At 37.9% G+C, this 119108-nt stretch overlaps 4 protein-coding genes and 1 long non-coding RNA gene across 5 annotated transcripts; 1 reads left to right on the forward strand and 4 right to left on the reverse strand.

Annotated features, from left to right (window-relative positions):
- Window positions 1-40435: 40435 nt before the first annotated feature.
- LOC307165089 (melanoregulin) lies at window positions 40436-44702 on the reverse strand. The gene is made up of 5 exons (XM_079882389.1): window positions 44535-44702; window positions 43413-43578; window positions 41877-41967; window positions 40824-40987; window positions 40436-40638 (listed from the first exon to the last, which is right to left on the reverse strand). The coding sequence occupies exons 1-5, from the start codon at window positions 44600-44602 to the stop codon at window positions 40567-40569; spliced, it is 561 nt and encodes a 186-aa protein (XP_079738515.1). The 5' UTR covers window positions 44603-44702; the 3' UTR covers window positions 40436-40566.
- A 382-nt stretch (window positions 44703-45084) lies between these two features.
- Window positions 45085-89458, reverse strand: cfap65 (cilia and flagella associated protein 65). The gene is made up of 33 exons (XM_079880456.1): window positions 89338-89458; window positions 88644-88723; window positions 87994-88163; window positions 87191-87293; window positions 86782-86948; window positions 86432-86631; window positions 83660-83784; window positions 83344-83566; window positions 82988-83256; window positions 82586-82783; window positions 81946-82335; window positions 80920-81057; window positions 80076-80315; window positions 79552-79776; window positions 79325-79471; window positions 78671-78836; window positions 77891-78019; window positions 77448-77661; window positions 77223-77351; window positions 76961-77137; window positions 76806-76872; window positions 76613-76723; window positions 74173-74364; window positions 73161-73310; window positions 49628-49771; window positions 49365-49481; window positions 48581-48718; window positions 48440-48484; window positions 48099-48322; window positions 47864-47986; window positions 46530-46820; window positions 45495-45629; window positions 45085-45277 (listed from the first exon to the last, which is right to left on the reverse strand). Exons 2-33 carry the CDS (start codon window positions 88716-88718, stop codon window positions 45163-45165), a joined length of 5337 nt encoding a protein of 1778 aa, XP_079736582.1. The 5' UTR covers window positions 88719-88723; window positions 89338-89458; the 3' UTR covers window positions 45085-45162.
- A 40-nt stretch (window positions 89459-89498) lies between these two features.
- Window positions 89499-91176, forward strand: LOC307164904. Its single transcript, XR_013822356.1, has 3 exons — window positions 89499-89549; window positions 90952-91025; window positions 91099-91176. It is a non-coding gene; the product is annotated as an uncharacterized lncRNA (long non-coding RNA).
- Window positions 90192-93695, reverse strand: mnx2a (motor neuron and pancreas homeobox 2a). Its single transcript, XM_079882123.1, has 3 exons — window positions 93047-93695; window positions 92148-92308; window positions 90192-91257 (listed from the first exon to the last, which is right to left on the reverse strand). Exons 1-3 carry the CDS (start codon window positions 93468-93470, stop codon window positions 90907-90909), a joined length of 936 nt encoding a protein of 311 aa, XP_079738249.1. The 5' UTR covers window positions 93471-93695; the 3' UTR covers window positions 90192-90906.
- Window positions 93696-113462: 19767 nt separating this feature from the next.
- Window positions 113463-116431, reverse strand: LOC307164665 (serine/threonine-protein kinase pim-2-like; the record flags this gene model as incomplete). Its single annotated transcript, XM_079881699.1, has 10 exons — window positions 113463-113571; window positions 113699-113787; window positions 114031-114207; window positions 114383-114761; window positions 114852-114902; window positions 115053-115147; window positions 115223-115315; window positions 115717-115897; window positions 116057-116124; window positions 116251-116431. 10 exons carry the CDS (start codon window positions 116429-116431, stop codon window positions 113560-113562), a joined length of 1326 nt encoding a protein of 441 aa, XP_079737825.1. The 3' UTR covers window positions 113463-113559.
- Between the last annotated feature and the right edge of the window lie 2677 nt (window positions 116432-119108).

Here is a 119108-nt window from a genome sequence, read left to right on the forward strand (position 1 = left end):
TGACCTTGTTGTGATCTAATATATAGGCTATATACAGTTTTGCTAGAGTGAGGGTAAATACAGTAACAATGTTTTTCTTTTTAACTTTCCTGCTAATCACAGCTTAATGTATCTAGCTCTGTCTATATGTCTTATCTTTAAGGCATCTTGCAGGTCATTCATGGAAATGCAGGACTCATGTCAACACCCACTCATTTTAAAACTGTACCCCTCTCTCTCTCATGGAGATCACTATGCTGACAGAGCTCCCATTTAAACATCATTAGACTTTTATAAACTGCTTTCTGAGCTTTCTGTGTTTGCATTAATCATACCACCATGTAGTTCAATCCTCCATATGATGAGATGAGACAGATTGCAGTTTAACAGATGATTCAGTGATTTCCAGGCCAGATGGTTGGTTTGACTCATGCTTTATTCTACATGTCTGTCTCCCCGCTGATCCCTCAGTCTTTCTTTATCCTGCCCCAGGATAAGTGTAATCTATGCGTATGAGCTGATATGCATGATATCTTTCTCTCTCTCTCTCTTAATGGGCTTATAAAGACTTCTGTCCACAAAGTTTTAACGACATTTTGCTGCTCTTTAAACATCTCAGTTAATCCAGTTTTCTCCTTTGAATTTGGATGACTCTCTCTACATTCTCTTGTGGTTTCTCAATGCAGACCACCTTGTCATCGATGAGGCACATGGTTTGTATGAATCAGTTTTCATTTTCTCAAAATTTGTCTTTTTATGAGGACATGTTGAGGTTGGTCTTCCTGCACTTTGGTTTCTCTGTATCTGAAACTGGTGGTAGTGAGTGGCAAATATGTTCTTGTTTGGGGGATTTTTGTGGAAAAGGGAGAAGTTACAGAGATTGAACCTAAAGCTGCTGCGTCATGGAGGTCATCGCACAAAGAGTGAACCTATGAGATCTGACTCCTCTAAACTATATGTGAGCACATCTGGCTGCATTTGCTACAGTATGACTCACTGAATGACTCAAAGCCAGTGTTTTTGTGCATAGCTGCACAACAATATTCCAGAAACATCCATAGGTCATGAAAATGTTGGCAGTTGACAAATGTGTTCAGGAAAGACATTAAGTTCTCAAATAAAACAAGTTAGCATTTTAGCACTTACGGTTTTGTTGTCCTGAAGTCAATGAGTTTTTTTAATAGGTTTTTGGTTAAATGCTTGAAATAAGGTCTGTGGTTAACGCAAGCTCAATATATTTTCACGTTTTATTCTACGATATGAAATACATAACTGTCATCAGTAATACCCTCTTGTGATTTTTAAAAATCTTTTACTTTTCTTTAAATAAGCGGTAGCTAAGAAGTGGCTAAATGGGACTACAGAGGTTGTCGGGACATTAAACGTCATCAGACGAACAGGTAAAGTCATCTCCTGATGAGCCTTTGACAGCCTCGCTGTTTTTATAATCACGCTCTTGCAAACTATTATAACTCGAATTTTCAGGAAAAATGTTTTTAAACAAAGACTAAAAGAGTTTAGTTAGTTGGAAGCTTAGTGTTGGTGATGTTGAAGTTTGTTTGACTTCTGCCGATTGTATTTATGCTCCAAAATTCATAAAAGTTATGTTAATTTGCGATTAAGATTATCATGATGAACAAAACATGTGAGAATCATAAGCTTTTGCTAGTCACAGATCTTATTTTTTTACAATAATCCAAAAGCCAATGGAAAAATCCTATTGGGTTTTTGTCTAGAGGTTTTTAGTCATCAACTATATAATGTTGATTTGCTGCTCAAGAAACATTTCTTATCATTATCAATTTTAAAAACAGTTGTGCTGCTTAATATTTTTGTGGAAACAGTGATACTTTTTTCAGGATTCTTTCATGAATAGAAAGTTAGAAAAGAACAGCATTTATTTGAAATAAATACTTTGTAACAATATAAAATGTCTTCACTTTTTGATCAATTTAATGCATCCTTGCTGAATAAGCCTGTAAAAAAATGTTTTATGGCGCCACACTAATAAACAACGTTCCCAGAAGTCCCCATATAACGCACTACATTTGATTACATTAGGTATAAAAAATAAAATAAAAACTTTTATCTGTCATTATGTGGCCTTCTGTTTTGCCACGTTGACAAACAGTTGAAGAAATTTCAGTCTTTGCCCAATTATTCCTCATGTAAACAGAAACTGTACTTTCACGCGTACTGCTCACATAGAAACATCTGCCAGGGAATATTTCCAAGATGGCCACCCAGCGAACTGATGTGGCTTAAAGGGACAGGACTTTGGTAACGGCTAGTCTAAGCTCTTTGTAATCTCTACATCTCTGCTGCAGTGTATGACATAATTCTCCCAGAGGACAGAGGCGGGGTACAGCTGCAACCCCCATCAGTTTTACCCAGACATCACCAAACTCCTGCAACCCCCACAGAATCCACAAAATCACATCTAACTCCTGCTTTCTGCCTCCAAACTGAATTTATTTTGCCATATGATAGTTTTGGCTCTGTTGTGGACTTAAGAGGGATGCGTGTGTAGGAACTAATATAAAAAGTTTCTGTTTGATCCTGAAATTTGTGCAGTTTTCCTCTTAAATAAAAAAATACTAATCATAGCACAACACTTGTGTGGAATAGTTATTACACTGCTAAAACTTAAAAAAGTAAGTGTTTATGCCTTAAGTTTAAGTTTAGTCAACTCAAATATCCAGGTCACTTTGTACAATTTCACATTTCAAGTTGACTAAACTTAAAATTTTAAGGCAGCACAAATACTTTTATTTTTATTTTTTTACAGTGTATCGATGGATCTGCAAGAAGTGCTCTCAATGACAAGGGGCAGAGGAAGACACAAATTTATCAAATTACTTTCCAGAGGAAGTTACAAGTCGGTTAGAGGGGCGTTTGTTTATTTCAACAAAATGTTTCAATGAAATGTTTATTTCATCCCCATATACTGATTGGCTTCATCACTGTCTCCTCTCCACCAGTAAGCTGGTGTGTGGTGGGCGTTCTGGCGCAATATGGCTGCCGTCGCATCATCCAAGTGGATGCTGCACATTGGTGGTGGTTGAGGAGATTCCCCCATCTATGTAAAGCGCTTTGAGGTCTCAGAAAAAGCGCTATATAAATGTAACGAATTATTATTATTATTATTATTATTATTATTATCAACAAACTCTCCATCACGCCAAATCGGCTTCTGTTCTGATGTAATTATTGTCTGTATGTCTCTCTGCATGTTTGTGTTCATGTGTGTGCCTGGTTTTTGTGTTTTTTTTTTAATTATAGAGCTCCAGAGAGGTCAGAGGGTAAAGGGGAATTATGCTCATGAGAGATCTGGTCATGTCTCAGGGATCTAAAAGACACATATACCATCTTTACTTACTTTTCATCACCATGACAACCCACATGTGCATTTAGTCAGTGATGTCTCAGAATTTCCTTAAGTCTGCACAGAGGACGGGTAATCCCTAGTTACAGCAAAACACGCATAGAACTTCTGTGACAGGAATGCTTACTAAGTTGTTGAGTCATTGTTTTTTTTTTTTTTTTTTTTTTTTTTTGCAAAAGGAAAAAAATTTGTAAAACTCCTACAGAAAAGAAAGTGACCGATGTCTGTGAGCGGAAGTTCACACACAGTCCTACACCCCTGAGATTTGTGAGTCAGAACAGAATCTGCTTGTGGTTTGTGAATGGACTATGGTCTGCCCTTTCGTACATTAACCCTCATGTTCTGTTTGGACTACCTTAACTGTCTTATGTTTGTGTCCCAGAGACCCCAATAAATAATTTGCAAATATAACGTATAATGCATTTAACCAGACATTTTTAAGCTTAAAACCTCTGTTATATACCTAATGCAATTACCAATAATGTGTCTGTTATCCAATTCAGGGCCGTCAGTATGGTGGTGCAACTAGTGCGACTCCTGCTTCGCGAAAGGACAGAGGGGGAATTCCCCCCAGAGGGCGATCGCAAACGAGGGGGAACTCGCACTGCCCCATGCCTGAAAGGGTATGCTATGAATGTCTGTTTGGGTTCAATTTTACCACATTGTGGCAAAATACAATACAGTTGTAATCAAAATTATTCAACCCCCATTGCAAATCGGGTTTATTGGCAAAATTTACAGACTTTCAGCTGTTTGCAATGAACAAATCAAACAAAAGTAATTGAAATAGCTCAACACAACAGAAGTTTCAAGTGGTTTCCCAAAATTCAACTGAAAATGCAACTTTTAATGACTTCTGCAGTCTCAAAAATTATTCAAACCCCTGAACAGAATCCCTCACAACAGCACAAATCTGCAACAACAGGTGTTGTCTCAACCACACCTCATGCAACTAATCAAGGGCTTCATTAGTTGCACCAGGCCATGTGTGTTTGAGCTAGAACACTTGATATATCTGAACTGGCTAGGTTTGTTGAGTGTCACGTTTGACTGCATGTTAGAAATATGGCGAAGTCAAAAGAATGGTCCAAAAAGTTAAGAGAAGATATCATCACCCTTTACAAATAAGGAACAGGATACAAAAAGATAGCGAAGGAACTAAATGTTCTTAGAGACACAGTTGGAAGCATAGTTTGCAAGTTCAAAGTTAAAGGAACAGTGGTTACACTACCTGGACAGGGCAGAAAAAGGAAGCTATCAACGACAGCAACCAGATTTCTGAGAAGGCAGGTTCAGAAAAAAACCCTTGAGTGACTGCAAAAGACCTGCAACAAGACTTGGTGGCAACAGGCACTAAAGTCTTAGCTTGCACAGTAAGGTGCATACTAAACGCATGCCAGAACTCTAAGATGTAGCCTATACAACTACTGACCCAAAAGCACAAGAAAATTCGGCTCCAATTTGCTCTAAATCATATAAATAAGCCACAGAGGTTTTAGGATTCTGTTCTGTGGAAAGATGAAACAAAACTGGAACTCTTTCAGCAGTATGTCTGGAGGAAGAAGAATAAAGCATATGCTGAAAAGAACACTCTGTCTACAGTTCAGCATGATGATGGCTAGGTGATGCTCTGCGGCTGCTTTGCATCCTCTGGCACTGGAAACCTGCAGCATGTGGAAGGCAAGATGGATTAATTAAAGTATCAGGAAATCCTAGGTGAAAACGTCATGCCGTCAATGAGGAAATTGAAGCTTGGTGGTCATTGGACCTTACAACAGGACAATGAACCCAAGCATACCTCAAATTCCACCAAGGCTTGGTTGTAGAAGAAGTCCTGGAAGATTCTACAGTGGCCATCACAGTCACCTGACTTGAACCCCGTATAATCTCTGGTGGGCTTTGAAGCAGGCGGTTGCAGCTTGCAAACCCAAGAATATTACTGAACTGGAGGCCATTGCTCATGAGGAATGGGATAAGATTCCTCAGAATAAACGCTGCCAGAAGCTGGTGTCTGGTTATACATCTTGTTTGCAGTAGGTCATAACAGCAAAAGGGTGTTCTACTAAGTACCAAAGATGCTTGCCATGAAGGGGTTGAATAATTTATAGACTGCAGAAGTCATTAAAATTTGCATTTTCATTTGAATTTGGGGAAACCACTTGAAACATTTGTTGTGTTGAGCTATTTCAATTAGGCTACTTTTGTTTGATTTGTTCATTGCAAACAGCTGAAAGTCTGTAAATTTTGGCAATAAACCTGATTTGCAATGGGGATTGAATAATTTCGATTACAACTGTAGCACTTAAAGGGCACCTATTATGCAAAATTCACTTTTACATGGTGTTTGAACATAAATGTGTGTTGGCAGTGTGTGAGCAAAACCACCCTAGAATGATAAAAATCCACCCAGTAGTTTTTTTACTATCTCAATAAATCATAAGCACTGTCTCAGAACACCCTGTTCTAGATTTTCCTCACTGTGACGTAGAAATGAGCTAAGCCCCACCGACGTGATTTGATTGACATCTGGTTTTGGCATAGACCCCGCCCTCGGTGATCTGCATCCTCCATTGTTTCAACGACAGCCGGTAATGTCTCCTAAGAAGTGTGTTGTGGGATGTAAGAATGGACATACTAGTCTTCACTGACATCAGAGCCACTGAAAACGCAGCGGATGGATTTTATTTATGAAGAAAAGGCACCACTTAAACTTCCTAAATACGAGATTCATTTTCTGACTGACTGTTAACGAGGGTCAAAGTTAATCCTAGAGTGTGGATCGTTGCCTAATTCGCGATCCAACGTCACCTCCAGAAAAAGTAAGTGTATTTTATGATTTTTGAGCAAATAGTCAAAAGGGACGCGATTAAAACTTAGTAAGTACATAAATGTATCAAATAACCATTGCGAGACGTTTAGTCCATTCTCATTCGTGTTTATTCTGTGCCGGACTCTCTTCATCATCTAGGTCCAGCAGCAGGGCGGGGATATGCGGATATGCGCGGGGATAACTGTGGGGTATTTTGTGCTGAAACTTCACAAATGCATTCTGGGGACACCCAAGACCAATATTACATCTTCTAAAAAGGGGCATAATAGGTGCCCTTTAAGATAGTAATAAAATTCGAACTTAAAAAATAAATGAGGATTGCAATGCTGTACGCAGATTGATTAATACAAATGAATACAAATTAGTACAAAAATATGAATAATAATTACATATTATTAGTACTAAAATGATTTGTAATAGTATTTTTTTTTCCGGGAACATTAAGACCTAAACAGAAGTATATTAGAGCAGTAACAGCATGAAATGTTGTTGATAATTAGAGTTCGGAGGATTAGGAAAAGACCAAAAGCATCAGAAATGTTGACTTTGAACATGGGGATTAATAAAGAGAGGCTTCAAATATATTATTCATTTCTTACAAAAGAAAAGTTGCCCAACACATGGGGTGGAGTGAACAAACCACAAATTCAGTGTTTTGCAACAATGGAAATGTTTTGTGGAAAGAGGAATGGGCGGAGGGGAAAACTGCTCAAATGAGGCCAGGGTGAATCCAACAGAGCCCCTGCTGAGATGATAAGGTGACTCTTTATCCCCAATGAGAGGCGCCTTCACCACTGATCCCAATCTCATCCCAGACAGCCCTTTTCACAAAACAATGGCTGGTTATTTTTGTCCTGGCAGATGATCTGATATAGACAGGTCACTGTTAACCAGCACTACACCTACACCTGCTTTTAGCTACACTCAGTCCACCCTTCCACCAGAGCTGCAAGCACAGCAAAATGAAGTTTAAGAGGTAGGGGAACATTATTTGGCTGTGTTCTCTCTTATCCTGTTTAATGAGCCTACATCATCTGCAGATGAAAGCATGGGAGGCAGTTCTTAGTGTGCATTACTCTGGACCAAGAAAGTAATGTTTGTCTATCTAAGGCATAAATCACACAATAACACTGACTAAGACTTTTTTTCTTTTTTTTTATCCTGGATTAACTTTAATACCTATCACATATACAAGAACATCTTAGCCTTATATAGTAATGTGCTAAATCTAAACTGACAAAAACATTTTAGGAGAAGTATTTGAGTTAGGCACATTGAACATAGAAGTTGATATTACATTCAACAATACATAACGACTCTTTCAAACTGTTATATTTATAATTTAACTCATGCTGACAAAGACAGCTTGCGCTGTGCGTTTCGTGAGTCACTGGTGCAAACTGATCAATGGCAACTATATATTAAAGCTGTGTTTAAAGCCCTAATAGGTGCGTAAGTACTTGTTTGCTTGAGATTTATGAGTTTTTGGACCTTTAAGGAAAATCTAATCTTGTTAGTTCCTGGCAAGTGGTATGGAGAGTTCCTTAATATGTTTTTGTTTCTCAGACGTTTCCCAGAAGAGTACTGCTAGATATTCCTGGGGGTTGATTTTAAAGGACAGTGAGAAAGATGCATTTCAGGAAAACTGGCAAATATTGTAAAAGAAAAACAATGAGATTTTGAAACCGGTAACAATAATTCAGTACAGACTCAGGCACACTAAACCCCATAAACTACACAAACCATTGAAATGAAGGATGTGCATGAGTGGAACTATTACTCAGTGCCATAATTCAACCAATGTTATGTCATAGAACAGCGTCTGTGGGCAATTTGAGTGGAAATCCTGAGACATGGATAAACACCTGCACGTCATTCCAGATGGTGCTGCGGATCTGCAGCGCTAGTAATGAGAGAATTTCCTTGCACTGGGAAGCCAATAGTGTAGAGTGACAGGCATCAAGAGGAAAATTTGTGGAGTTCTTTATTGCTATAGCACTCTGAATCATTACATTTCCATCTTCAAAAGGATTCATACACCACCCACAAGGGTTGGAAAGTTGGATGAAGCTCCCAGAAGGAATTTAATTCAAAATGACAAAAACATGGTTTATCTTGTCAATGAATCTCTCTGTGTCATTGTACAATTAGGGAATGACATCATGTTGTCAACTGTTGTGGTGTGAGATAAATCATAAATCCCAGACTGGGATATAAGGACATCACATGATGCCAAAAAGACATTATTAAACAGTTGGTTCGAATAGCACCCCAAGAGTGTTCATGTTTATTATATCAGTATTGTTTTTTTTGTTTGTATCACTTCACTTGTCTAAGGGTGCATCTCAATCAGATCCCTATAGCTATATCATGTACATGAATCCAGGCACTGGTAAGGACCATTGGGTTTGGATTGGGAAAGTGATTACTCAATTTTCTGTGACTGGACTACGTAAATGTCAATGTACTGTACAACGTTTTTGAACGTCACCGCTGGTATTAATCAACAACAGGCAGAACCTAGGCCTATATCTTTTTTGATATTATTTGTTATGTTGTGTAAACATATTGTTCTGTTATATATCCTTACAAAATTTAAGCCAAATATTAATTATAAATGTTAACTAGATCTGTTCACTACCTGTCTCGCAATGTGTGTTAATGCTGACATAATAAAAAAAAACAGTTTGTCTTTTAAAATCTTCTATTGGATGTCATTATATTTATTGAGTTGACTTATACATTTTATGTTTCGCGCTTCAGAAATGGGACGCAATTTCCGGTAAGGAAGCATAGTGAGCGTCGATGCTCCCTGGTTTTTGCGGTGCATTGTGATCTTTTTCATGGAGCGAACGTTCCAGCTTTTGAAATTGATAGTTAAATTTAAATTTCTTGTTTGGAACATAAAAAAATTGCCTTCTTTTTTTATGGAATTGTTATATAAAACCAATATCAATCCTGCGTTTTTTCTTGGGGAAGAAATAAAAGAAAAAAGCTATGAATCAACATCAGCTGAAAATAATGCTATTGATGGAAAACTCTTCTCCTTCCCTGGGCAAATCCCAGAATATGTGTGATTATGTCTTTCAGAATTTAAATGGAACTTTTTACGTGTTTTGTTATGCTCAGACTGATTAATCATTGTCAAGTCACCCTAATATAAACATACTCTCAGTGGTTTCCCAGGATTGGTAACGTTGATTTCTAAAGTAGGCATGAAATGAAAATTCACCCTCTCTATTTTCTAAATGCATGTTATAGATCTTATTGTGAATGATTAATTTATGCATTAAGTAAATTACCTTGTATTTTTAATAAAAATGTGACAAACTTGATTGTCCGTTGAAACGAATGACATATGCTGCCGTTCTCCAATCATTTTGTCTGCTCAAACCCCGCCCTTTTCTTAAAATCATCAGCAAGTTTGCATTTGGATCTGCCTCCATCCAATCAACAACTGATGGATAGAACCAAACTAACTAAAACTATCCACATCCAACTGTGAGAGTATGAGAAAAGCAGCTAAATATATCGCTGAAAGATCTCCCTAAATATGTTTTAGAAGGTTCTAGGCCTTTTTGGGTCCTGTTACACTGGTGCCATGTAGTAGTGGGTATGCCATAAGGTCTTACAAATAGCATGCCAATAAATCACACAGAGACAATATTTTACATGTCAGACCTTATAATAAATGTGCACCACCCAGTTTTTCACAGGTCTATCAAATAAGTATTTAAATAATTATTTTATAGTATAAATTATCTGTTGCACCAAAGGACAGTTTTAGGGTTTCGCCTTGAAGACTGTTTCCCATTTGTTTGCACAAACTGAGGTCAAAATGACTGTTATTCGTATAAATTACATGTCATTGAATTCTGTGCATAGACACCCCTAAACACATTTGATTACAAATTCCATGGACCAGTTTTGTGTAAAATGCTGTTATATGTGATTAACTTATATAAATGATATAAAGTTTACTGTTTTTTTGTGTGTTTTAAACACCACATCAGATATCCAGTCATCATGGGTGTAAACGGCGATCTGTCTCACATGACATTCGGATCACCCAAGGCGGATGTTAGGTGTACACAGGGAAGGGCCTAAGGGTCCTGGGCTAACAGGCCCACCATGTCTACAAAGCAGCCTCACCCACCTGTCTGTAAGGCCTTACTTAAACCTTCTTCCTGTTTAATTTATTACATGTTTCATAAGATGCCTGCAGATGAAAGGCTCCGTTATGTTTTATCACCATCTGTTTGATGTGTGTGTGTAAGACTGAGAGATGTTGAAAACAGACAGTGCGCTGAGGTGTGGGAGCTTTCTGCAAAGCATTATTCAGTATTAAATTCAGGGGTGGTAATGTGGTAGTGTGGTGTAGTAGTGGTATAAGGTCTGTTTTTAGGCTGGAATCCTTCAATGGCAACCAGTAACAATCACCATCATAGTCTTAAAAGGGATAATTCACCCAAAAATGAAAACGTTGTTTACTCACACACTCATTCCACACTCTTGAAAAGAAAAGTTCTATAGAACCTTCAAGGGTTCTGGCAGGTGCTTCATTTATAGAAACTTTTAAGGCCAATTCATGCTTCACCGACAGACAAAGACCAACGCTGACAGTCACCAGAATACAAAATGTCACTTCTCAGACATTCTAATTCCGATTCATCATGTTCAATTGTTGAAAACAAGCTCTGGCAAATGCCAACAGAGTAACACACTGATCCGACAAAACCTGGCGAAGTGTCTGTTGCCGCCTGTCGGTGTGGTGTGAATTGGCCTTAAAGGGGTGGTTGAATATGATTTCACTTTTCTAACTTTAGTTAGTGTGTAATGTTGCTGATTGAGCATAAACAACATCTGCAAAGTTACAATGCTCAAAGTTCAAAGCAAAGGGAGATATTTGCTTTTAAAGAAATTACTTTTTATGGACTACAACAAACGGCTGGTAGGGACTACACGACATTCCTCCCGGGTTAGTGACATCACTAACCCTAAAATTGACATAAACCCCGCCCCCGGAACGCGATTTAAAGATTATCAAGACAGAATATGCTAATTAATGACTAGAAGATCACTACACATAAGCTACATAAATTCACCAACTAACCATTCAGAAATGTTGTCTACATGTTGTCACTTCTTCTTGAGTCTCTCCATCATTGTCTGACTCCGGTTTGAACATAAAAGGCTAAAGGTTTTTGAAATTTCCATTGCATGTCTGTGTGAGGTAAAAGGACACAAGCTGTTGTAGCTCCGCCCTCTGTGCGGGGAGCAGCAGCTCATTTGCCTTTAAAGGGACAGACACAGAAACGGTGCGTTTTTGCTCACCCTCAAAAAATGACAACTATAACATGCTATATAAAAATATCTGTTGGGTATTTTGAGCTAAAACTTCACATACACACTCTGGGGACATCAAAGACTTATTTTACATCTTGTGAAAAGGGCATTATACCACCGCTTTAAGGGGTTCCCATGGGATCGTTTTATGGATTTAGTTTTAATTAATTAATTTAGTTTTCATCAGATAGTTCTCCTTTTTGGCATAAATGGTTCTTTAAAATTGTGTCAAGAACAACAGGGTTCTACATAGAACCCCATTTAACCTTTTTTTTTTTTAAAAAAAGTGCAGTAACTTTCTTCTGCTGACAACAAAAGAACATATTACATTTTTAATACTTCCATTGTATGGGGATTATCAAATTATCCTCTATTATGTTGCACAGGAGAGTGTATGTCATACAGGTTTGGAACAACATGGCACAAAAATTTATATTTGGGTGAACACGTTACTTCCAAAGAATGTCACTTATGACAGTGAGAATCTGAAGTGTCGTCTAAATGACATAAAACCATTATAATTCTCCAAAATGATAAAGACTAGCCTGTCTATAGTGCCATTTTTATCCAACTGTAAAAAAAAAAAAAAGGAGAAGTGAAATTAACTTACACAATTGTAACATGTATCATTATTTATTGCTGTCATGGTTACAGTGAAATCAGTCATTATGTAAAATGAATTGAAACAACAGATGTTGTGGGTGTGTTTGCATTACATGATTTTTCTAATTCCTTTAAATCAGGCACTAAAAGAACACAGATGACCTATTAGCAGTGTCCCTTGTGCACACACTTGCTCCAGGGGTGCTGTTCTTGTGATAAGAGTTCATTAGCAGGCTTAGACTTACTTCGAGTGAATAAGACCAACTGTTCTGCATTTCTCAGTAAATGCGTTCAGCTTTTGTGGTGTCTCTTTTCAAAATCATGCAAGCAAATATGCAGTTTAGATAAGCAATTCTGCTCAGGAACTTCAACACTCCCTTGTGATGGTTTAAAACTGGACTAAATAACAATGCAAATAAAGAAGCTTAAATAGGAGGTTTAAAAACAAATCTGGGATTTGTAACTAGAAACCCCTGGTAAAAGCCAACATCTGAATGACCACAGAGCTATGACCGCAATACAACAGACCACACACTAATGCAGTTTACACAATGTGTGTACATGGATTAACAAGGGTTTTGACATTGCTCCAATGCTGTGCATTTGCTTTTGTTTGAGTGTATGGACTAATGAAGTGCTAGCTATGATGCTAACTATAAGCATTGCTTTTTAGAGATGTTTTTTATTATTATTTTATACTTTCAAATGATGTTTCAGGTATTGTCAGAGAATTAAACATTATTTTCATGAAACATTACCTGAAGGCTTCACCATCATTTAGTTGAGGTAGTGAACGCAGCTAGCAGAGAACATTCTCAGAACTGTGGCTAACATATACTGTTTTTCAGTAGTATGCTAAAATGCTAAAATGGAATGTTCCTTTAACATTCATAAAACCAAGAATTTTTTTTAAAACATTAAAAAATATATATGTTTTGAACATTCGGTGAACATTCTGAAATGATGTTTGCATAACTTAACGGTAACGTTAGTAAAACATTATTAGAACATGTTTTTACTAGCTGGGATAAAGTACAGAAATTGGTCAGAAATGCTCAGCATCGCGATATTCAGGGGTGAAGCTTAAATGGGCTATCAGGTCAAATAGGCTAAATAAGGTTGTAGCGTCAAATCTCTTTACATTTTTACAGCCAATCACAATAACTTCTTCTCCTTCTTCTTTTTGGGTTTTTAAGGCAGCTGGCATCCTTTGAGTTGCATTACTGCCACCTTTCGGTTTTATTTACCCTTAGTTCTCATTCATACTAAATCCTCCTATAATCCAGTCATCCTCAGAAAACCAAATATCACTTTCCTACCCTCCACACTCTCTCCATACTCCAATAAACTTTTTACTGTATTATCTACCCGTCTTATTTTTTTTTATTGTGTTACCATTTCTTGTCTTTCCTGAATAAATTTCCTGCATGTTATAAGAATATGTTCTACTGTTTCAGCCTCCTGACATTGTTCACACATTCCTGTAGGATGATTTCCTGTAATAAAAAGTGTGCCATTAAGATTACTATGTCCAATTCTCAGCCTGCTCATTATCACCTGCTCTTTCCTCTTTGTTCCCCTACTTCTTGATATACCTACTTTGCTTTGGATTTCGTGTAAATGTCTCCCTTTTGTTGCATTATCCCAGCTCTGTTGCCATTGTTGATTTATACTTCTCCACACTATGCCTTTCCCCTCTGATTTTGATAATTTAATGTTGACTTCAACATCTCCTTTTTTAACTGCTTCTTTTGCCACCTTATCTGCCTTCTCATTTCCCTGAATTCCCACATGTGCAGGTACCCACAGATATATTACATTTTCCCCCTGCCTAACTATTCTTGAGTTCGCAAATAACACTTCATACAGTAGATCTAGATGACTTCTAGTTATACCCGTCTTTATGCTTATAAGAGCTGCTACAGAGTCACTACATATTAAGATCTCCTTCTCACTAATATGTTCTGTCCATTCCAATCACAATAACTGACCTTGCATTGTTTCTTCAACACTTGTTGACATGTAACAATAGTTTTGATTGGTCTGAGTTTTTTAATGGGGGCAGGGCAGAGTGTTACATGAAGCTTTGAAAGGTAAGTGAGCCTGCAATTTCATTCATTACTTATAAGGGTACAATTATAAGTAAGCAACAAAGCAAAGGTTTATGAACAATGTTTTGTCATGCTCTTTCAAAAACTTAAAAAAGAAATTTCGATTTTCAGCTAAAATGGGCTGCATCCACACACACACTTACACAGAAGTTACACAGAAATTGAGTGTGAAAATAGGTTTATATGCCTAGATATCTTTAAAAAAAGAAGGACAATCAAAGAAAGGAAACAGAGACAAGAAGAGAAATGGAAAGAAGATGTCAGTACAACCAGTGGAGAAATGACAGAATGGGGGGTGCTACAGGAAATGTTAAAGTGTTTTTTTTTTTGTTTTTTGTTTTTTTTTTGTCAAAGATGTTCTAATCTTTGACAAAATGTTTGACAAATATTTGACAAGCATACACACATACATGCACACAAAAGACACTAATGCACAGAAACACACACCTATACAACATGACCAGGTCATTTTTAATTGCATTTTTTAATGAAATATTTGTTCAACTTTCTATTTAATTAAATACATTCATGGTGTTACTATGGCACACTAAAGACAATAGTGTTAATTTACTGTTAAAAATAAAATGATTTAAGCAGAAATGACCTGTGTTGTTCTCTTTTTATACCAGATTTTTATTTTTGTACCATTTTACCAGAATGTTGTGCCGTGGCTGATACTCTAACTCTCATAATTTTAAAACAATTATACTTTTTCACATTAAAAAAAAAAAAAAAATGTTTAACAGCCCCATGCTAATTTATAAAAATATCATTAGATATCATGCATAGCTTGACTTATTTGTTTATAACTTCTCCCTAAATAATGTGAAATGAGTGAGGACATACATGTTTTCTAAAATGACTTTTCTTTTGTTTTTGTCATCATGCTTAGATTTTCACCCATTTGCTGATTTTTCCTTTTTTTTCCCAGGAAACAAACCACTGAGTCTATTTACTCACAGACCAAGTGGATCCCAGCAGAGAGGAGAGCATCCGCTGTGAATATTTGTTCTTTTAGTTTGTTATAAACACCAAAGGAAGAAGGGGAGGGAGTATTTTGACACTGTCTGTCACGTTCTGACATGCAAATCTGATAGACCGCTGCAGATAAAGCCGGGGTGGGTTATATGAGTCCCGCTCGGCTCCCCTGAGGAATAAAAAACCTTTTCTGGCACATCAACATTACCGCAAACTTCAAGGGCCAGTTCGGGCGCATCTAGATAAGCGCTTTGCAATTGCTGCTCCTCAGGGGATGAAAATGCAAGGCAAGCTCAACAGGGACTCCACCTTATCAAGTTCCTGCTGCAGGGGCATTTCCGGTGAAACATAAACAAACTTAGTCATTTTTTAGTGCAAATTTGACTTTACATTTGTATAGAAAGCTAATCTTAAAGAGATAGTTCACCCAAAAATGAAAATTCTGTCATCATTTACTCACCCTCAAGTTGTTCCAAACCTGTATGAGTTTCTCTGTTCTGCTGAACACAAAAGAAGATATTTTGAAGAATGTTGGTATCAAAACAGTTGATGGGCCACTTAAACTTCCATGGTATTTTTTCCTCCATACTATGGAAGTAAATGGTTCTCCAAAATTGTTTAGTTATCAACATTCTTCGAAATATTTTTCTTTGTGTTCGGCAAAGAAACATTCTAAATCTGTATGCTTCTCTTTTATCTGTGGAACATAAAAGAAAACATTTTGAAGAACTGCTTTTGTCAATACAATGAAAGTCAATGAGCACCAGTGTTCTTTTGGACCCCATTGACTTTCATTGACATTTTCAAAATATCTTTTTTTTTTTGGGTGATCCACAGAAGCAAGAAAATCATTCAAGTTTGGAACTACATAAGAGAGAGTAAAGTCTTTTTTGTCGTGTAAAATCGTGAACTACCACAGTTTAGTGGCTTATACTCTTTAAAAGAAACCCATTCAGTGTTAATAACTTGCTTTAGTGAATGGGAAATTTCACTTAATTTGGATTGTATTTGTTTGCTTTGTGCATTTCCCATGCAGAGGAAAATGGGCCTCATTAATCTTATTAAAATAAAAAAGCACTTTCTCACATCAGTTCAATACAGGGCCGTAATACATAGTCCCCGGGACAAATTATGAGGGTGGGCACCTACCCCCCTTCCCCTCCCCCAATATACTAGGCAATGTAATGACGCATTTAGTGGGTTCACCCTAGTCGGAGGGCCCAGGACAACATTTCCTGCTCTCTGCCCTTCATGAAGAGGGTCAAATTGATTAATATTTTTTTTCTATTTTTAACCATACCTTTGCATTACTAAATGTTTGATCTCTGTGTGAAGGAACTCAATTGAGCATGCTCTCCTCAGGCTGTGGAGTTCCCCATGTCTGATTTAGGAGAATGCTGAAGCTCTTTTCGGGAACACTGAGATTAATCAAAAGGTCTTTACTGTAAACTGCTAAAATGAGCGACTGGATTACAAATATAGAAAGTAGTGCAAAGGGTGAAGAATTAAAAAAAACAAAAACAAGAAAGAACAGATCTACTGGGTGAAAGAGATATTTTATTGTGTAAGATGAGCTATGAGGTGGTTCTCAGGGGACATAGAGCGGAAACACACAACACTTTATATCCTTCCCGGAGAACGCTGTAATTACAGATGTTTAAAGTCCATTCAACAAGGGATGAGTCGCTACATGTTAAGACACAAAGTGACCTACTAAGAAGCAGGAATCTCTCTCTCTTTCTCTCAGGTTCTTTCTTTCGTCAGTATGTCCTCTGACCTTGACTTGCCTGACAAAGCCATGTTGTTTCCACCCCCAATGGGAAGCTGAGCAAAGAACAAAGGTCAACACACTTGTGTGATAAATTAGCATCTGGACACTCCTTTAAAGCCAACCTGTTAGCGCTTTAGCATTTAGAGTCCCACATGGAATCCATACCAGTCAATAGAGCCATTGTTAGAGCTTGTTATTGATGTGACATCCAATAGAACTTCATCATGTGACCCCAGGGAAACTTCTGGAGTAATGTATGAGATTTGTGTGCAATGGACTATGAGGGAGACTGTGATTTATACTGGATAGCATGGCTCTTCTCCTCTAAAAACAAATATGGAGAGTTTTCAATTTAGTGGTTTGTACTTGGGATTCAAAATGGATAATAAAAGCTATTCAGTATCATTGATTGAAGCATATGAATTGCTGATGAACAATATGTAATTTACTTTCTTTGTCCCGCTGAGAGACTGTTTGAGGGCCCTCCAATACTTTTTTGATATGGGCCGTGGTACTATATTTTGTATATTATTGGGGCAATAAGCAATGTCTGGGAGTTACATTACATCCAAAATAAGCACATAAATAAAGAAAAGTCATGTTTGACGTAGTGAACATTTGGTCTGAAACAACAAGATTTCCCATTGGAGATTAGGACAGGAAGTCCACCAGACATATGTGGTAACCTCTGTGGCTTTTCCACATTTGGCAAAACTTAAGCACTTGTGTGAGACTTGGTGACCAGCTAAAAAACAGATGAATCATATACAGTAGGAAGCCCACTTGAAAATTTACTGGCAATTTGCAAGACTGATATGGGTAACATATCTGATGCTAATGGGTATTTGTTTTCTTTCAGAGGTAGCAAGAGAATAAGCTGCAAAATGTGATAACAAGCTCTGCGTGACTCAGTCCATGGTGTCCATACAGGAAACTAACAGCCTGATGTCCATCTTCAACACCCCCTCAGTCTCCATGCACTTTTCCTTTGCTAAGGACCTACACCATGGAAAGCGCTGGCCTTTCAGCGAGCAGGTCATGGGTTTGTCCCTTTGGAGTTGGTGACCTTCAACTTCATCAAAATAGCATTTTTGGAAAGTACCTTTATTTATTGTAATTAGAATGGGAAGTGAAAAACTTTGTTTTTTTCAATTTCCATCATGCTGAACTATAACTTTGTGTCTCCTGGGTCAATGGCATCTTTGGTCTTGTCTATTAATTTAATCGAAATGTTTTAAATGTAATTCATACACAAAAGATAGAACATGTTTTTTTCTATCTTTATCACCTGAACTGATGAAGAAGAAAAAAAGTCCCATTTAAAGAATTAAATTCTCGAAAAAAAAAAAAAAATCCATTAAATGGTAGTCCACACAAAAATGAAAATTCTTTCATCAATTACTCACCCTCATGTTGTTCCAAACCCATAAGACTTTCGTTCATCTTCAGAACACAAATTAAGATATTTTTGATGAAATGTGTTCATCTGTGTTCTTCAAGCCATCTTGGGTTATTTAAGAATGATGTATATAATGCAATGCTTTTTTCTCCATTATGTCACTGATGGAGTTCAGGTTCTTGCCTCTGGCTTGCTTTGTTGGGGACACCTAATATTCAACAATATTATTGATCTGACTGTACTGACGTTGTTGAACTAAACTGAGCTATATGATGACATCACTGTTTTTCTGCAGAACTGCTTTTTAGATGAAATTAACTATAATTTAATAGTTGCTGATCTTTACAATGGAACTGAATCAACACTGAGCTGACTTCAGCTGAACAATGATTTTCTTTTTAGAGCTGCTGTACTGTCGAAATTAACTTGAAAATAAATAATTTTCCTGTTATCACTGTTAAGCTGCTTTGAAACAATCTGTATTGTATAAAGCGCTATATAAATATAGGTGACTTAACTTGACTTGACTTGTAACTCTTAACTTAACATGAGGTATTTCTCCGTAAAAGGTTTCCTTGTAGAACAACCTATTTTTACACCTTCCCATCATAGAGAACCATGTCTTCAATTTGTTGCACATCACATCTGTTGACAGCATTTACAGTAAACTTATCAGACCTAAGTGCTATATGGTCCACTGCTGAATTCTGGGGCAGACCAAAGAGCCATGGAGGGTCGTCAAACAGGCCGAAAATGGCAGTTATCAGCATGGTGAGGAGATCTGTACACTGGTGTGAAGTAAAATCATGCAGACCTCCTAGGTATACTAAACGACTTACACATGTATTCAGACACAGCTGTCACTGACTGCCGTTATTGTTTATGCAGTTTCTATAATTTCACACACCATAGCACAAGACACCCCTGCTATTCCTCTTATGAGGTTTGTGTGTCTATACACAGGACATTCTGTATTCTGCCTCACAGCGTCTCACAGAATGCGTGCTGGAGAGTGAAAAGACGAGGCTGATGTCATACACATAAATATTTTCGGAGAGCGTAATAGACACAGAAAGGGAAGCAGTGGGTTTGCTTAATAAATAATGAAATATAAAGCGTGAAGGCCTGATTGCTGGCACAGAGGAGGGCGACCTCGTCTCTTTAATCGATTACATACAGGCTGTGATGAATGAAATGCAAGTAGAGGCCCTGCCTGCATGTCTACAGAGGGGTAAGGGGGTGGGGTGAAGAAAAGAAAAACAGAGACATAAACTAAGATGAAGGGGGCAAATGAAAAGAGACGGGGAAACTAAAGAGAAAGTGAGAATTAGAGACGCAGCAAAAACAGAGGACGGGGTTCAACTTGAAGACAAAGTTAGGAGTTTGGACAGTGGGAGAGAAAGATACGGCAGAGACAGAATCAGAGATAAAGAGGCGTTCGCCCAGATCTGGCAGCTGTGTGTGTGTGTGTGAGGGAAAAACCCTCTATACAGGGATTACTGACTTTAGTCATGGACATTCTGCAGACTTTGGGAAATTCTTTGCAGAATGTACCAGAAAAAGTCAAAAGACAGACGCTTGGGCCTGGGTAATACTTCCTGTATGAGGAAAGTTTTGGCTCAACGCCTGTTGAGTCAGATGTAGAGTAAAAGAAGCCTATTCGTTTCTCTGGCTTCAAATTTTTAGCCTATTACTATTATTTATATGAGCTATTTTTTAATACTTCATGTATGTCCATAAGTCGCATGTCACGTGTGCAATGCGAGAAATTAAAGTGTTTAAACAATTAAAGGAATTGTTCACCACAAAATTCGATCATTTACTCACATTTACTTAGAAATTATTCATTGAAATCAAAGGAAAAATACTGAAGATTGTGATGGTCAGCTATTTCTGGATCACCTTTTTCCTGAAATGTTTCAAAAATAAATGCAAAGCACCTTGAAAGTTTCATTAAAGTGTTCAAAATTTGCACAATAGCTAGCTTTGACCGGAATTTATGATGTTATTCACTAATAATCTTCTGTTAACTACTGGGAATGGATCATTGAGTTGAAGTCAATTTATGAACTGTACAAACTGATTAAATGAAAAGACTTAAAAGACTGAAGTATCCTAACATAATTACATTTCTCAAGAAGAGCTTGGGTGGATGACAAGATAACTTACATTTTGGTTCTTTTGAAGTTTGAAAGCTCCAATCTTTATTCATTATAATTGCATGGAAAAGAGTGACCAGAATAGTCTTTTGTGTTCCTCCGAAGAAAGAAAGTCATGGGTTTGGAATGGCATGAGGGTGAGTAAATGATGATAGAACTGTTTTAGGGTTAAAAATTCCATTAAGGAAAATTCAGATCAGAAGCAAATCTTTAAAATAAAAATGCAGACATCGTCACATTTTGAATGTTAGGAATCTTCTTTTTAGCTTTTAATTTTTTTCACATCCCTTTTTGACTACACACTAACCTTGTATCAACTACTGAAGCCTTAGCAACATGGGTGTGTTTTATAACATACATTGACATACACACACACTCACTGCTGCCTGATGGGCAATCTTGGGCCAACATGTTTGTCTCACTTCCATTGGTATTTATAGATCAAACTTAACTTAGCTGTGGCTAAAGTCTGAGAAAACTCCTCAAATGTGGTTGAGTTATAACCATAGAGCTCTGCAGGCTCCCTATCTCACCGGTCCCATTAGACCAGCATGTCTCTCATACGACCAGAGACTGTCAGTGAAGGGTCTGGCTGTAGCTATGGTTACAAGGATGATCATAGTTATGTGTTTTCCCTCTGATGTCATTGTGACCTGAGTCAAAGACTATTTCAGCTAGACGGTGGTCAGAATTTATATGGTAATGTGTGTAGCGGGCGTTTTAAGTAATGGATAAAGTGAGAGTTAAGATGGATACAACAGTTTGGAGAGAATCAATGGTCTATGAAAGTCTGGACAGTGTGGGTTATGATTGTGGAATGTGAACATGTGGAGGGGAAGAAAAATACCAAACAAGATCTATTTTAAATTATAATTGGTTCTCCAAAACAGCAATGAGATTAAATGGACAGTAAAATGAACTTTCTTAGAAAAATAACGTAGTAACAGTGACGAGGCCAAACAAAGTGAGTGAATCTTTGTGAAATAGGATGGACCTGTGTTCTGTGCCATTATATGACCGAAATTTGAATATTTTGATGTGTACCTCTTTCTTTAGCCTTTTTGAGACAATATTTACCTTAAAATACCGGACAATGATGTTTATAATGCTAGAGACAAGACTAGGCTACAGTTCCCAGCATGGTAGTGCTATGGAAGCTACTTTGTAAGTTGCTTGTCAAGCTACAAGCTAATCATATTTTGAGGTACAGTTAAGCTATTCTTTTGAAAAAATACTTGGCTATAAAAGCTTAAAAAGCTTACTATTCAGAGCTGGAGACACCACTGCTCAGGCACAAAGGGCAAGCCATTGGACTGGGATGTTGGGTGGTAGCCAATGCAATCTCCTGGTCTATGTAACACTGAATGGGACTGATGAACACTGAGAATGGAAGGATGGTCTCAGGATTATGCAGGATTATGAGACTCTGGAGTATGCAGCCAGGAGAGAGCATCAGCTTTGATGTTCTTTGATCCTGGTCTATAGGTGACAGTGAATTGGAAACAGGTAAAGGAGAGGGCCCAGCGTGCTTGTCGGGATTGAGCTGCTTGGCGGAGAGGAGATATTCCAGGTTATGGTGGTCCATGATCACCTGGAAAGGGAGCTAGGACCCCTCCAGACAGTGTCTCCACACTTCCAGGGCGATTTTCATGGCCAACAGCTCCAGGTTATAGTTCTTAGTTCTGCTGGGTGGAATCAAGCGTTTTGGATGAGAAGGTGCCGGGATGATACTTTTGGGGACATGATGAAATAGAATTATGATAGAAGTTAGCATCCCAAGGAACCGCTGGAGATCTTTCACTGTCTATGGTTGTGGCCAAGATCGGATGGCCTCGACCTTCCCTGCATCCATCTCTACTCTCCGTGGGCTGATTAGATAGCTGAGAAAAGGGATGATGGTCTGGTGGAAGATGTACTTCTCTGCCTTGAGATAAAGATGATGGTGTCTGAGGCACTGCAGTACCTGTTAGACATGGTATAGTATACATGTTCATGGAGTGAGATGGAATAGATGAGAATATTGTTTATGTACACTATGATGAAACTATGAAGGAAATCCCACAGCACCTCATTCACGTATGCCTAGAAGATGGAAGGAGCATTGGCCAGGCCATATGGCATCACCTGGTATTTATAGTGCCCTGTGGGGGTGATGAAGGTGATCTTCCACTTGTCCCCCTCTCGAATCCTGATCAGATTGTATGCACTGCGAAAAGATAGAGCTTGGTGTATACGGTTGGCCCACAGAGAAGTTCAAAAGGTGGCAGGTACCAGAATAAGTGGGTACTTGAACTTGATGGTGCTGTCATTGAGTACTCTATAATCTATACAGGAGTAGATACCACCCTCCTTTTTGGGTACAAAGATGAAGCTTGAAGCCACTGGAGGAGTAGAAGGACGTTTTTAGCCCTGACAAGGAGCCTCCTCAATGTAGGCTATTCCTCCATCGCCTTCTGCTCAGGGAGAGAGAGAGAGGATAGATTAGCTTGAAGGGAATTCGAAGATAGATTTTAAATGGGAATCCCTGGGGGGGGAGATCAATGGCACAATCCCAAGGGCTATGAGGGGGCAACTGGGAAACTCTTTGCTATTACTCTGCCACGGAATGGTCACCCTGTGCTCAATCCCTCTACAGTGGTTCTGAATACCTCCCGGAAGTTACTCATAAAGACTCCAGATGAGTTAAGGACCAGTCTGTCCACTGAAGTGCCCTGCTGGTAAGATGAGAAGTGATATAGGCCACTTTTGCCTGCTCAATGGGGAACAAGGAGGGTTACATGTCAAAGGCGAGCTTACACTGTAGCAGAAACCCATTGCATCCATCAGGGGACCTGGAGTAGGAAGTTTGGATTGGCCATGGGACTGGCGTTGGCTGTCCCTGAGCCACGGGTGGAAGATGAAGGCAGAGAGGCTGTATCAAACGCAGTGGAGGATGATAGAGAGGTGGAGGATGAGGATGAAGGCATGCAACTTTGTGGGCATGCTGTTAGACTGCAAGGATGAGAGTGTATATAGTATCCTGCATCTTAGTTAACTCTTCTGGGTTCATGGTCATGGTCAAGTCTTCTGTCAGGAATGGAAACAGAGAGACAGACAAATGAAAATGTAGATCCCAAATGCAAGTTTTTGGGAGTTTTTCAATAAAATATAACTGAAGCTGAATCCAGTTCAAGAGCATAGAAATAAAGAGGAACTGAATACAATTAACACACTTTTCAATCAAGGGTGTCGGAAAAGAGGGTTAACAACAGCTATGCACACGATGTTGTGTCACATAAACAAGACTTAACAAGGAACTGACAAAACTAAAGGCTTTATATACAAAGAACACAAATGCTAATGAATGGGGAACAAGTGTGGGCCTTTAGAAGTCCGCGGAGGTGCTTCCAAGTAATGTAGTGTGAGGATGGACTGGGGAGAGCGTGACAGCGCTACATAAAGGACAGAGAGCAGACAGTGTCTTTGTAACCTCAGCTGGCTTGAGTGTGTAGTAGCTTGTGCAATAAAAATGCGACAGTATATCAGCGATTGTTTGGTTGCGCTACATCTCTAATCATTGGAAAAATGGCTTTTTCCTGGAAAATCTGAAAGCTGAAACTAGGTCATTTTATTTCTGTCTTCAACAAATGGATTGCACAAAGACTAAGTTCAATTACAGCAGTCTGAGCTACCATTTTGAATCAGTCTGACAAATCATTTACTGAATGAACTCACTGAATCCATCAGTGAAAGTATTGTCAATGCATCATTACTTCAATGCAGATTAGGTTGCAATTACTTGTTGTGCCACCACCAAAGCAAAATAAAGGATTTTTTCTTTTCTAAATTATCTTTTTTCATTACATTTATAGGGGAACATGTCAGACACCAAGCAACTTGTAAGAGTATTTCTTCTGTAGAACTCCATAAGAATGGGGATGTTTCTGTGGGGTCAACAGAGTTTTTTTTAGCCTCAGGCTGGTGATGTCAGTATGTGAGTCACTGTCTGACAGCTCAAGGTAATATAGAGCTGTCTATAAGATAAAAGTCGACAGGTAAATGGAACAACGTCAATATGTGCTTCTGTCTGTCCCAAACACATGCCCCCAGGTGAAAGGCCACAGCACACAGATTAGATCTTGCTGAAAGACGTCATGCCTTGAAATACAACCTAACTGCAATCATCGTCATTTCTAGTAAAATACAGAAGCCTTATAATAAGCTTTAAAACAAAGTAATGGTGCTTGTTTTCATTTAAGCAAAAACTCAAAAGTAATTTATATAGATACTCTCTCAGAATAAATACTGGAAATAACTAATTCAATTATTAAATCAAAAGCACGATTATCTTTTGCCTGAAATTATTATTATTATTATTATTATTAATTATTATTATAAATTATTTTTCATTTGCTTTTCTATTTCTACCTCCGCAATGGGACACCCCTGACATCCGATTGGCCACCCCGGGTGCCACTCCAAAATTGTATTCGCTATAGCCTACGGGCAGTTGCTGATTTTTATTTTATTTTTTATTTTAACGTTCGCAGGCATCGCGTTTTCAAACGAACGAGCAGAAGACGAGAGAATATGGTTGCAACTTGCAATATACCGAAGAATAAGAACACATCATATAAGTAAGTTTTTAAGGTTTAACATTAGGGTTGTTTGCTCTGAATAGCCTACATTTTATGAGACGTTGTGTGAGTTAATAAGGCTGCAATAGGCAGTTAATCAGACTAGAGAGATCGGTTCGCAGTTTAGTATAACAATCCATACGCTTACACCGTGTAAGCGTATGGATTGTTATGCTAAACTGCGAACCGTTACACCTGTGCTAGTAATACACGCCTGCCATGCCGTGTGTACTTTACAGTTTAACTAATGTGGGGAAGTAGGCTACAGCTGTAGTGTTCAGCGAGTTAACATTTGGCAGTTTGAAATTGATTAGGTATAGTTAGGCTGCTTCAGTTCAGAATAGGGCTAGCGATGATCAAATTGGTATCTTAGACTGGTAGTTGATTTTAATGTACAGGAATGTAATTTAAATTACTCTCTCCCCGCCATTGACGAGTTTACGGCTTTCTGTGTTTTTACTGTTATAAGGTAGGCTATGGGGCACTATTACGCATCTCCTGATTGAGTAGGCTACCTCCAGATCAAAACACAGGCCAAGAAGCAGAAACAAGCAATATCATCAGGGCAATGATGTGCCCTGGGCACGGATGTCTAAAAGGCCCCCTTCACCAAATTTTTCACCAACAGCACCTGTATGCCCCATCATACAGGATTAACAATGGCACTAATACGCCGAGAGAATGCACAAAATATTATGTACTTTCACACCACAAATTGGTTTATTTATATCTCACAAGTATCTATTAACATCTAAAAAAGCTTCTGACCTCTCCAAATCATATCACCGGAGAAAATTCCATGAATAATTTACATTTACATTTCTACATTTAGCAGACATGCTTTTAGCAGTTAATGCGTAATTGTCGTCCACCACAGGCATTTAGCATAGAACAAAAACTTTACCTTAGCTGAGGGGTATCTTTCTCGATTTCCTCAGAGAAAATGCTTCCACAACATCATCAAAATCCAGTTCCCTCACAAGATTGCATTCAATGGCCATTAAAGACAGTGAATTGACACGTCCTTGACACATTTTTGCTTCTTAGTTCGTTTTTTAGTCTTGAAATTGTGCCATGAAATTGTGAAAATGACCAAAAGGCGGTGCCTGACAACTTTTATTTTTTATTTTTTTATGCTGGTGGGAAAGAGTTAAGATAAAAATGTTGGTAATTGGATGATTAGATGTAACCATAGGCTGTCATATTTTTTCACAGGATCAATTAAACATGAAAAGAAAGGGAGAGATATCAAGAGTTATTTTTAAAGCTACACTGTGTGATTTTTACCCCCATCTAGCGGTGAAATTATATATGACTACCCAGTGAATATTTGTTTCTGTTCCTCTCAATTCCGAGGGCGTTTTAACTCCTACGGTGGCCGTATTATTCCAAGATTAACATGGCTTCCAGTTATCGACTTCGTCCATGACAATAATAAACAATACGTCTAAAATGAATAAAACTACAGGACAGATGTCAGGAGGTAAACGTCACCCTTGGAATCGGCTATCCCAGCATAATCAGATTAGGCTAACGTTATAATGTGTACAAAGTAAAAGCAATTAAAAATAACAAAAATTTACAGTGTCCTTTTTTATATATAGCTTAAAAAATTGCACCTTTAAAACTATTCATTACCTGTGATCCGTCGCAGCACAGATTTATGTTACAAGGTAAACAATACTTTTTCACCATTGACGCGAGGATGAAGTTATACTAGAGGTCGTTCTGCCGTTATGCACAACCATGCTATGGTTAGACAAGCAACTATAAAAACTTCGAATTTACACAAATGAATTACAACAGGCTGAATTACCTGTCGAGAAGAAAGCAGGCAACCTCGGCGTCCGTTTTAAAATCTTTTCTACTCATGAGCTGTTTCCATCTGGGAAAAGTTACTCCAATATTGACTATGGTCTTGCTGATTTGTCTGTCGCGTTGACGTTTTTTTTAATTCTCTCTTTCAAATGTGAGTAAGCACGCACGCACGCACGCACACACACACACACACACACACTATCTTTCAAATCTGCCGGCACTCGCGAGCTCGCGAGTAATCTCCCCCTCGCATTCGTCACGGTGTCACTGAGTGAAAAACGCAAAAGGCGAAGCTTGAATTTACAGGTATGTCCCTCTTTGGCTAATGTAGTTTCAAGATGGAGGGGCAACATGGCGACTGGCATTCGAACCCCACACCCGTATGTACTTTCAATGGCAGATTATAAACTTAAGAGAATACTTTATTACTTGAAATAAGTAAATATACATTAATGAGCACATATATTTTTGAAAGAACTAAGTGTTTTTTGCTAAGAATCAACTAAAAAAGTTACACAGTGTAGCTTTAAAGAAGCACAGATCAGGTGCAAACAGACCTCAGCCCTTGCATCTCCACTGGACCCCAGAGCAGATCCCTACCTGAGGCTAGTCAGAGTCAGTGTGGTCAGACTTCAGGACCACCAATATAATCTATAATGAGCAGTTGTTCATTATCATTTTAAAGAGACTTTCACCGAAATGTGTCGCTGTGAACAGAGCTGTTTTTGAGGAGGTAAAAAGGGTGTTGTTTTACACAACCATTGAGGAATTTTAACCAAAGTATATTACAAACTTTACACGAAGACCCTAAAGAATCATACCAACTTGTGGAAATGGGGATCCGATGACCCCTTTAACTGTTTATGCCAGCTCCAGTTTGGATCCTGCCTCTTACGATAATTTTAGATAACACAACCAATGCCAGGAATTCAGATGATGCCAACTCTGAATCAACATACACAACTTCCAAATTTTTCATATCATTATGATCACAGCTTGTTATAATTGCTTTAATGAGCTCATTGTTTCTGTTTAAATGAATACATGATGTTATCTAACTGCATGATCTGTATTGTCTTAGAACTGTACATTTCTGACTTTACTTTGACACAGTCACTTCTGATAACAGATTACACTAAATTGTCATGTAGAAACATGCATTTTCTGTAAAGCTGCTTTGAAACAATATGTATTGTGAAAAGTGCTATACAAATAAATGTGAATTGAATTGAACTTCATAATAAAACAGACATTTGTTTTATCTTTGACTGCAGTAGTAATGTGCGGGGCGTTCCTATAAAGGATGCACTAAAGTATCTTGCTGAGTGCAGTAATTATCTGACTGTACTTTGCAGATGTTTAATGTGTACAAATAAATCATACCATAAAAAGGAAGATTCCTCTTCAATTATAGCCTTATATCCACCACACTGGGCTCCTCTACGGTCGACCTCTACCAGCCTGCCAGCCCTGGGCGTTCACTCATAAGTGAATTCAGCTGTGTATATGTCTGTGATATCTTGGTGTTTCTTCAAATTGGGGCACTTTTATGTTCTCAAAGTTAGATTTTTATTAAAACAGTTAAATTTTTTGATTCAAACTTTACTTTCATTGTTATAGAAAGATGACATTTAAACTATATTGAAAATATAGTTTAAACTATTTAAACTATTTTGTCATTGTTATAATGTAGTTATAGTTTTTGCTGTTGATTTGGTTATTTATTATTTATTTAATTGGCATGTAATTTCCACCACAGCCAACAATTTGTCCCTATAAATGTTATTGTGAAAATACAATTTGTATATTTAGGATATATAAAATATTAAAATGTAATGAAAAATGCTATGACACAACAACCACGACACGTTCATAGTCACTTTAAGAACCTTTCTTCTCTATTCTAATGCTCAGTTTGAACTTCAGCAGATCGTCTTGACCATGTTTACATACTTAAATACATTGAGTTGCTGATTGGCTGATTAGATATTTGCGTTGACGATCAATTGAACTGGTGTATTAAAGGGGCCAGTGAGTGTAATTATAATATGGCAAATAGATATTTATTCCAAAAGTCCAAAATGTTATTAAGTTTGTCACAACAGGTCAGACAAGATGAAGAGCAGGGGATCTATTTGCAGCAATACATTTTTTTAATCAAAGATAATCAAAAACAAGATTATCCTTACTTGAAACCATGACAGTTTTGTAACACAAAGACAACTCCGAACAAAGAGAGAACCGAGCTGAGGATTTAAATGCACAAGATAATGAACAAGAAACTGAACAAGAAACAGGTGGTGAACATAATCAGTAACTAAGGGAACAAATGAAAACATACTTAGAAACCATGGCTGAATCCGAAATCGCCTCTTAAACCCTAAATCACTATTCCCTTTGTTAGTCCACTAATACTGCTCACTTGAAGGAGTGAATGGAAACGAGTGAGCGAATTCGGACAGCTGTTGAGCGTACATTGTCTGAACACTCGTTATTGTGGTGGTGCAATGTGGGATTGAATGAGTACACTACTATAAATGGCTGTACCCTCAAACATTGCCCTATTTGAGGGTATAGGAGGCAATTTTGGATTCAGCCCCTGACAGCCAAAGAAACAGAAACTAAACAGGAAAAGGGAAATCAGGAGAAACGGAACAAAAGAAACGTCAAACTACAATTCACGTCAAACGTGACGTCACAATAATTTCCTTAAAATAAATAAATAAAATATCATCATTGTATGAAAACTGGATTTAAAAAAAAAAAAAAAAAAAAAAAAACTTCTTAAATGTCACAAAGTTAAATGTTTGCTTTGTTTTGTGTGTGCCTACATTCATAGGTAATTAGACGTTTTTGAAAATGCTCTTCTTTTTTTCCTGTTACGTGGCAGTCTGAATTTCTCCCTTTCTTTCCAACACTTTTTCTTACTGCTGTCAGCATGATGTTATTGTTATATGGGACGGTTTGGTATTTCAAGGTCACAGAGTCAGGTTTGGTGAGAGCCAGTTTTCCATGGGAACATACACACAATCAATTGAGCATTAGTTTTGCAGGGCAACTGACACAGTCAGGTTAACATAGCATAGATCGGGATTTATCAAACGTTTTTGAACTAAGGACTCCTTTCATAACTCGGAACTGTTCATCAATCCCCTCACCTTAATAAAGCATTGGGAATTACATAACGGAATCTGTATGTCTCCATCTTTGCAAAGTTTTCTGTTTGAATATTTGGAAATAACCTCTAACATGTCATATACTAGAATTATAATAGATTTTAGATTGTATTTTGCTGTCTTTGTCTTTACAAAATGCTGTGATTTATCTCAGAGCTGATTGGAATTGGTTTGGTAAAAAAAAAAAATCCAAATGGAGACAATTAATGAGAAAAAAATACACTACTGTTAAAAAGTTTGGGGTCGGTAAGTTTTTTTGTGTGTTTTTGAAAAATAAATATTTTTTGCTCATAAAGGCTGCATTCATTTGCTCAAAAATACAGAAAAAACTACTAAAAGATACTAGAAACGGCTACTGGAAACATAAAGATTACTGTTTTACTGCTTGTCACAGTTTTGCAATGAGATTTTGTTTACAATTCTGCTGACCATTTGCCTGTTTAAGACCGAACTCTGGGGGTCCACAGACACATTAAAACTCAAACCTGACACATATCTCAAGCACATACCATGTGGATGCAAACGGCAGTAAAGCTTTCTCTTCTGAATGTTTATCTCCATTCAGAGGGCCTCTCTCTTAAACAAATCTCTCTGCTCACCTCTCTCTCCCTGAGCGCTTGTGACATAACTGCACATTTCACCCTCTAAGCACATCTGGATTTCTGCTCTGCTCCAAAAAAGACCGTTTCACTCCTCAAATCAGCTTAAACCAAACTGTTTAAATCAGTGAATAGCATCAGAAATGAAAAACACTGGACGAGTCAATGCCAGTATGCTTACGTGCAAAATTTCAGATTCAGTATGGTCCAGTCTCACGGGAACAGAGCATAATGGCTTTCATTTGTGGGCTACGTCAACTGACCCAAATAAGTCTAATGTTTCATGAGGGGGTAGTGTGAGCTTGGCCAAAGGGGTCAGTTTAGGTTGTGGAGTGTCTTCTGGTGAGATAAAGCAGAGTAGAGCAAGGCTGTAGATAAGGACACAGCACATGAGTCAACTGGATTGATTTAAAGCTGGTTATCCTACCTCAGTCTGGTGACCTGACCCTTGTGTTGTTTAGGAAGGAAACAGCAAAGTTGATTGTAGATTTAACATGATTTATGTCCTCAGACAAAATACCTTCAACCAAATGTGTATGCAATGGCACTGGACTGGGCTGTTAGAATGCATTGACATACAGTACAGTACTGTGCAAAAGTCTTAGGCATGTTAATATCCCCACCCCAAAAATGTCCCCAAAAATGGTTGTAAGTCAGTTATTTATATCTATTTATATCTAAATATCAGTTTACATTTCCAAACATTCTTTTTGCCATTAATTGTAATAATCCAGTGAGATTTGTGTATGCACAAGGAGTCTGACAACAGCCAGTATGATCTGATCTCTCCATCATCGAGTCCGTCTGTGATTACATGAAGAAACAGAAAAAACTGAGACAGACTAAATCCAGAAGAACTGCGGGAACGTCTCCGAGATACTTGAAGAAACATTCCTGCAAAGCTACAGTACTGTGAAAAGTACTGGCACTTGTGTTAAAATGCTGTAAAGTGAGAATGCTTTCAAAAATAAAATCACAAATGGAATTTATTTATGATTTAACTTCTATTAACTATTTCAAATCAATATATGGTGTAACGACCCTTTGCGTTTAAAACGGCTTTTGTCCAGGTACACTTGCGCATAGTTTTTCAGGTAACTTTGCAGGAAGGTTTTTTCAAGCGGTAACACTTTAGAATACTGTTCCTTCATTAATGAATATCTACACAGGAACAAATGAGTAACGCACTATTAACATTGTAGTAACTACTATTAACTAACAAGAAACTCTGATTAATGAATTAGTAAGTCAGCATTCAGTCGAATGTGGTAGTTCACTATTAGCTAATCAGTAACTACTATTTTTCATACCTCACTGAAGACTACTAAGAACTACTATATACACGTTCATAATTAATATTAATAATGCATAATATATAATAAGGTAATGGTAACTCATTAGTAATTAATCAAGTGTTACTACATCCTTCTAAAGGAACCACTAATAATTTGGATCAGTATTCTAAAGTGAAAAACATGATAAATACCTAATATTGACTGAAGTCATTGTAAGCTTTTAAGGCTTTTGTAAGGTTTTGTATAGTAATGACTCAAGTGTTACTACATCTTTCTAAAGGAACTACCAATTATTTGGATCAGTATTCTAAAGTGAAGATCATGGGAACACACTAGTAATGACTAAAGTGTTACCAAATCCATTGGAAGGAATTACTATTCAAAATCTTACAAAAATCTCAAAAGCTTACAATGACTTCAGTCAATATTAGGTAGTTATCATGTTTTTCACTTTAGAATACTGATCCAAATAATTAGTAGTTCCTTTAGAATGATGTAGTAATAATTGAGTCATTACTAGTGGGTTACCATTACCTTTTATTATAAATTATGCATTATTCATGTAATTATGAACCTGTAGATAGTAGTTCTCTAGGAGGTATGAAAAAAATAGTAGTTACTGATTAGCTAATAATGAACTACTACATTCATCTGAGTGCTATTACTTACTAATTTGTTAATCAGAGTTTCTTGTTAGTTAATATTAGTTACTAGAATGTTAATAATGCGTTACTCGTTTGTTCCTGTGTAATTATTCATTAATGAAGGAACAGTATTCTAAAGTGTTACCCTTCAAGCATCTCGGAGACGTTCCCGCAGTTCTTCTGGATTTAGTCTGTCTCAGTTTCTTCTGTTTCTTCATGTAATCACAGACGGACTCGATGATGGTGAGATCAGATCATACCGGCTGTTGTCAGATTCCTTGTGCATACACAAATCTCACTGGATTATTACAATTAATGGCAAAAAGAATGTTTGGAAATGTAAACTGATATTTCCTACTGACACACTACAGCAAAAGATATAAATAACTGACTTAAAACCATTTTTGGGGACATTTTTGGGGTGGGGATATTAACATGCCAAGACTTTTGCACAGTACTGTACATTTCGTACCATTCAGATGTAAACCCATGTGAAAAAGATACGCACTTGTAGTCAGTGCACTTCAAATTTTGAAAGTATACTTTTTTAAAACCTGTACTTGCAGATATTAATAAAAGGCCACTTACGTGTACTTATTGAAAGTGATATTAATTAAGTAAAAGGCCACTTGAGTGTATTTAAAGAGAGTACACTTTCATAAATGTTTTTAAACACACTTTGTAATATTGTCAAAATAAAATATTTATTTTAAAGTACATTTTAAACCATTGTTTTAATAATCTTTTGTCATGCTTTAAAGTAGGCCTACACTAATTTTGATGTATTGACTAACATACTAAAGCACATGTAAAGTACTAAATTGCAAATTCATCATTACAAATGTGTAATTATAAACACAAAACATATTTTTTAAACGAAAATCGTATTAAAGTATATTTTAGTTTACTATAAATGCTTCTCAGTACATTCAGCAATTGAGTATTTACATACATATAAAGATGTCCCAAAAAATACTCTTATGAGATAATTCCATTTAATATGATATAATACATTTAATTGCAGTTAACAAATAGGAAATATAGCTTCAAAAACATTCCATCCAGTTCGTACTTAAGTATATTATTTTCTAATATTCTAATATGTGATAAATACGTAATAATCTCTCTTTGTATTGCTAAAGTAAAGCTAAATGCTAAAGTACACTTCTTTTACAGAAGGGAATTCACATTAGATTTCATGATGGTCAGGTTTGTAAACATTCTCAATGGTCATTGTGATTATTCTACTCCTGATTTGATAAGTTATGGCCATTATTTAAGGTTTTTCCCATTTTTCTTTTTCCATTAAAAAATCAAAGTCTGAATTTTCATATGATGAAGTAAAGAGTTCATTAAAGACAGCAGGCCGGGGGAAATAAGCAGTATTTGGAATGATTTGCACATGTGATAAGTAGCATTTTTACTTACCTACAGTGACCTTTCACCTTTTGCCCTCTGAAGTAATAAATCTGTATGTTATCCAACATGCCTAGGGCTACAAGTTCCTCTCTTTCACTGTGACGCAAAACCTTTAACTTACATTTTTCAGATATTTTATGAGAATAGAGAGATATCCCCCCAACATGCTGGGGCCTCATGAGGAGGACATTAAAGAAACTTATTTTCATTCAGAAAGACATCTATTTATTTCACTGCACCAAATAAGTTAGCCAATAAGAGGCCAGTGTCCAATCATTGATGGCTTTAAGCCACAGACCGCATTCCCTCAATAAGGAAACACTGTATGGCCCCCTCAGAGCAGAAGCAAAGATCATATATTAAATTCCTTTTCTCCTTTCAGAAACACATTTAACAATAAGAAAAACTGTTCCTTGCTCCTGTCTAGAAATCCCCCACTCTTTTCTCAATAAAGAAAATGATGGAAAAAAGCATATATACGATGAACTACAGAAACCTCTGGGCTGCGTTTATCAAAAGTTAATCAAGAGACCTTTGATTGCAATGGTTCAATTATCTACTTAGGCTTTCAGTCACATCTGTATAGAGTTTTTAATGAAAACAAAATGGCACTGGTCCTAAAACAGGGCCTTGAGGGACTCCATACTTTACTGTTGTGTTTTTATTTTATTTTATTAGTTGTGCTTACAAAAAGATAACAATACATTAGATTTAAACCTGGTTTTATATATGCACTGATATCAACTTGATACCTGTCTCTTCATCAACATATTGTACAGAACAAGATTTGGTATTCTAAATGAAAATTAACATGAATGTGCCGAAGAATAAAATAGCAATGTTGGCACAGTGTGAACTGTGATTTTTTTTCCCCCTACCAAATATTACAACTATTTTTGACTATCATTACGTCATTTTTCTATTTATCTAATAAGATTATATTCAGATCAGTACTATTACTATGCTAAGTCAACTTCTTAAATTAAACATATAAAATCTGTATTGAAATGACGTGCAAGAGGAAAAAGAAGCTCACGTTCATTAATTTGCAAAAAAATGTTATCAAGCCATCAGACATTTTAGATGCAAAAAGTTACTAGTGAGACAATTATTTTAAAAGTTAAAGGTTTAAAATAAAGGTTCAGCTGCTGTCTTGCTCCTGGTCTGTCTGTGCATCTGAAAATTTTGTATTTTCTACTTGCTTTCTTAAAGGGTCCTATTATGTTCTTTTACAAAGTCATGATTTTGTTTTTGGGGTGTACTAGAATATGTTTACATGCTTGATTGTTCAAAAAAATCATAATTTTTTTTTTACTTTATTTTACATTATTACAGCTACTCTCTGCCCAGTCTGGGTTGAACGCATCGATATCAATGAAGGCTTCCGAAATACGTAATGTGCTGTGATTGGTTAACTGGCCCAGTGTGTTGTGATTGGCAGGGCATAGTGCATATTCGGGAAATGTCCCTCCCCTTCATAACCGCCAGCTCTACTCAGATGTAAATATTAACGATGGCATCAATTTCAAACCAATTCGAGCCTGATTCAGACCCTGACAATGTTAACGAACAAGTGGATTGTGCTGAATGGATTTCAAGCACAGATTTGCAAGCACAGATTTGCAAGGACGGATTTCACAGGACGTTTCAGAGTGGTATGTTGTTTTTGTAATTTTCTTATAGATACAATATTATCCACCATTTAATCATATATGGCAGAAAACTATGGTAATACAAACAGTAATCCATCACAAAATCATGGCTAATTTTCCTAAGGGGCAGTGAACAGTCTTACAAAAACAAAAGCTTACAAAAGATAAAGTAAACACTACATCAATACTGAAATGTTAATTAGCAGGCTAGTGGAGGCAAAGCTTTGCCTTTGTTTACATCGTAGCTATCATAGCAACTATATAAAACTTATAATTGGAACTGTTAATAGAAAACACAACTACAAATAATAAGACATACTTACAAGTTGTGATACATACAACAACAGATTGTCCCGAAAAAATGGGAACGGTTTCAGGAGAAGCTTTTGATTATAATAATAATCAAGGTATTAATCAATAATTTTCCTTCTAAATATCACATGAGTTGAATGACTGAATTGAATGAAAAAAAAAAAAAAATTAGATAGATAGATAGATAGATAGATAGATAGATAGATAGATAGATAGATAGATAGATAGATAGATAGATATAGACAGCTATGAAATCTATAGTTTGAGTGACCATTTCTTAGTTAAAGTATTTACTTTACTGTTAGATTAAAGTGTCCTCTCATTGAGAGAAAGTTATGGAAGAGTCTCCTGTTTATCGTTAGATCCCGACTAAATCCAACCTTGAAGATGCTGTGTGTCTGTGTTAGTATTCTTGGTTACAGGTTAAGGAACAAGTGGCATTTTTGGAGATTGACTGAGTTGTTTTCTCGACATGTTGGCGCCCAGCAACCCAGATCTGCGACCTGGAAGGTTACGATGTGCCTAAATTCAGGGTCTGAGTGTCAGCCGCATAATCGATGGAGATATACTTCAGTCTATCTGTATATGTGTGGAAAATTACTATGTGTATCTATTTCTTAGCCAACCAGAATCATTCAACCTGAAGCAATGACGTAGCTTAGACCTTGGTGAAGGGTATAACTGCTGTGATCTTTGTAACTGTAAGCGGAGTGGCCAACAAACTCTTTGTGAGTCTTGAAGCTGACTTCTGCCTGATGAAACTGCAAACTATCTTCAGTAAAAAATTTATTTAATTTGTTACCTGACTCTTGTCTTAAATTGACTGCACTTCTAACTCCTGGTCTTAAGTAATCATATCTGGTCGCATGTTTAACTGTAAATACCCTAACAGTTAATGGTGGATGTTGCGGGCAATTATTCTTTGGTGACATCCCTGGCTAATCAACAAAACAAGGTGGGAAGATTTTATTATTTTAATAGGACTGTCTGGGTGGAAGAGGTTGAGAGAAGGGGGAGTGATAGTTACACTCACAGATCTGGCGGCTCCGAAGTGAATGGATATACACCAGGCCAGCCGGTTCCGGCAGCTTCCGGTGAGAGGCTGGGTGATATATGCATCATTGGGCAGAGTGTAAAGACATTTGGATGATTCTCAAGTGTAAAATCGCGAACCTGACTCTCAATTCCTCTCCCATTCCATCCCGAACGTAGTGATTTAGGCAGGTGGGGATTTAGGTATTAGATGAGCTAAATAAAAATATTAGAAATAGGCATGTTTGCCAAAAATGCATCAGGAACGATCCCGAGAAAATGTAACCACAACTTGACTGGCTACAAACAAAGTTCAAATTTTTAGCCTTGTATTGCTTACAATGATTAATTATGGGTTGGGGATCATTTCCCTGGACAAGTGTGACTCAAGTTAAACAGAAACTTTGTGGAAACCCCTAATAGGTTGAATGTTTCCATGCAGCTTATGAAAATGATTGTGCTGCCAATGATAATGATTCGGCTATTGTGATTGAATCCGTTGCCTTCACCTTACAGATGTTTTTTATGCTCAAACAGCAACTTTACACACTAACTAAAGTTGATAAAGCATAATAGGACCCCTTTAAACTAACACATTATGCCACTCACATGATCCCTCACATCCTTATTATAAGGAAAAGGGAGAGATGTCTGGCTCCACGTCTATTTACCTCATAGGGCAGCAGAGCAGCGAGAGAGAGACAGGTCTGGCTGCTCTCTTTGCCAAGTGTTCTTATGATGAGAAAACCATTCTCACATCCCCCATAGTCTGTTAAACGCACTTACATAGGCATATAATGGTATTATACACATATACAGTGGCACCATTTGTTGTTGATGGTGCTTCTGCCATTATTGGGAGATTTGACAGTGCCAGTAAAATTACAGAACTGCAGCACTATTATTTGATCAATCAGGCACTGGTTTTGGTGCTGGACATCATAAGGAGTGTTGAGATAATGGTAAACTCTGTTAGTAATTTAATATTTTGTTTTCCTGTAAGAAAAAGTTTCCAAAGTTAGTCATACTTCAGCATATTACACATGTAAGTCATGTCCTGTGTTGTGGTGTGTGATATGCAGGGTAATGTCAAAATTTGAGGCCAGATGGTACACTGCGTATATATATTCCATTATTTAGCTTGAATGAGTTCAGGACGAATAAAAGCCAGCAACCAACTTAACGCATTCACCTTTTAAATGGTCTGAAAATGAAGCTATCATTTCTGTAATAATTCACCATAATTCCAGTGAGACTGTATAACAATTTTAGGTTCAATATCATATACCACTTTGGTGATCTCTGCTGATTCCGCAGGCGCTGTCTGAGTTCCTCTGAAACCCTCTACCTCCCCCAGCTCCACCTGCCTAGATCACTTATGTCTATTTATGCATCATCAGCATATGCTCACAGCAGCTTGTCTGTGTATCTAATGGCAGTAGCAAGTACACATTTGCTCTGCAGCAGCAGCATGTATAGCAGATCTTCTAATTTGGGCAACTTGAAAAAGATTTCTTGTACAACTGTGATACACGAAAAAAAAAATAAAAAAAAATCACAATTTCACAATCAATTACAAAGAAACAGCAAGTAACATACTGAATCAATGGGGAATTTGAAGTAGCTGAAATAGTATTTTCTTTTAAAACATTCTCCAATAATCTGTTTTATTTACAACTTTTAAAAAAACATTATAATAAGCTTGAGCAACTCAGCTGTAGACTTGTGTGAATAGAAGAAAGTACTGAAATGGAAGAAGAAATGGTGGCAGGGTTTGAAAGGAAATAAAGTTCAGAAAGAGAGAGTAGAAGTGAGAAAAGAGTGGAAAAAGAGACAAAAGAAAAACTATAGTACTATAGTTTACTATAGCCCTCTACTTTGACCCAGTTGTAATGCTGATATGAAGTTGGACTCAGTCATTATGAAATACAATCACATATCCTTCATAGGGATAAAATGCTCCTATTTTTCTCTGTCTGAGAGGAGGTGAATGGGGGCAGATCATTTTTCATAGACAGATCATGAGATGATGTAAGCTGTGGAGAGTTGGAACCTGTCCTTTGGTCATGGATGAACATTTCCAGCAATTGCTAGAGGGACGGGACAACAAAGCCAGGACTATCACACTCATGCACATACATACACTGACATGAGCAGACGCACACACAAACACATAATCAGAACAAGGTGTTTCTGCTGGCCCTCAGCACTGAGAGAAAGCCAAGCTTGAAGACTCAGAAGATTTATAATAAAACCCCTCCTCCTCCTCCTTACACTGCTTTCTCAATCTCACTCTTTCTCTGCACCACATCTGTTTTTTGGCCCCTCACATCAGGCCCAGGAGACAACAATATATAGGTCAACGTGCACAGCTGAAAGTATGACCGCACTCACTTATTATCTGATAGAAGGACATTAAACAGACATGCGTGGCGTCAAGCAGAGGGTTACGAAACACGCTGTAGTCAATCTTCATCATGAGATTTCTCATCTCTTCAAATGATTGGTGAGATCATGCTGGACTACTGCTGAGTGAAAAGAAAGTATTTTCAAATAAATAGGTTAGACTGACCTCTGCAGGCAAATCTATGAAGTACGTAAAATCACAAAAGGGGGAAATTCAAGTGTGTGTTCACTACTCACTGCTCCTAATGCATGTACTTGCATTGGGTTAAATGCAGAGAACAAATTCCGAGAATGGGTTACCATACTTCACATGAGATCACAGCAACAACAACCATCCAATCAATTCCTGATGGACAAAATCTAGTCCCGCCCACTGTTGGGTAATGCATTACTAAGTAATTAATTACTACAATTTAATTACTTTTCCATTGAAAAAATGTAAAGTAAGGGATTACTCTTACTTTTTCTGTAATTTAATTATTGTTACTTCTGATGTAAATGGATTAAACACTGTATAGAAGAGAATTTAAAGAGTATAGAGTGTTAAATACTCTATATAACAATTCTAAATAAAAAAATATGCTGGATTTAACATCCAAACATCTAATTATAAAATGTATGTTTTTAATATAACCTTTTGCCTTTAAATACTTTGGTCAGTTCAAGAACAATTTATGCAATTTTATATTATTTATTTGAAGAATTCAAAGAAAAAAAAATTCTAGTTCAAAAAGCCGTTTCATGACTTTTGTATTTATTTTAATTTTGTATTTAATTATTTTTATTACTTTTTTATGTTTATTTTATTTATTTATTTTCATTATTAATGTTATAAATAAATGTTATCACGTTTCACTCAGATATTTGTCAGAATAAGGAAAAAAAGACAATCACAGGTTATGTTTCATGTCGACTTTAATGTCATTCACTCTTAATTCATTCACATTCAATTCAAACACATCAGTGAGTTTATTGATTGACATAGTTAATGAGTAACAAATGAGTCCAAACGCAAAACTTCCTTTCCATCTCAAGACTACATTTTTGGATATTTCTTTTTGGCCAACCGCACAAAGTCTTCAGCACTGTCCAAAGACACCAGGCGATCCTAGAAAATGATCATTACAATTAAAATGTTTCATTTATCCTTCAAACTGACTGAACTGCTTGTAAAACTGGGACAACCTTGATCAAGCAAAATATAACAACGTAGATAGCTCCACTGTAGATAGCTCATCATGAAGAGTCCATGTAATGTACACATACTTGAGGCTAAAGATTAGGACAATTTACCATGACGAAGACGTATCTTTCGCTGTTGCTGAGCCCACAGGGGAAGAGGCTTGTCTCCTTTGACACTATGTGCAGCAGTTCTCTGGCCTTCTCCACATTCTCCCAGTCACTCCGAACGGTTTGTCTGTTCACTGTCAGTAAGGAGTCCACCTCCCTCTGGTAACCTGGATCAACAGCATACAGATACATTTACATGAATGCACGTCTTCAGACACCACGGCATGCTTACGCTCCACACAGCCATTACATGGGCAAATAAGGGTCACGTTTGACTTGGTATTCTATTGCTATTTACCGCTGGCATTGTGCATTGTACATTTAAGCTTAAATAATGAACTGTTTTAAGCACAAAATGAACATTGTTCTCGCTGTGACAAGAGATGGAAAAGTTTGCAAGAGAATTTAATAAAACAGAGAAATTTGAAAATAAAGAATAAATATGATATAAATAAAACAAAAATATATATCAAAATACATACACTACCACCCAATGGTTTGAGGTCAGTAAGTCTGAATCTCTTATGCTCGCCCAGGCTGCATTTATATGATCAAAAATACAGTAAAAACTGTAATATTGTAAAAATATCAATTTTCTTTTTGAATATATTTTAAAATGTAATTTCTTCCTATGATGCAAAGCTGAATTTTCAGCATCATTACTCTCTTCAGTGTCACATGATCCTTCAGAAATCATTCTAATGTGTTGATTTGCTACTCGAGAAACATTTCCTTATGTTGTGCTGCTTAATATTTTTGTAGCACCTGTAATACATTTTTTCAGGGTTCTATGAGCAGAAAGCTCAAAAGAAAAGCATTTATTTGAAAGATAAATATTTTGTAACAATGTCTTGACTGTCACTTTAGATCAATTGATGCATCCCTCCTGAAAAAAAGTATCAATTTCTTTAAAAAAAAAAATGTTACTGACCTCAAACTTTTGAACATACTGTATATAAAACAAAACATATAAAGATAATATAAATATATTAAATACATTTTGAAAAAATTTAAGAAAAAACTGAATATAAAATATAAATATATAGTCCACCTCACCCAGCTGAAGCAAGATCTTCTTCCAACGTGTCCCGACTTCTTTACGAGCACATCTCAGACTGTGGATATCATAGTTCAGCTTCTCCCATTCCTACAGTAACACACACACACACACACACACACACACACACACACACACACACACACACACAGGTTTCCATGTTTTCTGGGGACTTTCCATAGACATAATGATTTTTATACTGTACAAACTGTATATCCTCTATACAAAACATCAAAAATGACTGGTATTACTATCACTGTGGGCACATTTGGTCCCCACAACATTTGGTTAACCGGGGACCACACACACAAACACACAAATATGTAAAAATCTTTATAGCACTATTCATATCTAGTCTATAAATCAACGAATCTATGCCAATGCAACAGAAATGTACAAAAATAAGAAGAGCAAGACAGAGAGAATGCTCTGAAGAGCTTTGTGGACGGAGACGTAGTTTGCGTGGCAGAACATCATATTGAGTTACTGTCAATTGACTCTAACAAGTTCCTAAGAGCATTATAGACCATGTGCTCTTCCAACTGTCCAAAGACTGATAAACATGAGAAAAGTTAAAGCTTACTGATCCTGAATGAAGTGGAGACTAACTTCAGAAATGATAAATATTTATCCATGTTAACGAATGTGCCCTTATAATCTTTAATCAAAATAACTTCCCCTCCCTCTTGCTGTGACATTTCTTCTCTTCTCTGATGACATGTTTACTGGCACAAGGGCGGGGCAACCTGTCACATGACATCACAGGAATAGCAAACCACAACCATCCAATCAACTCTCGAAGGACAATGTAGTCCTGTCCTACATTTTTTCTTGTTCGAGAAGCCGTTTCACTCGGATATGCGTCACAATAGGGAAGAAAAGTCAACTTCTGTTTCATCCCAACTGAGTAAGAATGTCTGCTGTGCTCATGTGATTTTGGTTTACAGTTAAAATGATTAAAATGTAGCGAGGCCAGATCAGTGTCCTGCTGTCCTCACCTTACCATAGCGCTGTGTCTGAAGTGAACTCTTCATCACTTGTCTTTCTGGCACAGTTGAGTGAGCCGAATTCAATTTGAGAAAATTGGCAAATTACATCGGCCTAAATTCCAACGTATTTACTTGTAGACAAACTCTAATACAAAAAAGTAAAAATCGCATCTTCTCTAAAACACGAAGCCGTACTTGGTTTTGAATTGGTTCATGCATAAATATATAAGATAATCTGAAAATGTGTGGGCTGATGTTTGAATGCATGCATTTGAGTGTGGTAAATATGACATGTAATGGGTAGAGGGATCCTGTCTGAATATAGGAGGCAGCTGTGGGCTCATTGACACACAAACTTCCCTAGATTATTGTCACACTTGATATTTCCCAGAGTTAATTTTCAAGAATTGTGTAAACTGTCATTCATATGCCCATATTTAAGTGCAACTCAGAATTAACTTGGATAACTGCAGTAAAATATATTTGCTTGCTTAGTTCTGTATTTGTGTTCGCACATCTCATAGTGCATGTGCATTTGTTCCTCACCTCAGTATCTTTGTCCGCTTTGTTCCTCATCTTGATGAACGTGTTTAATTCAGCATCTGATTCCCCCTCAGTAATGGAGGTTTGAGTGCTCTCCTTCTCTGCTCCACGTCTGCTGTCCTGAAGTTTATGACCCACTGCTGTCTCACTGTCCCTGGACATACTGGCCCTGCATTAAAAGACTTTATTAAACTACACTGTACAAACACATCTGGATAAAGTTCTGTTAAAAATTCTATTCATGAATTTGTAATTTCTACAAATATATAACTATATATAATTATTATAATATATATATATATATATATATAATTATTCTTATAATTCTTAAATATAATTAAGATATTCAACAATAAATTATTATTTAATTTCTTATTTTTGTCATGATAAACTATATTTCAATTATTTATACTCTATACAAGAAAAAGACCTATTTTATATTTGTAATTTTTACACATATAAAACAATAATTATTCTAAAAACTATTAAATAATTAAAATATCCAACAAAAATAATTCCTCATAACATTTGTTTAATCACTCACTGCTTGTGGAAATTAAATACATTTTTTTCCCTTGATAAATTATTCTTTAATGTACCTACAAGGAAAACACCATATAATATCACATTTTATAGTTGTAATTTTTACAAATATATAACAATAATTCTTAAATATAATTAAAATATTCAACCATAATAATTATTTTTATATTTATTTTTCCTTTGTAAATATTCAAAACCAATATTAACCATTTCTATAATAAAAAAATACTCACTGCTTAGAGTTTTCATTTATTTTTTTAATTGACAATTATTTTTTAATTATGTACTCTATACCAGAAAAAAACAGCTATATAATAACATATTTATTGTATATTTGTCATTTTTACAAATATATAACTATATTTATTTGTATATTAATAAAAATATGTATTCTTGTATTATTAAATATAGTTAAAATATTCAACCATAATAATAATTATTTATTTATCTTTTTTAAATACAAAAAAAAAAAAAAAAATCACTCTCCGCTTGTATTCATTTCTATTATTTTTCATAACAAATTATTCTTTATTTTATGTACACTCTATACAAAACAGAAAGCACCAACATTTGGTCACTTACCTTAAAATGCAATTGTTCTCCTCAGTAGTTCCATGAATAGGACAGCAGCCAGAATAAAACGCGCCCATTTAGAGCAACAAAAAAATGTTCAGTGCATCATAATACTCATGGTCATTGCTATAGTAGAGCCGACATCCTCCGTGCACCAGGACAGAAATTTGTGCTGCTGAAGTTATTTCTCACAGACGATGTCCTTAACTTGATAATGGGCGACTCTGGCCATGTGACTGCACTGTTTAAATGCCCTTGGGACTAACAACAGGCAAGGTAGTCAGGTCTAGCACAGATTAAAAAAAAAAAGAAAAAAACTGCAAACATCTGCGGCTTATTTTAAATGTATACATTTACGTCTATATATACTGTATATATATTCGGTATATGTTTAAATGACATACTGTACTTCATGTGAGTCACATCTCTGGACTTTCTTTCTAACCAAATTGCTTCAGAATTCAATGGACTCACATTGCGCGACAACAGTCAGCATTAGTTTAAAAGATACAGTTGTTGGTGGTGGGAGAGACTCCGAGAAATTACACCAGGATTGTCATTTAGAATACAGTTTAATACGAATCAGTCTCATGCATGTCATACAGTGATATTAAATGTTAAGTACGGCTCATTACTGCTATGGCTTCAGGTTTGAGACTTTGGCCTGGGTCGCCATGTACAGGCTTGGGCGCAGCTCCTTTCTCTTATTAGATTCAGCACTGGACTGTCTGTTGGAGCCAAGGCTGTTTTTCCTGCAGTACACATACATAAAATGAGAAAGTAAAGTCTTGGCTAATATCTCTTAGGCTATTCAAACAAGAGTCAATGCCACTTGAGTGCATTTCTTATTATATATATATATATATATATATATATATATATATATATATATTTTTTTTTTTTTTTTGTTTGTTTGTTTTATCTGATCCAGATAAAGTGAGATTAAAATAAAATGTAGATGCCAGTAACCTGGAAGAGGAAGGCGGAAGAGCGATGATTCGTGGTCGTGTCGTCAGCACCAGCTCACCCAAGAAAGCCTCCATCATTAAGTTCTGCAAGGTGTTGAGCAAAATGTCCTCCAGCAGGTCACAAAACTCAGGAAACCTGCAGAAAACAAAGAGAGAACTCACTAATGGGCATCCGGCTCAGCACACTTCCAAGGTGTTCTTATTTGTTCTTTCAAGAACTGGCATTTTTTATTTAAGAACTTAAACCCACTGTCTTGGGAAATCTGGTTACTGTACAGTATATGAGGGCATTTTTAAAAGTGTGATTCCCAGACATGGAATAGTCATGGAAATTAGTTTTTTGCTGTCTAGCTCTGAAAAATTGTATTTGGCAGAAATTACTATAAAAAAAATGCAAAACACCAATACTGTAATCAGGTTCATTGGCCATAACGCCTGTAAGTATGGAAATGAACTGATACTGATCATTTTAACTAGATAAAGAAGTTTATCAGGAGAGATTTTCCCCAAAACATCCTTAGCCAACTATGGTTGCATCATAATCAACATAATTCAACAAGTCGGTGTTTCCCGAAACCATAGTTCAAACGAACATTAGAAAATAGCATTGCATAGTTGTATGGTTGGAAGCAGTTTCTTGATTGTCATGTGGACTTAATAAATCCCTATCTTGAGCAAAATAAGAAAGCTGACAAAAAAGAAAAGCAATCCTTAGATTTCATGTCCGTAATTCATAGCAAACAAAAAATCGCATTAATTCGATCTCAAACATATTGTTTAATTAATAGATGTCCACCACCTGCGTGACATTATTAACCAACATGGTTTAACGACAACTTTGAACGACAAAATTTATAATAATTCAATTGAATTATTTTACTATACTGCCATACAAAAGTTTAAAAACAAGCAACTTTGTCAGTAGCACAGCAGAAATATACACATCATATATGGTCTTGGACAGTGGGGGGCCATGCAGTGAACCACTGCAGACTCGAATTACAAAACTAATGTTGACTGCTTTAGAACAGCGCACCTGCGAATGGAGTCCTGGACCTTCATCTTTGTCTCCTCCTGTAGTTCTTTCAGAGACTCCCGGTCACACTCACTCCTGGGTCTGTCTGCAGTGCTACAGTTTCTGGTGTAAGTCTTTGCTGGAGCGGCACTGGACATTTCTACAGGGTCCTGGCAGCCTGCAGCAGAGCGGGGTTGAGTTTGTGCGGGGAGGGCAGGAGCAGGAGCGGGTCGCAGCTGTGTGAAGTACGGCACCTGCTCAGTGTCGCCCTCTACCAGAGACTGCTGGAACTGAGGCTCATCTAAAAGACTCCTGTGGAAGACAGAGAATGATGTGACCTCACATTGAGGAAGACTAGGAATGACAATTATTCCATTTAAAATGACAGAAGACGCAGAATGTGCATTACCGTTAAAAAAAATCGGGATCAGGTTACTTTCGTGTTTTTGAAAAAAGTCACATGCTCATGAGGCTATATTTATTTGATCACAGTAAAATTGCCTAACATTAGTAAAATATTTCTATTTTAAAATGTAATTTATACCTGTGATAGAAAAACTGAATTTTAAGCATCATTACCCCAGTCTTCAGTGTCATATTATCCTTCAGAAATCATTCTAATATGCTGATTTGATGCTCAACAAACATTTCTTATTATTATCATCAATGTTGAAAACAGTTGTACTGCTTAAAGGTAGGGTAGGCAATTCATTTTATAAACACTTTTTGCAATACTGGTTGAAACTCTCTTCACATCTTGATAGCAATCTATAATATAAGTGGCCTAAATATTAAAACATGTACATCTTCTGTGAAAGTCTCAGGACAAAACATTTTCATCCAATCATTGCATTCGGTCCTCGGACTCTGATTTATGCGTTTCTCTGGCAACACTATAAACTCCGAAATGAATCTGCATCAGTCAGGTGGTGCTACTAGAGCTCTGTAAATAGTTTTTTTTTTTTTCATTATTATTGTAATGTTACGTGCTTTGAGACACAATGTAATTTTACGTCGTCTCTTGTGACGCTTTGCAGACTTCTGAAGGAGGCGTGGCTTTGGAGAGCGCACTGAAGGGAGGGTGGGATCTCATGCTTTCAACGCTAGCTTGCTATTGCTAGCCTCTCTGAAATTGCCTACCCTACCTTTAATGTTTTTGTGGAAACCGTGATACATTCTTTTCAGGATTCTTCAAAAGAACAGCATTTTTAAAAACAAAATATGTTATATAATTATAAAACATGTCTACTTTTGATCAATTAAGAGCATCATTTTTGATTAATAACAGTACTGACTTCTTTAAAAAAAAAAAACGTTTGATAGATAGTCTATAAATTAGACAATGTAAGACATACTGTAGTAAAGAATTGAGCACGTGTGTGATGATGTCTCTCTCGAGAACAGTGAGAGGGGGCAGGTTTGCAGGAAGATGGCAGCTCTCGCCTGTGCCAGACTGAGAATGCTTGGGCTGCGTAGATCTGAAAGAAATAGAATAATAGACGTTTGTTTACTTTTAATCCTCAAACTAAATCCTCCAGGTTTCAATGAAATTAATTCCAGATCAGTGCTGACTTTTGCACCCCATTGTACCTGTTGATGTAATGAGTGTTGAACTGAGTGGGGAAATGTGTCTGGTACTCCATGAGGCTGTGAGAGCGTGCCGTAACAACCAAGTGGAGCAGTGTAGGACAGGGAGGCTCGGGGCGTCTCCTCCTTTCCTGGCCTGTCTGCTGCGGGACCCGCTGTTCAGCCCGACTGGGTCTCACTGAGGGACCGCCCACAGCAGGATCACTGCTACGAATGGGCGGAAGGGCCTGCCACATGGGGAACAAATCATTAGTCTCTCATTTAGAAACAAATTGTACCATGTAAATTAAACTAAAATTTTTGAGTGAATCACATAAATTAATTGCCTTGTCTTTGTGGTTTACCTTATATTTTCTTGTGCCAGTTTTCTGTTCAAGCACTGCACCTTCCTGAGGAGGATAATTTGTTTTTTAACATGATGTTTTGATATGGTGAATGGGATGTGAAAGGCTACTTGTCAGCATTAAAGATGTGTGATTTCTGACCTGATTGCTTTTATCCAGTTGCTTTGCCTGTAGCAGGTCTTTCTCAGTGAGTGTAAACTCATATTTCTGTCTCTCTGTCTCCTCCTCCCACTGTTGCAGGTCTTTGTGATACTGAGCTAGCATATTCACAAGTGTTATCTGTCAAAGAGAGCCACAAACATTTAGATGTGTTTCCAGTATACAGTGGCCCCAAAATAATGAATGTGGATATTATATGAAGTCAGTTCTCCTCAAGTTCAAACAAGTGGCGTTGATTCAACATTGAAAGTGTAGTCATGATCGTGTTACGTAACTACTACTGTTTGGTGTCAGTAAGATTTTTTTTTTTTTAAGATATTAATACTTTTATTCAGCAAGGATGCATTAAACTAATCAAAAGTGACATTAACGATTACATTGTTACAAAATAGTTATATTACCAATAAATCCTGTTCTTTTAAACTTTCTATTCATCAAAGAATACTGAAGTACCACAAAAATATTAAGCAGCGCAATTGTTTTCAACAATGATATTAATAAATCATGTTTTTTGAGCACCAAATCATCATATTAGAATGATTTCTGAAGGATCATGTGACACTGAAGACTGGAGTAATGATGCTGAAAATTCAGCTTTGACATCCAGGAATAAATTACATTTAAAAATTATTACAATACAATTTTTTTTTTAAATTTCACAAATATTTCACAATATCACTGTTTTTTGAATGGAACCTTATAAAGTAAGCATACTGTATGTGTCTATATGTGAATGTGTTCACTGGTGTATCTTTGTATTTGTCACCTCACAGAGGAGGTCTTGTTGGTAGAAAGCAGGGCTGGCTGAGGCCTGTATTGTCACGATGCAGAGAACACTTTCCCCTGGTGCAAGACGACCACTCATAGGACAGATCCTTACAGTCTATGGTCAACATTACAAACAAACACATGCGATCAATAGTCAATATATACTGAGTAGACTGGCCATGTTATCTGATCAATACACATTTTTTGGAATGTCATCACAATTTTCATTTTTGCATGATCTAATACCTAAAATATACACACCTGCTGGCATTCTGTGCTTGTTACGTTCCACTTATACAACACTTGGTCTGTGTATGAGACATTGGTCAAAAAAAGAATGCGTGTGCTTCGAGAGCACACTGGGATATCACCAAAACACACTCTATCTTCAGACAGGAACACCACCTACACAGAGAGAGAGAGAGAGAGAGAGAGAGAGAGAGAGAGAGAGAGAGAGAGAGAGAGAGAGAGAGAGAACACTTCTGTTTTGTATTGTGTTGTATTGTAAAAGTGTATTGTGGAACACTTCTTATGGCTTGCACTGTAAAACATTTTCGGAATTTTAATGGTAAAAAACTGTAAAAAAGCAACGGAAAAGACATGTTAATTGCTTAACAGTATGTACCCTTACTATATACAGTGAAAAACTGTAATAGCTCTCACAGGATATTTCATGTAGTTTTATAGTAAAATACCGTTGGCATTTACCGTACCTAATCATAAAAATATACGGTAGCAATTTTTATGTTTTACGGCATTGAACTAAAGTTTACGGTAAAAAACTGGCTGCTGGTTGCAAGCGATTTACCATAAAAAATATTTATATATAAAAAAAACTGGCAGCTGGTTGCAAGCGATTTACCTTAAAAAATATGAATATATATATAAAAAAAAACATGCCAGCTGTGGTTGCCTGTAATTTAAAAATATTGTATTACAAACCAATTTGTCATAAAAGCTATTATTGAAAATTACCAGAGGTTCAGACGTTGATGTTTTATTGAAAATAATAAAGTTTAAAGTCACCATTATGGAGATTTGTGTTTGCTTTAGTTGGGCTCTTGACCCTTGACTTTCAAACCTTAGATTTTCTCTGACTGCATTAACTGTGTTTATAAAACACAAGCGTTATGGCATGAAAATCAGAGAAAAAAATTGATCAGGTGTTGTTGGCTATTTATTGATGATAACATAATCGTAATGTAGTGGCCTGATCTCATAAAGAGTCTTATCTTTTATTGTATGACGAATGTTTAATACTAATATATTTCATGTTTTTGAGTGTAATAGCTCTGTGACCCTAACGCATGCGAGTCAGCAGTGACAGATAATCTGAAGAACTTTAAAAACACATGGTGTACAAAAAAGGTTTTGAACTACTGTACAATTTAGACCAACACAGACATTAACAATCAGCGTATGAATCTCAACAACGATATATTAACATTTGCCTCAGCTTATGGAAAACTAATGGTGGTGAACTTTGAATCATCATGTGGTTTTCAGGGTTCGTACACCTTTTCCAAGGTCAAATTCAAGCACTTTTCAAGCACTTTCAAGGTCCATTTTAAAGCTTTTTCCAGCACCTTACACCACCGTAAATTACATAGCAATACATAGTCAAAATTATTATTTGGTGTTTTTATCACATTAAAAGAGATAATGCTATAAACATAATAGCAGAAGGATCAGATATTTAAGCAAATCACAAGTTTTATTTTTCAAAATGTATCACTGTCTAAGTAGATAATGCCTATACTTTTCATTATATTAATGTCCAAATATAGCTTCCCAGATAATGTGATTTTTTCAGGCTGTAAAACTGAAGTAATTTCAAGGGCTGACAATATGAAGACATAGGATTTGAACAGAAATATTTTACAGGCCTTGGTTTTGGGACACATTCTTGATATAAGGTTTGAACAACAACCAATTCCATTTTAACCCAGAAGACTGACAGTGCACAGGCACCTGCCTGATAAATAGCCTATATTAATTGAAAGAAAAAATATGCATTTTCATTGCCAAGACATACATTTATCTACTGGAATAGAGCAGTGTAAATATTGCATAAGGCCATCCTCAACCGGCTACTTGTATGACACTCCATCTGACACGATTTCTGTTCAGCAATCAACGATTGTTGTTATGCACTGGGCTAACGTTTGCAGGTTTTAAGTTGCGGGTAGATAACGTTACAGTCACTGTGCTGTAACTTTGGCTAGTCATTTTTAGTCACTTAAAACTAAAACTATATCAAAATGTATTTAAAATAGTAATGCATTTAAGACTTATTGATATAAATATTATAATTAAACTTTATTTGGAGTACTTCTTTATTACACAATGCACATTTCTTAATATTAAGCCTAAAATGTGTTTTAATATCACTATTAGTATGTAATCTCTGTATAATATCAGTCTTTAAATGCAAGATATTTAAAGCGTACCTAAAGTATACTTGCAATATTTCCACTTCAGCACAATCAAATATACTTAAGTATACCTTTAGTTGAACTTTGACACTATTTCTGGATAACTAAAGTGCATTAAGTACAAAATTAGTTGTTCCAATTTAGCAGACTTTTAGTATACCAAATTAGTATACTAAAGGTACAATTGCAGGGTATTTATACTAAGTACATAAATATGTAAATGTATTTGTAGTATACTGTTATGTATTTCAAATACATTTTAGTATATTTATTTTTCACTAGGGTCCCATCATGTGCAAACATACATCAGCAGTCTCTTAAAATGTCTGATTTAGAGTTTAACGATCCTTTAATTTATATTAGTTTGTATACTGGTTCAAAAGCAGATCAGACTGGCAATAAGACAGGGCATTTTATAAAAGAGATTAAAGAAATACAAGCCTAGGTGAGATCACTAGTGACATCACAGCTAAGAACATTTAGAATGTTGACAATCGCTATAGCGAACACTGTTTGGCTATCTACTGCTTACTTTACTAGTTCGTTTGCTTTATTGCAAGATTTGCTCTGCTTGAAAATAATATTTATTCTGCAAGTTTCATTCTGCTCGGTTGCATACAATTCAGTCGATATATTCAATCTGCAAGACCAAGTTTGAACTGTTGTCTGGAAGATTGAGCTGGCTCAAGCCATGCTGATCACTGCGAGTCTGGTCCTGGTGCGTTACTTCTTCACCAAGGTGAACAAACATGCATCTAATGCAATGCAGTCAGAACGAACCACACAAGAAAAACTGATCGCAAAGACAACGAAGGGACAACAAAAATGGCATTTCACAAAATATCAAGGTAAAAGCATTGTCATTGTACCATCTCCATCTGAGCATATATTCAAGTAAATCAAGTAAATTATCATTTATGCAGTAAATTGCACAATTGAAATGTTATGTTTTGTTTTATTTGCTGCTCTAGGGCTAGGCCTTAACGCCATTCTTGATAAGGAGGAAGATGCTTTGTTCAGGGCGAGTCCAGCTTTAAAAGGTGATACACTTTATCAAAATCCTTTAACTTCTGGTTTATGTTGTATAATTATAAAAGGGTGATCTTGACATTTAAAGATAGCTGAATTATTTTTAAATTAACAGTGCAATCAAACAAATAGGGTCAGTGTTTTAAAAAAAAATCTTTTCAAAACTGATATAATGCATATTTTTGAGTCATGAACAATGTGTTTAAAAAAGTTTCTGTTGTTAAATAACATTTCAATATGTAATTTTTGTATGTCAGACAGTACAACCAGTTATAGCCTATGTATAGCTTTTTAGGAGCGGCAAAAAAAGCGGTTTCCACGGTAACGGTTGTACACAAAGCAGCACAACGCTCATAAACGCTGCTTTATAAGGAACCATAAAGAAAGATTCAATGAAGATAACATCGAAACTTTTCTAAAGACAGTCAGTTCCCTTCAAAGATACATTCATATAAAAAACACGCCGCGTTTTGACTTTGAAACCTGCAGTGCTCATGTTTATTCAACGATGTTCCAAAAACAAACAAAAAAAAGGGAGAGGAGTCAATTGCACGCGCAGGTGTGGCGCGCGCATTAGCGAATGGTGATCACAAGCTCATCATCAACAACAATCAGATTGGAGAGCTAAAGTTAACTATTATTAAATATGAGAAAAAGACTGCGGACTTTTGACACATCTCGGAATAGTTAAGAAGATAACAGACAAATTGTCCTCTTGTAATCTGCTATTGGTGAGTATCTAACGTAGGCTAACGTTACCCTGATGATCCTTTTGAAGATTCACAAGATTGAAGATTCACTTATTGGCTAAATGCCAAATAATATAGATTTTAAAATAAATTCTTGCACTTTGTTCGCCCTAGCTAGCCCGGTGATGAAAAAAATAAAGAGAAAACGTTGTTTTAGATCTAAACACATAGATTAATGCGTTAAACAAGCGTATTTGACCGTTATTGCATCTCTTCTGCTTTTACAGTTTCTCGCGCCATGTTTTAAAATTACCGTGTCCCTAATTCGCTTCATACCCTGTCAAGTTAAAAGTTCAACTTTTGTAAACACGTCTCGACACCCGCGCTATTTTCCATTTTGTTTGCGTTTTAAAAGCATAAGCGCGTTCCTTACTTTAGCTTACTGCAGTTTTAAAGCCCTCACTATCTGTTATAATATAAACATGCTATGGGACTGCAAGTCGACAAGTTTTAGTATATGCCTGTGTAGGGACTAATTGCATGCTTGATTAGTGATATTAAAGTTTACTTTATTTGTGTTACAAATACATTACAAATTCATTACGAGTAAGTTATGCCATATACCATAAGTGTATTATATTTGAGTAAAAAGTATAGGCTATGCTCAGTAATAACTTTGGCTTAAATTCCAAATACTACAAATTGCACACTTTGTCTTCAATAACAAATGCAGATTAATGAACAAGCATTACTTAACTATACTTTGTACAATATACTATTGTATACTATAATGTAGGCTATTTTGAAAGTATACTTCAATGCATTGTTACAATGATCATTTTCATCACACAGATAAAACTATACCTAAAATATATATTTTAAGTAAAGTTCAAATAAACAGAAGTTTCACTTAAAGTATATTTTTCTAAAATATATTTTTTAGAAAATAAACTAAGGTACAATTATTTTAAAGTGTGTTAAAAGTTGTATTGTGAAAATAGGTAAAAGCATGATGCTAATATAGGCTAGTTTTAATATATTTAAAGATAGTACCATTTTTTGTTAGTATATTTGCAATGTACAATTGAAAAAAGGAATATATTTTAAATACAACAAAATATACTTTTTTTCATTAGGGATTATTTATTTTTAGCACCCCTTTAAACTGTTAAGCCCCCCCCCCCCCCCCCTTAGCACCCCCAAGAAAAAAATCCAGGAGCCGCCATTGCTTGAAACCTACACGCAAGTTAATTAAACATTTATAGATATAGAGACTACACTCATTCTGCGGTACCGTTGCTCTCACGGAATCGATAGACTATATATGCTTATTTAACTTTTTAGTGTTAAATAAACCTCAGCTCCACCCACACCCCGCCTCTTAGCCCATTTTCTGTTATCCGGGAGTGACACACTGCCAAGATGGCGACGGCCGGCTACGCCCACTTTAGGCTTCAAAAACTCTCTTTAGAAACCTACAGGTGACGTCACGAACACTACGTCCATATTTTTTTATGGACCTGACCAAAGATACCGTGGCTGTACCTGACTGTACGTTCGGCAGTAAACGCATGCTCAGTGTCAGCTGCTCGAGCTCATCAGTTTCATCAGTTAACTGTCGTAGTTACTGGAGTAACATATACTCTGGGATATTGTTAATTTCGAGTCGAGCGACTGTCAGGCACGTTCGAAAGTAGCTTTAGAAAACTAGATCTGTGCTGACTGTTTTTTATTAAATTTAAAAATATAATAGTTTCTGTTTTCTTCTTTTGCCACAGTGTCTGAGACTCCTACTGAGAACGACACTGCCTCTCAGAACGACACTACCTCTGAGAACGACCCTGCCTCTGAGAACGACACTACCTCTCAGATTGACACTGCCTCTGAGAATGACACTACCTCTCAGATTGACACTGTCTCTTAGAACGACCCTGCCTCTGAGAACGACACTACCTCTCAGATTGACCCTGCCTCTGAGAACGACCCTGCCTCTCAGAACGACCCTGCCTCTGAGAACGACCCTGCCTCTCAGAACGACCCCGCCTCTCAGAACGACCCCGCCTCTCAGAACGACCCCGCCTCTGAGAACGACACTGCCTCTGAGAACGACACTGCCTCTGAGACTGATGCTGCCTTAGAAAGTCAGCATGACAGTCTCTTTAAAACTGACAGTGCCTCTCCGACTGACTCTGACTGCATTAGAGACTGTCACCGCTTTGGAGAGTGTCACTGTCACTGACCCAGAGACTGTCACTGTCACTGCATTAGAGACTTTCAATGCATCTGGAGACTGTCACTGAACCGAACACTGTCACTGTATTGAAGACTGTCACTGCATTAATAAAAAATAATTTTTGGCTGAAATCATTCCACATGAAAAGCAATACTGTCTTATTTCACTTATTTATTAAACATTAGGGGTTGTGACGTCCCTGAGTCTCCTGATCCCATTGGTCCTGGACGTGGGAGTTCCTGATTGGTCTTCCTCATCCTAATTGATAATCAGTTGTGTATAAAAGAGTGCTGTGTCTTGTTTAGAGCAGGCACTCTATGGGGATACTCTCCTCATGAGTGGCTCATTGTGTTTTGCTTACACATGTTGTCAATATGTTGTATTCCCTTAACCCTAGACTTTTGTTTATTATTATTATTATTATTGTTACTGTTTGTGATATGTTTAACTCAATAAATCTTATTTTGGAATGAAAATTTCTGTTTGATCCCCCTTTTATGTTGTGGCTTGAGCTGGTCGTAACATGAAATTGGGCGCTCGTCCTGGAATTGCTGCATGTGTAAGTAAATACATTAATGTCCTTAGTGTGTTTACCTTTTTGGAATGAGTAGACTTCAGGTATTTAGAGTGTTCTCAGCTGGGTTAAAATCCTTCCATCGGGACACTGTTTGTTATTTTTTTTGTTATTTTGCCTTTCTTATTTTTGAAGGTTATTCTGGGCGGAGGTTTTAAATCTCTGTTGGGGGTACGCTTCAGGTTTTTGGTATAAAACGCCAATTGTCCATGAGTTTAGCGTTTAAATACCACCCCGAGTCCGGTACACCTTTGAAGATTAGTTAGGTTTAGTTAGTGTTGTTTATAGTTAGGATCTGGAGTCTCTCATTTTTCATTTAAGGTAACACTTTGTTGTTTTTCTGTATCTCTGCGTATTTGAAGCCTGCTGAGTATGAGGATAATTTGAGCGATGACTTTCGGTAAGTCTTTATTTATCTCATAACCAAGGTGCGGGTTGAAGCTAGAGCGTGTATGTGTGACAATTCCGGGCGAAGTGGCTGATGGGATTTGTAGTTCTAATGCTCTAGTTTAGCGCGGCGTCTCACGCGTGTTGTTTTTGTTTTGCTATTGTGTTTCTCTGCTGCATCTTTTAACAGATATGTCGTCGGTAATTGAGGATTTCTTCTCATTTCCTTCGGAAATTCTATTGGAGAGATGTACGAAGGACGAGTTGTTGCAGATTGCCGAGCGCTTTGATGTGGAGGTAACGAGTAATGATAAGAAGCTTAAAGAAACGCTGTTGAAAGTTGTGAAAAATGCACTTTTTGAGCGGGGCGTTTTAGAGGTAAGAGCTCAAGATATTGATCCTGAAGAGTCTTTAACCTCTCCTCTTTATGCTGCCGATCGAAATGTGAAGTTTAGTGAGATGTCTTTGCAAGAGAAACAGTTAAGTGTTGATACGGAAAAACGATACTCGGTTACTCACGTAACCTCGGTTCTCTCTAGAGAGGGAACGAGTATTGCGTAAGGAACTTACGCTACGGGAAAAGTCATCTTTTCTCGAGATACTGAAGCCAAAAAATTATCCTTAATTTTTCATAATTTGTCAACGCAGTGCAGCAGGCAGCACAGCAGAGCTAGAGCGGGCAATACTGCGTGCTCATTGGCTGCCGCGCGGCAACTGCTTAAACCTACCAGTGAGCCCCGCGTGACGTCACGCCCAATCAGGGTGCGCGCGCCCTCGCGCGTCACAGCCCGCCAGAAGGGGCGACGTCAGAGCGTATAAAAACAGGGCTCGGAGGCTTAATTCTCTGGTTTCTGTCGAATGAAGCGACATGAGCTCGAGGCGCAAGCACGGCAGGGAACGCAATACTCGTTCCCTCTCTAGAGAGAACCGAGGTTACGTGAGTAACCGAGTATCGTTCTCTTACGAGAGGTTCTCTCGTATTGCGTAAGGAACTTACGCTACGGGAACCCTTTGTCAACGCCGTGCGCGCCATGCATCCACACACAACTCCAGGGGGAGGGGACCCGGGGAGTGAAGAGTGGGGAGAGAGGTGGCCAGCAATGCGGGCCAACACATGTACATAAGCACCCGTAGGGAGAAACAGAGCGGCGCAGCCTGTATATATAAGCTTTCCCTGAAAGTGCGGCTCGACCAGAAGAGTCAAATCTAATATCCAGCCTGCGAAGAGCAGGGCATGAACATGATTTTAGACTGCAAGAAGTTTAGCCTGCAGGGCGGGAACTTCCAGGTTATAAAACCTAACAAATGTAGACGGGGAGGCCCAGCCTGCTGCCGTACAAATGTCATAAATGGAAATCCCACTGGACCATGCCCACGATGAGGCAACGCCTCTGGTGGAATGAGCCCGTATGCCCAGAGGGCACTGCAGGTCTTTGGACGCATATGCTGTCGCAATAGCGTCCACTATCCATCTGGATAGCGTCTGTTTCGAGGCGGCGAGACCCTTGGTGTGCCCACCAAACGAAACAAAGAGCTGCTCTGAGAGCCTGAAGGCTGCAGAGCGCGTAATATAAAGCCTTAACGCCCTGACAGGGCAAAGGAGGTTATTATCGACCTCGCTGGCTGCCGGCGGCAGGGCTGAGAGGGAGATAACCTGTGCTCTGAAAGGAGTACCCAACACTTTAGGGACATAGCCATGTCTAGGTTTGAGAATGACTAACGAGTCGTTAGGTCCAAACTCGAGACACGACGCGCTAACTGATAGCGCATGCAAGTCACCCACACGTTTTACTGAGGCGAGGGCCAGCAGAAAAACGGTTTTGAAAGTGAGGTATTAGAGACCCACAGAGTCTAACGGCTCGAAGGGAAAAGCTTTAAGGGCCTCCAGGACCAAAGACAGATCCCATATCGGAACCGAAGGTGGCCGCGGAGGGTTCAGCCTCCTGGCGCCTCGCAGGAAACGGGTAATGAGTTTGTTTCTTCCTAGTGCGCGGCCGCGCGCCGAGTCGGCGAACGCAGCAATCGCCGCAACATACACCTTGAGCGTGGAGGGGGACCTGCCCGCGTCCAAGAGCTCTTGGAGGAAGTTCAGAACCTGTGGAACCCCACAGGACTGAGAGTTCAAACTCTTCCCTGCACACCATTTGTTAAACACTGACCATTTAGACGCATAGAGCCGCCTCGTCGAGGGGGCTCTGGACTGCGAGGTCGTGTTAACTACCCCTTCTGGCAGATCAGCGAATATTCGTTGATTACCCACGCATGCAGAGACCAGCGCTCTGGATGGGGATGCAGAATTGACCCTCGGGCTTGAGAGAGACGGTCTCTCCTCGCCGGAATCGGCCACGGGGCTGTGTCTGACAGGCTCACCAGCTCCGGGAACCAGGGTTGGTTCTCCCAGTGCGGGGCTATGAGGAGCACTGCGCAGCGCGTTTCCCTGATCTTTGCTAATACCTGAGGCAGCATTGAGATCGGGGGGAAAGCGTACAACGGGACACTGGGCCAAACTTGGGCCAGCGCATCCTTGCTCTTCGAAAAGAACCTTTTGCACTGAGCGTTCTCGCTTGTGGCAAAAAGGTCCAATTTCGCTTCGCCGAAGCGGCGCCACAACGTCTGTACCGTCTGGCTGTGTAACGCCCATTCCCCTGGGGTAACATTGTCCCTGGACAGTTTGTCCGGGTCGTCGTTCAGGTGCCCGGGCACGTGCGCGGCTCTCAGCGAGCGCAGCGAGCCCTGAGCCCAGACCAAAAGGCGTTCTGTTAGAGCGCGCAGGGCTCTGGATCTGAGTCCGCCCTGGCGGTTCACGTAGGACACCACTGACATGTTGTCTGAGCGAACTAGCACGTGGTGTCCCCGCAAGTATGGGAGAAAATGCTTCAAAGCCTTCTCGACCGCTAACATCTCCAGACAGTTTATATGGAGGTTCCGCTCTGGGCCCGACCAGGGGCCGCAGATTGGTCTGCCCCCGTAAAGCGCTCCCCAACCCATGTTGGACGCGTCTGTCGAGACCACTTTGCGGTGTGAGATGACTCCCATTGTCACTCCCTGTCGGTACCATTCGGGCGCTAGCCAGGGCTGCAGGGCTGAGACACAGACCTGAGTCACGCTGACTTGAGCGCTGCCCGAAACCCACGCTCCGCGGGGTATTTTCGATTTCAGCCAGCATTGAAGCGGGCGCATTCGAAGTAAACCCAGCTGTAGGACCGCTGCGGCTGATGCCATATGGCCTAACAGCTTCTGGAAACGTTTCAGAGGGAGGTATCTGCCCTTTTGGAAGGATGCGGCGAGGTGTCGAACACAGCGCGCGCGCTGTTCTGACAGCCTGGCCGTCATCGCCACCGAGTCCAGTTCTATTCCTAGGAAGGAAATTGACTGACTGGGGATAAGTGAGCTCTTGGCCCAGTTCACCGAAAGACCCAGGCTTTCCAGATGACTGAGAAGCGCTATCTTGTGAGAGATGAGTTCCTCTTTTGACTGCGCTAGTCTTTCAGATCGAGAGATATGAACCAGTCCCTCGGGCGAATTAGCGCGAGGATCTGCCTGGTCGTAAGCATTTTGAACGGCCGTCTCATGAGAGCCCTGTTCAAATGTCTCAGATCTAATATGGGTCTGAGCCCACCGTCCTTCTTGGGCACGAGGAAATAACGGCTGTAAAAGCCCGCCTCGGTCAGAGAAGGAGGAACTCTCTCTATCGCCTTTGTTTTTTTTGTTTTTTTTTGTTTTTTTTTGTAGCAGCTTCGCTATTTCTGCATGAAGCAGATGGGCTGCTTCTGCGTTCACTTTCATTTCGGTCCGGGCTTGAAAGCGCGGAGGCCGACGACTGAACTGTAGCGAATAGCCCTGTATTACCGTGTCCAGCACCCATGTCGACACACCCGGAATAGCTTTCCATGCATTCGCACTCATAGCTAGGGGTCGAATGGCCTCTGAGTCCTGCCCGCTGCATAGCGCGGGACGAGGGACCTGCAGTGGCGGGCGCGCGGTGCGCGCTGAGACAGTGCTGCGAGACGGGGACTCGCTGATAGCAGTGACCGGCCGGATTGCGCTGAGAGAGCGCGCGTGAGTGTTTATAGCAGAGTGTGAACGCAGGGGAGCGGGCACAGGACTCTTTATTAAAACACGGCCGGTGGCAGTGGCGATATCTGAACCCTGAACGTGTGAGACAGAGCGAACAGCGTGTGGTTGTGAGCACTCGTGAGCGGGCACCTTTCCTACACTTAACACTCGAGCGGCAAGTGCGCGCTTTATGTGAGTGTGCTCTGTGGGGTACACAGGGGGAATTGTGCTTGTGTGTAGAAATGAACACTGGGTCGTGGGCATATTTACTACACTCAAACACCGTCGGCGTGAGCCGAATAACCAGAATTAACACTCTTTGCCAGATTTTCTGGGCCGCTGTACGAACAGCGTTTGTGTGCAGGCGAGCGAGTTGTATAACTGACTCATTGGCTGCAATACACACACTTTCTGCGTGTGAGAAGCTGGCCGCGAGCTTGGATCAGCGAACAGCATAAAAATTTTTGCTGCCAGAGCCGGGATCGAACACGGGTCTCTGGTGTGAAAGCCTGTTATTCTGCCACTGAGCCATAGGGGAAGAGTGCATAGGCTATCGGTTCGCTCGAGCATAAGAGAGTGCGGGTCATGTTTTTCGTCGGCGATAGCGTGCAGACGTGCGTGTATTATAACAGGCTCGTTGCTGCAACATTAACATTTTCAGCCGCCTAAACTCAGAGGGGGCTGAGAAACGTATGGGAATTGGAGAATGGCCCGGCCTCAGCGGGGCTACAAACATCTCCCTCCTCATTCCGCCGGTGAGTGAGGCACGCGGGGTGCTGAGCATTACTCGTGACCGTCCGCTCTGACATCCCTGAGAACGGCGCAGTTTGCGCGGGAAGCGGGGCGAGTAGCCGGAGCGTCGTCATGTTTTGCAGGCGAGCGTGTAAGGTAACAGGCTCGTTTACTGCAATATTAATATTTCCAGCCGCCTGAACTTAGAGGGGACTGAGAAATATGAGAGAAAGGCGGAAGCCAAGCCTCGGTGGGACTCGAACGCTCTCTTTCCTCCTATCACCGGCGAGTGACGGACGCGGGGACAGTAGCTTTCTTGTAACGTAAAGAAAACTAACCCCGCGACTGTCAGCTTCTGCAATCCCTTGTGAGCGGCGCAGTCTGCGCGGCTCGAACAGAGGGAGAGAGTGCGGGGAGAGCGAGTAGCCAGAGAGCGTTATCATGTTTGCAGGCGTGCGTGTGCTGTGACAGGCTCGTTTACTGCAATATTAATATTTCCAGCCGCCTGAACTTAGAGGGGACTGAGAAATATGTGAGAAAGGCGGAAGCCAAGCCTCGGTGGGACTCGAACGCTCTCTTTCCTCCTATCACCGGCGAGTGACGGACGCGGGGACAGTAGCTTTCTTGTAACGTAAAGAAAACTAACCCCGCGACTGTCAGCTTCTGCAATCCCTTGTGAGCGGCGCAGTCCGCGCGGCTCGAACAGAGGGAGAGAGTGCGGGGAGAGCGAGTAGCCAGAGAGCGTTATCATGTTTGCAGGCGTGCGTGTACTGTAACAGGCTCGTTTACTGCAATATTAATATTTCCAGCCGCCTGAACTTAGAGGGGACTGAGAAATATGTGAGAAAGGCGGTAGCCAAGCCTCGGTGAGACTCGAACACTCTCTTTTCTCCTATCACCGGCGAGTGACGGACGCGGGGACAGTAGCTTTCTTGTAACGTAAAGAAAACTAACCCCGCGACTGTCAGCTTCTGCAATCCCTTGTGAGCGGCGCAGTCTGCGCGGCTCGAACAGAGGGAGAGAGTGCGGGGAGGGCGAGTAGCCAGAGAGCGTTATCCTGTTTGCAGGCGTGCGTGTGCTGTGACAGGCTCGTTTACTGCAGTATAGATATTCCCAGTAGCCTGAACTAGGAGGGGACTGAGAAATATGTTAGAGATGGAGGTTAGACCGGCCTTGGCGGGTCTAGAACACTCTTTTCTCCTTTCGCCGGGAGACGGCGGGCGGGGGGGAGGGGGGGTAGCTTTCTTGTAACGTAAAGAAAGCTAGCCCCGTGACCGTACGCGTCTGCGATCCCTTGTGAGCGGCACGTTTTGCGCGGCTCGAACAGAGGGAGAGAGCGAGCCCCGTAATCATCCGCATCTCTAACACACCTTGTGAGAGGCGCAGTTGCGCGGCTCGACAGAGGGAGAGAGAGAGCGGGGAGTGGTGCGAGGCATTTGAAACAACGCCTCGTGTAAAGATACATCAGTAAAACACATAATGAGAAAGGATATATCGCCGGATAGCTGAGCTGGCACGGCAGGCTGAAGGCGGCGAAGATTCGTCCGGCTTCCTCAGGCTGTCCTAGGCTGGCTCGTTGCTGGTTTCGACGGCGACGGCTTCTCTCAGAGAGCAGCGATGCGAAGAGCTTCGCTGAAGAGACAGAAATCAGAGAATTAAGCCTCCGAGCCCTGTTTTTATACGCTCTGACGTCGCCCCTTCTGGCGGGCTGTGACGCGCGAGGGCGCGCGCACCCTGATTGGGCGTGACGTCACGCGGGGCTCACTGGTAGGCTTAAGCAGTTGCCGCGCGGCAGCCAATGAGCACGCAGTATTGCCCGCTCTAGCTCTGCTGTGCTGCCTGCTGCACTGCGTTGACAAATTATGAAAAATTAAGGATAATTTTTTGGCTTCAGTATCTCGAGAAAAGATGACTTTTCCCGTAGCGTAAGTTCCTTACGCAATACGAGAGAACCTCTCGTAAGAGAACTACGTGCTGAGCGTGATGCTTGTGCACTGAAAGAACGTGATTTAGAAATGAGAAAATTAGAGTTACAACAGAAACTTGAGTTACGTAAACTGGAGTTGCAATCTGAAAGGGAGGAAAGAGATTTTCAGTTGAGGAAATTGGAGTTAGAATTGCACGCCCAAACAGTTGAAACTCCACGTCGCGCATCGTCTGTTGAAACCTTGTTTACTGCACCTGTTTTTGATGTTTACAAAAACATTAGACTTGTGCCACTGTTTTTAGAGAAAGAAGTAGAGAAGTATTTCCAACATTTTGAGCGCGTTGCTACGGAAGCCCTGAACCGCAAGGTGAGAAAAAAAAAAAAAAGAAAACTTATCTCGTTATTTCGACTTAATAAGTCGTTATTTCGACATAATATCTCGTTATTTCGACATAATATCTCGTTATTTCGACTTAAGTCGTTATTTCGACATAATATCTCGTTATTTCGACATAATATCTCGTTATTTCGACATAAATATCTCGTTATTTCGACATAATATCTCGTTATTTCGACATAAATATCTCGTTATTTCGACATAAATATCTCGTTATTTCGACATAATAAGGGGACATTCTAATATGCATTAAGCTACATTTAGCGTTCTTATAATGAGTTTCTATGGGAGGAAAATGCTTAACGTCAAATTAAACGCTTTGCGTTCATATTCTGGACTTATCTGATTTTTGTAGTAGCCTATATAGCCTACTTTATTATGATTTTAGTATCATATTGATTAATAAATGCACGCACAATTATCCGTGAACTTGATAAATGTTGCAGATATGTTTTAGGCTACTATCCACAAACAAATTGCTTTCAATTATGTGTGCAAAATTCAGAATTCAACGAATGCAGTGCAACAACAACAATAATAGTTAAATTAATATTAGTATTAATAATAATAATAATAATAATAGTCGCAGTAGTGCTAGGCTAAGGCAGTGCAAGCCAAGTCAAGTAAAACTGAGTTTCTTTGCGTTCATAGTCTGGACTTATCTGATTTTTTTGTAGTATACTTTATTATGATTTTAGTATCATATTGATTAAGAAATGCACGCACAATTATCCTTGAACTTGATAAATGTTGCAGATATTTTAGGCTACCCATAAACAAATTGCTTTCAAATGTGCAAAATTCAGAATTCAACGAATGTGCAGCAATTTGTACAAATAGAGACATTTTTGTGTATAAAAGACATTTTTGTTTTATTTTGTATTAGTGATTATAATTTGCGCGTCCATTTATTGACGTCTGAGTCGATCTCATTTGAGTGTATTCGGCAATTTGCTTAGCGTGGAATTAAACGCGTATATTCTGAGCTCATCAGATTTTGTTGTACATATACTTTATTAGTATGATTATTTACTGTGTTTGGTCTGTTAGTAAATATGTTAAGGTTTGTATTCATTTCGATATGCCACTAGAGGGCAGAATAAGACCGGGAATTATAGAATGCATTGTAGTTATGTTGACCTACTGTTTTCATAACACTGGATATTCTACTAATTTACACTTTTCTAAAACGTTGCATATTAGTGGCAAATAACTTATTTGGCAATTACACATAGTGATATTGTAAGAACGGCTATTGTAAGAATGCAGTGTGTGGTCGAAATTTTAAACCGAATATTAAATTAACCATGTTTTTAACATCTAACCTTATTTAACAACATTCATATGCTTTTGAATTTTAAATGTATTTTACTGTGTGTGTGTGTGTGTGTGTGTGTGTGTGTGTGTGTGTGTGTGTGTGTGTGTGTGTGTGTGTGTATATATAAATACAAAATAAAACAAAAATGTATTTTATTCACAAAAATGTCTCTATTTGTACAAATTGCTGCACATTCGTTGAATTCTGAATTTTGCACACATAATTGAAAGCAATTTGTTTGTGGATAGTAGCCTAAAACATATCTGCAACATTTATCAAGTTCACGGATAATTGTGCGTGCATTTATTAATCAATATGATACTAAAATCGTAATATAGAATAGGCCTAGGCCTACTATAAAAATCAGATAAGTCCAGAATTCCACTGTTGATAGGAAGATGCAAGTGATCTCGCCGGCGCCTCCATGCCGGCGAGATCACTTGCATCTTCCTATCAACAGTGGAATTCTGGACTTATCATGCAGTGTGCGCTCCACAATAATGGTGGAATATGTTGGAATAGACGATTTAATATGAATGATGGGCGTCAAAATCTTGTGGTTATTTGTTATAATCTTAGGACTTTATTATTATTGTCTAACCTGTATTATGCTATTTGACGAATTGCTTTGTTCCTTTTTTGTACGTTTTGGACAAAAGCGTCTTCTAAATATGTAGACTAAAATGTAATAATAATAATAATAATAATTATTATTATTATTATTATTAGAGTTTATAACTATAAATGAGTTCACTTAGTAATAGAGTAATATGTTTGTCATAATATAATTTAATAATATGATTTATCAATGCTTTATTTTTATAAACGCTTTTACAGTTTTGGATAAAATAGGCCTACATTTTTTGCATAATTTTTGCTTACAAATATAGCATTCATAAACTATTTTATGATAAACATATTACTGTCTTAAGTTAACTCATTTATAGTTATAAACTCAAATATTAATAATAACATTTTAGGCTACATATTTAGATGACGCTTTTGTCCAAAACTTACAAAAAAAGGAACAAGGCAATTCGTCAAATATCAGTCATAATACAGGTTAGACAATAATAATAAAGTGCTAAGATTATCACAAATAAACAAAAGATTTTGAAGTGAAGAGAAGTGTCCTTGAGACACTAGCAGAGACAATATTTCGTTACACTGCGCAGTGCGTACCCAACAGGTGTCCAGATTATGAATGTAGTAGAGATGTTAATTGAAAAGTACCCATCCCGTCCGCTCAGTTTATAAACTGTAGGCCTACTCATGAATTCTCAAACTGTTTAACATTTGGCAATTACACATAGTTTTGTGCTAGTTTTGTTGTCAGTATTGCTCTTTCAGCCAGCTTGATAGTTTATCTAGATTTGGTTTATTTGTTAACTTTACACAACTCAATCGCAGATAGCCTATTTTGCAGATCAGAAACTATGTTTTACTTGACTTGGCTTGCACTGCCTTATACCACTACTGCGGCTGTTATCATTTTTATTATTATTAGTGTAATTGCCAAAGTTAATTGCCATTAATATGCAACGTTTTAGAAAAGTGTAAATTAGTAGAATATCCAGTGTTATGAAAACAGTAGGTCAACATAACTACAATGCATTCTATAATTCCCGGTCTTATTCTGCCCTCTAGTGGCATATCGAAATGAATACAAATCTTAACATATTTACTAACAGACCAAACACAGTAAATAATCATAGTAATAAAGTATATGCACAACAAAATCTGATGAGCTCAGAATATACGCGTTTAATTCCACGTTAAGCAAATTGCCGAATACACTCAAATGAGATCGACTCAGACGTCAATAAATGGACGCGCAAATTATAATCACTAATACAAAATAAAACAAAAATGTCTTTTATACACAAAAATGTCTCTATTTGTACAAATCGCTGCACATTCGTTGAATTCTGAATTTTGCACATTTGAAAGCAATTTGTTTATGGGTAGCCTAAAATATCTGCAACATTTATCAAGTTCAAGGATAATTGTGCGTGCATTTCTTAATCAATATGATACTAAAATCATATACAACAAAAAAATCAGATAAGTCCAGACTATGAACGCAAAGAAACTCTGTTTTACTTGACTTGGCTTGCACTGCCTTAGCCTAGCACTACTGCGACCTTTATTATTATTATTATTAATAATACTAATATTAATTTAACTATTATTGTTGTTGTTGCACTGCATTCGTTGAATTCTGAATTTTGCACACATAATTGAAAGCAATTTGTTTGTGGATAGTAGCCTAAAACATATCTGCAACATTTATCAAGTTCACGGATAATTGTGCGTGCATTTATTAATCAATATGATACTAAAATCATAATAAAGTAGGCTATATAGGCTACTACAAAAATCAGATAAGTCCAGAATATGAACGCAAAGCGTTTAATTTGACGTTAAGCATTTTCCTCCCATAGAAACTCATTATAAGAACGCTAAATGTAGCTTAATGCATATTAGAATGTCCCCTTATTATGTCGAAATAACGAGATATTTATGTCGAAATAACGAGATATTATGTCGAAATAACGAGATATTATGTCGAAATAACGACTTATGTCGTAATAACGAGATATTATGTCGAAATAACGAGATATTATGTCGAAATAACGACTTATTATGTCGTAATAACGAGATATTATGTCGAAATAACGAGATATTATGTCGAAATAACGACTTATTATGTCGTAATAACGAGATATTATGTCGAAATAACGAGATATTATGTCGAAATAACGACTTATTATGTCGTAATAACGAGATATTATGTCGAAATAACGAGATATTATGTCGAAATAACGAGATAAGTTTTCTTTCTTTTTTTTTCACCTTGCGGTTCAGGGCTTCCGTACGTTGCTGAGTCTTTGAAATGGCCAAAAGAATTTTGGACCTTACTGTTGCAATGTGTTTTAGTAGGAAGAGCTCAGGAAGTTTATTCAGCGCTGACTATGGAACAAAGTGGTGATTATGAAATCGTTAAGACTGCTATTTTGCATACTTATGAACTGGCACCTGAAGCATATCGCCAGAAATTTAGAAGTCATTTTAGGGTTGAAAACTGTTCATATCTTGAGTTTGCCAGAGAGAAGGAAAATTTGTTTGACCGCTGGTGTACTTCAGTAAAAGTGACCACCAAAGAACAGCTTAGAGAATTGATTCTTTTAGAGGAATTCAAAAACTGTGTTCCAAATGCTGTTGCTATGTATCTCAATGAGCATAAAGTCAGTAAAATGTCAGATGCTGCTCTTATGGCAGATGAATTTGTTCTTACTCATCAAATTGCTGTTAATCATTTTAATGATTCAAGTAGATCTAAGTTGAGCGTTTCTGTTAAACCTAAAAAGATGGTTTCACACCAGAATGCGGTGTCAAATTTTCCTGATAATACTTCCGTTACACGTATGAAAGGTGTGATGGTCTGTTTTTATTGTAAGAAGCCAGGACATAAAATCTCAGACTGTATTGCTCTCAAAAAGAAAGAGAAAGGTGTTAAACCTGTGGGTTTAATTTCTACATCGAATGTGAATCATACTCCTGCTCGAGTTAACAAACAGATTGAACAAGTAGATATCACTGAGATGGAGTGTTAAACATAGTGTTGATTTTGCACCATTTATCACCGAAGGGACCGTGGCTTTGCCCAATTCGGATGAAACTGTACCTGTACGCATCCTACGAGATACTGGGGCGGGGCAATCCTTTTTGTTGGAAGGACTTTTGCCCTTGTCTGAACGTACTGATACAGGAACACATGTACTGGTTAGAGGACTTGAGATGATGGCGTTTATGGAAGTTCCACTACACCGCATATATCTTGATTCTAAACTTGTGTCAGGTGAGGTGATAGTTGGAGTTCGTGCTATGCTTCCTGTCTCAGGTGTCACTTTCATCCTTGGCAATGATTTAGCCGGGGGAAATGTTTGGGAAAAGTCAGACACTGGGGTTCCACCTATAGTAGCTTCTGCTGTTGATAAATTAGATGGATCTTCTGACTGTCCTAATTTATACCCTGCATGTGCAATAACTCGAGCGATGGCTAAGAAAAATCTGCCAGATGAAACTGAAAATATTCTCTTTGATACTTTTATCGTATCTGAAAATTCCTCTCAGCCAGAATTAAGTACTGTGTGCACAGATGTGGAAGATGTGATTCATGATCCACATGCTGTTGATGACCATAAGTCTGATCCTCTGTCAGAATGTCCATTTATCTGTGATGACCCTGTTAACACATCTTGTTCTTTATCTCCGCTCTTTAGTGTGACTCGAGATGATTTTATCAAAGCACAGCAGGCAGATGATACTCTTCGAGAATTGTTCTCTTTAGCTCGTGAACAAGAAGACAAGACTTCATCTCCCTTCTATTTTTTTCAAGATGGTTTGCTTTATAGACAACAACCTATGAGCTTTGACTTTTCACTTGATCCTAGGATCCAAATTGTGGTTCCACTTGATTTCCGTCAAGACCTCTTAAAACTATCACATCAGGGCATGACTGGACATATGGGGGTACGAAAGACCTATGATAGACTTTTACGAAAATTTTATTGGCCTAGGTGTAAGCGAGATGTGATTAATTATATACGTGCATGTCATACTTGTCAAATGACAGGGAAGCCAAATCAAAAGGTTCCATTAGCTCCTTTACAACCTATTGCTGCAGTTACAACACCTTTTGCACACTTGATTATTGATTGTGTTGGTCCTTTACCGCGATCTAAGGCTGGACATGCATATTTACTTACCGTAATGTGTCAGACTACACGTTACCCTGCAGCTTATCCTCTGAGATCCATTACTTCCAAAGCTATATTAAAAGCTTTAACAAGCTTCATGTCAATTTTTGGCATTCCGGAAACTATTCAGTCTGACCAGGGTTCAAATTTCATGTCCCGAAACTTTTCTAAGGTCATGCGACAACTTAAAGTTAAGCATAATATCTCAAGTGCCTATCACCCGCAGAGTCAAGGATGTTTGGAGAGGTTCCATCAGACTCTTAAGTCACTTTTGAGGTCGTATTGCGTTGAGCTTGACTGTGACTGGGAGGAAGGTCTACCATGGATGTTACTCGCCATTCGTGAGGTGGTGCAGGAGAGCATAGGTTTTAGCCCTAATGAGTTGGTGTTTGGACACACTGTTAGGGGCCCTATTGCTGTCTTAGCAGATGAGTGGACGAATTTTGATTCTCCTGAGAATGTCTTAGACTATGTAAGTATTTTCCGTTACCGACTGTATGAAGCGAGAGCTATTGCTCTACGGAAGTTAGCCAAATCTCAGGGAAAGATGCAGAGGTTGTTCGATCGTAAAGTCAAATCCAGACAGTTTCAAGTAGGTGACCAAGTGCTGGCATTGTTACCTGTGTTGACTACTCCTTTTCAGGCTAGGTTTGCTGGACCGTATACGATCGCAAAGTGTTTTCCAAATAACAACTATTTATTAAATACACCCGATCGTCGAAAGAAAATACAGGTGTGTCATGTTAATTTACTAAAATGTTATGTGACTCCTGTTCCTTCTCTTTTTGTTGATGTTGTGACCGCTACTGAGACCGCAGACACAAGTGTTTCGGAAACATCTATAGAGGCGGAAGACCATCTAGAAGAGGTGAAAGGTCCCTCTCGAGGAGAAGTAGAAGGCCGGTTGAATAATTCTGAGATTCTTGTTAACTTGGCTCACCACTTGTCTCATCTGTCTGAGTCAGAGAAGGCTGATATAATTGAGGTGGTAAGCTCGTTTCACTCTCTCTTTTCTGATATTCCGACTCGAACTTCTGTCGTTGAGCATGATATTGATGTGGGCACGGCTCAGCCAGTGAAACAACATGCATACCGTGTCAACCCTATCAAAAGGAAGTTACTTCAGAGAGAGGTGGATTATTTGCTTGATCATAACTTGGCGGAACCCAGTTTTAGCTCTTGGAGCTCCCCATGTATTTTAGTGAGTAAACCTGATAGTTCATATCGTTTTTGTACTGATTACAGGAAGCTCAATTTTTTGACAAAACCAAACTGTTACCCTCTACCAAGAATTGATGACTGCGTTGACCGTGTTGGCTCTGCACAATTTGTGAGTAAATTCGACCTCCTGAAAGGTTATTGGCAAGTGCCATTAACATCCCGTGCTAAAGAACTATCTGCTTTTGTAATACCTGATAGGTTTCTGCAGTACACAGTCATGCCTTTTGCCGTTCGAAACGCTCCCGCTACATTTCAGCGGTTAATAAATCGAGTGTTGTCTGGGATGACCGGTTGTGAAGCTTATCTAGACGATGTTGTTTTATACAGTTCTTCTTGGTCGGAACACCTTGATCAAATTAGAGAGCTTTTTGTGCGTCTAGCTAAAGCCAACTTGACTGTCAACCTTGCCAAGTGCGAATTCGGAAAGGCTACTGTGACGTACTTAGGAAAGGTAGTGGGCAGGGGTTGTGTGAAGCCGATTCAAAGTGAATTCAATCTGTAGTTTTCCCAAACCAACTACCCGTCGTGAGTTACGACGATTCCTTGGGATGGTGGGTTACTACAGGGGGTTTTGTCATAATTTTGCAAGTGTAGTTGCCCCTCTGACTGATTTGTTAAGCCCTAAGAGACCATTTCAGTGGTCAGAGCAATGTCAGTGTTCCTTTGAGAACGCCAAATCCTTATTGGCAAATGCTCCGGTGTTGGCTACTCCTAATTTTGAAAACCCTTTTCTACTTGCTGTTGATGCAAGCGCTTATGGTGCTGGTGCTGTTCTTCTACAGGAGGATTCTAACGCAATCGAACATCCAGTCAGTTACTTTTCAAAAAAGTTCAATCGTCACCAACAAGTGTACTCTACAGTGGAAAAAGAAGCGTTAGCCCTTATTTTAGCCGTTCAACATTTTGAGGTCTATTTGAGCTCTGTATGTGGTCCGATTACAGTATACACCGACCACAACCCGTTGACTTTCTTAGATGGCATGCGCGGAAAGAATCAGAGAATAATGAGATGGAGCCTTATTCTTCAACCTTTCCACTTACAGATTAAGCACATACGTGGCAAGGATAACATAATTGCGGATGCTCTCTCGCGTATGTAGACTGTCCCAGTAGTGTCTGGTACTTTTCTTCTCTCTCTTTTCTTTCTCCTTTATCTCTCTCTGATATCCTAGGGCCCAGGATTCCGGGAGCGAAATGGAGTGAGATTTATTGAGATGAGTATTAAATGTTGGATATTCACATTTAAATGATTATTTTGCATCAGTTCTATTTTTGTTATTTCTGTTTTCTTTTGTCGGTTCTTTAGAGAACCTCCTTTTGGATTGGGAGGTGTGACGTCCCTGAGTCTCCTGATCCCATTGGTCCTGGATGTGGGAGTTCCTGATTGGTCTTCCTCATCCTAATTGATAATCAGTTGTGTATAAAAGAGTGCTGTGTCTTGTTTAGAGCAGGCACTCTATGGGGATACTCTCCTCATGAGTGGCTCATTGTGTTTTGCTTACACATGTTGTCAATATGTTGTTTTCCCTTAACCCTAGACTTTTGTTTATTATTATTATTGTTACTGTTTGTGATATGTTTAACTCAATAAATCTTATTTTGGATTGAACATTTCTGTTTGATCCCCCTTTTATGTTGTGGCTTGAGCTGGTCGTAACAGGGTGTAACAATATATCGTGTCACAATAAATCAAAAAATGCAAAATACATAAATGCTTCAAATACTTTTACTACACATTTAAGTCCTTCTGAGGTTTTTTTTGTTTTTTGCGTAAATTTAAGTCCAAAGTAAGGTTGCTACCATATTCTTTACGGTAAAATACTGGCAACCAAGCTGACGTTTTTTTACCGTAAATATCACAGTTTTTTTTTACATTGTGGGGTTTTTTTTTGCCCATAAATTTAAGTCCTGTAAAACATAAAAGGTTGCCACCATATTTTTTAAGGTAAAATACTGGCAACCACAGCTGCCGTTTTTTTTACCGTAAATTTCACAGGTTTTTTTTAACAGTGTGTATAATCAAGCACTCTTACTTGTCCAGGTACTAGGATTCTTTGAGTGCAAGGCACAGTAATATGTCCATCCTGTACTTGAATGGGTTCCGACTCTCTTTCGTCAAAGCCTTGGCCCTCAAATGTTACAAACATGCTGTCCCCCTCCACCACATGAATTGGAATGTCCACCTGTAAAACATGGAGTTGTGTACCAAACTCAGTACAAAACACTTAAATGAGAACTCCGGTCAATTTTAACATTGAGCTCATTTTTTTGTGTAAATTTGGAGTGCTGTCAGTACAGAGAACAACGACAAAAATCGGTGTTGCCTACACCGTGTTATCCTCTTTTTAAAATTTGCACCCTGTTGACTTAAATGGGGCAAGTTTTAAACCTGCTTTTAGCCTCTTAACATCCTTGATGTGTCATTACAAGTGCCCAGCCAATGTGAGTGATTCCTTCAGAGTGAACACGGTGAATCTGACTGCAGTAGATGTGAAAAATATGAATAAAAATGAAGTTAATTCGGCCAGCGCTCATACCTGTATTTATTGTGGGCTTCGACCGAAAACAGGAAATAAATACAGGTATGAGCGCTGGCCGAATTAACTTCATTTTTATTCATATTTTTCACATCTACTGCAGTCAGATTCACCGTGTTCACTCTGAAGGAATCACTCACATTGGCTGGGCACTTGTAATGACACATCAAGGATGTTAAGAGGCTAAAAGCAGGTTTAAAACTTGCCCCATTTAAGTCAACAGGGTGCAAATTTTAAAAAGAGGATAACAAGATGTAGGCAACACCGATTTTTGTCGTTGTTCTCTGTACTGACAGCACTCCAAATTTACAAAAAAATGAGCTCAATGTTAAAATTGACCGGAGTTCTCCTTTAATATTGTGCATATTAAAGTTGCCAAGTTTACAACCTGGCAAACCACAACTGACTACAATCTAATCAATTCCTGATGAACAAAATCAAGTCCAGAAGCCATTTCACTTATATGTCACAATAGAGAAGAAAAGATTTTTGAAGTGAAGTAACTAACACTGTATGTTTTAGCCTCCAGTGGGGAGAAGATCCACTCCACAAGGGCGGTGTGGCCTGGCTCGATCTCTCCACCAGGGTTCATACACTGGAAGATCGGGTGACTGAAGTTCTCCTCCATCAGCTCCTCCAGTGGAGTGGTGTCGAAGTGGTACCTCAGTGGGAGAGTGCCTGCATTATACAGTTCATACACCTGTGCAGATGAAACATTTAGCATATTTGTGACTATTAAATATAAACAGATGGTATCTAGCAAATGACTGTAAGAATCTGCCAATAATTAAACATTGAATAATTTTTGTTGTTTTTTACTCACTTTATCCACAAAGGTTTTCAACATTTTTGACTTCAAGGCCCCCATTGTCCACAACAATATATTTGGAGACTCCCTTAATCTATGCAACAGTAAATACACTGCTCCAAAAAATTAAAGGAACACTTTGAAAACACATCAGATCTCAATGGGGAAAAATATCATGCTGGATATCTATACTAATATGGACTGGGTAATGTGTTATGAATGAAAAGATGCCACATCGTTTGATGGAAATGAAAATAATCAACCTACAGAGGATTGAATTCAAAGACACCCCGGAAATCTAAGAGAAAAAATGATGCAGCAGGCTTGTCAATTTTGCTGAAATTTCATTGCAGCAACTCAAAATGGTACTCAGTAGTTTGTATGGCCCCCACGTGCTTGTATGCATGCCTGACAACGTCGGGGCATTCTCCTAATGAGACGACGGATGGTGTCTTGGGGTATTTCCTCCCAGATCTGGACCAGCGCATCACTGAGCTCCTGGACAGTCTGAGGTGCAACGAGGTGATGTCAGATGGACCGAAACACAATGTCCCAGAGGTGTTCTATTGGATGTAGGTCAGGTGAGCGTGGTGGCCCTTCAATGATATCATTCCTTCATCCTCCAGGAACTGCCTGCATGCTCTCGCCACATGAGGCCGGGCATTGTTGTGCACCAGGAGGAACCCAGGACCCACTGCACCAGCAAAGGGTCTGACAATGGATCCAAGGATTTCATCCCAATACCTAATGGCAATCAGGGTGCCATTGTCTAGCCTGCAGAGGTCTGTGCGTCCCTCCATGGATATGCCTCCCCAGACCATCACTGACCCATCACCAAACCGGTCATGCTGAACGATGTTACAGGCAGCATAACATTCTCCACGGCTTCTCCAGACCCTTTCCTGTCTGTCACGTGCTCAGGGTGAACCTGCTCTCATTTGTGAAAACCACAGGGCACCAGTGGCGGACCTGCCAATTCTGGTGTTCAATGGGAAATGCCAATCGAGCTCTCTGGTGCTGGGCAGTGAGCACGGGGCCCACTAGAGGACGTAGGGCCCTCAGGCCACCCTCATGAAGTCTGTTTCTGATTGTTTGGTCAGAGACATTCACACCAGTGGCCTGCTGGAGGTCATTTTGTAGGGCTCTGGCAGTGCTCATCATGTTCCTCCTCGCACAAAGGAGCAGATACCGGTCCTGCTGATGGGTTAAGACCTTCTACGGCCCTGTCCAGCTCTCCTAGAGTAGCTGTCTGTCTTCCTGGAATCTCCTCCATGCTCTTGAGACTGTGCTGGGAAACACAGCAAACCTTCTGGCAATGGCACGTATTGATAAGCCATCCTGAAGGAGCTGGACTGCCTGCGCAACCTCTGTAGGGTCCAGGTATCGTCTCATGCTACCAGTAGTGACACTGACCCTAGCCAAATGCAAAACTGGTGAAAAACAGTCCGAAAAGATGAGTAGGGAAAAAATGTCAGTGGCCTCCACCTGTAAAACCATTCCTGTTTTGGGGGTTGTCTCACTGTTGCCCATCTAGTGCACCTGCTGTTAATTTCATTAACACTAAAGCAGCTGAATCTGATTACCAACCCCCTCTGTTACTTAACTGACCAGATCAATATCCCAGGAGTTTAACTGACTTGATGATATTCTCTGATTAAAAAGTGTTCCCTTTATTTTTTTGAGCAGTGTACATTAAATTTCAGGATTCCTGATGGTTTAAGCACTAAATGTTCTTCAGGGATCCCACTCTTTTTAACCAATAAACTTGCACGTCTTTTCCAGTTGTTTGTGATTTACTGGACTTTTTTTTTTTTACTATAATTTCTTGATTTTTAGTTGTTTAGCCTTATTCCTTAGCCTGTTTTGTCTTATTTTAAATAATTGTAAGTAATCTTGAGGCCCTATTGGCTGGTTAGCATGACCCTGTTAGCCCCTGCTAGTAGATACTTCAAAAATATACCAAATATATAATATAATATAATATAATATAATATAATATAATATAATATAATATAATATAAATGCATATTTGGAAGATTCTATTATAAAAAGAAAAAAGTTTTATTATATAGACTTTCTTGTGTATAAAAATAAAGAGCTTTCAGGAAAAAACGTCAATTCAGGTAACCTATATACCAACCTGTTTAGGGGGGCTGAACCCACCAATTGCCATCGGGGCAAAGATGTGCCGATTGGAGGAAAGGTGAATGTAGCGTCTATCTCTTTCCACAGTTGTTCCTGTAAAATTCAGCTAAAAGATTCGAGAATTATCAGCATATATTGTTTGCTAAAAATTATGCATTTGCTGTAATGAAAATAATCATTTGTCTTACCAGTATCTCTCTTCCATGTGAAAGTTTCAACAAGACAGGAAGACGATCTGTCCCCACAAATTCATGTCTGGGAGAGAAGCATATGCCTTATAGTTTTCTGTGCATCATAAAACAACACTTCAGAGCAGAATCATTACAGTGCTTTTTTTCCTGACCTGTATGTGAATTGCACTGTCCTCTGTTGGCCGGGTTGGAGTTTACCAGAGCGTGGGAAGATGGAGAAAAGCCTGTGCTCTTGAATCTTCATCAGGTGGAGCTCAGATGGACTGAAATCTCCAGTCTCAGCCCAGTACTCCAACTCAATCTGTTGGTCCTCTGGGAACAAGAATGACCTAAAGGGAGACCATTTTGATAATTTCTTTATATTGCCGGTGTGACTACTGTAAACTATCGGCAGACAAAGTTACGGATGCTCACCACTCTACAGGAATGCTTCCTGGGTTTTTAAACAGAAGCAGAATACTGGTGGGGTCTGAGCCCAGGGGAGCAGCGCTGAAGCTAAAATCCATCGTGGCTGAGGTAAAGATAGAGGGGCGATGTCGAAAACTGCAGAAGGTTTCAATAGAGATCAAAAGAAAGTTTTATAACTGTTTTAATTGAAGCAAGAAAACAAAAAAAACAATATTCTGTTTAAAGTATTACCTGTGTCTAGTGGGCACCCTGAAGGTGAGCTCAGATGGGCTGGGATCTCTGCGTAGATAAGCGTTGAGTGCATCCAGATTGAAGAGGCGCCAGAGCTGAATTTTACTCAGCCGCTCCACATTGCCACAGCTACGGACATCCATCACCTCCATGGTGGGATACACTCCCTCAGCCTGTACATGGCATATAGACTGGGGCTCTCCTTCCACAGAGCCTGGCCACCAGAAAAACAAATTTTACATTGTGATACAATTTCATATTCTCTCAAATGTGCAAAATGGCATATTTGAAAATACCAGCATGGTTCAGATTGGTTTATGCTGGTTAGTGGTGGCCAATACTGGACTAACATTTGGAAGGTTGTAGTATGCAAGGTGTTTCAATGTTGTCTAATACACACACAGGAATTGCAGTTTGAAGCAATTCTTTTTTTAGTACGCTACCAGAGGCATTGAGGATATGGTAACTGATTGTCCAGCAGTAATGGGCTCTGCGAGCCGGTCTCACTGTGCAGCGGATCGGTAGCCTGCAGTCGGCAGGTATGGTTCCCTTTACATTCTCCATCTCCAGAACTGAAAAATTAAAGCTTAAGTGACTTGACAGACCGAACATTAATCATATGTACAACATAAAACATCTACACTACTGTTCAAAAGTTTGGGGTCTGTAAAATATTTGAATGTTTTTGAAAGAAGTCTCTTTGATCAGTAATGCAGTAAAAACAGTAATATTGTGGGATATTATTATAATTTAAATATAACTGTTTTCTATTCTATTTTAAAATGTAATTTATCTCTGTGATGGCAAAGCTGAATATTCAGCAGCCATTAATTCAGTCTTCAGCGTCACATGATCCTTCAGAAATCTTTCTAATTTGTTGAAAACAATTCCATAATATTTTTGCTGCTTAACATTTTTGTGGAAACCGTGATACATTTTTTTCCAGGATTATTTGATGCATAGAAAGTTCAAAAGAACAGCATTTATTTAAATAGATTGTTTTGTTGACATTGTAAGTCTTTACTGTCACTTATTCAATTTAACATCCTTGATGAATAAAAGTATAAATTTCGTACAAAAAAATCCCCCCAAAAACCCCACATCATTTGTATATAGCTGAATATACTGTAGACAGTGAATCATTTAAAGTGAGACACAGACGAGTCCTTGAAATGGCAGTAAACATATTTTTAGGATAACAATAGTGAGTTACTGAGTCCTACCCAAAGGATCTTGAGTCATGTCTTCAAGGAGGCCTGTATCAGTGACACTTTGCTGTGTGGTCAGAGAGTAGCTGACGGCGCAAGGGCTGTCGTTCAGTAGAGAAACTTCAAATGACTTACAGCTTTCCACCAACACCTCACCCAGATCTATAACAGGGTGCTCTGCCTGGGAAAAAAAAAAATCATTTTACAAAGTTACAAATGGTTATGACAATCATTTTCTTATAGAGAAGTGTGCATGTCCAACCCATTCAAACCCAAGGTCACTAATCAAATGTAAGAAAATCTTTGTCATTGATAATGTAAACTCTGTTGTACAGATGGTCAGATGTTCTTATTTCCATTCAAGCACAAGATGCTCTTTAGATCATTAGATCATCATCTTTAGATTATCTCATGATAGCACACATACATTGGAGAGATTTTACAACGTGCATTTTCATCACGTTTGTATGTAAAACTGCTGTTTATCAGATGTTTGTACACAACAGATGTCTTCCAGATGAAGCGTTCTTTAACTGACGTCTTTAGCCCGGGACACACCAAGCCGACGATCGGCTTTGGTTCTTTGGCGTCGGTTTGGTGTGTCCCTACCTTTAGAGATGTATGATGATGATCTTCAGCTTTGTGTGAATATAATCTAATGTAACACACCTGGAGAGAACCTTTGGATGCCAATCCAACAGCTTCAATGGTAAGGCGGGACTTCTTGCATTGTGGTGTTTGGACAGGCCAGAACGTGAGACTAGGCTTCATGCTGTACATCATCTCCTCCTTTGGAGCAAAGGACCACTTCTGTACCTGAAAACAAACAAATGCTTTCAATCAATAAGATCGAAACTACTATGCCCCAAAACACCACACTCATGCTGCAGCCTTACCTTGGATTCATTGGGCTGGAGAATGTCTGTGTTTGGCAGTACAGTCAGAACCCTTTGGTCAGATCCACAAAGCCTCCACTTGAACTCCACCGGCACCCTGCTCAGATTCTTCACCCGCAGCGTTCGCTCAGAGCAGGAGCCCACAGCTGTGGGCTGAAAGAACAGACTGCCACCCTCCTCCACGCTCATGGAAAGCTTCTCTGCTACAGCAACCACATTCAGTACCTACAAAAGATTCATTTGAAGGCTAAAATGGACCATGAAACCACTTTCCAGCTTTCAGTTTCAGAAATTCCTCCTGCTTTTTAATGATATTTAGAAACTTCCATTTGGCAAATGAGTGACTGAAACACCACAGAATAATTATGTGAAGATTTTTGTTTTCATGATTCTAGATTATTCTAGTCAACTGAATGTGCTTCTCTGTCGCTCAAAACGTTTCATCACTCATCCACTTGGCTTTAACCACTCACTCCGGCAACTCACTACATTATGTTATTTTTTGTAAACATTATAGTGTTAACCTGTGCGTGATTGGGGCTGGCATTCAGCTGTAATGTCAAAGGGATACTGGAAGAGTGATCCGGAGATGGAGTGCATCTGAATGTGAGGATCTGGTGGCTTCCAGGTGGCACCAGACCACTGGATGGCAGCACACATACTGATGGACACTCGTCTGGGTCCAGTCTGAAGATCACTGGCAGGTCTCCTGTATTCTGCAGGAGAATACTGCGGTATGCTAACTGTTTCAGGGCAGGGAATACCTGCAGGGAGATGGATGGTGTTAAAACCTTATAAGTATATTTACATGCAGTCTCTTTCCATTTATGCTCTCTCACTACATATTGGTTGTGTCCGAAAGCTTAGGCAGTGTCTTGTTGCCTCACTGCCCTATCAGGCAATGACTCTGCAAGCAGCCTTTGTGCAAGCAGGCTTCTGAGACAGCATAACGATTTAATAGCCTTCAACAAAATAAAGAGAGCTTTGGTGATAGCTAAGCAAATAGTTAATCACTACAATAGTAACTTCTCGCTAGAAATGACATCAAAACTGGAAAAAGTTGGTCACAAAATGTACATTTACGCACAATCTGACCACCAACTGACACTTTCAGATGCCGTATTTATTTTTTAGCACAACTTTCTCGGGATTGAAAGCACAGAATTGTGGGATATCATAGGCAGCAAATTATACATCTGTGCTGCCTTCTGAAATCAATCAGATGAAGAAATGTCAGTAATCAGGATATGGTATGAGCATTGGATTCAGATGTGCCTTTCTACATTAGTATGCTGCCTGCAGATGCAGTGTTTTTCAGATTTTGGACACAGCCATTACTTTGAAAGATGTCACCATTGTCAGACTTACTACTTGAGGGTGTTGAAGAGAGATCTTGGGGATGAAGTGCTCTTTTCCAGGCTGAAACGAGTGGCCGCTCACCCTGACTGTAAGACACCAGGGTGGACACAAAGTCTGATCCTCCACATTTCTCTGATCCCTCAGAACCTGGGGATGACAAAAACAAAATTCAAGTAAATTAAACCTTCATGCTCAGAACTCATGTTCACGTTATGTCCCATTTACACTGACTGCGAGGTCCCCAAATATATATACTACCCTGCTGTAAAATCCAGCATTGCTGGTCACCAGCATAAGGTATTTTTGCATGATGTGACCAGCATGGGATGCTGGTTTGCTGGTCCCCAGCATGGGAAACAGGAGTGCTGGTGGACCAGCTACACCAGCTCAGTTTTGCTTGAAAACAGCATGACCATGCTAGTCCACCAGCTAGATCAGCACTACACCAGCTCTAACCATATAAACCAGTCTAGACTAACATTGAATTCATGCTGGTTTAAGCTGGATTTTTCAACAGCTGTTGGTTGCAAATACTTTAACATTAATGATGCGTTGTGCAACTGATCATGGCTTTTGAAAATCTGATCACAAACTAATATTCCTTATTATTACTGATATTGATGGTAAAAATAAGATGTTGTTCTACTTTGAACAGAAATCAGTTTTCTTGCTGGTTAAAATGAGGGGAAAATATTCATATATAAATTGCAGTCAAACATAATGCATCATATAATGCACAAGAAGAACTTCTATCATGAATCAGATTGACTCAGAATGCTGAAAACTTCTATGCACAATTTTTAAATTCTATCACTGTACGTGGACAGAGACCATTTATATAGAACCATGACATTTCTCATTGTCTACATTGTCTATTGTTAGGCGCCACATCTTAATTGCATATAGTTAAACTTCTCTGAACTTGGTCGAGTTTCAAGACATTTTATCATTCCGCTAGTTGAAAATGAATGACTTCAGGTCCCTCTGTCACTGTGGATCACTATCGGTGTGAATGTCTCTTTAGTCTCACATTACCTTGTAAAAAGTGAAACACTCAAGCTGTGCTGCGTGGACGATGTTCTGCTGGTTGGGACTGTACGTCACTCTAAAGGCTGTGGTCTTTAGAGGGCCCAACTCACAGGAGAGAGGAGAGATGGAGAAAGGGGACTCGGCTTCATTGGACCACGTCAGACAGATCTTGCCCTTGGTGTGGTTGGTGATAGAGACTGACTTAGATGCTGGGCCTTCATAAAAAATGAGTTCAGAGGGCTGAACTGTAACATGGAGGACGGGGAATCGGGTGGAGTTTGAGGTGTTGGAAAGTTCTGTTTCTGCTTCAGGTGCGGAATTTACATGGAAATACTCCTCCAAGGGACTGCGTGGGTTGAAGGGAGGTGTGGAGTTGCCAGTGTCCTCTGCTGGAATCTAATAAAAGTTAGATGCAAGGTTATGTGATGTAATATCCATGTGTTATTTTCCAGGAAGATTTCTACTTTTTTTTTTTTTTTTTTTTAGCTGTGGTACACCCTATTTTTTTGTGAATTGAGTATGATTTTGAGTATGAGGATAGGATTTTGGCCTAAGAATTTAAAAGAAATGGAAGGAAATCTGACTTAACTCTTGGATGTCAGAGCATTTGTATGTTACACCACAGTGCAGATGGACAAACACACACCTCCTGCATTTGCAATGCTCCGCTATCATCCAGTTTTAATCGGTGTTCTTCCAGCAAGGCACTCATTAAGTCAGGAGGGTAACAGGTGAGCCCTCGTAGCAGATTTAATCTGTAGGCACTCAGGTGTCTGGGCTTTAAAATGGCTGGCTTCAATTGCTCTGAGTGACAGGTGCCAATCAAATCCAAAAACAGTGGCTCCTTTAATAAGAAAATCAGAACTACACTATCAATCAAATGAAAACAAGTTAAGAAACAGTAGATATTCAACCGAGATGCTGAAAAACAGACTTAGATAGATAGATAGATAGATAGATAGATAGATAGATAGATAGATAGATAGATAGATAGATAGATAGATAGATAGATAGATAGATAGATAGATAGATAGATAGATAGACCTACCCTGTGCAGCAGCAAACAGATCATTGCCTTGTGATAGGCTATAGGGTTGTGTGGTCGGAACTTCACACGCAGGGTGAGTTTGCTGCCGCCTGGCAGAGAGCCACAAGGCTTATCAACACTGAACACACTATGGCTGCCAGTGTCCACATCAAACTGGTAATGAGCCAATACTGCAGAGGAGTTGATGATCTTTACATTGTGTGTGACCTCTGTGCCCTCCTCAATACAGCCAAAGTCTAGTACAGAGGTACTTAGATACACTATTGGACCTATAGTGGACAGAAGAAGACGATCAAACCATGTTTGATATGTTTATTAGAAGATGTTTGGAAAGCGCTTAGGGCTATGTATTGTACCTATGCTGGTGCCTGACACTTTGAGCAGTTCTTCGCTTACAGCCCCAGGACAGGTAAGACAGAGGTAGTCCACACTTATGGTGTCCACTGTGAGTGGGGAGAAGCAGACAGGGACTTTCAACACTGAATGTGGGGCGATCTTCCCCTCATGCACCTCACAGCTGAACACAGACTCCATGAGAGGGGGTCGTCTCAGCCAGGACAGACTGAATGTTGTGCTGACCTAACGGAGAAAGAGAGTGACTCTGAGAGAGAAATATCTGAGTACTGTCTAAATGTTCAATGAGCAAAAAAAGCAGGGTGGAGGGAAACATACAGTGGAGAGGTTGTAGATCTCAAAGTGCTTTTCATGAGAGTCTCCTACTGCCACACTGCCAAACTCAAGCACCTTACATCCTTCCTCCTGTCCCATGAAGCTGATTTGGAGGCGGGGGTACTTGGCTGTGGAAAGGAAGTTAAATGGGATGTGAGATGGTTTTGATATTAAAATACTTATTCCCAGTTTAACATACAGCGACAACAATGCAACACTATGGCTCTTCAGTACTAACATTCCTCCTGCACAGCAACAATTACTCAACCAATGCAGTGAATTTGGAGCAGGATTATTTGTCTAACCAATGAATAGTCATTATTTTTGTAATAACAGTGACAACCACATTTTAGCGGCCTTGGATTAAACTATGTTTTGTTTACATTTTTTTTCAAAAATTAAAAGTATTTCTACACCATGAACCAAACCAACCTCTGAAATGAAAAAAAAGCATTTTAAAATCAGGTAAAAAAAATAAATCCCCATAAAGCACTTGAAATTACATAATTGAATAAAGAAGAATGGTCAAATTTAAAACTTTTGATTATAGTAAATGGTTACAAGTATAAAAAAACAATATATTTTAAATGTATGCAAATTATTAATTTTCACAAATATATATATTAATTTTAGGAAACTAGCTCAGTTAGTCTTTCACAATACATTATGGGAGTACACTTATTTGTCCTGTTTTGTTTGCTGTGGGTAAGGTCACTTTTCTGGAATTTGGCTTTTAAAAAACTACTATTTTTAATAACTAGTGCAAAATGCCCGTGCAAAATCAGTTTTTGTGTGTGTTTTTAGTAATTGTTGGTTTGGTGTGATTGAATGCTCATTGTTACAAAGCACACAGTGAACTCCAAGAAAACGCTATGCTTGAGCAGTTTGTGAATAGGCTACTACAAATGATGCCCGTGAAAGAGAGAGTTGGTGAATAGCATAGGCTACTATTACACAGTAACGATAACGTTAAGCGCACCAGAATGAAATATAATATCCAGAAGTAAACAGCATAGCTGACTTACAGATTCAGTTAACATCCACAAATGAATAAGCGCGTTGATTCAGGGAGCAGTGCAAAGTGCCCATGCAAAATCAGTTTTTGTGAGCTGATCGCCGTCAAAAAAGTTCAGGAGATATTTCTTAGCGATGGCTGATTTCAACAGTTTCAGTATGATAAAAAATAACTTTTATATTGATTCAATGGATTAATTGCATTTTGAAAAAAAAGTGTCATGAATTTATTGCATTTTTGGGAAAAAATAATCAGTTTTTATAATAAATCTTTGAAAATCAAAATCTGGATTTGAATTATGTTATTATAACCTAAAGATGCTATGTGAAAATTTGAAACAGAAAATAGTGGTTTTCATCGTGTTTATGTCAGAATGTTTATTTTTAAACCACAACCTTCTTGGGGCTTCTTTGAATGATACAACCCTCTAATGTCAGAATGTTTATTTTTAAATCACAACCTACTAAGTGCTTCTTTTACTGATATTTTTAACGATATCTTTTGCATTTCTCATCCAAACAACGTCAAACTTGGCACTGCACTTACTCGTGCCCGTGGCAAGACACCTGTCGAATTTGAAATCCATCGGACCAACGGTTCGAGAGATATGTGGTTAACACACACACACACACACAGACGGACATACAGACAGACAGACGTTTCTGTAATTTATAGATAGAAGTTGAAATTTCACTTCTAAAATCATATATTATAGATTAACAACTTCTGAGCTTATGGTAGGTCTGTCTTTAAAGGTTTATAAAGAATTGTTAAATATTATGTATGTAGAAAATGAATGATTTTACTACTGAGAAATGTTAGAAAAGACCACAATACGTATACCCTAGGTTGGCAGGTTTGGTTCGATTAAAACCAATTTTGGTGCGATTGCTCTGCACTGTAAAAACAAAAAAGTTGCTGCCTTAAATTTTTAAGTACAATCAAGTTGGATATTTAAGTAATTTCAACTTAAATTACATTAAAAACACATGTTGTCATAACTTATTGATCATATAATATATATATATATATATTTTTACAATGTGTTAGTGTGGTTCATTTGAAAAAGTGTTAACGCTGCCACTCAAACCCTGGTGGGCACCAAACAAGCGGACCGAGAACCCTGAAAAGGTGGGTCTCGGTACGCTTTCAAACTAAATCTGGTGCGGTTCGACTGAAATATGAACACAACCGGGAGCACATGGACCATCTAAACGAACCAAAAACAAGACGTAATGTCACAAGATGAGACCCTAAAAAGGACAGAATGCATCCATTACTGCTCAGTACAGGCGTTGGAACCGCGTATTCTTACAACAGATACTTTTTGTGTGTGTAACAGAGAAATTCCTCATGCTGTTTTTGACTCCTTTACACATTTTATGAGCTCTTTGAGAGTTCTTAGCTGGTAAAAATACCACCATATGTACGCACATCCATCAAACGCATTTAGCCCAGCATACAGCATTGGCCAGTAACATCTGTCCCTAAATATATGTAATATAAAGCTGTTTTGTATCTTTAGATTCGCTGTTAAAAATGACAGTGTGAACGCTAAGTGAACAAGGACAAAATGTATCATTTTCTTTGTTGGTCCGGACCAAAAGAACCGAGAGAACCAATCTACAAGTGTAAACTGTGAACACCCTAAATGTGCATTTTGAAATTCTTAAAATGTCGCACAACCAAATTTTAAGCATCTTTGTCTTCTTTGACATTTAATTGATGTTTAGAGTCTAACAAAAGCTTAGTGTACTCACACAGCCCACGCAGAAGTACAGTACAGCTCCTCTCCCCATCGTCTCCGAAAGCACAGCAGGCCTCAGCCTGGCACATTACAGCCTGCTGGGGCTTGAACTCTACTTTAACCCTGCATTCTTCTCCAGGCTTTAACTGTCCAGTCTCAGGGGACAGCTGGAACGGAGGATCCACAAACCACCTGAATCCTGTCTGCAGCTTACTAGTGGGAAAATGTGCATTCGAACGTTTTAAAATTCTGCATTTTCTTCACAATTTATCCATAACTCAGCTGCCTTTGTGACAACCTAGTTCCCCACAGTTGAAATATTCTTTAGGTGGCAGCTCTTTAGCCATGCAAACACATCTTTACCTGGAATTACGAAAGAGGAAGCTGGTTTGGGAGCTGTGGCGGGAAGCACAGGGTGGCAGGATCACTGTGTCTGGAACCTTCAGGTCATGATGAGGAATCACAGCTCGCAGAGACACCTGGAACGTGCCTTCCTTACCCTGAAACTCTATAGTGTCCACATACTCGCACTGGAAAGAGCAGGGCAAGAAAGAAGTCTATACACAAATCCAAAATATAGTTTTGCATAATCAATTGATGTGCATGTTAAAGTCAATACATTACAGGTCTTCTAGTAATCTAAATAGGATCTGTCATTACTTGCTGTGAATTTTGGTTACAAAAATGAATTTTAATTCATTATAATCACAGGATTATTGATATAACAAGTTTAAAATGATATAACAGATAAGACAAGCGAATTAAACTTTACTTTCTCAAGAGGCTGAAAAGTAACTAAGAGTGTGAAAGATGTTCCTGGGCTCAGACGGATGGTCTGATGATATGGTGTGTTGAAGAACTTGGACTCAGGAGGTCTGAAATTGACAAAATAAAACAAATCCGTCAGTATAATCCTGACCAATTTGGGGTCAGAAATATTTTCGTAAAGATTAAGTTAAATGTAATACTTTTATTTAGCAAGGATGCATTAAATTGGTCAAAAGTGACAGGAAAGATATTTATAATATAAATTCCTGTTTCTAATAAAAGCTGTTAATTTGAACTTACTATTCATCAAAGAATCCTGTATGAAAATGTATTACGGTTCCCACAACAATATTAAGCAGCACAACAGTTTTCTACATTGATAATAATAAGAAATGTTTCTTGAGTATTAAATCGTCATATTAGAATGATTTCTGAAGGATCATGTGACACTGAAGACTGGAGTAATGATGCGGAAAAATCACAGAAATAAATAATTTTTACCATTATTTTATATTGTAAAACATATTTCACAATATTACCATTCTTTCCCTGTATTTTTGATCAAATAAATGCAGGCTAGGTCAGCATAAGAGACTTATTTAAAAAACATTAAAAATACTAATGTTTCCAAACTTTTGACCGGTACTGTATATTCAAATAGAAAACAGTTATTTTAAAGTGAAATAACATTTTACAATATTAAATGCAGCCTTTAAGCTGAACCGTAAAATTACCCCAAACTAATTAAGGTAGCGTACTTGCCTTGAATGCTTGTATGATTTAGACTAATGTTTTAAGTGGACTGACCTGACAGTGAGTTTCAGGAGTTTTCCATGTATGCTTCTAAGGAACAGAGATTTGGTATACTCTAGCCCTGGCTCCCAGTCCTCCCAGACCAGCTCAGCACAGGTCTCCACCCCAAAGAAGCAGTTTTGGGTTCTCTTCTGAAGGCCTCCTGACCTGAGGCTTGAGACCCTCTGAAAACAAAGTAGGCACATCATAATGTCTATTGTATTTTTACACCAGCAGAGGGCATTGTATTTCAGCAAAGCATTTTAGCAGACTGATAGCAAAAAGCAAATCATTCAACTTATTAAAACTAGTGGCAAACAATAGCAGAAGAAACGAAATAGTTGACATAAAAGAGTAATAATGAACAAAAAATAAGAACTGAAGATAGCATAAATAAGAAATAGGAGCTAGCTGTCAAGTTGTAATGGTAATTTTTATTGTGGAAAATTACAATGGTTTTATGCGTATATATATATATATATATATATATATATATATATATATATATAGTGTTTAATTATAATTGTTTCACACAGTCTAAAAGGTTCCATTGTAAACTGTAACCCAATTAGTGTGACAACCTAATAGCCTATAGAATGTGACATCTTTTTTCTGCACAATTAAAGTGGACTTTTTGTACTTTCAAAACACCTTATACATCTTACCTTTTTATGTGGGTTGTGTGCGCCTCCAAAGGGAATGCCTGAGTTCAGAGGATTCACTGGATTATCCGTCAACATTGCAACTAAAACAAACCAACAGAGGTCAATACTGTATTTCATATAGCTTTTGTAATCAGACATGGCTGTAGTACTTGAAGGATTTGGGACTTTATCAAAGAGATTAACCTTAATTTCTTGACTGATATTATAAAGTCCATACTCCATTAGGAAATATCTGTATTACTTTAAATGCTAAAGTGATACATTTACATTTATTGCAAAAGCAGGATCTGTTATATGCCTGTCTGACTCTGAGGTTAACCGAGGCTGGTGTAAATATGACCCTGTCACTCATTTCTTTACCTCTCTGTTAGCTTAAGTGATTTGCTTTATGAAAATCAGAGACAGCAAAGGTGACTGACTCAGAGGATCATCAAATGAAATGTTATTGATAAAGATACAGTGGGTTTTATGTTTTAGATTTAGAAAATTACTCACATCTTTTCTTTTAAAACTTGACAAGGCGTTAAAATTGCATAAATTCTATTATTCTGTTCAAATCAATCATAAAAACGATTGCTAAACAATAAAAACAACTTATATTATTGCGAGTATTGCTATTACGAGTATTACAGTCACACACAATCGCAAAACTCGCGTTTTTTTACATTTTGTAGCCTACTAAAATATAACTTACCACAGTAGATTTATTTAAAGCAGTTATATATCAAACAAGACGCCAAAACTGAATAGAAATGTGTCGATTTATTTGTTTCGCCATGTTGAAAGTTTTACTCCCAGTTCAGTTGTGTTCGAGCTCCATGACAACGCCGACGGAAACAGCTAAGGGACATTCTACATACAGCGAGACGTTTTTTTCTTCCTCAAAGACTTCAACAGTAGCCTCAGGTGAGAGCGAAATGCAGGTGCAATTTTCCAAATACGTGATAATAAATGTTCACAGTTTGCCACTTTGAGTGCTCAAGTTTCCTTTGGCTTGGCAGGGTATTTATTCCCGTCACTGCAATGCATTTAATCAACATATAAATATGTCCAATTCTAGCTTGACTGCACCTTCTCTGCTTTAATATTTAATTGTTGGCCTAACACCACACCCCTGTAAAAATGCTCTTTTGGTCATTGAGGTAATTAATCTTTTCAAATTAAATGGCCCGGTGACATCAGCATAAGGAGTAGATTATTTTACTTTTCCTTCATTAACTTAATTATTTGCCTATCAGTAAACCCCCCTGAGTAATTCATATTTGAGAGGCTGTGGCCATAAATATCAGGGCTCTCGTTGTTTATAATGCACTGTAGATTCATCTGCGCTTTAATCACCATCTCTGTCAGCTAGAGGTTAAAAGGGAGAGAGGAGAGTGGGACGATGAATAAAATGCGGGTAACATTCATTTAGTTTTAAACCTTTCGCTCATGTGCCAGATGCATAAACATAGCCAAAACATTTCTTTTTGTATGCACTGCAGCATTTTCACATCCTCAAAGAACAAAAAGAGCTCAATGACAGCAAGTGAGAGAATGCCTGAAACTCATCTTCAATTTTGTTTATTTCCCTTTGTCTCCAAGTACATATTTTACCAGCGATCTTTGAAGGTCACACAATCCTTCAAACGGAGTCCCGATATCACGTTGAATAAATTAGATATATAATCTATAACAGTTAAATAACATTAAAGACACCAACAGCAACAACATGACATAAACTAATGGACTAACTAATGAACCGTTCACAGTTTGCCCTTGTTCAATATTTGCTGAGGATTTAGCAGTTCCTCTGTGTTTCTTAGTCAATGGTTACTGGAAGAAAGCTGACACTGATGACCTCTGGACAATCTTCTGTTCCTCAGCATCCACTCGAACGAAATGTGTTTAAGAGACCAAGTCAGCCTGTGACTTTCAGTGGAAAGGCCTCCTCGTTTGGTTCAGCAGCTGCTTTGTTTTTGTTTTTTTCAACCAAAATGTCCATATTAACATACATAGTAAAGAGTTTGATCGCATAAGAAAAACAAGTTTGAAATAGTGTACATTTGCAGTTTACAAGCAGCCTTCAAGAAAAAATATTAAGTGCAAATAAACTGGAAGACCATTTTCATGAATTATTTAAGACTTTCCGACTTTAAACGTCAATGAACTTAATTTTGACATCGACAGCTTTCAGTCTCGAGGTGTGGTATTTTAAACCTTGATGTAGTTAGCAGTCCGATTCATGAATGGACATGCAGACTATCCAGCTGCCATTAATCCCTCATAACCCCAGCCTGATCTTTCGGTCTCCTCCGATCTCTTCCAGGTCGTCATCAGAGTAAGAGCCATGAGAGCTGTAGCTCAGCGCGGAGCTGTGCTGCAGGAAGTCCGAAGGGTGAGGTAGGCTCACACCGACGTTAATGGATTTTCTGAACTCTTCCTCTTCTTCTTCATCTTCCTCCTCTGCATCCAGATCCTCATCGTCATCGTGTGCACTGCAGCGACTGAGGTCTTTGGGCTTGTTTCCTCTTTTTCCTGACTTGCAGCCATCTGTTTCCTGCTGCGCAGCCTGCTCTTTAGCTTTACGGCTGCGCTTCCACTTCATCCGTCGGTTCTGGAACCAAATCTTCACCTGGAAAATACATAACAAACATCACAATCATTTACATAAAAGGTGATCCATTGGTATTAGCTTTTGGGAGTATTCAAGAGCTTTTTATTTGAATGATTATCAAAATTGTTTTGTTATTTCTTTGTACGCAATATGTTTTTTCACCTCATCCCTTCTTTCTCAGATCCTGATTTCATGAGAAAGCGTAACTATTTTACAAGGTGGCGATTCGTACAGTGTGATTTGTACGGAAATGCATGATTTTTCTTTTTAAAAAAGCATGAAGGTCCAACCCTTAAACCTAACCAGGCATGGGACATGTTGTACGAAACATGATATTCAAATTCATACGAATACCATTTCGTTAAAACATAAAATATTTATGAATTGCCCACTGTAAAAATTTTATGTTATGACAACATGTATTTTTGCATTGCTCAACAAAATAAGTAAAGTAATTTTAAACTTTTTTTATGTTATACATGACTCAACTAATTTTTTTAAGTCAGTTCAATGTAATTTAAGTTGAAATTACTTAAACATCCAAGTAGATTGTACTTAAAAATTTAAGGCAGCAACTTTTCAGTGTGAGAGTGTGTTGCTTTCTCCTCACTTGTGTATCAGTCAGCATGAGAGACGTGGCCACAAATCCCTTATTTCTCCCAATCCGATTTCATTAGACAACTATTTTACGAAGTGCCGATTTCATATGAATCCGTACAATGTGATTTGAATTAAAACTTATGACTTTTTGGGGAAAAAAAGTATATGAAGGTCTACGTCTAACCAGCAGTGGGGCGTAAGCTTGTACGAAAATGTACAATTGCGATTGTACGATTTCACATAAATTAGCTATCAATTCACTAAAACATAAAATTGTTATGAATAGACGTGTGTTGCTTTCTCCTCACCTGTGTCTCGGTCAGCATGAGAGACGTGGCCACTTCGAAGCGTTTGGGTCGTGATAGGTACTTGTTGAGTTTGAACTGGTTTTCCAGCTCTAGCAGTTGCTGGCTGGTGAAAGCTGTGCGTGGTCTCCGGCACTTTCCAATCAAACCAGATTGAGGTGCCCCTGAAAAGAGAGTTTGTTGATTAAGGAGGTGTAAGACTTGTGCCAAAAAAACAAAGACATACAGTGAAGACACCAAGCAGACGCAGCAAACAACATATTCACCTCTTGTTACTCCCCCCTAATAGATAATGATAACAGCTTTACTTCAGTTTATTGTTGATGACAGGGCTGGGAGATATTGCTTTAGCGGGACAATAAAACACCAGAGAGCACCATTAACTTAATGAAAATTCAATAAATGCTACCAGATAACTTTATTGATGAAGCTCAGGCTGTTTTAAGTGTTTCTTTATAGTTTTCCTTTCGATGACGGCTGTTTTAATGGAGTTGTCATTTATGATGCTATGAAAAGACTGAAAATAAAAAAAAGCTTACATTATAGTTCCGTTAGCAGTAAATACTGATTCAATTATGCTAGAGAATATTTATGGCATGTGAGTGCACTTTTTGCAGAGAGAACATGAATATATTTTTAGGATATATAAAGGTTTATAAATGTTTTTGTAACATTATTTACTATGGAAAAAAAAAACCGAAACAAAAAAAAAAAAACCTTGTAGCAAACTTAGTGGAAATTAGCATAGCTGAAAAAAAATGCTTTAAAATGACATAGCTCCATTATAGTGGCATCATTTAGACAATTTCAATGGCTCGACAATACTTTTTTAAATTCTAAAGTACAGGCTATTTAAAAAGTAGCTAAACCTTATAAGAATTCTGCAGAAGGGACACACATACCGCTGTAGTCTGCAAGGCGAGGCATTATGAGTCCTGCCCGGAGCCAGTGTTCTAACGGAAATGAACCGGCCACGGCTGCTGCTTTCAGGTGCTCCGGGTACGGATGCGCAAAACCAGAATACGCGAAGGTGGGATGTTGCGCTCCGAATGCCGTGATGGAGTACATAGGTGAGGGATACATTCCTTGCACAGACCCTTGAGAAAGTGACGTAAATCCCGGGTGAGAAATGTTTAGCATGCCTGGTTTGGGGATGACCCCTGTCTGAAGCTGAAAAGCGCGAGTAGGAGAGTTTTGTGTCCGTTTGCATGTTGCGGGCTCGATGTCTATGCCTTCATTGCACAGTCCCGGGGAATCCTCGCGAACTATCCGCTGAGAGCTCTCTGACAACAGAGCGTCTATTCGAAAGTTCTTCGACTTATCCATGGAGCCGAACTTTAAGTGTCAGTTACGGTAGGAGCTAAAAATATGGTTATGAGTTTGGAGTTCCTTTTTTTCCCCTTCACACTAAGCCTGCATTTAGAATGAACTTTTACTTTGACCGTCGGTAATATTGTCTAATTCTTTAAGACAGTTGTGGATATTTTGTTACTGTGACTGAGTGTTTTCATCTCTATACCCGTGACGCAACGCTATGCCCTGGAGCGCGAGCAGGCATCAGTTTTTGACTGTCTCGCGCTCTAGCACGCTCCTCCTAAACACTCTCTGATTGGTTCATTTGGATGCCCTTATAGTTGAGAATCTTCCAATACATTCTAATTAATTCACTACACAGGAATTTATTTCAACATCAAGCCATAAAATTTACATATCTTGACTTATCGGTCGATTGATAAAAATATGAAATATTATAGCCTATTAGCCACACAAACATTTTGTTCACAAAAATTGGTCTTATAAAAATAATTTGTGTCTACCGAATTATTTGCAATAGGCTAGGCCTATGTAATGGACAATATTAAGAAAACAGCAACGTAAAAAAACAACAATAAGCGATTAGGCAAATGTACAGAAAAGGTTTTTTTTACAAATAGCCTACAGCATATTAGCCTAGCAATCAAAATATCTCACAAATAGTTTACATATTCATTCACATTATAGATATGATTTCGACTGGTTTCTTAATTCACTGTATAAAGATTGGGTTTACACGGTTATGTTATGACAATATTTATTTTTATTAAACGTGATTTCCTCATCAGTAGCCTAATTCTTAGTGGAACAAAATGTTTAAGATTTATATGTTAGGTCCAAGTAAGCCTTATTGAATATAATTAATAATAGAGTCCAATTATTAATTAAAATTGCAACGATAGGCCTATAACCATTTTAAAAATTATTTGAAAGAATAGAATCGAAACCTAGTGTTTTTTAAAATGCAAATGCTAAAGAGATTAATATCAAATGACGTGCAAAAATCTTGTAATCTGAAATATATTTGGTTCTGAATAGCCAGTCGTTTATCTGGCTATAGGCTATGCTCTCGTTATGTCACATACAGATGGCAATTCAAATTTTACAAGGCTACTTGACTAACTAAAGTAGCTTATTTAGAGCACTGAAGAGGACTGCATAATGCACAGAGGAGGAATTCAACATAAATTGCACTCTTACTGAAATTAAGTTTCAGGTTTTTCCTGAATGGTGTATTAAATAGCCTACTTAAAGGTTCAAATACATTGCTAACTCACACTAACCTTGACAAAGGGACAATGGCGGACATGTTGACCTTTTCACTCCGCGCGCTCGCAGGTGCGATGCCGCCTTACTTTTCTCACACACACTAGTAATGCGGCGTGTTTGCATGACCACCCGCTCACCCCTATTTCTTCTTATCAGGTGCAAACATATACTAATGCACAAATAAATCGACAAGCATGAAACGCAAACGCACATGCTGCAGTTGTGATGTTCTGACATTATCTGCCGGTAATTTGCTGCTTGTTTTTCCAGTAGCCTAACGAATGTCGAAACAACTAGGAGACGTTTGGAGAGAATAACGATCTGACACTATGGTAGCGTGCCAACAAGTTAGAAAGTGGAGTGCGTTTATATATTAGAAAGAAAAAAAACATTGATTCAAAAACGAGAAAGATGCCAATATTATTCAGTAGCTCTAAGTCATAGCTTTCACACATGGAGACTGCTGTTTTAAGTCGTCTAAACAATTTAATTCTCAGTTAGGCCTATTTGTTTTTCTCATGGGAAGTCTGGTCATGCTCTCAGCACTGTCAGTGAGTTCCCAGACAAGACCTTGAGGTTATAATTAATCTCAGTTCATTAGGAAGATAAAGGTCAATTATTAGGCTTCTACCATGTCAATCATTAACAGTGGTAGAGTTTACACAGCAGAAAAGATAATAAAAAGATTGGCCTTTATTTTCTTTCATTTCTGGAAAGAAAAATAAATGGCATATATTTTGAGGTAACCTGTGATGGTAATTCAGTTTTACATTTATTTGCCTCCAACAGCTCAAAAGTGCTATTTGATGAAAAAAAAAGTTGCAATTGTGTGAATCCCCACTTTTAAGCACTGCAATTAATATATTCTTGCTGTCAGTGGCTTACTTTTCATTCATTCGGAAATTAAAATAATTAGATGATGATTTTAACATGGTTTCATTGTTTTGTTTTTCAGACTGAAATCTACTCTCTCCAATATCAATATAAATAAAATGAAAATAAATGAAATGGCATAATAAAATGTTTCAAATAATGATTCATTTATTATTATTTTAAGGCACTGAATCAAATTAGTTATCAAATACTAATATTATTAATCATTAGGCTATAAATATTATACAATTAATACACCTTTTTTAAATGCAACATTGTGTTAAAAAGACCTCTGCAAACAATAGAATACAATGAGTACCACATTAAGTAGCCTATATCTTTGGGGTTGGGGTACAGCTGTGAAAATGAAACTAAAGTTCGTTTAAAAGAAGATCAATTAGAACAGTTTGTATTCAATTGAAAATAATTTGTTACAAATAAAGGTACACAATAACATCAATAACTAAATTAATGTAGTAAATTGGGTCCCTGGTCCCTAAAAATGCAAATAACTAAATAAAAGACACAAAAGAAGCCAGAACCACACTGTACAAATTATATGATCAATAAGGTATTACAACATATGTTTTTACTTTGCTTTAACTCAAAAAATGAAATCAAAATAAGTTAAGCAATTTTCAACTTTTTTTTAAACAAGTTACACAAGTATACAAATTGTTAAGTGTTTAATGTAATTTAAGTTGAAATGACTTAAACATCCAAGTTGATTGTACTTACAAATTTGAGGCAACTTTTTTTTCCCATGTGAAAATTCATCTGGAGTTTTCAAAAAGCATAATATTGAGCAGGTTTCTACCCTGATCCCCAACAATTCAGAAACTGTGCTATTTAAAAATTGACTTACCCGAGCAACCTGAAGCATATACAACTGAGTGAATGGGCCAGAAACACATCTAAATGAATGAAATGTTTCATGGCACAAAGGACCCAAAGTGGTTATTGCTGAAAAGCGCTTTACAAATGTGAGGACTGAAAAACTATACAAATACAAATATTTATTTTTTTACAAATATTTGACTTTAAAATGATTTGATTTTAATACATTTGTATACTGTGAAATTTGAAGAGTGAGTAAAATGGCAACACTATTTTTCAAGACAGATCTACAAATAAATGTCCTCTTTCTAAAAAAGGAGACCACAGATGCCTAACAAGCCTGCCAAAAGTGCAAGCACTCAGCATTCTGGCTGTCCAGAAGGGAGCCAACACTTGTATTCAAGAGACTGTAAAAGAGTCACTGAATAGACAGCTATTCATATACAAATGCAACATGGGCTGCCCCTTTCGTAACTGTCTGACCTCTTGCTCTAGGTCAGATGTAAAAAAATAGCAATGTGCTATGCTTGTGTAGGTTTCAGTGACAGCTTTAAAGCTAATGTGCTGTCTAATTTCCAATTCCAGCCTTCCTACTCAGCGAATTTAAGTCTTTGTCCAGACCTACCAAAAGTTAAAATTGCATGCTGGATTCCACTGAATTGTTGCATCTTATTTTAATTTCCATTCAGAACCATCCCATTGTTGCACTCTTGTGTCCTTGTGATTGACCAGAGGGAATTGAAAACTTCCTCAGTAACCAGGGCTGGGCGGTGCAGGTTAACCAGTTCAGGCCTGCGTTGAATCGTTTGATTAATGACAGCTATGTTGCAGAGACATCAAGACAATGGCTGAGGCAAGAGGGGTGTGTTTCTGGATAATTACTGGTAAATCCTACCGTTGTTGAGTTAAAGCATAACAGAAAGTTCAACACACACGTGCACGTACTACACAGAGGATGACTGGGATGGATAATTAGTCCCGCAGAGCTGCTACAAACATCTGTTGCTCCGGAAGAAATGGTGGCAACATCAGGAGCTGGTGGTGCATCGTGGGTGGTTCTTTTCCTGAGATAAAAAAACACAAAAACATATAATTCTCTGTTACCAATTGAGACATTTCATAAAAAAAATATGCCATAGTAATTATGAAATTATACATTTCTTAAAAAAAAAAGTAAATAAATAAATAAACGTGCAATACCAATTATGGAATTACATTTTATAGTAAAAAAATAAAAATGCAGTACCAATAATTATATTATTTATTTATTTATTTTAATGAAATGTATAATGTCATAATTGGTATTGGACTCTATTTATTTATTTATTTATTTAAATGAAATTTTAATGAAATTTATTTTAAAAGTGCAATATCAATTATGACATTATAAATAAATTAATACATAAAAGAGCAATACCAATTATGGCATTATACATTTCATTAAAAAATTAAATACATAAATAAAAGTGCAGTACAAACATGACATTATATATTTCATATAAATAAATAAATAAATAGAATGCTATACCAATCATTGCACTCAAAAAAAATTGGAAGATCAGTAAAACTGGCAAACTACACTATATTGCCAAAAGTATTGGGACATCCCTCCAAATCATTGAATTCAAGTGTTCCAATCACTTCCATGGCCACAGTTGTATAAAATCAAGCACCTAGGCATGCAGACTGCTTCTACAAACATTTGTGAAAGAATGGGTCTCTCTCAGGAGCTCAGTGAATTCAAGCGTGGTTGCCACCTGTGCAATAAGTCCATTCGTGAAATTTCCTCACTACTAAATATTCCATGGTCAACTGTTAGTGGTATTATAACAAAGTGGAAGCAGTTGGGAACAACAGCAACTATGCCACGAAGTGGTAGGCCACGTAAAATCACAGAGTGGGGTCAGCGCATGCTGAGACGGACAGAAGTCACCAACTTTCTGAAGAGTCAATACAGACCTCCGAACTTCGTGTGGCCTTCAGATTAGCTCAAGAACTTAGAGAGCTTCATGGAATGGGTTTCCATGGCCGAGCAGCTGCATCCAAGCCTTAAATCACCAAGTGCAATGCAAAGCGTCAAATGCAGTGATGTAAAGCACGTTCTCTGGAGTGACGAATCCCACTTCTCTATCTGGCAATCCGATGGACAAGTCTGGGTTTGGCGGTTGCCAGGGGAACGGTACTTGTCTGACTGCATTGTGCCAAGTGTAAAGTTTGGTGGAGGAGGGATTATGGTGTGGGGTTGTTTTTCAGGGGTTGGGCTTGACCCCTTAGTTCCAGTGAAATGAACTCTTAATACTTCAGCATACAGTACCAAGGCATTTTGGACAATTTCATGCTCCCAACTTTGTGGGAACAGTTTGGGGATGGCCCCTTCCTGTTCCAACATGACTATGCATCATTGCACAAAGCAAGGTCCATTAAGACATGGATGAGCGAATTTGGTGTGGAAGAACTTGACTGGCCTGCAAAGAGTCCTGACCTCACCCCGATAGACCACCTTTGGGATGAATTAGAGCGGAGACTGCGAGCCAGGACTTCTTGTCCAACATCAGTGCCTGACCTCACAAATGCGCTTCTAGAAGAATGGTCAAAAAGTCCCATAAACACACTCCTAAACTTGGTGGAAAGAAGAGTTGAAACTGTTATAGCTGCAAAAGGTGGGCCAACTCCATATTAAACCCTACGGATTAAGAATGGGATGTCATTAAAGTTCATGTGCATGTAATCCCAACTTTTGGCAATTTAGTGTATGTTTTTATAATAACAGTATCGATTTTACTATGAATCCCTTTTTCAAAAGTACTTTAAGGCAGCAACTAAACTAAGTTTATAAGTTAAAATAGGTGGATTTTTATTTTATTTTAATGAAACATCTAATGAAATGTATACATTTCATAAAAAAAAGGAATAGTAAATAAATAAACTAAATACATGCAATGCAATCTCTTTCCAGACATATAAAATATTAAACCAGTTTAATCAGTACATTTCTTTGGGGTCATTTCTGCTCCTGAGCCACAATAATTTATGGGATATCATTCCAGATTCCTGAACCACAATGTAATAACTTCCAAAGTATAGCCGTATTTTTATATGTCAGGGTGAAATTTAATTAGCAAAGCAAAAATCAAACAACATGCACATAAGCCAGGGCTGAATTGCCGTGGCCTTTGTGTACGGGTATGTGTGTGTTTGGTCAGTCTGTAGATATATAACAGGACAGGTATGATGGATAACTACTACATCTAATCAGGCTCTGTGTTTATCTTCCAGGACCATCCTAGTCAGCTCACAGTTTCATCGAGGGTTGTATGTGTGTGTGGCTGTCAGAGGTGAGCAAATTAAATATGACAGTTCAATTAGCCCTGCTCGTCCGAATGGTTGCACCTAATCCTGCTGTAGGATAAGCATCCCCACCCACCAATAGACTATATGTTTTTTAATCAGACAGTCCTCACTGTGGCAGGAATGAAGGGACCACATGCAGCCATAATTCAAAACCACCTCACTTTTCTGAATTGTGCACCCTTCCCATAGTTCACATGCTAAGTAATGCTTTCTTAAAAAGAAAAGAATGAGATTTGCATATCTTAAGTAGAATGCAGAAAAGCAAAAACACTACAAATAAAAAAAACGATAACCTTTAGCTTTTAACCCCAATCGAAATGTATAGCTACACACCATTAGCCATTTGAATATCCCATGAATAGCCAATATTTGAATAGCCATCGTGAATAACTCTGAAACAAATATCTGTGTACAGCCTGCGATCCCTTTATGTACTGATTATGTCTGTGCTTTTATATCATAAACCTGTCATTCATAAATTACAGCATCGGATTTCCATCAGGAATTCATTAAATATTCTCTTAGATAATGACATGCGCACATTAAATCTCTGTGTTTGTCTGGAAGGTTGTCGTTAAAATTTAATATTTGCTTTGCAAATCTATGCCAATTTGCAGAGTGACTGCATAGGCTGCGAGGTGTATTTAAATGTGTGATGATCTATAAGGGGATCAAGTCTAGGGGGCACAGAAAGGGTCCTAAAAAGCATGTTCTCATCCAGAAAGAAATCTCACTTGTGAATAATTTAGTATCTTGAACATTACTGAAACTTGGGTCTTGGGAACACTAGTGAAAATGCTGCATTTTTCAAATTGAATATTTTTCCCTTAACAATAGCGAAAAGTTTTATTGAAAAATGTATATTTCAGAATGAAATTAGGTATATTCCGATGAACATATTGTGTTTCAATGGAAGCAAGAACATCTGATCTTTTGTACAAAGAAATTCAAATGATCTCAAATTCGGGTTTATGAATAGTGATGTGAAAATGTAGAATTTTAGACAAAAGAAATGTACACTCTATAAAAATCGAACTCCAAAACTTTCTGCTTATTTACAGGTTTTAATCAGATTTTAATCTAGTTCAGATTTTTTCCATGTCGACTGTCTTAAATAAATCGTCAAATAATATAATAACAATATAATACGTTTCATAATAATAAGATTGACATTATCACGACTCAAAATAATTTAGCAGGCAATAAGCTGAACTGTACAAGCCTCCTGCACTTAAGATCAATGACAATATATGTTTCCATCCACCTATTTTTGAGCATTTTGGGATATCGCTGGAATGGAAACGGCACGATGCGAATTTTTTTTTACAAATTCTCATTAAAAAACCTATGCACTCAAATGAGGCATATACATTTTTTTATCCAATAAGAAGACATGCCCTATGCTACGATGGAAACACAATGAATCCCTCAATGTGCAAAAAACAACAAACTCGTGACTTTGCCTCAACAGTGGATGTGACTGGATAAGCGAACCAATTTTATTGTACAGAATCTCTCAAATTTTGGTTTGATCATTCTGAAATGCCTGGGTTTTCACAGTGATGCCATAGAAGAACCATCTTGTGCCCCCGAAAAAACTTTCAGTGATCAGTTGTTAAAAGAACCACTTTTTTCTTAGTGTAAAGAACCTTTTAATAATCTGAAGAACCTTTGTTCACTATAAATTCATCCTGTAAAATTCACTATAAAGAACCTTTTGAGCAATGAAAAGGTTCAATGGATGTTAAAGGTTCTTCATAGAACCATAGATGAACCAAAGAAACGCCTTGTTCGCAAAAGTTTTATGCGATATTACAATTTTGTGCATAAGTTAAATTTGCTACTTTGGATGGAAACATATGAAGAAGGTTTATAGACCTTATGCACCAGTGAAACAAGCACGCAGCCATATTGAGATTTGTCTTTGAACTTCCGTTTTTGCGGATATTTCTATGGCATCGTTGTCGAAGAGTAATTAGCTGGTGAAGTGGATTTCCTTATTGTAGAGTTAATGAAAGTTATCATTAGCACTGTAATGTCTGAAGTGGATGTAATAACTAATGTCAGTAGAGCAGGAAGGTTTTAAAACGAGCGATTCGTTCATAAATCCGTAAGATCTTACCTTCATGCTGTGGAAATACAAACCGGAAGACAGAACACAACGAGCGCAGCGCTGAAAAGGGGAGGGGCTACATAAGGTCTATAGCGAGTTTTGACAATGTCAAGTCAAGTCAAGTCAAATCAAGTGTATTTGTATAGTGCTTTTCACAATACAGATTGTATCAAAGCAGCTTCACAGTATTAAATTAAAATAATACAACAAGGTTTGTTTCTAGTGGAATTTATTGATTGATAAAATTAAATTAAATATCCCCAAAATATCCCCAACTGAGCAAGCCAAAGGCAACAGTGTCAAGGAACCGAAAAACTCCATCAAGTGACCTAATGGTGACCTAAAACTCCATCAGGTGACCTAATGGAGAAAAAAAACCTTGGGAGAACCCAGGCTCAGTCGGGGGCCAGTTCTCCTCTGGCGTTTATGAACTAGAGACCGGATTTAACTGTAAGATTAAAAATATTATATGAATGCCTGGCTGAAGAGATGCGTCTTTAATCTAGTTTTAAACTGGGAGAGCGAGTCTGAGCAACGAACAGTATCAGGAAGACTATTCCAGAGTTTTGGAGCTAAATGTGAAAATGCTCTCCCTCCTTTGGTGGATCAGGATATCCTAGGTATGACCAAAAGCCTCGAATTTAGTGATCTTAAAGAGCGCATTGGATTATAGGGCGATAGAAGATCCGTTAAATAGACTGGAGCTAAGCCGTTTAGGGCTTTATAAGTCAGTAGCAATACCTTGTAATTAATACGGGACTTTATAGGTAACCAATGTAGTGATGTTAAAATCGGTGTTATATGATCATATTTTCTTGATCTAGTAAGAACTCTAGCAGCTGCATTTTGGACTAACTGTAGCTTGTTTATTGAGGATGCAGGACAACCGGCTAATAAAGCATTACAGTAATCTAGTCTCGAGGTCATGAATGCATGAACTAACTTTTCTGCATCAGAAACTGATAGCATATTACGTAGCTTAGCAATGTTTCTAAGGTGGAAAAAGGCTGTTTTTGTAACATATGAAATATGATTTTCAAAAGACAGGTTGCAATCTAGTATAACACCCAGGTCTTTTACTGTAGAGGATAAAGTAACAGGACATCCTACTATGTTAAAGTTGTATTGTGAGAGGTTTTGTGGGCGGTTTTTTGAACCGATAAGTATTACCTCTGTCTTGTCTGGATTTAATAAAATAAAATTACGCGTCATCCAATCTTTTATATCTTTAACACACTCTGTCAATTTGGATAATTTAGCGTTTTCATCAATGTGCAGTCATCGCATGCTTTAGGTGTAACTGAGACACACTCGTGGAAAATTTTACATTTTGGTAACTTGGTGGCTAATACGTATGAATTTGTACGATCTCATTTTTTATGCTTCTATATGATCTGCTTACTCCTCTCTGATGGTTAGGTTTAAGGGTAGACCTTCATGCTTAGATTTTTTACATCAAGTAGAATGAATTCATACGAAATCACCACCAAAACAGTTACGTTTTATGCATGAGATGGGGTTTGTATTGCTGCATCTGTGTAAAGTGGCATGTTGCCAGCTCTACATATGGCTTCAGCCCATTTAGGAAATGGTCTTGGACCAGCAGTCCGGACCAGGGAGGCCTAAAAGAGGAATTAGCAATCCGTTAACTGGCCGTTCTGTCAGAGGTTCTGACAAGCTGAAAGGGAGGAGCTGTCAAAAGCTAATTTATCTCCTATGGAGCCCAACATGAAATTTCATTCGCTAATTAGAAACCCCCCACCCTTTCTGTTCTAGCACTTCGTCACCTCTCCTCGATCCTTCCGCCTCTCCGTCATCGTCCCGAGGGCACAACATCACAGTGACAATGCGGCATTATGGAAATAAATAGTTCCATTATGCCGCATTGTGTAGTGGAATTGGACTCGCTGCACTGCTTTAGTGATGGAGGAGGGTTCTACTTTGATTAAGACGGATGATTTATTGAGGAACGGTCGCAACATGTTTGGAGTCAAATCTAGGAAGGTCATACATTGCATACATGCATTCTAAAATAAGACCATTATGCTAAAGCACACTATTCCAACCATTTTCATTTTGTCATTCACTCTTAGATCAGCCTTAATAAGATTAAAAAAATACATTTATGCAGAATCTATTTTAAAAGCACAAGCTATTTTAGTGCATGTATTGCAAGTTAAAGTGATAGTACACCCAAAAATGAAAATTCTGTCAGCATTTACTCGCCCTCAAGTTGTTCCAAACCTGTATGAACTTCTTTCTTCTGCTGAACACAAGAGGATTGAAGTATGTCGGTAACCAAACAGTTGATGGACCCCATTGACTTCCATTGTATTTTTTCTCCATACTCATATTCTTCAAAATATCTTCTTAAGTTTTGTGTTCAGCAGAAGAAAAAAATTCATAAAGGTTTGGAACAACTTGAGGGTGAGTACATTTTTGGGTCTCTTTTACTGGGAAAACTACAGGTTTTCACCACCTGTTTTTCTCCTAATAAGATTTCTTAGGCATTATTAGACATTGGCATTATTACATGCACAATCCTTATGAGCAACTAATATATCTTGGTGTTTTTCATAAGTTCCTGATAAATAAGAAGATTTCTTTGTGCAATGTGTGACTATAGCTGAATTCGTTTTCCTGTGAATTGTCCACTTGGCGTCAAGAAAAGCTAATGTCACCTCCGAAAACAAGCTAGAGTGTTTAACAGCTCATCATGTTAATAAAAGCAGAGGACACTGCGATCACAAAGGGTGTACAGCCACTTAAACAAATGCAGCCTGCGATGTCCTTTTCAAGCAGAGTCAACAGATGTCACTTAGTTGCTTTCTACTGAATAGGACGTGAGGTCAATCAGGCAGATAAAAGATTACTGTTTGGGAATCTCTCAATTATCGTCTCACTGACTGACCCCACAGAGACAAGAGGGAGGAGGAGATGGGAGGTGGGGGGGATGCAGACAAAATGAGCCCCAGCTCAGCCAAAAGCTTGTATTCAGTGAAAGAAGCCATTTATCAGGCTGCTTAACCCTTAAATGCGGTGGTGTGGTTGAAGGGTTGAACACTCGCTGCAATTGGACTAATTAAAACACTGCAGCACTGCTAAATGGTACATCTGGTCATGCATTAGTTAAATGTCCTGCTGTCCCTATTCTGTGATTAATATGTCCTTTGCAAGCACTGATGAATGCCTAGTTTAATGCCTTTTACTAATACAAAACATTTTGCATAAAGAATGTACAATGCAAAAAAACTATTTAATTGGAACTTGCATGCAACTGAAATAGCCAGACATGGATTTAAAGATACTTTGAAGACAGATGCTCCAAAGCGACTTGCATTACATTTCAAGTACACATTTTATTGGTGTGAGAATCAAACCCTGTGACCTTGGCATTGTTAGCCATACTAGTTGTGCAACAGGAAAATAATTTGGCATTAATTCAGTCTAATAATGCAATATAATATAATATAATATAATTGTATATAATAGTATATAGTAGTATAGTACAGTATATATAATAGTTTATATATAAAAGCACAGCATCAACTGTTTTTTTTCTTTCTTCCTTACAGACAAAGCAAACTTGAATGGGGGATTTAATTTCTATTCATTCACTCAAGTTTATTCAGCAGCAGTTAGATCATCTAAAATGGTCTCTTGAATAAAGAATAAAATTACAATGAATGCTCTATTAAATCATGGCCTCACCCACAAATTTAATCTTGCGTACCTGTGTCTCTGAGTTTGTTTGTTTCTGCTGTTTGCATTGGTAAAGAGCCATACTGCAGTGTGACTCTTCAATGGGAACAGAAGTCCTCGATTAATAACCATCAAAGGACAGATTGTCATTTGTCTTTGGAAATGGTTGACATTTTAACACCTGGTATTGTTTACAGGTCAATGAAAACAAATCACAGAGAACTTTAAGTGCGTATGAGGCATTAAAGGCTCTCAGCATAGCTAACGTTATAGAATATATAATCTGTCTTTTATTATATGAAGTGTCAATAATAGAGACCAGGAGATTAAGTTCAGAATTGGACTACAATGCACTTTGATTCAGGATTCAGGTGCTTTTCAAATTTTCTTTTCCGGTTCTGCATATCTAGAAATGTCTATTTCTGTTTCTTTGACTAAACTTACCCTTACGAAAAAGAAGTTCGAAGGGTGGTATGCTTCTTGTTAACTAAAAATAAGAAAGTATACTTTCAGTCTACTTTTTATGTAATTCTCAGAAATAAACTTAAAATTGCTATAAGTATAAATATAAATAAGTATTTATATTTAAAAGTATGATGAAGTATTCTAAGTATACTTGGCTTGTAGTCGTGTTTACTCTTTTGATTGAGTAGCCTATTAAATACTTTTTCACATAGTTTTACATAATGTTTTATAAATATACATAGTTTGAAAATATTGCTTTATAAAGAAAACAGATTTGTTACTAATATCTACTTTACTCTTTCCCGCCATTGACAGAATTTTCCTAGCCTGGCAAGCCAGACCATCAAGATGTTAGGTCTGGCAATTCACCATTGGCACGGCTCAATCCGAGGGGCGGGATAAACGGTTGTCTCTCAAAATCCCTCTGCATGCAATAGGATAGCGCTACAACCAATCAGAGCAACGAAGAAGGCTAGTTGGTATTAAACTTTTGTCGTATCCAGTCGGCAAAACTCCGAACACATCTTCCTTTTTAAAAAATGACTTAAGTGCCGTTCTTTGCCCTTTTCTCAAAGAAAAGCTTAACTCCAAGTCCTCCAGAGTCGCGACCAAAGCCGATTCGAAAGACCGCTGTTCGCCAGCAGCAGCCGCCATCTTCTTTGTTTTCAAGTAGCAGGGAACTGTCGCAAATCTGTCGTCATTATGTTAAGCCCGCCCCTCCTACTCTATACACAATGTGTTTGGCCTAACCTGAGTTTGTTTTTTCCAGCTCGAAAGTCAACGGAGAGTTGACTGACCACACTGGCTGCAAAATAAATTTTGCTGCCGCTAGGGTGCGTCTAGATTTCTTGGCTAGAATTTTCCAGCAATCCATGTTTTTTACTGTTATACGGTAGGGGGCGCTATTACACATCTTCTGAAAGAATCTCCGGATTCAAACACAGGTGAAGAAGAAGCAGAAACAAACAAGTGAAAAAAGATTGCTTACGCAAATGTAATGTTTTATGAAACTTACCCACATTCAAGTGTTGATAAAAAGTATGCATGAAGCTAGAATAAATTGTTTTTGAAATAGAAAGAGTTAAAGTACAGTTAATAGTATATTTCAAGTATAAAAAATGAATACCTAAATAGGAACATATTAGTACTTAAAGTGCAAAAATAATATACAAATAGAAACTATAAGTATGATGTTGTATTCACTTAAAGAAAACTTGCAGTATAAAACTAACTAGAGTACACTTCAAAGTGTACTTTCATAAAATAAAATAAAAATACTGCAAGTATTAAAATAGTAAACCACTAGAATACTTATGTTCACTTGTAGTACAGATGCAGTATAAATGAGAAACGTAGTTGTGAACTAAATTTTACTACTGTTACACTTATAGTACACTTAAACATGTCATTTTATATACTAAAAAGTGAGCCAATTTAGTCCCAAGCCAATTTAAATAGTACACTACAAGTTTACTACTAGTACATTGATATTAGTACTTACTACATAAAGTATACAATATATTTGAACTTCATAAAATGAACTTGAAGTATACTTCTTGTTCGTAAGGGTTATCATGGGCTACTCTGAAAATGTCCTTTTAAATCCTTGAAATGAATTCTCAATGGTTCCAGCAAGGCCAAACTCAGCTTTTATTTGTAACCTTGAGTGTGAGAACTAACTATAGATTAAGTGTAGAAACATTTGCAAAACATTTGGTGTATTTAGATGCATGCTCACACGGTTACATATCAATATTACAAATTTTCTGATAAAATATGCAACAGTGTAGCAATATCCTGGTGTTTCAACACTGCCCATCCATTTAATCAACATGAAGGCTTGTCTATGTCACTGTTTCAGGAAAATGAATCAGGTTTACGGTAAAAGGACTCTGGAGGGTGTGTGTGTGTGTGTGTGTGTGTGTGTGACAGCGAGTGAGAGAGAGAATGTGTGCCAGGGAAAGAATTCCACTGAATTATTTCAAAAACTCACACAGAAGGAGGGAACAGAAGCATGCGTGCGTGTGTGTGTGTGTGTGTGTGTGTGTGTGTGTGTGTGTGTGTGTGTGTGTGTGTGTGTGTGTGTGTGTGTGTGTGTGTGTGTGTGTGTGTGTGTGTGTGTGTGTGTGTGTGTGTGTGTGTGTGTGTGTGTGTGTGTGTGCGTTTTTGCCCAACCCCTCTTAGTCTATTGACATGATAATGGGTACAAATCGATGAAGACTTTTCACTCTCGCTCTGACAACAGTGTGTAAGAATACACAAATGTTACACCACCACCCACTAGCAGGAATAAATCACGATCCTACGCCTCCTCCTGGGCCTGCCACTGTAGAGGCTCCTTTAATCAACTAATTCCCAGCGACACCCCTAACTCGTGCTGCGTCTCCCGTTTTGTCTCATCTCTCTCACAGCCACTCAATCCCATCAGTCTTAATCTGTTTTAACAAGGCCCTAATCCACCAATTAGACCCTATCAAACCTCACGTTAAGACATGGCTGATAAATTACCAGTGTGCTTTAACTGTCACAGGATTAAACCCTGTTACAAATTCTGTAAATCCATTCGTGATAAACCATGATTAGAACTTTGAGAGACCGTATAAACGGTCAAAACCATAAGCCTAAAATCACACACACACAAAAACTCACACCAAGAACAGATGTCTTGGGCCTAACAACCCAGATTGAGATTATACCTCATGTAGCCAATAAGCCAAACTACCATTTTGTAATGTTTTAAGAACATTTTCGTTGGCTAAATGAACATTAATTTTCTTGTTACGCAAACATCCTGTCAGAAATGATGCTAAGTGAGCTATAGTGCTAAAATATGGTTTCAGAACAATAAAATAAGAAAGTAAAATGATTAAATAACATGATAATTTATTAACTCATGAATGTAAATTTAAATTAAGAATGGTCAAACTGCTCATACCAACATTTAAAGAATGTTACTCTAACAATGTATTAATAGCATTTTCATGCTGATGTTTTGAGGACATTTATCTTTAAAATTAACATTAGCATTACTGCAAGAACATTTCGTTTGTAGTTTTGAGAGAACCTCGACAGAATGTTTTAGTCAAAGTTCGGAGAAGTTTTGCTGAGAAGACTGGACGTTTTTTGTAAGCAGCTACTAGTAATGATTAACAGATCAAAAAGAGTTTGGCTCTCTATCCTTTGAAAACTTACATAACTAAAAACAACACAATGACAGCTGGCATGTTATAGCTTTGAATATTTAAGATATGGTTAAGAAGTTCAAATGAAAAATCAGGTCAAAACTGAATCAAACAATCTGAATTCCACATTAAAGGCCCATTCACATAAAGGACAACAACTATAATGAAATATTAAGCTCTGAAAATTATTCTAAATGTAGAAGAACAGCAGAGTTTACACCACAACTATAACGATAACAGCACAGAGAAACAATATTGTTGGAATCACTTTCAGAACTTTTTTTTTTTTTTTTCAGCTGATGAACTATAAAAACATCGACAGCCAATCAAAATCTATCCTGCTTAAAAGAGCTCAAGCACTTAAAGCATGCAACGACAAAACTGCACTGTACGCATTTAGAATAAACAGAACGGTATCGTCCGATGGTGTGGACACTAATATAGGTATCATTATAGTTATCGTTCTTGGTGTGAACGGGACTTAGTTAGCCATGTTTCCATCCACACGTTTTTATACGAATTAAGTGATATCGAATGAAAAATGCCTTATGGAAACAGTAAAATTCGATTGAATTTCATGAATATCGACTCAAATGAAATACGTTCGGTCTCATCGGATTTTCATCTTGATTGATATAGGCTACGGCTTATGAGATTAAACGCTGATTAACGTTAATTTGCCGCGTTCCATTTTGTTTAGCAAAACTTTGTTCGCAAATGTTGGCTTGAATGTTGTGCGATTCAGTGCGAAAATGAATGGAAACACCTTAAAATGTCTCAAATCAATTCGATATACCAATTTGATCGCAAAACAGCATGTGACGTCATTACGCACAGGTTTTTATTCGCTTTAAAGCCGTTGGATGGAAACACACTTTCACCAGCTTTATTCGCATGAGTTTTTTTTTGTTTTTTTTTACCGAACTTCAGATAATTCGATTGACAAGTGTATGGAAACTTAGTGTCTTTTTAGGCTGTTTTTAGATTAAGATCACTGCCCACATACCAGTGCAGTGAAATAAAATTTCCCAATTTCAACTCTCAAATAGATGATGATATGTGCAAACCATACCTTAGTAATATGCTATGTTGGCAATTTCATATTCTAATTGCATAAGTGAATGAGGAGAAAGTTGAGTGTGTAAATGAATTAAATCAATAATTATCTGCATTGATCCATGTCCGTATTGATTATCCCAAAACGCTTTGCGTTTTCCAATCTGCTCGGCGAGATTCAGAGTCTACAGAAGGGCTCCGAGCTCAAAGCGTTTATATGGAGATGAAATGCTCACCTTCAGGAGTGAAGTGACTGGAAAACAGTCACAAATAAATGGAATCAATGTAATCAGCTAACAGCTGAATGCCATTGCCAGTTTCACACCATTTGTGTTTTAGTTGCTCCCAGGGGCTCCATCTAAATCCAGCACGGGAAATATTCTTAATTAGATTACATAAGGAATATAATTTCTTAATCACACAGCATGCTTCGTCGAATTGTAAATAAGAGACATTTATCCTACTTTAAATTTTCCATCAAAAACAGCCTTTCATATTCTCTTATGCCACCAAAAACAGAAAGTGGAAGGGTAATGCATGAAAGACAATCAAATAGGCTACACTGTAAGCATGAGGCCCAGGGTTGTTGACGAGGACGTAACTGTGGCTAACCTTAATCAAAGTGTAATTCATTCCTATGTGTGTGTGTGAGCTACAGAGTTAAGGTCACTCTAGTGATTAATTTAGACATGGAAAGAGGTACGACGTCACTTTGAGCTTGCTGACCTTGATGGTTGTAAATCTATTGGCCAACATATTTCTTTGTGATGTTCTGAGACCTGTTGGCCACTGCTTAGTGGATCCTTTGCCTAATTTCATCAGCTGCATATTACAGTAGGCTATGCAGCTGATTCACATGCTATCAGAATGCGAACCTGGAAACGAGATTGTGTGTTCGCAAATAATAGGATATTTACTATACAAATAAAAGTGAAATGCCATAAATCTTTTTATGATAAAGTCGACATGAATTTTTCAATCACTAATTCTGGTTTCCACTTTTTAACTTTACATTATTTAGCATTTGTTTTAGCTTTGTCCCACTAGACTATATCCTAATTTCTGTGTATTGGAATTTGTAGTGCCGTGCATATTGCTGAATGTATTCATCAGATCCATATAATTATGGTTTAAATGTTTTAATACCCATTTTTTTAACATAATAAATGTGGGGCTGCTGGCAGTCATGCACTTTCAGTTTAGACTTTTATTCAATTCATTCAAATAAATCAACTCCAACTAAAGCTATATCATCTGACAATGAAACTATTCTCCTCACCACATGACTTAGAGTTATACTGCCTCCTAGTGGTGTCTTTGCCACAATGCACAAGGATCAGTTATCCTCAGAAATATTAATACACCTTTGCTGAGCATTTTTCTGAATAAATAACCTTTTGGGTGAAGGTGAATAACAAGTGTAATAGTTTACATTTTCAAACCAATCTGACAGTGAAAGCGACACAGAGGAATACTGATTGAACAATTAAATATCATTACAAATCACTCATTAAAAGTGTAATGGTATTGTTTTTCACTTTATATCTACCACTTTAAAGTTAAACATACCAATAACAGAGGGTTCCAACTTCCAGATCAACAAAGGTGGCTTGCGGAACACATAACGTTAAGCTATACTGAAGAAGCACCCCGAACGTTTTATCCAATTGGACACTCGCTTGGCCCACATGGATAAATTATGTTCTGTATGGAAAGATGAATAAAAAAAATAAAGATGAAAGATGATTGGCTTTGTTCTGGCATTTAAATGCATTTCTAATGAAGTACGCTACTGTCACCCAGCAAACATGGACGTCTAACGGCCGTTAAAAAGATGTCCCTCCAACACGTCATCATGGTTGAAAAATAGTTTGAAAAACAATATCTGTTCTTTGTTATTATTTTTTATGCCATCCTACCGTGACTGTTTTGGCCAGGGACACGAAGTGGCCGTCGGACAATGTTTGATGGGCATTTACATGGGCCCTAAATACCAAAATGTATTTCAGCCACATGCGCTATTTGATATGGAAGCCCAACGTTTAAAAAAAAAAAAAAACTTCACGAACGCATTTCTTTACACACACACACACACACACACACACACACACACAAAGAACTTCTATGGAAGACTGTATTCTAGTAGGCTAATTTTGACTTTATTCTCAAAATATTACGACTTTATGTATAGGCCTAATGTTTCGAGATTAAAGTCGAAATATTTCGAGATTAAAATATCTGATGTGTTCCGGCTGTAAATAAATGACTTTATTTGAACTGCTTTTAAATTCTATATCCAAGTAAGATGTTTATAAAATATTTTAGGGAAATTAACAAAAATGTTGAACATTTATTTTATTGGATTTGCATATATTATATGGCAATTAGCCATGCTTTAAACTTAAATATATATATACTTTTGTGCTAAAACGTGCTTAATATACAAAAAACTAAAACTAATGAATAATCTATTATTGCTCCTTGCAGAATTTCACATTCACCACTGTTAATTCTCTCTTCAAAATCCTACATTCCTTGCTTTTAGGAGAGAGGTCCAACAGTACATCCAAAATATTTCATCATCTAAGAATCTTAAAGCTCTTAAGACAATAATCTTCTTTCAACTTTTTATTTCATTAAAGTTTTCTGTTCTGTTTTTCTTTTGTTTTTATATGTATATATAGGCTATATGAAACCTGTATGTATAGGCCCATGTATATATGTATAAATTATGGATTTTATTATCATTTAATTGTATGTAACTTTTACATTTTTGCTATGTACTTGTATTTTTGATACCCTGGCATTAAAAAATAAAAAATACAAAATAAGGTGGTTAGAGGACCTGCCCCTCCTGAAGAATACAGAATTGTTTCCATATAAAGATAAAAGTGTTTGGAAAATGCTGAGGTGCAATAGGTGATTGTCTACAAAAACAATAATTGTGTTATGCTAGTTGAAAGTCTCCTCATATCCTGATAGCAATCACAATGTTAAGCGGTCTAACACACATACCATTTCTCAAAATCAGGTACGCCAATATTGTTTATATAAAATATGATTTATTTTATTACAATAAAATTAATATAAAATGTATATACAATAATAGTTAATGAACAATAACAGCCATTATTCACAAATATACAAAGATGGTGTTCTCTGGAGATCCTTCGGAGAGGGCCGTGGCAGAAGCAGCTTTCACAGGAACTTCTGGGGCGGCTAAGAGAGGAATCCTGACATTGCTCTTTACGTCTTATTCTGTGACCTGAAACAAACAAACAAAAAAGGTTACAGTCATAGATTACAATTAGAAGAAAACATTTTTAAAATCTTTACAATGAAAAGTGAATATAATCTTCAAAATCATTTGCAGCTGATCTTAGGCTCATTACCTTAAACCATTCATGTCGAAGGATTTTCCTCAAATAAATCCGTTGTCTTGGGCTTTCCTTCAGGAGGGATCGAATCAGGAGGCAGCATTCTGTGCAGAACGATAGAAGTGAGTCAGATTATATTACCTTCAACTTTACACCTGCTGTCTTTGTATTAAGCTGTAAGATTCCACTATTCTATAAAGTACGGTCAGAAAATCAGGAAAAAGTGCTTGTATTATCCAATATCTATCTTCTATACAGCCACTTGGCTCAGGTGTTACTTTTTCGTACTTTCTTTGTTTTGTATGATTTAAAGTTGGTCTTCTTTGTTGTGATGAATGCCATCTTACCGTTTAACAAGCCAGGATCAGACCAGATGTCTTCATCAATCATTTGCCTGTCTCTTGGTTCTGGAAAGCGTCCACACACCAACAGGAATAAGAGCACTCCCAGAGACCACACGGTAGCTGGTTTCCCGTGGTACTTGCCCTCTGCGCAGGACTCAGGTGGGCGGTAGCGTAGAGTGCCTGCAGAAAAAAGATTTGTTTGATGGGTGAAATACCATAACATGTGGTAAAAACATCTGGTGTTTTTAATTTAAAAAAATGCTGCCTCAAATGTGAGATATGGTTTATATGATACCAATTGAACTAGTCACTAGAACTTAAGTCCCAAACTACAGGTTTGATTCATAATTCATACCACAGAATGTTTCATAGCCAGATTCCTGCAGGAGATCCCCGCACCCGAAGTCGATCAGTTTGACCTCAAGCGTTTCTGTGTTGACCAGCAGGTTCTCCAGCTTAACATCCCGGTGAAACACTCCACGGCGACAGCACATATGAGCAGCCAGTGTTGCCTGCGCCATGATGAACCGCGCTGTGTCCTCATCTAGGACGCCTTCGTGACGATTACAAAAATGCCACAGATCTTCACAGGGTGAGGGACGCTCCAAGACCATGATATATTGGTCAGGCTGGTCCTGCCAGTCCAGCAACTCAATGATCTCTGAAACTTTGGGGCCCCTATTAGCCAGGATTAATAGGCCGACCTCTAATGGGAAGGGTGCGGGATGACCAGGCTGGAAGAAAGATCATTATTATATGAAGGTGTTGTCATTATGTTTACATATTTTAATTTGAAAACCACATAGTGAGTGTAGGCTACTTACAATGTAGATGTATTTCAGGTTCTGCGGCTTTCTGGCAATTTTCACTGCCACCTGATCAACCAAAAAAAAAACATTGTTACATTTCTAACATGTCAAATGCAATAAATACTGTAGTGGAAAAAATCTACACAAAAAGATTTGAAATGGATGTAGTGAGACAAAATAATTTGCTGGCTAAATATTGTAAGAAAATGACGATACCTCAAGGCCATCCTCCAAGCGTTTCCCTTCATAAACGGAGCCGAATGATCCCTCACCAAGCATTCTGCCCATCTCATACCGGCTCAGAATGTTGTCTGCAAAAAGATGATTCAATTTAGTTGCATGGACAGCAGTGAGTTTAATGTTTGAGGTCATGGCCGTAAACTCACCCTCAGTTGTCTCGCCCGCTCTGTTGTTGTGACCTGGTGCTGGACTGACTGGACTGTGATGGACTGGAGCTGGAGGGGTTTGAACCTGATGATCTTCAAGACCACCGGATAGAGCAAGGAATATCAAACAAAAGCATGTTTAAATGCAATCAAAAAATATTAAACACTGCATAGTCATATTATGGTGATTCTTCAGTTACTACATGAATTCTTAAAAAAAAAAAAAAAAGTTCTGTTTAAATATTTAAGACATGTCCTGGAATAACTTTATCAAACTTTGGGATTTTGATATAGGTGTGAATTTGTAACATATGGTAATTAATGGCACTTCATCCAAGGGAACAGAAAAATTCCCTTAATTAATTAAGTTCCCATGGATGACACGTTTCCATTAATGGATACTCATATCTCGCTGAAACTGATGTAGACTTTATGATGTCCAGAGCACTAATAAACAGAGCATTTACACATTGTCAACTGGTCACTGGATTTACCCTCAGCGTGTCTCTCACTAATGGTTGCAGTGGTCTGATCCTCCACTTTCTGACCCTGAGCTGAGCCACTGCTGTGAAGAGAGAGATGCTCTCCAGAACTCCAGTGAAGAGTGATCAGATCTACAGACCTACTCTTCTTCCTCTGTCTCTCCTGACTATCACTTCCCTCACTACTAACAGGCTGATGATATACATAGAGCACATAGAAGAGATTTGACCCTGATTTCTTTCCATATCACAATAAACAAAGAACATTTAAAACAAATGCACACAAAGGTGTCAAAATCATCCAAATATTAATATATATTCAAATTCATTTGTAGCTTATTAGGGCCAATACCTCAAACCAATTCCGGAAAAGTGCTGGACTGTGGTGGCCTGGAGCTGGAGGGGTTTGAACCTGCTGATCTGCAGGAGGAAGAACTTCAAAAATTATATTTTGATATAATATGGTGTGGTCATATTGATATTGTCAAATCAAATGTGATATCAGTGATATTCTCCAATGGTCATTTGTTTTACCCTCAGACTTACCCATCCTCCTCCTCTTTCTCATTGGCATCTCATTTTCAGCGCTCTGATGGGAGTCGTACACCTGTCTCTTCAGTGCCTGACCTCTGCGAGAGTGTTTGGAGGAAGTGGACGGACGTCCATCATCTGGGCTCTGCTCCCTGTGAGCCGGACCTGTGGGCACAGAAACATGTGGGCCTGGCATCCTTCAAACTGCAATAAAAACAATACAAATACAATACAAAATACAATACAATGCTCCTCAGAAATACCCCTCCCAAAAAATAAATTAAGTAAAACTCCCTCTAAAATAAGAAAAGAACAATCAAATGAAAGAGTCCTCAGAAATAATATGAAGTTTTAAAAAAATACAACGATGTAACGTTAGGGGATATATTATCTGATCTCCTTGTAGAATGAAAGTCTCCTCTCTGAAATCCTCCGAACAGCTTCAAAATCTCAAGATCAGCACAGAAAATATTCAGCAAAAGTCTCTGAATCAGCCTCGTCTAGTCTCTCAACCAACAGATAGCGATCAAAGTGTTGATATTTGCAGTCAGAATTCATAACACGCGTCCCCGTCGCCATAACAAATAAAATTTGAATCACTCATCACGCACGCGCACCCGAAGTTATGCACATCGAATCTGAAAACAAACCGAATCTGTTCATGCAGGACTGAATGTAATTATTAAATAACCATTTAACAAGTGATATTATGATGTATAATTAATTACTGCTTAGCTACAAAATGGAAGTTTAACATTCAACCGTTAAAGCATGAAATAAGGTACCATGAATCAGTGAATTTGAGTTTGATGTGGCTATATTATCAGTAATAAAATAATCATTAAAAACTGTAATCGTTAAAAAAAAGTCCAAAAAATGTCAATTCGATTCAGAGATGAATACTAATGTTGTCCACCAGAGGGAGCCACAGGATAGCAAATCCTTTAAGATCACAGTTAATGATAAAGTTATAATGCTAACTTTGTTTTAAATGGTTGATATAAAAACTTTTAGATTGTTAGATTTATTCAGATATACAGAAAAAGAAATGTACATATAATGATATGTAATATAGTGTCTAATGTAATTGTCTAATGAGTTTATTGAATGATTTTTATGAGGTAAATGTAACATTGCTCTCAAGCTTTCTTAGTTTGAGTGATTACATGAGACATGATTAGTTTATTCGTGATAGTTTATTTAGAAATTAGTAAAAAAGGAAAAAAAGGTATTCAGTCAATAACCCCTTGAACTGAGGAGCTACAATGAGGTCGAAGGAGCTATTTGTTTAAATCTGATAATAATATTGACATAATTTGAAATCTGAAACTTTATAACAAATCTGAAACTTTATAACAAAGCACAAAAGCAAATTGCGATGTATTGGATAGAAGGTGCACTAGGGGAGAGCAGGGCACAAAGTAACGCTTTTTGACTTTCTTAGTTTGTGTAAATCTACTTAGGATTATTTATTTTGTATTTTTTCCCTCATTAATTTCACACATGTCTAGTACAATTATGTGGCTTTGTTTTTTTAATACAGTATACACTTTTTTCTTGATATACCCCGAAAGAATGGAAGTGACATGTGACAACATGTCCCATAGGTGGGGTACATTGTAACGAGGGGTTCATAGTAACATGACCATATGACAGCTTAAAACAATCTATATAAAAAAAGTTTTTTTTCTTCTTCTGCCATCTGCTGGTCAAATCGCTAAACGCACTGTTTATTGAATTATGGCACGTTTGTCGTTTACCTTTTACAACCGCTAGGAGCCAGTATAACTCATCCCATCTTTGGAGTTCAACCAAAGCATTAAAGTTGAACGAGGTTAGCAAGTGAGTGGTGACATTTGGAGTCAAGCTTTATCTGTAAGAAAACCTAAATCTATAAGCCTACAATATACAAATATTACATTGATAACACTCTACCTTGAAACCCAAAAAAGTCCAAAAAACAATGGCATACCTTTTCTTTTTTTTTTCTTTTTTTGGTTGTAAGAACAATAAACTCCAGAGGGAGGCTGGAAGCAGAGCATGAAACAGTGAAATCTGATCTACTACTACTCACATATTAAGAGTAAAAGTCTTACTTCTGAAGTAAAGTGATACCTATAGTTCACCCCAAAATGAAAACTCTGTCATAATTTACTCACCCTCAAGTTGTTCCAAACCTGAATACAAAAGAAGATATTTTAAAGAATGTCGATAACCAAACAGCTGCTGACCCCACTGACTTCCATAGTTGGGGCCATCAACTGTCTGGTTACCAACATTCTTCAAAATATCTTCTTTTGTATTCAGCTGAAGAAATAAATTCATACAGGTTTGGAACAACTTGAGGGTGAGTAAATTATGCCAGAATTAACATATTTGGATGAACTAACTACCACTTTAACTTTGCTCTGGAGGCAAATACTTTCGTAAACAGATACATAGTCACAGAGACAGAGAAGTATAAAATCCTCATAATTCTTTAACAGTTTCTGAACAGCACATCTGCCACCGTAGCAGATACTCAGGTTACAAGAAAAAGGATGTGACATGCGCTTTCATGCATGATTTTCAGGAAGCCACATAAAAGGAACATTTAAGGGATAGTTCTCAGCATCTATACAATTCAATCTGAGCAACTATTGTATTACTATTTTTCAATCTCCTGCAACAAACCTCATTCAGAGCACACACACACAGGGTATCACATTACTCCAACTCTCTGAAATAAGAGGAGTCATTATTAATTCATGAATGTGGCTCCTCCACATGAGTAACCTACAAATTCTTTCTTATATGCTTCTTTGTGTTGAGAATATGAACCAAGATTTTGCACTCGTAAAGGCAAATAGTTTGCTCAGCTGTGCTTTTGTCAA

This window comes from Squalius cephalus (genome assembly GCF_949319135.1).
Source record: "Squalius cephalus genome assembly, chromosome: 9".
Lineage (NCBI taxonomy): Eukaryota > Metazoa > Chordata > Actinopteri > Cypriniformes > Leuciscidae > Squalius > Squalius cephalus.

Bases quoted from the DNA above. Each gene is read 5' to 3' on its own strand.
- LOC307165089 (XM_079882389.1), bottom strand. From the start codon at position 44,602: ATGGGCGCGTTTTATTCTGGCTGCTGTCCTATTCATGGAACTACTGAG. The intron at 43,579-44,534 runs GTAAGTGACCAA...CTTTTAATGCAG, and splicing joins GAGAACAATTGCATTTTAAG to GGCCAGTATGTCCAGGGACA. The intron at 41,968-43,412 runs GTGAGGAACAAA...GTGTTACTGTAG, and splicing joins AAGCGGACAAAGATACTGAG to GAATGGGAGAAGCTGAACTA.
- cfap65 (XM_079880456.1), bottom strand. From the start codon at position 88,718: ATGTTGACGGATAATCCAGTGAATCCTCTGAACTCAGGCATTCCCTTT. The intron at 83,785-86,431 runs GTGAGTACACTA...TCCTTTCCACAG, and splicing joins TGTACTTCTGCGTGGGCTGT to CCAAGTACCCCCGCCTCCAA. The intron at 83,257-83,343 runs GTACAATACATA...TGTCCACTATAG, and splicing joins AGTGTCAGGCACCAGCATAG to GTCCAATAGTGTATCTAAGT.
- mnx2a (XM_079882123.1), bottom strand. From the start codon at position 93,470: ATGGATAAGTCGAAGAACTTTCGAATAGACGCTCTGTTGTCAGAGAGC. The intron at 92,309-93,046 runs GTATGTGTGTCC...CTCTCTTTTCAG, and splicing joins TCGCCTTGCAGACTACAGCG to GGGCACCTCAATCTGGTTTG. The intron at 91,258-92,147 runs GTGAGGAGAAAG...TGTATTTTCCAG, and splicing joins TCATGCTGACCGAGACACAG to GTGAAGATTTGGTTCCAGAA.